Here is a 144,179-nt window from a genome sequence, read left to right as displayed (position 1 = left end):
CAGGTGGCAAAATTGGGGTGAGTCAACGGTGCTCAGCTTTGCAAAGCCACGCACCAGCTCACTGCAGAAAATGTGGAAAAGCAGCAAGGAAAAGAGGCAGGAATACTCTGTACATGGGTTTGTGGGGTTTTTTCATTGTTCTGTGCAGAAGAATATGTTCTCTTAGTGCTTTCTCAAGGGAAAAGAAAAATCTCTTTGGGCAGAATTGTCTCTAACAGAAATGATTGGCAGCCTCATGCAGAAGCACATTCCTGCAGATGATTGCTTCTTATATAAGAGAACAGCTTTTGCAGGAAGTCCTGAATGCACAACTTTTGAACATCTTGTATTCAGTGTTGAGAACACATGACACAGGAATTTGTATTCACCTCAGTGAGAGACCTGTGAAGTTTCTGGCAATGACTTTATAGATTATGTTTTTTGCTGTGTCATTCTGAGATTTAGAAGTGATTTTAAAGGGTGATGTGCAAAGGCAGAAATGGTTTTGTTCCACTGATGTTATAAAGGTGCCTACCTTTTTGTTGAGCCTATGGATCAGGGTCTGGGAATTTGCAGCCACAGAGGGATCTCTTCAACCCATTCCCTTCTTTGTTTAACTTTGTGTCTGTCATTTCCTTTTTGTCGTTAGCAAGAAACACAAACATAAAATTTTTAAAGCCTTGGTTTGTTTAGCAGAAATTACTAATTTTCTATTGCCAGAAAATTCCCTGAAGAGAGGAAGCCAAGAATATTGAGGGGAAACGCAGACAAACTACAGGTAACACATGAGGCTTGAGGAAACAGCTCCGATGACTTGTGGAATATTGAATATTAGAGAGTGATCCCATATCTGTACATATGGTTTGATATCTACCTGCTGAAGAGGTTACTGTCTGGTATGATTTCCCTAACTGAGTTTTTTGGATCTTTGGGGTGTTTTGATTAGACTTTAGAAACCTTTTGAGTGTCTTACTACATGGATGCATACGTGGGAGTTACCTAAGATCATTAATATATTACTGTATAGTCTACATATTACATCTATGGAAAGCTCATGGAATTTTCATGATGAAAATGTCCTCTGTGTGCAATGCAGGAAAGGCAGCAGGTCTGGCAGAAGCTGGGCAGCAGGAGCCTTGCAGTCTGGTGTGTGCAGATGGTGGGGTTATGAACCCCACAGAAGTTTTCTTCAAAGAGATGACTTCATTGTATATTTAACCTAGATAATGGCATTTGGGAGTAAGGATCCCCCAAATAGATAAAGATAAGTAAATTCCAGTGTAAGGAACTGAACTGGCAAACTAGAATGCAGGCTGGCATCACATTCACTCTTTTGGGGTTTAGGGCATTCTGCAGCCACAGTGTCTTCTTAACATTGAACAAATGACTCAAAGTCATCCTATGACTTCTTTTCCTGCCCCTACAACGTTGCAGGGAGAGTTGGCAGAATTGTTCAGCCACACAGGCGTAGCATGATCCTAATTCAATTATTTATTCAATAAACAGTTTCTGACTTTCAGTCTATAGCTTTGTTCCAGTGGAAAATAGCTATAAACATCCAAGAATAGTGACAATTTGAACTAGTATCTGGCATCAAGACAAATCTATTTTTGAGAAAAGGAGGATAATAATAATAATAATTGCTTAATAAACCCAGGACATACTTGGACAGTCTCTGTGGCCAGATGCCCATTACCTTGAGAAGTCTGAGAAGCTGCAGCCCTAGAAGGGCTTTGCCAGCTCTGCTCTACTCTAAGGGGGTCAGGTTTCCCAGACATCAGGTGTTAGCTGTGCCACAGCAGGACAGACATACACACAAAAGGCTCAGCAACACCTCAGTGTTTCTGATGCTGATGCTGCTCAGGAGTTGGTATATGTTACCAGTGTAAGGGAAAACAACTACAAGGAGAACAGTGTTTAATAATGAAAGTGCAGAAGTGACACCAGGAGAGGTATTTTTCTGACTTTCAAGGCTCCCACAATAAGCAGAATACCTCTGGTTTATGCTTTATTTTTGTCACTTCACTCTGCCTTCCACCTAAAAAGTGAACTTTTTATTCCCCCTTTGTTTTGCTGTGCTGTCAGTCAGAATAGTGACTTGTGACCTTTTAGGGCTGTGACCAGTGTTGCCTGACTGTGCATTAGCCCAAGCTATTTCATGCATTGTTTGACAGCACAGAGATGAAACAACTAGCAGTAAGTTAATTGCAAACATGACTCTTGCAAGTTCTGCCTTGCAAGCACTCTACCTTGGGGATTCATCTGCTTCTTTAACTTGATACAGAGAAAGTCTCATCTTCATTGCTTACAAGTGTGCAAAGAGATGGCTAATTGAGCTGTTGTCATCTTTGTTGCAAATGAGAGCAGCATGCTGGAGCTGTGGTCTCAAGAGCACTATTAATCATCCTAAAGTGTCCTTTTTACTGCAAGCCCAGAGTAATGTAGATTGATTAAGGAACTGGGGGAGAGATGTGTGAAAACAATGCATGTGACAGCTGGATTAAGGAGGAAGGAAAACTTGCTTTCTCTGGATTTATATTTAGAGCTATTAAATGTTTAAAGAAAATTAATGTAGCTACCTAAAATATTCAAATGCAAGTAGTTCCCCTCAGATAGATGGAACTGCCTCTAAAATACCCCTGTGAATTGAAGCAGGGACATCCAGGATGGTGGCCCTCCCTCCTGTAGCATGAAGTGCAGCCCTTTCTGATGCTCTCACTGTTCCTCCTTGCTTTGTCCCTCCAATTTATTCCAGAGAGGCTGAGGCTAACAGGGGTGTGATAATTACATGCTGACTGCTCTTGTTAACCTTCAGCGACCTGCTCCTGTTGCTTTGCTGGCAGGAGCCCCCTCCCCACATTACAGGGAAGTGACAGAGGTGCTGCTGGTGCCCCAGTGGGTGGCTGCAGTCTCACACGTGAGTGCAGCCATCTGTGCTCCCTGTCGATCTAACACGTGTAAAACACAACATTAACATGATGAAGGCATTTGGGGGTAGGTTAATGTGAAGCTGGAGAGAGACTTTTCCTTCCCCTGTTCTTTTATTCTACTACATTGTTTCACCATGATCCTTTAAAGGGTTTTTATCTGCTGGATATTGATGTTTCTGAATAGTGCTGCTTGCTGAGAAAGCTCTGCAAGATGTGCCTCTTCAGGGTAATTAATTTTGATCTCATGTATGCCAACCTACAAAGGTATTATTAACAGGAATTACTGCATCGTGGTTCACATCATCTGCACTTCTAGAGAGTCTGGGATGAATCCCACAGAGAATTTAGGAACTGCTTTCCAAATAGTTTTGGCTGGAAGAGAGAAGCAAGGAGCTGCCAGCATGGCTGGCACTTCCCATTTCAGCAGAGAGAGGACAAGAGACATCCCTGTGTCCACCAAAGGGCTGGTCCTGATCTGTGCCCGAAGGAGGAAAAGCACAGTTTGGATGCTCTGCTAGGCAGAAGAGGTAGGTGCTGCAGTGTGTTCCCAGCCCTTTGTGGCAGCTGAGGGGAAAGCAAGGACATTGTATCTTTCTCCTTCATTCACCTACAACAGTTGCTGTCATGACCAGCTAGATTATTTTTTCATGCCTTTTGTTTTCTGCACAGAAGCCTTTCCACATGAAACTGGGCAGGATTGCTCATTATAAGCTCTCAGTGGTTGCTTTGCTTTTCCCCCCCTGAGCTGATTGTCCATAAAAGATAGTTTTATTTCTTGAGCTTCCACTCAAGCTGTGAGGCGAGGGTGCATCTGGACAGCACAGTGCAGAGCAGAGACCTTCCAGTCTTGCACCAAACAGATCATGTCCGTGGCTGGAAGCAGGACATGATTACCAGAGCTAGCTTCTCCTCTCTCCCAAAAACATCCCTGAGATTGCTACCTGAGCACCAGGAAGCAGCACACTCCCAGCAGATGTGGAGCAATTTAAACCATGTTCTTGGCCGTGCTGTTCAGGACCCTCAGTACGTCGTGGGTCCTGCACAGGAATGCAGTAAATAAGTGACAGCTTATCCTCGAGAGTGCCTCTGTTGAACATTTGCATTCTACTCATGCATTGTCTTTGGATACATACGATGGTTTGCATTAAGAAATTTTCTTACGTGATTGGCTGTATTAACCCTAATTCACCAATCTTGTCCTCACCAACACATGTGTTTGCTCCACTTAATAGTAAACTTTGGGTGTCTCAGCAAAGGAAGCTGCTGAGTTACATTTACAAATTGGCACAGAAAAAGAGTAGTTTTATCTCCAAAAAGGATTTTACTTCCAGGAGGATTAGTGAGTGAATGTATTGGGAATTCATCTTGAGTCTTTGTTTCTTCTCTTTATTTTGATATTCACATTTTTATTTTCAGAAGAGCAGGGATGCACCTAGTCAACCTTGCTCTTTATGGAATACACTTCTTCTAAAATGGAAAAAAAAGGGATCCATAGAAATGCAGTCTGAAGCTGCTTTCGTAACACAGCTTATCTCACCACATCCCCAAACCCCAAATTACTAATTTTGCTCAGCCATGAGGCACAGAGAAAAGAAGAAAGATCAAGGTATCTTTGACAGGGAACTTGAAGGAAACAGAGACTAAAAATGAATTAATAACTGAGTTTACTTTTATTTAAGCAACATTGGCAGGAGTCCTTTGAGTGACCTCCACGAAGCTTTGCTGAGGCATTCTTTTATACTCTTCTAGAAGATTAAAGCCACCTTTCATAGCTTTAAATCTCCTATTTCATAGGTGCCATATGTTATCATCCTTGATATGCATAAAAGAGCTGATTAGAGAGCCACCTTGAAGACATGACTTTACCGAGTCATCCAATTTTGAAGACACATAAAATGGTTGCTGATTTTTGGGCATTTCTCCTGAAAGGGTGAATGAACTGATTAAGCTGGAACTGTCATTGGCTTTTTCTTGCCCAAAGAACCAGGCACTGCCTCTAGTGAGATGACAGAGAAGAAACGCTGCGGGCAGCTATTTCAACAGCTCCTTACCAAACAGATTATGAACGATTTGTCTGGCATTGAATCACTGGCTTGTGTAAACACCAGATGCAAGTGAAATACAACGTCTTAACTAAAATGCTGTGTTTTGGCCCGTGAAAGCGATAGATTATTGAAGTTAATGCTACGGTTACCTATATTTATTATGTGATATGTTGTGTGATTTTATTATCCTCCCTGTCTCCCTGGCTGTGCCAGGGGCTGCTCTCACACCCAGAAGCTGCCAGGAAAGGGTGCTGCTGACCACCCCCATGTGTGCTTTGCTCTTGGGGTGGGCTCAGAGGGAATGTTTCCTGATGTCTCCAGAAATCAAGTCTAGCTGTTTGATGCCCTGAAGAAGGACCTGAGCACCAGCAACCTTCCTGTTCTTGCTCCAGTGCCTGCATCTCTGTCCTTAGGGGTATGCTGACTCTAAGATCCCCAGAGAGGGGCAGGCACTGAGCCTTATCCTGGACAGAGGGAAGATGTGACCATAACCTGCTGGGGTGAGTGTGGAGGAAGAGAGACATCTGCAAACACTTAAACTGCACATGGGGTAGATGCCTGCCATTCTGTGCTCCAGTGGCTGCCAAGAAAACCTGCAAAGAGATGCAGGGAAAGCACTGTTATCACAGGGCTCTTGCCTTCCCAACCCACTCTCCTCTGCAGCAGTGCTGGCCACAGTTCCAGGGAGTGTGTCCAGGTAAGTGCAGGACATGGGTCTATGCAGGAGAGCTCTTGCTGAGTGGTCAAAGGAGCTGGAGGAAGGTGTCCCACCTGAAGGTGCCTCCTGGGGCACCTCCCCACAGCCCTTGACACACATGCATCTCATCAAGCAGCACTTGTGCAGGTGTAGTTGTTCAAGGTGCTCAGCCCTGAAACAGCAGAGCATTCAGGTGCTGGATGGCAAATGTGAAGCCAACAGGGCTTTGTAGCTGTTTATAATAAACACAGCTCTGGGGATGAAGAGGATGTCCATGAGGATGATGTATATTCATGTGTCTACATATATACACCCAGTCTACACCCCACCAAACTTTTCATAGTCTCACAGCAACCACGTGCCCGAACCTAGAGCCACATCTTGCTCTTGCAAGACCTTGCCTTGATTTATTGTTTTCTAGATGGGCAACAAAACATTTTATTTCCTTCCTTTCAGCTCTTAGAAGAACTGCATTGTCAAAACACTGCCTACAGATCTGGAGAAGAGAATGGGGAAAGCTGTATGCAAAAGGACAGCCAGTGATGATAGTTCACTGCATATCTGCTGTGGTGGGGGGATCCAAGGCTCTCAAGAATAGTTGTTGGTTTACCTGAATGGTGTGGCCAACTGAGCAACAGCAGAATTAATCAATACAGTTTGCTTTACAAACAAACAATAATATAACTACATGACATATATTCAGGTATGAAGGCTGGTGTTACAAGCATTAGGTGGTGCAGAGACTGAACTGGCAGGGCATTAGTGATACGTGACAGTCTGAGGAATTTAGTCACAGACACAAAGAGACTTCTGGAAACTGAGCTAGTTCTGCATCTTTCATACTGCCTGGCTAGAGTGGAGTATCTTGTCCTGTACAGCTCTGCAGTTACCACAGCCAGGGATGCAGTGGCTGTGGGACTTCTCGGTTTCTCCTTCCAGTGGCCAGATGTGGCTCCTCAGCTGGCAGGGAAGGATGAAGAGTAGCTCATGCTCAGCATGGTGCCTGCTTTGTGCACAAAGCACAACTGAGGACAAGGTCTGAGGTTTTCCAGTACTGTTCTGCCATGAGAAAAATAATTCAATTATCTGACAAAAAATATGACTTAGAGGTGCTGAAATGTGTTCCTTCTTGGTGAAAACACATAATTATGGAAAGTAATTAACCTTGCTGCAGAAGAGCTGTGTCTTGATGCTTTAGTAATCCAAAGACAAAATGTGAAGTACCTGTTTCAAGCTCTCAGCTTTACTTAAGCCATCTGGGATCTGCACAAGCCATCTGATAACAGGTTTGCACCAGTGGTCTGTTAAATGAACTTCATTAACCTCCCACTCGATAACAGTGCAGCTTTCTTTTTCTATCATGCAATTCATTGAATTACCAAATATCCAAGAAAACCAGCATTCTCTGAGGCAGGGAATGGACAGAAACTATAGTTTTGATCACAGTGATCTTGAGTCTGAACTTTTTAAATTAATCCCCTGTTCCTTCTGACCTCTTTACCAGCAAAAGGTTTGCAACCTTCTTTTTTATTGCTGTGGCACCACATAGTGAGGAGTGAGCTAGCTTTTCCATTACAAAGCACTTTTTCATTTCTCAGCATGCTGAAGCCTGGCACACAATGCTAACCCAAGATGCAGGAAGGTTTTTTAGCAGCTTAAAGCGAATTAAGTTTTCTTTGAGTTTTGGGAGCAAACAGGGTTGTTTGTTTCTGAGAGGAAAAACTGTGTGGTTTTAGCTGGAGCCTGGCAAAACTGTGCGTAAATAGAGCCAGGAAAACCAAGTTGTTTCTCAGGCTCTAAATATACTTTTCCCCCTTACTCTGACAGAGATTTTATTTTTAAAAACAGACAAGATTCCAGCAATCTTAGTTCTTGCTTTGAATAAGTTCCTGCTTTCGTTCATGTTATGCGTTTGCCTTTTTTTGTTTTCCTTATTTTGCCTTGCCAGTTCAACACTGAATAGAGCCATCCCCTGTCCTAGATTTATCTGCACCCGAAATCCATCCTGTTTCCACTGCAAGCAGCTTCTTTGGGTCACCCTTAGCACAACACCCTGTGGGCAAGGTGATCACAGACAGCATACCCCTCTCATCCCTGCATGAATTCCGGGGAATGCAGAGAAGGCTCACGCTGGCCTTGTAGTAATTTTACCAAAACACAGTCCTGGCCTGAGAAGCAATATCAGTGTAATGAACATGCAGGGCAAGTATTGACAAGTCCAGTTTCCTTCTTAGATCCCCCCAACTCAAGATGCAGCTCTCATTCCCAAAGAGGGAGTGGGCTTTTCTCTCCTCCATCACTTCTGTTGAGAAAATGTTAATAACACCACTGGTAATATCATGTGTTTGATGGTCAGTTGCCTCTGTTTTATTTGTAAAGTATTCTGAGATGCTTGAATAAGCCCAAAATACCTTCCAGCCATAAGCCATGCTGGAGGAAAATTGATTGAGTAAACTGAAGCCATTAGAGGAGGTAAAGAGTGTTAAGCAAGATACATGAATGTATAAACCTACTCTGCTGTTTTGTCCATTTGAAGATCACTATGTAGTATAGATCTCTGATCTCTGATTAATTTTGACTTGAATTGGTTTCCAATTGTATTGGATGTTATTTTCTTACTGAAATTATGTTTTATAAAGAAGTGGATTTAAAAAACTGGTGTCCATCTAGTTCCCCTTAAATCACATACAGCATCTGCAAAGGCACGGGTTGTTTTCACTTTTATAACACCAGTACAACAGAAGAAATGTCCACTGTGTGCTGCCATTTATGTGCTGCCTCCTCCTAAAGGCAAAATTCTCTGTGTAGCCAGTGAGCATGATGAACATTCTATTAATGTAGATCCACCCTCAAAAACTAGTATAAGACAAAATCTAAATGGAAAATTATTAAAAATAAATGTCCTCACTAAATGTTCTCACTAAAACCACAACAGAAAAAAATCATCCTTCTATAAGGTTCACCCTTTTCTACTCCTTGGAGCCTGTAGCTCTCAAAGTTATTTGCCCAGGGGGAGTTTTCATCAGTATGTGCTTCATCCTCATGTAACGAGGAGGAAGCTGATACAGCCCATCTGTTTCACTTTTGAGGTAGGAGCTGAGGAAGCTGATTTGCCCAGCACAATTTGAGGCACTGAATGACAGCGCCAGGAAGGGAGCTCAGGTCTCGTGTGTGCACCACTCTGCTCCCGCTGCCTGAGATCAAAGCAGCCCCTTTCCTTTGGTGCATGTGTCACAGACAAGGAGCTACATAAACAGCCTTGCAGCAACACTTGTGCTCTGACAAGCACATGATTCAATCCCTCAGAAGAAAGCAATGCTGAGCGTAGTTACAGTTGTAGTTAGTGGAAATGTCCCCTAGGAGAAATAGTGTCCAGTGCACAACTTGCAGTCCCATTTTTCAGTCCCAAAAACTTTAAGCTTCAGTATCATTCTTTTGGCTAATGGCACCTATATTTCCTACATCATATTTCCTACATGAAGAACCTCTTGTGAGTCTTGTCGATAGTTCTTGTGTCCCTAAAACCACACTGAACACACAAAAGCAACAGAAAAGTAAGTGGGTGGGGTTTTTTCCCCTAATTTTTATGACCAGACTTTTCTTTTTGGTGCAAACAGAAAGATTTCCTTTGGGGCCATAGCATAGAAGTCACATAAAAGTGACATTGTGCCATTGCCTCTCTTGGTGGCAGCCAGCTTTGCTGGGACACCATCTCTGTGGGCAATCTGCTGTGTGCATCTGTAAGAGAAATTTAGCTGAATACTGTGAAGGAGATGAAAGTAAGGACTTGAATAAAACCTTCAAAACCCCTATAAAGCTGGTTTCTCATTTTAATAAAAGCTGTAATTCTCTTTCCTTATTACACGAAGTAACTTTCTAGCTCTAACAGCCAAGGACAGAAACCAAATTAAATAAAAACCACTTTAAAGGTATGATACAGGGAATGGAATACTTTTAATGTCCTTAACAGTGTCAAATTCTCATTTAACAAATGAACAAGAAGCAATGGTATACTTTGGTATACTACCTATTGTAGCATTGAGGCTTGTAGACATAGCAAAAAAAAAAATAAAGCCCAATCTTTTGAGTCAAGGCACTTGCTAGAAAATAGTTCAATAGACCCAGGTACAAGGATTCAAATGAAAGCAGTCTCTGAATTCATAGTGAAAATTCTCCAAATTAATTTCGTCCAAATATTTGTCGCCCAATGGGATCCCTGAACACCACTTTAGCACTGACCTGAACTTTCATTTAACTTCCCTTTTTCAGTATTGGCAGCCCATGCTCAGAGATCTTTTATAGAGCATGGTGTACTCCACATCATATTGATGGAGTTTTTAATGATCAGTATTAAGTGGAGATGACAGATACCGGCCTCAAACTAGCTAAGGTTGATCTGTAACATGGTACGCAATTCACCAAAACCCAAAGCTACTGTGATATTTCAGACTTGCTTCTTGTTGTAGCCCAAGTTTTGTTGGTACCTATTACCTCATGTGAGTTTTTTTTCCCTGTGTACTTCTCCAGACTGGTGAATCCTTGTGCAGAGCTGGCACCTGTCCACTGAGGAGAAGGGGCTCTGCAGCAGACACTGCTCCAGTGCCTGACAGCCTGAGAACTGCCATGGTTAGAGGATCAGGCTGGGAAGTAAAACAGAGAAAGCAGCCATCCTTGCTACAAGCAAGAGAATGTTTCCTACAAAAGCAGAAGCTAACAAAGATAAACTTTCTACCAGTGAGGTCAGGCTGTGCAGAGAGGGAGACAGAGGCATCTCTGTGGCCACATCCTCAGGACACCCTGAGCCAGCAGAGGAAAGCAGCTGAGCCAATGAAAAGAGGTGAAACCCAGCCACACCAAGCTGTCACACACCCTTTTCTTAGAGAAGATAACCAGGCATCCTAACTAGACTAAGCACAAGAAAATCTCCTTCTGGCTGCTACAGATGCCTCCATTTACAGAGGACATCAGAAGGACACGTAGGTTTGGTCACTCCATGGGCACAGCTCTGTCCTGCCTGCATGAAGTTACCACTGAACTTGCCTAGGGCTTGCTTAGACCAGGAACATCAGCATTTCCTCACCACTGAGGACTGAGGGGCTCCTTCCTGTAGGGACACAGGAACGCTCTGTCCTCCAGGACTTCTGAGCTCACTGGGTATTCCACAGGCAAAACAATGCCATTTGGGAATTGTGTTTTAAAAAAACCAAAAAAACCTCAACCACATCCTGCTTATTAAAGCCTTAACGCTGGCAAAAGTCATCACGATGAGCTTTCCCCACCTCTTCCTCCAGTGACATTTATCTTCTTGTCAGGCCTTCTTGTGTCCAAACAAAAACAAATATGCCAGCAGTTTAAAGCTCATTTCCCCAGCCTGTCTAGGAACCACTCCAAGTCCTGACATTTACCTGATCCAGAAACTGTTTTATTTTGCCAAGGTTTCTCCAGACCCCACACACCACATTTAAAACCTTTTCTTCTCAACTTGCACCATACCTAGATAGTAGCTGCTATTCTTAAAGGCAAACTCGTCAAAGCACAGCAGGTATTAATAAACAGCTGCTGCTTCTCTTCTCAAGGAAAGCAATGAGAAGCTGCTGAAAATCTGTTTACATGATTCTTAAAAAGCAAAGTTCTTCTTTCTCCCCAGAAGCATTATTGATTTAATTGAAGAACTCCCCTGGGGGAGGGGGTTGCCTGCAGAAAGGTTACAGCCTGTTAAGAAAAAATTATCTCCATCAATTGTCAGCTCTTTAACCTAATGATGACAATCTTGAATAGCTTGCTCTACTCTGCAAAATTACATACAGCACTTAATTAGATTAATTAGCAAAATAGAGTTATCATAAAGAGTCTGGCTCTGTATTTCAGTGCCAGAAAGGAAGGAGGGGGGAAAAAGGCAAAAAAAAAGTGTGTACATTAGTCTGAATGAAACCTGTCACTCATTTAATACTAGATGGTAACTGCTGTGGTTTGGTCACTGAAAATTTTTTTTCATGTCTATTCTGAAATCAGAAAAATAAGCTTTAAAAATTTCTCCTTTTTTGATGGATACTTGCAATGAATGCACCTTAGGACTGCTTGTTGCTGTCCTTCCAAAGGATAGTGTTTCAGAGCAATGACTCCATCCTTAAACAAGCAGAGAGGTGCCATAAAAGGAGGTAGCATGAGGCAATGAGGTGGCTCTGACAGGTTTCTCAGCATCATAGCCCTGTGCCAGCAGAAGCTTTACCAATTTCTTCAGAAAAAGCATACTTCAAAAAATGAAAGAAGTGCATAAATTGATGGTCTTTGCCAAGCCTGAGACGTGTGAGACTCAAAGAATAATGTTTTGTGGGTTTGCAGTACACACCAAAGTGAGTCAATGTTATGTTTCATATTTCCTGCTGGGGAGCATCAATACTCACATGATGTTCTGCAGCAAAACCCAAGCCCTGGTCTGTGCTTTGTTTATTGAGCATAAACTCCTGTTTCACACTGAAGATGCCATCTGCTCTTACTGTGTCAATTGATGTTTCTGAGTCGTACAACATTACTTCAACCAAATGTTTATTACTGAAGGAGTGGTACTCTTTAAGTAAGAAGAATGGGTTTGGATCTCTTTCTTCATATAGAAATATTAAACCAATTGTTCAGAAACTTTCTGATCATTTGACTTTTTTTCTGGCTAAGTGTGGTAAGATGAGAAAGTTCCCAGGACAGAAAAGCCAGAAGACCTGTAGTACACCAAAGGAGGAAACATAGAAATTTTCATTATCTGGACCTTCATGGAAAAAACCATAATATGTTATTTACATTGGACAGCTGGGTAGGGGGAGAAAGGGACAATCAAAGATCGACAACTTACTCAATTTCAATTAAAGTTATTTTACCAAGCAAAATGTCAAGTAAGCTTTCCTTCTTCTTTGATACAATTTTAATTTGGTCATTTTGTATTATGCTCCATGCCATGCCTGATATCTTCAATTTTAAAATAATAACTATCTGAAATTAGTTTAATGATACTGATATGTAGTTAACTTCAAATGGCTAGACACCACCCAGGAGTGGTAGTGCCTGATGGTTTCAGTTTCTTTATACTGATCTGAAAAACAATATAATCAAGCATCCAATTTACAGAGCACACATATAACTGTGTAAATAAGTGTAAATGAAAGTGAGGTGAAATCATTTGTACAGATGAATTTGCATCACTTGACTACATGACATCACTAAACACGTCTACAAAAGGAAAAACCTTGTGACCAGTAATGGAAGCTCATGTGAGATATCACTATCAGGGATCATGTCTCTGTCATTCCCAAACACATTTTCAAAGTGTCAACACCAACATTTATGCTGAGAGATCAAAAAGGATAAATAATGAAAGCAAAAGAGCGACTTGAGGCATTGACAATGCACTGCAGTGAGATACTTCAATCTGATACACAATACGCGTTCCATCATGGTTAGACTACAGGAAAGATTTCGGATTATAGGGGGATGTGTGATATTGATGGATGAGTGAAAGCTCAAGGCAGAAAAACTCAATCTCAAAGTGCAAGTTCTACCATGAGAAAAACTGGTCTTTGAGAAACACAACCTGCAAAAATTCTTTAGTTCTTAATTTTCATCACTTCAGAGCTCTGAGCAAGGAAGGGATATAGATTTTAAAAACTGCTGCAGGTGAAGAATCTAGGCAGGAGAACTAGGTGAACAGGCCTTTATAAGTGGCATTAGGCAGACTAAATTACCTGAAGTGTTTCAACCTTAATTTCTGAATACCTCTTTTTCTCACGTATTGAAAGGATATTTGCCAGAAATTTTCAGTAAAGTGAATCTGAGACCAACTTCAGCCTGCACAGTGGCATCCCTCATGCTGAGGAGATGGAGCTGTGATGTTTTCTTTCCTTTTCTGCAGAGGTGCAGAGTAAACAGTGGCTGGTCAGATCATAAATTTAGCTGTGTGGCAACTTTCAGGAAAGGAGGCAAGAGTGTTATAAATAGGGGCAGGCAAACCAACTGAGATAAAGTTAGAAATAACCTCAGCCTGGACTACAGACTAATATTTACACAAAATGTGTGGTAAAATTGGAATATAAATAGCTGTCAGTGGCTAAAGTCAGGATGTTTTACATGAGTGAAGCACCCCAGGGAGGACATCTGATGGCTATTTGCATCATGACTTGACAATTTCAAAGATGTGGTCCCAGAAGTGTAGCCCCACAAACCCTGATTTTCAGTGATGCTTCTCCATTTTGATAATTTTTGGTCTGTGTATAGCCATTCCCAACAGCAGTGATGACATCCATCTGGCCCAGCTTTTGCTCACCTAGACCTGAGTTCCTTCTAAATGGCACATGAGATCTCTCAGTGAGTGAGGAAGTTGTTTAGTTTTGTTTAGTGTTCTCAGGGAGACAATCCACAGCTCTGCCACAGGGCAGCCATGAATAGATTGTGGTGTACCCCAAGAAACATGTTACACATAAATCATACAGAGCCTTCCTGCCACATCCCAGGATGCCAGCACACCTATATTCAGTCCACAGACACTCAGTCATGTGTTCAGCTGGGCTCAACAACACAGTATGGTTTGAGGTCTACAAAAATATATCTCTTTCTCAAAATATTCCTGGCCATACCTAGCCTCAGCTCACTCTCCAAACACCCCTGAGATCTCATTTCTCCTCTCAATTACAGGCACTAAACAACTCTTTCTCTACGTGCAACTGCCTTCCTCAGGGAAGCAATTTGGAGGCTGAGCTTGGCAAGCACAAAATTTACGCTACTTGGAAAAAGATGAAATTTTGTTTCTTAGAAGGGTGTTAGCCACTCTTTATGAGACAAAGCCATTTGATTTCAGAGTTTTCCTGGCTCAGTAACAGGACAAGCAATAAACCAGTGCAAGCATTTGAAGGTCTCTGGAGACAGACAGCTCTGCAATGAGCTGGCAGACATGGAAACTAAGAAAAGCCCACAGTGGATTTTACTTCAAAATGTCTCTGATGCACATGATATGTGCAAGACCCATGCACAAGGTCTGCTCACACCCTGTTGGGGTTCTGGATGCTGAGAATTTTAGATTTTCTGTGCTCACAGACTCTGACTCCCAGGAGAGCACTGCATTTGACCTGAGGCGGTGGAAAAGGCTTCCAAAATTGATTGATAGCACTGGGATTATGGATGTATCATTTGATTAGGAGTGTGTAATATCACAGGTTGGAAAACTTAGAGTTTAAGGTTTTAGAATATAGCAATATATATGGGGCAAGATGGAGGTTTTAGGGTGGTGGCTGGTTGTTCTTCTTCACCTTCTTCTTCATGAGTTTGGGTGGTATTTTGTAATTGGACAGAAAAGTCCACATTGTGGACTTCAAGGGATTAGTTATTGGGTGAAAAGGGAAAACAATTTAGGTGTCATTTCTAAATTAGATAGTTTAGCCTTAAAAGGCCTTGAAGAGAAAGACAGCCATTTTGTAGCTTGTTAGTAGAATGTTGTAGAACTCATAACTTGTAATATAGATAAGAAATAATAAACATCTAAGCCTGAATGCAAAATAACCATCTCAAGTGCCTTCAATCCTGACCTTGACAGAGGCAAGAAAAAGAAGCTGAAAACAGGCAATACCCATCTCATATTCTTATGTATTTGCACATATCTATGTATTAGAAGCTTCTTTAATTAGGGGCAGGCCTCTCTAATGCTCCATCAAGACTCAGCATCCCCTCTTTCATCAGTGCTGCATGCCAGCATCCAACTTGGCAGAGCAAACCCAAGGAAAGCACCCAAATAACAAAGGCAACAACTTCTGTGACTCTTCTGAATTCATTGCACTTTCTATTAACTGCTCCTCCTTTACTGAGTCCTCTCTGTATGGCTGCAAGGTCGAGGTGTAGCACAGGATAGATGAGGTGGTTGGGCACAGTCCTCCCTGCCTAAGAGCCTACGAGGCCGGGTGGAAGACAGGCCACATGTGTGAGCTGCTGACAGCACCGAGCCAAAAACTGTGGTGTTGGTGGGGAGTGTGTTCACACCTAATGTGTGGAGCCAGTGAGAAAACAGTGACTTGCAATGTGCCAAATCCTTTTCCCCTACCTAAGGGGAAAGACCTGACCACTCTCCTGCCCTGCTCTTCACTCACTCTGTGTGTGCTGGATGCAGAGGCAGCTGCTGTGCTGGGGCTGGGGTTTGGGCTCCTTACTCACCTGCCCACTGACGTGACATTAGAGTTTGAAGCACTGCAGGGAAAGCAGTTAATAAAACCAGTTCGTTCTGTTTCTCAGTCATTTAAACTATTTTCATATGTGTCAGGTTTCATTTCACAAACCCCTCATGTTGTGCCTGAAACCAGATGGCAGTTTGAAGCTTTTGAGAACAGTTTCACAATGGATCATATCATATGTGGTAATGTGGCTTTATGGTACCAAGACCAGTGCTTTGTATTTCTGCCCTTTAGGCCTCCCAGCTGAATGTAAATTTAACTTAGTTTTCAGCATAAGCACCCTTCCAACTCCAGATCACCTCAGCATGCTTCAAACCTCTGGAGAAGCCTGAGCATTCAGCTTATGTTTGCAGTTCAGCTGACTACAACAATTTACATGAGAAACAGTTGGCAATCCATCCTATTTTGTCATCTTCCCTGCTTTGTCTGCAATGTGTTTTGCTCTTTGAGTCCTAGAAGAGGTGTGAGCATGAGGAGAAGAGCAAAGTCCTACTGATGAGACATTTAAATGCCATAAAATGTCACTACATCAGATAAACTTCAAGATCTTAAAAAAGGATAAAAAGAGAGTTTATTGGATGCTGACATGCAGCTAATAGCACTTTTGCGTGCAATGACTTCACACTGTTTCTATGAAGTTTCAAATGTCATGTAAGTGTATAAATTCCATTCAAATATAACCTTTATTATGAGGCCATCAATAACAGAAAAATCTAATTAAAGAATAAAAGGCTTGCTGGAAACATAACCTTTTTCATATCGAATTGGTAATGAATTCATAGAACTCTATGAAGGATATTATTTCAGAGGAGACTGACAAGCCCAGAGAAAATGCTGTTTTCTACCACATGGTTTAGTGGAAGTTCCTCCTCTCACTTCAGCAGCTCATCCTCTCCCTTTGTAATCCTGAGCGAATTATCATTCAAAATGGCTGCATCAAAATACGTTAAAACAGCAGCTGCACCTTTGAAATCCCCCTGTTTTTTCAGCTTGCATTATCTGCACTGGGACACTTGTCACCTTGCCACAGTCTATTACACCCAAGCCTTTGGCTGATGAATTACAGCTCTCTGAATCATCCTGTTTAGCAAATTGCCAGCATATGAGAAGAAACCAAATATCACTACCAACATTACAGAACACCATGGGCAATGTAATGGCAGGCTACATTTCCCTTGGTCAGTGCTTACCCCAGAAAAGTAGGCCATGATGTCCTTCAAGCCATAATGAGAATTACTATATGGAGGACTGTCAATCCACATAACAGAAGAAATGAGGCTTGACAGTTCAGAAAATTGGGGATAAGTACAGTAGCAGAACCAATTACTGCAATAGGATTCATTATTTTCTCCATGCTCAGTCGAAAAGAACTAGAAATTACCCAGGCCAAAGTTGTTGCCTGATTTTGACAAAACACGCTTATCTGTTTCTAGCTATTGATTTTGCCTGGAAAACGAGAACATGATAAAGTTCTGTTTACGGTGTGTCTCTCCCCAAGCCATAGTTAAGTCCAAGCTATGAATGTGCCACATCACACTGCAAATGTATGATCAGCATCGCTCTCATCTCTTTCTTTTATTATATCCTTATAGGAACATCATAAATATAAATATGATTATATATAAAAGTATTTTTATCTTGTTTTTGCATTGCCAAACATCATTTGTTTTTCTTCTGTACTGATTACTCAAAAGTTATTACTTTTCCCTCCAGACTAAACAAAGATATTACAAGCCACTCAATACATACTGTAGACTGACACTGAGAAGAAAGGTTCAGAAGGGCATCTGAAGAGCACTGGATTTCACGTGCCTTTCTCTCTGACCCTCTGCTCCCTAACACTGCACTCCTGTCTCAGAAGTGCTTCCACTGTCAGTCCCCAGCTCCTTTCTTTCTCAGATCTAGCAGAACAGTCCATCCTGCAGCTGATCACAGAATCTTTGGGGTTGAACGGGACCTCTGGAGGTCATCTAGTCCAACACCCCTGCTAAAGCAGGTTCACCTAGAGCAGCTTGGACAGGATCATGTTGAGGTGGCTTTTGAATTCCTCCAGAGAAGGAGATTCCACAGCCTCTATGGGCAGTCTGTCCCAGTGCACTGTCACCTTCACAGGAAAGAAATCTTTCCTTATGTTCAGGTGGAACTTCTGTGTTCCAGTTTGTGCCCCTTGTGCCTTGTCCTATCACAGGAACCATTGCAAAGAGATGACATTCAGGACAGGCAGCTCCATCATCTTTCCAGGGATTAGGAGAAGTGACTGGCCTGTAGTTTCCTGGGTCCTTCTTACTCTTCTTGAATACCGGGCTGACATTGCTTTTCCTGCCACCCTCAGGCATTTCTCCAGTTCTCCACAACCCCTCAAAGGTGATGGACAGTGGTTTAACAACAACATCTAGCTTTCTTAGCACTCGTGTGTATCCCATCAGGGCCCCATGGATCTGTGAGACCAAGTTTGCCTAAATGATCTCTAACCCAATCCTCCTCAACCAAGGAAAAGTCTTCCTTTCCCCAGATTTTCTCTCTTGCCTTCAGGGCCTTGGGATAAAGCTGCAGTTCTGGACCCTGCAGTTCAGCAGCAGCTCATGAAAACTGTAGTTCATCTCTGCAACTCAAAAACTGCTCAAGCCTGCTTCAAAACTGCTCTGCAGGGTGTTTTGAGCCAGGTCAGTGGTAGTTGTTGGAGGAAAGAACAGTAACCACAATCGAAACAGCAGTTTTGGAAGCTGCTGGCACTGGGGAAAAAAAGAATGTGACCAAGTTGTGTTTCTGAGCTGCCTGAGAAGAGTCTGTAAAGCACACAGCAGCCATCAGCAGTCCTACTAAGCTAAAGATGTCTCTTGATGTCAGGTGCTTCATGGATGCTTTGCTACACCACTGGGAAACTCATTTAGATACACAACGTGTACAGCGTACAGGCAGGGCTGGTGGGACTGAGTGTGATCATGTGCTTCTGAAAACATCTGAAATCTGTGGGAAGACTCACCTACTGTCACTAATGCTGGGGGAAGGAGCCTTGTTTTCAACATGTTTATGGTACAATAACTCTAATTGCAAGTTATGTGCACTAAACGTGACACAGAAACATCCATACAGAAAACAGAAGATCTCCTGCAGCAGGGGATCTGGCTGGCATTGACTCTTGACTTGTACCAGTTGATTCAGTAGATAGCCTAAAGTTCTCTCAAATATGATGCAATAGAGACTATTTAAGGCCCTGGTGCATGACATCTAATCATTCTTTATTTAGTGCAACACTCTATAACTCTGTTATTCTGTATAAATTGCGTGGTATCCTTGTTGAGCTTGCTAAGCCTCAATGAAATCCTGTGATTGTGACTACTAGCTACTATGGAGAAATCCTTTATGGATTTCAGTATTTTGCAGCCTTTTATTTCATTAACATGTTTCACCATTTACTTTATCTGTATCTGAAACAGCTCAGTAGAACCTATGAAACAGCAATATTGAATATCAAATGCAGCAATTCTTACAGCGTTATAGATACTATTACTTGCAGCACAGATCATAAGATAATTTTAATCTGGCTCCCCTAATGACTAGTTTGTGAACAGAATCTTAAATGTGAGGGTCTAATTTTCAGAGATTCAGCACTTGGGGGAATTGTACCAATGTCATTTGCATGTTATACACTTAGGCAATTTACAAAAGCTGCAATTCCAGCTTTCTTATTACAGTGTCATTTATTAACTATTTTCTAGTTTTTGTCTATACAAGGAAGTACATGGCAAATATAGCACTGCTGGAAACTGTGGAGGTGATGAATTTTAGAGTATCTAGTGCTCCCACCCATCAGGTGCATCTCCACCATTACAAGTGCAAGTTGTCTTTTTAGGGTCCTACTCTTGGATCATTCTACTTTTGGTAATGTAGCTATGGTAGGCAAAGTACATCACTGATTAGCTTGAAACACTCTGTTCATATTTAATCATTGCTCTTGTAGTTTTCCTCTGGGCTTTGAGCTGTGGCAGATCTTTTATGTAGGTAGAAAATGCCATTTTTCTTTTGCTAGAATTCTTCTGGGGAGATGCTGTCAGAGTGCTCCATCACATGTGACAGATCATCACTTACAGAGAATTATCTCCAATACAAAATTGAGTTTTTATCTTGAACTGTCATGTCTGAGAAGTCTTGGCTGTGACATAGGGTAGTGGAAGGAGCTGAATTTAGTAGCTGATTCCTTTTCCAGGACTGAACACATCTCTCATACCCAGATCTCATACCCAGTTCTCTCCTAATCTCATAACAGCTGCCACCTCCCCTTCATGGGCTAGCAGGTCTCCTCAGTTAATACTATCTCCAGTGCAGCCTCCCTGAGCATTAGACTGTACTCACATTATAGTGCCACATTTTCAGTCCAGAATTATGTGTTGTCACAGCATTGACATCACCAGTGCTCTTCATGCACTCTGGCTCTTAATATTTGTAAGCTATTGGCTGTTAAAATCACGTTGGAAATAGTGGTATAAAAATACTCAGTTAGCAAATCAATCCAACATTCTCCAAGCAAATAAACTTTGAATACTGGTTACGAATCCAGGCTCAAAAAAAAAAAAACCAAAAAGTGAGGTATATGCTTCTATACAACTGTGTACCAATAAATGTAAGCACAAAATATTGTACTCTAGAGAATGATGTTTGTGAAATGCTGTTTCCAGTCCTGCTTGCTGACTGCTCCCCGACAGAGCCACAGGGCTCTGAACTGCAGCAGCAGCCTTCACTCTCCTGGGAAATTTGCTACTCACCTCCACAATTACAGATTCCTGGTCTAAGATGGGATCTTTATTTCTCCATCCAACAAAATTGCTTTTTTTCAGGAACCCTGGCACAGTGACAGCATCAGTAATATTTTAAAAATTTGAGTATTTTGTTAAATATTAATAGTTAAAATGTAATCATTATTTGGCTGAGAACATACCCAAATCACAGCAGTTATCAGCAGTTCTCAAATTCAGAACAGAGAAAGAGACAGCTGAATCCTAAGGCTTTTTCTAAGATTTTTGTAAGGTTTTGGTTTTTTTATCTGGAGAATAACACATCTGAGAATAAAAGAAGCGCTCATGCCGTGAGCCACAGCATAAAGTCTGTATTATAAGAGTATAACAAATTCTTTTTTACACTCTTATTAGACAGGAAAAATATTGGAACTCTCCAGGACCTGGGACCCCACACAGACATGCTTAGCTTGTAATCAGCTGATAGGATTTGTATTTCAAAACCCTCTTCACCAATCAGTAGCACGTTTAAGAATGCCTGCTAAGTACATGCCATGGAACAGCTGTGTAGGCATCAGTGCACTCTGTAAACCAGGATCCAGCAAAACCTGATGTACACGGCATTCAAACACAGAGTGCTGCCTTTCCTCAAAGCACTCATTTACATGTGAGTTTATTTCTCTCCCAGCCACCTCCTGAGGGGGTTGGGTTTTTTCTGCTGTTACACAGTATGTTTCTCCCGCTACTTTAAAAAGTGGTAGATGTCATTTCCTCCAATTTATCGATGGAGGAAGCTGAGGGCTGGAGAACAAAGTGCAGGGCTTCGAGTTCCAGCGCTGTTTCCTGGCCGTGCTCCTTCCCTCTCCCAAACCGTCCCCAACGCAGAGGCCAAGGCTGCAGCCAGCCAAGGAGGGCCTCTGCTCCCCCACATTCATCTCCATGGAAAAGAGGCAACTAATTAAACACCCAAGCTTACTCAGAAAGCTCTTCCACACACTGCAGATAGCTTAACGAGGCCGGATTGCTCTTGACAAGCAGGAGGGGTTCATGACAGCTCAATCACTGCTGGCTTGTGCTGCTCCCCCTCCAGCTCAAGCTGCCTCCTTTCGTACCACCCTCCCACGCCCCCTCTTGAACACTCTCCTCCTGATCACAGACACACACATCCTCCTTCCTCTCAACTCTGCTGGGCCACAGTGGCACTCAGTCAAAGTCCTATGAGCTCAAGTGGCAAAAGTATGAACCTCACAGCAGTGCACGCATCTAGGCCCAAAAAACCACTTTGGTGTTTGTACCTGACCACTCTCCCAGCAGCACTGCTCTCTTTACCACACTAGATGATTTTGTAGAAGGAAGAAACACTATTATTGTCCCAAAGTACCAGTAATCAATGGGAAACATTAGGGATCTGTCAGGATGGCACTGGGACCACATCATCCTCTGGCTACCCACACTTCTGGGCTATTTTTTTTTTTTTAACATCCAATTCTGCTTGTCTTTCTCTTCCTCAGCACTACTTTTCAATTCTTAACTGCTGTTCAGCTTGGGTGGCTACAATGGATGCTCCCCTAAGCCTGTGAGGACTTGTTGTTTTCTTGTATACTAAGTTCTATTTCTAATCTTTCTGCTGTGCTCCTTTTTGCTACCCTGTGTTTCCTCAGCCACCCACAGAAGAGGTGATGAGTCAGAAAGGGAAGTTTAATTGGGTCCTAAAACAGAAATAACAAGAAAACCTCAGGAGTTTTACTTGGGCAGTTTACTGCCTTTTTCTTATTGAGAACAAACAAGTTGTAATGACTAAAGAACATCACACAGATTAGTTTTGAAAACTATCAGACTGATCTGTCCCACATAAGCTGCTTTCATAATACTGAGAGCAACAGGAATCAGGGAGTGTTCAGAACGGTGGAGGGTTTGAAGTATTTACAGGAGCTCAAAAGACTGAAGGTCTTTATCGGATAAATGCAGCTTTAAACCAAGTTGTTAGATACTCCATTTAGAAAGTTTAATTGGTCAGAATGAGTAGGTGTAAATAGAGAAAAAAATGTGGTAAAGTCTACACCCATTACAGTCAAAAGAAGCCAGCTGGGGACATCACCAGTTAAGGAATTCTGCTCAAAAGCCCATGGGCTCGTCACCCTTCAGCAGCAGCACTACAACTCGTAGCTATATAAGCATAAAATGATTTCACAGTGAAGAATATGCCTTTGCAAGGGCACACTGTGCCATGATTATGGCTGTGTGATTAACCCTTCTTGCAGATATCACTCTTTGTATTAGTTTTTAACCTTCAATTAACACAAATGCAGACCTAGGTAGGCTAAAGCTTATTCAAAGATTATTACACCATGCACAGGACACTCAGGAGCTTCCTGGATCTGTGCAGCAAATGAACATAGCAAAAAGAAATCAGCATTACTTTTAAAATCCATGCCAGAGAAAATTATATCAGGAAATCATACAAATGGAAGGGATACTCAAGCACTGAAAGAGCAAAGGACTGGGTCCTTTCACATTAGTTTATTTGATTAGTAGACCAGCATTAAAATTTTTGAAACTCACTTCCATTTTTCATGCTGGCAACTCTGAATCATCTCTCTCTGTTGTTTCAACTTCAAAACAGGAAAAAGTGAATACAGTAACTGGCCATAGAGTCTTATTAAATTATTCTTGTGCTGTACAAAGTAGCTGAAAAAATGGTTGACTCATACAGCATCTTCACTATGCCTGCATGGGCCAGCTTGTGAAATTCTGCAGAGCACCATTCTAGCATTCTTTGCTGCAGCAACAGAACAACATGAAGGTACAAAAAGAAAGGACCAGAGAAAAAGGGGACATTTGCAACACTACACTTAAATCCCAGTCCTAGTGACTTGAGTAGAAGACTACCATTGACATCAGAAAGGCCACAGCTGCAACAGTACAGCCTGGCCCCCACCTGTGCTTTGAAGGCTTTTGCTGTTTTGGTGGCTTCAGGAAGCTCAGGAGTGTCCCTTGGTCACTGCTGCTGGGGGAATTCCTGGAGAACAGAGCTGTCTGCTAGAGCTGGCTGCTGCATCCAGAGGATGGAAGGCATGGTCCTGGCTCTTTGGTTAAATATCCAATGGGTGCTATGTACCACACCAAGCAAAACCAATGAGAAAGAGAGGAAAAATGCAGATGAGGTTTGGAGGTGCTAAAAACAGTTTTTCAAACAGGCACTGCTTAGCTTTTTCTTGTCTTCAAAAAAAGAATTAGCTGTTAGTGTCTATAAGGTTAATCCGTATGTGAACTTTTTCTTTCCCAATTACCCTTTAATTTTAAATTGAGAAATATATTGACATATACCTGTACCCACTCAATCATTATTGGAGCCAAACAAAAGCTAAAAAGGCAGTCAGATAAATAGTCACTCATATTTTGGATCAATCTTCCACAGTTAAAGACTACATAAACAGTTCAACTGCATTATAGCACATTTAAGAAAATAAAGGCCCCAAAAAAGTGCAAAGTCAACCTGTGATTAATTTCATTTTGAATACTTTGCTGGGTCTTGGTTGTGTCTTTCTATATAACCTAAAATAAACATTGTAAAAAAATGGACTGATAACACGGAGGCAAAGAACGCTTTAAGAAAATACAACTGAAAAAGTAGACTAATATATTTGGTGTTGAAATCATCATCACTGGGCTAACAATAGAGCCAGATACTTTGCTTGCAAGTGGTTTTCCTCAACTCTTTTAACATGCAACATGTAAACTTCCTGAAACACTTTTAGCTACACATCATCTTTCAGAGTGAAAGATGATGACTCAGCTCATTTTAAGACTTTATGGTACATACAGTTTTGGAGTGAGCATGAATAATGCACAAAAGTGACTTCCATTGTAAGGAATCAGCACTAAAATCAGATGCTAACATATTTAAAGTGTCAGTTAGCTAAATGCACGTATTTTAACTTTTTAAAAAGATATATTATGTATCTATATTAGCCAAAAAGTATTATCTTCCTTTTTAACAAAGTAGAACAGACCAATAATTCCATATATTGTAAGAGTGAAACATGCAAAATCTCTCAGGCCTTGTCTATGTGATAATCAATTTTCACTTACCATTTTTTGCCTAAAAACAAAGGAAAAACCATCAAACTGTGTGGAACCCTTTCAATGTTCTCTCCCCTCTGTTCAGGTTGTAATGTGCTAAACAGAAATACATAAATGCTAAGAATGCCCAAGACATCAGTTCTGATAACCTGGCTGGAGGAAAAGACTCTACAGAAATGCTTCATTTGTGATATAAATCATGTTGTTCTGTAAATGCCATACAAACAGTGCTGGGGCAGGACTGCAAAAGGAGCCTTAGTGGTTTTTAGGTCTCTCTGAAGCATAATATGAACAGTGATGACATTTTCCCACAACCGACATCTTTCAATCAGGACTAAAAGTCAGAAATAAAATTCCAGCAGTCTAGGTTTTGGGATTTCTGATAAAGTGAACCTGACCTTGCATATTTATGGTGCAGATGGATCTTGATCTAACGCAGTTGTTTTGCTGTAGATAAATTTAAATCTAACTCTAGATCAGTTTTAAATGTGATAGATGTGGCTCTGGAAGACTAATTTCACAGTGGCTTAGGATACAGTTAACAACATGAATTTCAAGTTGCTTCCCATCAACTTCAAGTTCCATCAGAAGACTTTCAGCTGCCAACACAGAAAAGGACTGCCTAAAAAGCAACACTCACAGATGTTTACCACACCTTAAATGCTTCATTTTGTACTACACAGAACAGAACTCACTCCTAGCAAGATCCTAACTTTAGGGCACACAGTCTGTAACTAGACACTGAAAGAGCTTAGCACCTTCTAAAACTGATCCTAACCCATATGGTTTGACATTTAAAAGTGCAAGCTCAAGATGTGACATTTACTATGCAAACTGTTTTCATCCCACCCAATCCCCACTTTAATTTTATAATGCCTAGAAAATAAATTAAGTCCCTAATAACCCAATGAAGTGCAAGTGTAACAGTGTTTTTGTTCAGAGCCCTATTGACTTTTACGGGATGTTATACATAGGTAGATTTCATTAACCTCAGTGCAGAAAGAGCATCTTGAACTGGTTAAAACAAAAATCTACGTAAAATGCATATCTTGAAGACTTCTACTTAAAACAATGCTTTTCAACTATCCTCATCTTCTCTTTTTCCCCACAATTGAACAAAAAAGCACATTTTGATCTCTGGAGGATTTCACTTGCTTTTCTTCAAATTTATTAGCTTCTGTAATTATATAGTCCATTTTATTGTTAAATCAGAAACAGTAAGAGAACACTCTAGGTTGGTATAGTCATTTTACAATGAGCATATCAGCTACAATACCTTTACCTAATGTTGTCAGAAAACCAAAAAAGATCAGAACAGCAATTGATTTATTTTTTTGACAAACCTGCTTATTGAGATATCACCTATTCTGTAAGGAAGAAAATACTCAAAAAATAAAAAAGTTAAAATTTAGTTAAAAGCTTTACTTGTTTGGGAGCAATCTCATAAAACTCTTTTTAATATGAGCACTTCACTTCACAAAATGAAAAACTATTTACACCGTTTTGCTTGCGGTTTGGTCACATTATCTACACACATTTGCAGAAGATCTTAGGCAAAATAGGTATGTATCTTCTTCTGACATAGGCTATCAGATTGATTGCACATTTTCCTTTTACATAATGGCTCTCCTATAGTGCACTGAAGTCAGTGATCACTGTCTAATTACATTCTCATTTTAATTTATGGCTCAACAATAAAATCAATACCACTTCAAACCCAAATATCCAAGCAGCTGAACTACTTATAGTGTGAAACATGTGGATTCCACTTTCTTCGACCTGATTTTCAAAAGAATGATATATCTCACTAGCACAATTAACAAACTGTGCAAAGAAAGAAACAACCTTTGCATCAAATTGGTTTGAAAATCAAGGCATCTTGCCAAATTCTGTCAACTGATTTCCTGCTAGTTACATCTAATTTTAAAAATGTTCATTTCCTGATGGCACTACAATGAACTTTTCAGCACGCGATTACTGAATTACAGTATCTTTTACATATATATGCTATATTTAGGCCAATAATGTAATTTCCATGTTACACAAAATCATTGCCTTCACAAGCAGAGTTGCTACATACATTCACAGTTTCAATAGATTGTAATTAGCTTCTCCAGTTGTGCTTTAAAAATTCCGAATATTTTCCAACAGTAAGTGCAAAGCAAATGTCCTATGCAGCTACAATTGGTCACAGAGTTATAAACTCCAAAATTACGAGAAGAGCCTTCTCTCATTCTCCGTTTTCATCACCTGCTTTTTCAGGTATGACCTCCAGACTTCGACGAGGCTTTGAGATTTCTGCATTTTCAGTGCCTGGCTTATTAAGTCCACATGAAAGAGTGGCATAATGGATTTGCTTCAGATTCTCCAGTGCTTCATTTTTAGCATATTTGAGAAGATCAGCTTGTCCCTGTAAGGAAAAAAATGCAGTTAGAATGCATGTTTGATAACAGCATTCTCTTATCTGTTACCCTTCTGCTTGTTTCAGATTAAAAGTATAGTTGTACGGCTTAAAAAAAAAAAAAAAAAAAAAAAAAAAAAAAGAAAACAAAAGAAAGACCAAAATCCAGACCAACCAATGAAGCAAACAAAAAACTCCTCAAAAACCAAAACAAAACTCAAATATGGATTATTTCGTGTTAAAAAGAATCACGCTCTTTGCTTTCTCTGAAGCCAATCAGTGGCATCAGCAATGGGGTAGGGGTAATTTCTGCCTAACACTTTTCATGTATTTTTAATCCATGGGGACTGTAAATGTTTCTGCATAACAAAAACTGTGACGATTACTTTTAATACCTCAGGGAGCCATTTAAAGCTTTCCTGGTTTTTTGGTTCCTAGGGATTTTTTTTCCTTAGCAATGTGATTCACTCAATAGCAGGATGGTAAAGGACCAGTGCTTGTTCATGCACGAAATATGAAAACACAGACCGGAGAGCAGCACATAAAAAGGACAGTGATGACAAAGACTTCACAGGGCTGTCTGCAGTTCAGCACAATCACTATCCTTCTGCAGAATTACAAAATCACTTATGTTGAAAAAGCCCTTTAAGACCACCAGGTCCAACAATTAACCTAACACTGCCAAGTCTACCACTAAACCATGTCCTTAAGAGCCACATCAATCTTCCTCTTCATGGCAATTAAGTTATAAGCAAAGCTGTAAGAGAAATTGTCCCAGGCTTAGGTCATTTGGCTCTTGTTCTACAGTCGTCCATCTCTCTGTATTGATCAAAGCCCTCTAACAGCCACAGCCCTCACTGGGAGGCTGTGGACAGCAGCTGGTATCTGCCTACCCTGCCCACTTGCAGCAAATGAGCAAGGCTGCAGCACATGGTGAGCACGTCTGTCTTACTGGTGGGCACAGAGAAGTTCAAAAACAAGAGCAGCAAGTCTGCAAGGGCCACAATGATTATGCTGTGTCCACATTCCTGACAAAGAACTGCTCCACAGCTCACAGGAAAATACCTGAAGGAGACAAATTCATACCTGAAGGGGGGAAACACACACACACACACAAAATCCATGTACTGTTGTTCCTTGAGACTGCCAGTACCAGTGTGCAATGAGGTATGAACACTGACTGCACCTTCTCCTGTCACGTCTGCCCATCCTGGGTAAATTCTGTCTCCTGACAGACATTTCTCTTAAGACATGCTAGTATCTCTTCCAAAGATAATACGTTGCCTCTCCTCTGCCAAATAGGGTTGAAATGCATCTTTACCTCTTGATTTTAAAAATGCAGGAGTTGAGATAGAATAGCAGTCAGACAAAAACATGTGCACTCGTGGTGTGATACTTCTGGTGCTTCTTTAGCAACTCAGAACATAAATACTACCCAATGAAGTGAGCAGACTTATGTCTTTGAGACTCACAAATTGAAAACAAATTCTACTTTCTTCAAAGAAAAAACATCCCCCCTCCCCTCACCCAAGACGATAATAGCCAAAGTCTTTTTTTCTGATCGCCAGAGAAGAAAAAATCTAGAATGTCATCAATCATAGCACAAGCTTCAGTAATATTTTAATCTAAAGGGCTACTTTTTATAAAAATCACATACTTTTTTCCAAACTAACAAACAACTAAAAGCTAATTTAAAACACTCCAGCACACTAAATGAGTCATATCTGGAGTGCATCTGTTTCTAGCCCAAGTTCTGTTTTACATGGATTAGTAGAATATAGTTCTGGAATTTTAATCAAGTTGTTTATTATAGGCAGAGCTGCTAGCAAGCAGTCTATTAATAAGGTTGCCCAAAACGTCTCAGTTAAAAAAACACCCCTGCTTTCAGTTACTTACATGCTTGCCAAACTTTAACTACTTTAGCTGATACTTTCTATGCAGGATTTTTGCCATTGGCAGATTTTATTATTATTTCTGTTTAATATAGTTCTTTAACCTCATCCATATGGTTCATTCAGTTCTGAGAATAAAGATGGAGAAATGCCATCAGAAGTTTATTAACAACCTTCTACACTTCCTTCCCTACTCTCACTTGGGGTAGGGACTTGTAATTGGAATGACTACAGGGCAGTAGATCCAAGTCATGAGCTTTTAATAAACAAAAATCAGATTTTGAATGTGGTTAGTACAATCACTGAGGATTCCACTCTTGATCATTCTTCATCTCTTGACAGCTCCAGCAATGTGGTAAGAGAATGCGTATTCCATTCCCACAGAATAATGAATGCGCATTAGGAAAAAAGTTGGGTTTTTTCCTGGATGGCTTCTCCAAGCCACCAACATTGGGTTGCCAAGGCAAGTAGGCCAAAAGCCAGACTAGAGGGGAGGAAGGAAGAGCCTGGGACAGACTGTGGAGAAGAGGTAGATGGGGAAAAGGAGGGTGCAAGAGCAATCTCTGGGACTGACCCGGCAAGAAGCCTAGGGCTGCTGAAAGGGAAGCCGGACTGCATTAAACAAGGCAGATGTTAGATCTTTCTGCAAGAGGAGACGGTGAAACACAAACACAGTGCAGCAACAATAACTTTGGATCTGACAGGTGAGCAGAGAAAGGGAAAGACTGAGGCAACATTTGGGAGTGGAATACAGAAAGAAAACAGATCAACAAAATCCACCACATTAAAAGTAGCCTGAAAATTATATACAAGGAGAAGAACTAATAACGCAAAAAGAGTGAGAGATTGGTAATGAGAATAAAAGCTGGTGAGAAAGAAAAACAAAAACACTGAGCAGGGAGAAGGTTGCTGAATGCAATAAATTGGGTATGGTGACAAGAAAATGAAAATTAACATTCATTGGGAAGGATCTCTAGAGGTGGCATGGAGGAAGAAGAAAATATTAGGCGTTAGCAGGAATGGCTCGTTTGCAGCAGGGAACTGTGAGTGTCTGGATAATTGCAATAAGGGAAGATGAACTTCAAAGACAAAAGAGGATCTAGGATAAAACCTGGATTATTGCAGACAAGGTGTCCAGACTAAATACATTTGACCAAGTGGTATCAGGTTCAGACCATGGTGAAATAGAAAAATGCATCAGTGCTCATTACTCTCCTCTCCAATGCTCAGAATTTATTTCTGAATGCCATTGAACTCAGAAAAATGTTTGTGAAACCAACTGTGTTGCCATTATCTGCTGGTATGTCCTGATCTCAAGATAAAAGAGCCAACCACTACTACCAAAAATGCCATGAGCTCAAGTGAGAGAGCTATGCACAATTTGTGTGAAGTGGCTATTTCTGTTGATATACCATCATGAAGATTTATGCTGGGGAAATGAAACAGCATGCACCTCAAAGATTCAAGCTGTAGTCACAGTGAACACCACTGAAAAGTAATACAATGCATTAGAAAGGCAGAAAATTTTAAAGTCACCCGGATCTGGAAAAAAACTGCCATCACACTCTCAATTAAATAATCACAAAGACTTTCTTTCTAGTTAGGTATCAAATGTCTCTTCTCCAAGGGCTCTCAAGGTTCAGTTTCAAATCTTTTTATTTTATGCATCCTGATTTTCACAGTAGGTGCTGTTGACTTAATAGCAGAGTCAGCTGACTGCAAGCTGGAACATGGGAATCTCTCAGACCTATGGACTACTCAGGAGTCTTTCACATTCTTAGCAGACCCAAATGACAATAGCAACTTGCTCTGATAAAATGCATATTGTAAAGTCAATACAAGAGACTTACAAATAGCTCAAACTTTAGGCAAGCAGATTTATCTTAAGGGAATCCCAAAAAACCCACATTCCAAGAAATAAGCTGGTTTGCACAGAGAACTCAATGCTGGGATCTGAAGCAGTTGTAGAAGCAAACCAGAGTGTTTCTTGCTGTGTGGAAGGGCTGTCTTCACCAGATTAAGACAAAATGTAAATTAATTTAGTCCTCAGTGTTGTCTGGCAAGCACACCAAAAAACTTGAATTGACTTCCAGCACTGTGGTTAACAGGCAGCTTGTGGTAATTCCCAACTGGGAGCAGGACGGATCTGGGCCTTGCAGAGCACTGGGAGAGCGCTCTCACAACAGCAGCACACAGCAACCACTGCTCCCTTTCCTTCACCATGGTTAAAATTCACTTACTGAACTGAGCACTGTGTAACTTGAGTATTTCATGTTTACAGGTTTCAGAAAAAGTTGTTTTCTAGGCAGACATGAAAAAAGACCTTAAAGAAGTCAAAGAACAAAACTGATATTCATTCAAAAGCTTTTAGTAAACAGCAGCAATAAAGAATATGGATTAATTTGGAAGCCAAATTCAGTACCCTTTAAACCTCTCTGGCCCAATATGTCCGTGTCATCTAGTCTGGTTTATTTCTTCTTAAATCAATGTTAAAAACATTTTGTTTGTTTTGAAACTTTTGACTAAGAGGCAGTGTCTGCATAACCGAACTCCATAACAGCAACTGAAAACAAACCCAAAATGGTTCCTTTCAGTTCTTGTACATCCAAAATGAGGTACCATTTCAGAGTCAGTCAGATATAGAATCAACTAGAATGCCTCAGCACAGCTACCTTCATAAGCTTTTATGTATTCACTCATGATATTCAATTAACTAGTTCTTGAACCTGAAAGTATGTACAGACTGTACTTACAAAAAATTGTACAGATGACATTTAAAATAACTGCATGAGCATCCTTTCCCCAAAAAATCCCAAGAAACTCTATCGTTAATGACTGGTCTTTAGCTCAGGATCTGGAACCCAAAGCTCCTATCAGGAAATGCAAGAAGCCACTATCCCTTTCTCAAAGTGCTACTCAGAGTACAACAGAAGATTGCTTTAAGCTCCTCAGAGTACAACAGAACGTTGTTTTGAGCTCCTCAGAGTACAAGAGAACATTGCTTTGAGCAACCTGGTGCAGTGGGAGGTGTCCCTGCCAATGGCAGCGGAGTTGAAAATGGTGATCTCTAAGGTTCTTTCCAACCCCAGCCACTCTATTATTCTGTGACACATTACAGTGTTCCACGCCCAGCTGACACGCTCTGAGGGAAGTTTTGGAATCAGAACAAAAGGCCTTAACTTCCCAACTTCTAAATAAGGGGTTAATTAGGAGACAAAATCCCATTAGTCCAGCAACATCACGAGTCTAGTAGCTTCAGATATTTAAATTGAACTGGGATGTCTTCTGAGGACCTACAAGACCAGGCAGCAACTATCAGAATGAATGCTCCATGGCTGCCAGAATTCACTTGGAGGTTTGGTTGAAAAAGTCCAGATTATTTAAAAAGAAGTAAGAAGCTGCAGTCCTGGAAGTGCCTTGAATGTTCCATTTATAAATACATTTTTTTAAATAGTGTAGGTGCAGAACTAATGCTATTAAAGAGATAACAGATGCCATGGACTGCAAGCATTGCAAGAGAAAGTAATTAATATCATATAATGTGACATGCCGAAAAGCTCACAGCTAACAAGAAACATCTAACAAATGCTGAAGAGTTAGGAGTCCCACCTTCATTCCAAATATTTCCACTGACCTCTTCCTTTGTCTTTAGAACAAAGCTCTTTAGCTCTTCATTGCCACGACTAATTTACAGTTGCTGCTATGTTCTTCCTATGGGCATCTCAAATTCTGAGCCTTATAGAGGGTTTTTCTCCAAGTTTTTCTATGCCAGACAAGTCCATACATTTTTACAATAGGTTGTAGGAGTCTGCTGCAACAGCACTTAAGAGTGTTTTTCCTTCTTCAACAGTGTACTTTTGGCAGAAAATGTGATTATCTATGTTTAGAAAATATGAATTCTATCAGCCTGAGTAGTAACAATAAATAAATTACTAGCAAATAACTGTCTATTTGTAAGAGATGAATATTCTAGCAGTTTACAATCCCTGAATCAGGCAACAGACCAAATTTACTCCAAATGATGTTGTGAAGTTAAATAACTCTGTGTACATATATGAGGTGAATAAGAATGGGCATGTGTGCATATACACATACACAAATTAGATGGAATTTCAGCTGAATTCAAACATAGTATACTACTAATAAATTTGGCCACATGGCTTCAAATTAAGAAAAATTAAATCATTTAAAGCAGTAACTGTAATGCATGTGCATGCAAAACACATAGATATACTTAATAACTGCATCAGATGTTCTAAACAAAGTTTCCCTAGAATTAAGCTGTCAATTTTGCTATTTTATCAAACTTTCCATTGCATCAACTGCAGTCAAAATGTCCCAACTGAAAGAGAACAATCAATATGTATCTCGAGGGTAAAATGCAGCTTGATCAGTTTGGAAAATACATTAACCACACCATGTGAGCATGCCATGAGTCCTCTGTGCAGGAGCTGAGGATGGCACTCACGCAGGATTATTTAGTAAGGCTGTTCAGAGCCCCACAATAACTCCTATATCATAGCTAAGAATCCACATCTTTATTGTGTATTTCCACGTTCGTTTTTGTACTATTTGAGAAGGAAGTTAATTTGAAGAAGGAAGAGAATTCAACACATAAAAGAAATCCTTGAAGTGGTTCAGATTATTGCTCTTCTGCTCAATTTCTACTCAAATGTGGATGTTCACTTTTCATCCCTGTTCTCTCAGAGTTTTTTGAGAACTGGGAACATGGCAATGGAAAGACAGTGAGATCGAAATTATGACTGCAGATCTTTTTCTCCAGACAGGAAATGTGTCTTAGAAACTGTTTAACTTCTGTTTAATTATATGATACGAAAGTATGGTTAAAGCCCACAGTTAAAGTGTTTGGAGTGGAAAACCTCAGTGTGTCGCTTCAAACAAATCTCACTTTTAACTTTCTGTATATCTAAATGTGAGCAACAGCACTTAGCAGATGCCTGAACTGCAGTACCTGTAAAATAACTTTAAAGATGTTCTGTAATGCCTCCTGGTTAAGTTTCAACAAGAGGCTGATTAAAATCTCACCTTTTTTTCTTTTTAACTGAAGTATTAATTATGCGACAAATTGCACCTTCCAAAAGAAAGGATCTTAATCTCTGACTAGAAAAATACCACCCAATCAATGTTGAAGATATTTTCTCAATAATCTCTTCAAAAGGAAGGCCTTCTATCTTCAAAACTATGTTATAATCCTAAGGACATGTACAGAAGCCCTTCAGTGCTCCTCGGAGCCAGACCTGCCATGTGGCTCCTCCAATTCCTGGCGAATGCAGGAATCACGACTTCACATTTCAGTCGCTCACCAACTGCAAACCTCCCCCCCACCAACCCTTATGTTCAGAATGTAAAGCAGAGATGAAGCAAAGGTACTGCTGTTTCAGGAAGCATTAAAATAGATTTGCCTATCCAAGCTGGTATCTGACACCTTTGACAGAAAAAAAGGGATAGGAATTTATTTCTTTGACATTCACCCAACACCACTGAACTAACTCTTCTCTATGCTCTCAGAAGCGCAGGACTGATACATTACACATCCCATACACTGTCTTCAGGAAACTCTGTTCTGATACAGGAAATGTGATATTCTGGTCCTTTACCTATAAGCAGAACCTGCATGAATATTTTTAGAATGCATTAACTGTACATGCTGTAGCAAATTTCACCAGTTTTTGATTCTCCTCCTCGCTGGATTTGTGCGGTGTAACACAAGAGGGATTGGAGCACCAAGTGACCTCATGAAAAGCTTAACAGTTCAAACCAGCATGGAGAAATACATATGCATTACTGCTTTTCTGTCATAGTTCACTGTAAGAAGAGGCGGTATGAAACCGTATTTTCAAGAACTAAAAATAAAAACTAGGTGGGAGAAAATTAATTTTCTTTATAATTAAAACAGACTTTATAGTTTAATGTAGTGAAGAAGTATTTGATTGAGTGGGAGAGAAGAACTCATTAGTGGATGTAAACACCAAACTTGAATAATATGAGCTAGAGTCAAGGGAATAAATTAAGGGAGGCAGTTTTGCTATCTCTACAAATTTTGATATACTCTGCTGAGATCAAAGATCACCGATAGGAAACCTGAACTGTTCCACATTCTAGTTTCCTGAGGGTCTCTGGCTGAAAGCTTGTCTTATACTTCACCATTTAGTCTTTTGTCAAAATGTAAGCAAATGCGCTCGACAAAATGTAAAGAGAGTCTCCAGCTCATACACTCAATTTATCCCAGCCTGGATTATGAACACAATTTGCTTCTACCATTAAACACCATTCATCATCGACTGCAGCAGTAACAGCTTCCCTTTTGTTTTTCAGTAACTGCATTAACCTTAACACTTATTCCCCTTCAAATCACAAAACAGGGTTTAAACAATGGCATAGCTGCCTTCCAGCCTGAGCCACTTTGCAGAAGCCAAGAGTCATTGTTTCAGCCAGGTATTAAAGGATCCTGCCAGTGTTAAAAGATTGCATGAAGAAAATGTCAGACAAACTAAATGAAATAAGCTTCCGTAACACTACATGAGAATAAAAAGTCACACTGAGACTCTGCTGTGTTTCAGGTTATATAAACCAAACTGACTATGATTATAGAAGTGAATAAAGCCAGTTGAACTGTGACACAGAGTAATGACCAGTAACAATATCAGAATGACGGTTTTGAACAGAAAAACACAGTAACTAACCAAAGGAAGACACATTACCTTTAAAATTGTAATGTTCCACGTAAAACTTTCAACTGATTTTTGCAGTTTTCTTTCTTTTAGGCCCTCTCTTGCGCCTATATTGTGCAGGTTTTCATGAAACTCCATTGCTGTAGAGAATAAAAGAGGGAGAAATATAGTATCTATTTTAGCAATATTATAGAGAGAAATATAGTATCTATTTTAGTATCTATTTTAGCATTTTTGTGATCATAGAGATAGTAACTTGAAACTAATAAGGCTAAAAGACAGTGAAAAAGCTTCAGAAATTTTATTCTTCAAGCACAAATCTATCTGATGTAGTAAGATTCAATGTTATACAACATGCCAACATATACAAATCTCTCTAAGTCAAAATCCACTAAAGCACCTGTTAGGTCACTGCTATACAGAGATGGAGCCCAGCAATTATTTCCCATAGAAATATAATCTCTAAGCACAACTGAATGTGTTGTACCACATGTAAAAACCTTTTTGTAGTTGCTATAGGATGGAAACAGTAATTTCATTAACTACTCTGGCCCCAGTTAATTTCATTAACTACTCTTTTGGGCCTTACTCTTTTATGCATTTACATCACAGTTGTCCAGCTTAGAATTTATATCATGGAGTCTGCCCAGAAAATAAACACTTTACCTTATCCCTGAGGATAAATGAGTAACTGTGAAGGAGGAATACCAAGTGAACTTGTCAAGGAATGCCAACAATATTTTACCATACCATGTAAACTACTGTGTCCACAAAATCTGTATCTGACAAACTCCAAATCAAAAAATTTTGGTAACATTTAGATTAGTTTGATCTAAGCACTGAGCAGACCAAATGAAGTTGTTTTAACACTGCACAGATAGCAGAGACATAATTTCCTTTCCATGCTGCTGTTACAAGCCATGTAAAAATAAACTTTAAACTGTTTCTTTCACACAGGAGAAGTCAAATGTCCTTCCACGGGTACACAGAGCAACTAACATGGATTACAGCTACTCTCCCATGAAGGTCATAGCTCAGTTGTGCTCTCAAGATCCCCTTCTAATAATGCACAGGGTATTTTGAGGTCAAAAGTTGGCAAGTGGCTCTGACATACACCTATGAACATAATAGTTAAAGCACAAATTATACTTTTAACTATGTTATTTGCTCAGTGAGTGTATGTACTTCAAAATTTACATGTACTTTATTACCATGAATAAGCACATAAACTTGGGTTGGCTGTCAATCTGAGAGAAGACTGACTTTTAAGGACATTATCTCTTCTTCGTAATCTCTTTAACCTACACTCATGTCTCATTAAAAGAAAGAGAGATGACTGAATGTTTCCATCGTACACTCCCTTACCTTACTCCCACATACACACACATATATTTTAAAAAGTATTCATAGATTCATTTGAAAGGCAAAATTGTTCTTTCTACCCTTTCTTGCTATTTTAAATTTTGCTACAAGAAAAATAAATGGCAAATATTTTCCCTGAATTAACATAGTGTATAATTTTTATTTCAATCACTTCTCTACAGCTCCCCCTCTGCCATCTCAAATACAATGTTCATCTTATATTTCCCCAAAACAAATTTCTAAGCAGGTGAGAAATTAAAGTTTATAAACCCATCATTGTTCTAAGCATCCATTTCTCATTCATATCAACCAAAGTAATAAACTCCCAATATGATTATGGAAAGGAAAGATTATACACAGATCCTTATTTATGATATTACACTTCTAGAGCCATCACAACAGTACAGATTTTCTGATCTGTACAATGAATTCTGAGACATACTGGCAAACTTTTGAAGTTCTGCACCTCATTTCCATTGTAACAATTATTGCTTTTTAAGTCAGTGGACAGCAGCAATCGATAATAACTTGAACAGAAGAAGAAAGATATTAAGAATAATGCTGACCACCTGCATGTTAAAAGTGGGATTGGTGCTTTGTAGATTTCAGATTATTTTGATGTATACAAAATTCCTGATATCACAGACATGAACACAATGGTGACTGTGTATTCTGCCAGCCAGAAAAACTCCTTTATGTTCACCAACAACCTTCTGTGGTGATGCTCTTCCCAGTCTACACTCATGCTATGACACATTTCTGTCCTGCCAAAGCCATTCCACCCCAGTTAAGTATACTTGGAAGTTGGCAGGAACATCTCATCACCCTTCTTGGGAAAATGAAGCAGTCAGATCATCCCAACAGGGCACACACGTGTAAACCCCCAGCTGACAGGTGCCTCCTGCTTAAAGACCACTAATACTGATACTGATACTGATATCGGGGCATCCTCAACGTCTCTCACAGACTGGCCAACTCCTCATCATCATGCTACACTAAACCTAAACACACAAGCAGGGACAAGCAGATTTGAATTTTATTTCCGCTTCCATTACTAGTTCTTGCCTGATTAATTGAAATGAATTCTTTCATCTCTTTGTCTCAGTTTTTCCATCTGCTGAAAGGAATGGCTTTTATTTGGTACACAATATGTGGACAATTAAATTTTAGAGCATGAATGCAGCACAACATTTAACTGTTGACTATGCCTCTCTTGGCATTCATCTCGTATGTTCTCACTTGGTTTTCTTGCACTTTGCCTTGGAATTATTTCATGCTTTAACTATGGCAAAGGAATAACACAAGTGTTAAATTCCAAAATTAAACATATTAGAAGATAACAGAAAAAGGAAAAAAAAAGGAAAGACATTCTCATTTACAGCTAAATTAATAAAATAATTTACATGTCCATATAAACACATGTAAACATGCCTTTAGGATATGCTTACAAAGAAAACTCAAGGTTAAATTACTTTTTTATATAAACAATTTTCTGTCTCTTTGCAAATAAAAACTCAGCTCTCACTCTCATTAACATATAATAAACAAGCCACTTTTTACGAGGCTTAATTACTTCTAGATTTATTAGTCAATTAGTAATTTTGAACTGCCTGAGAGCTCTTGAATGGTAACAGGCATACCATTAACCTGATGTATCACCCATTATATTTTTGCATATACCACCTCAATCAAAGAAAGCACAAGTTAGTTATATTTTTCATTTATTGTGGCAGATGTTAAGGAAGATATAATTCACAACTTTCTGAGTGTCCACAAAGAATATATAGGATGTACGCTCTTCTGTTTGGATGGTATTTTCTGCGTTTTAATTTTTGCCCACTGCACAAATGTATTTATCTACAATGAAATTATTACTGATTGTTGCCTTAAGCCAGAAACCTCAAATCTAAAAATCTCTTTTGGCTGGAAACTCTTTACTAAAATCCTTATTTGCACAGAATCACTGAGGTTGAAAGGCAGCTCTGGACCAACCCCATTGCTCAAAACCAGGATCAGAGAGAATGATCAGGACTGTGTGAGGTGACTGTTCAATATCACCAAGGATATCCCCTCTTTTGTGGGACTGAGGTGAGGCTGACTGGCTTAGTCCTACTTTCTAGCTTTCTTTAACTTGTTTGCCTTCCGCTTGTAACAGTGTGATGAGGTTTCAAACATCATTATTTGGTCCCCTTCTGAGTTTCTGCATGGGTGTACTAAGGGCTCTTAGTTTGCATAACCTGCATTAAGAAGGCTGGTCATCGCTGCATAAGTAAGGATGAGCTGACAGAAGCCATACAATTTCCTAAGCATTTGCAAATTGAAAATAGATTCAAGTATTTCACATTAAAAAGAGCAGCTTTTCTGTAAAACATTCACCCCAGCTATTGCAAGGCATGTAAGTACACTGTAATATATGTAGCAAAACAGCAATAGCATGAGTCAACAGCAGGTTTGTACAGTGAACAAAATACTGCTGATAAATTTTCCTAATCATAACCAGAGATTTCACAGCATATTCTTCTCCTCTGCAGTACACTTGCTTATTCTAAAGCATTCTCATAAGCAATCCTTCAGTATTTCCAAATAATATTTTCCCCATCAGTGCTGAATCTCTTTCTGGTTCCCCAGTGAATGCTGGTTAGTTTGAATTTCATGATTGTCTCAGCTTTTCCCTCTCTCTCAGACCCGTTCCCACAGCCCTGGAATGCATTAAATGGCTTTAACCCTTCTTCATTCACCAGGAATACCTTACATCCAAGATGCTACTCTGAAATTTCACGCACAATCCTCTTCAATTTTTAATAACTTAAATAGCATGAAGAAAAGAGAAACACTATAAGGGCACTTGATGCAGTAGGAACTATGTATCACTGAGGAGATTAACAAAAATTTGCTTGGCTAGTCTAGCAAAAGGAAAACCAAAAGAGGAGCAATTGCTCTCTAGATGCTCTACACCAGTCAGGTAAGACCTTGGACCTCAAAGGATCACTGCAGCTAAAGGACAATATTAGGATGGATGTCCACTAGCAAAATCAGAACTTAAGTAAAATTTATTACCATTGTAGATGTGTTTCTGTGATCAGTTTTAAAATGAGAAAATTACACAGATCAAAAACTCCTATTCATTGTAAAATACAGTTCAACACAATCCATTTTCAAGAGGTGCCCTGGGAAGCAGAGTGAAGCACCTACAGTCCTGTGTTTCCTCAGCCAGCTGCAGGATGACCTACAGTGTTACATGCATAGGATGTCAAACTTGCATTAACTCATGCTTGCCATATTCTGATGGAACATTCATGTTTATAATCTCAACAAGGACTAAATGACAGTAGAGAGAGCAATGTGTCTTACTGCTATGACATACTTCAATAACAAGAAGTTTTCCTAAATAAAGCATACAAGGCAATATAATTGTCTTGACAGGATGATAATTTTGAGTCATCCCCTGTCAGAATAGCTCCCAGATTGGACTTCAGCTTTGCTTTATGTCCTGGATTCTTAGTTTTTATTTTTCACAAATATGTTCAGTAGATACAAAACCATTCAGAACTTACAACATTCATATGAGCTTAAAATATGGTTGTTGTTCTACTGATGCTTGAAATGCTAGAACAAAGATGCCCTGCATATTGTTGTAATCCCAACACTTTATTTTCATAAAAAAATATTATTTGGTGATATACCTCAAAAGCAACATTTTTGATACTAATAAAAGCCACTCATCTTCAACTGTATTTAGCTTGAAAAAATAGTTTCTTCTTTTCTTTAAAATGAAGCTACTTCATATAAAATTTATTGTCTTTAATTACTAACTAGAAACGACACCTGTTGGAAGCTGGTTAGCAATTCCTCCCACTAGTGGGCTCTCACTATAGTTCCAAAGCATCATATTTAAGATATTAATTAAAATGTGCTATATAAAGCAGCATAAGTGATTCTGCTATTTTTAAACTAGTTAAAAAGCATACATTAAAAAGGAAAGAGGCCTTAGGTCACTGAGCTGCATGTAATTATGGTTTTACATACAATATATGTATATTTGTTTGAACTGTCTGACGATAATTACACATGTATTAAAATGAAGAAGTGAAAAGAAACTGAAAAATGGAAAACTGGAGAACATACCTGTGTGGTACAAGTACAGGAACATTTGGAACTCTGAGATTTGTTTGCTTTTGTGAGAGCGCCTATCACAAAGCCCTGGCACACAATCTCAGTTTATAGCAAAAAAATTCACACCTTTTCTTTAACTGAGAACAAAGATACTAATTTTTCAAGGAATTTTTAGCAAAACAGCCAGCACAACACTTGCTCAGCTGTATTTCTAAAGCCAAATCTTCCCCTGGCATGCTCATTTGTTTTCTTTGATGAAAGCTTTCTTGCCAAGAGATGATTTACAACCTAGCTGAGACATGACTACACAGCAGGTGGGCTCCTCCTGTTATGTTTTTTCTCTTAACAAAAAACTTTATCAGTGAAACAGCACAGTGATGAGATTCTGGCAATAAATGCATATACTGAGTATGCCTAACGTGAAATGAGTAACAAACAAAATTTGACTATGTCTATATGAAGTAAACACTGGTAATACTCCAGGTATGAAGCACTTAAATTCAGTCAAGCCAAATATAGTTTATTTAATTTCTGGTAGAGCTCTTTGATTGAAAATCAAATTAAATACTTTTCAAAAGAGTTACACATACAAAATAAAATTAAATAAACATTAATATTTTTTAAATGTAAAGAAAATACCTCACAGCTTTGGATTACCTCACAGGTTTTAGGTTATCACACCTTGCAGGTCTACCACTATGCAGATTCAACTCAAACAATTACAAAGATGCTGTGAATAATTTGCATACACAAATTTCTTCTTTACAAGAATAAAAATCCAAGAAATCAGTTTATATATTCAAATATTTCTTCCTCCACTGTGTAGGTCAAATGGTAATAAAGGAAATGAAAAATTCTAGGAAAGTATTTAGGCTGTAAGTATTCATTTCCACAAATAAATATTTAATTTGCTTATACAGCTGCTACTCTTGGCCACATCTTTGAAAGCGACAGCTTCAATTTTTTACAGCATTAAATATGTTTCTTAATATTTTTATTTTAGATTACATTCCTTAAACAGTCAGCTATTTCAGCCTCACAAACAATTTCCTCTCAAAATTAATTTTATCAGAAAAAGAGATTGGGAAAAGAGTCTGGCTACCAGACCATATCAACAATAAATCAAATGCATCATGCTGGAGAAGCAGTAGAAGTCACCATACTTGTAAATTCTCATATATTTTGCTTACAAAACACTCTTCACACAAAGATTTAAAATGAACCTTCATAAACTAATGCTTAGTGTATCTCTGTATTTTTAAAAAGTCATTACTAACTGCAAAAATGGAGTCTTAGCAGGAACAAAGATTAGATGCTGAAGTACTTCCAAACACTTTGTTTCCACTGAAGACACTGAAAAAATGTTACGCCATAACTAGAGAATCAGAATTTCTTGGCAGGTTCAAAGAATATTTTGCTGAGATTTAAGATGCTCAAGGAATTAATTATTTGAATTCAATATATTCAGATAATTATTTGACAAAAGAATACAATATCTTAATTAGTTGTTCAGCATTTTTAAATTACTTTGACCTTTTTGGCACTATCTCTGTAGTAAGTGAAAATGTTCCTCAGACACAGACAGACACGTAGGTGCTGCCTCTACTTAGGTGGCTAAAAACTGTTTTCATGCCCAGTGCCCTATCATTCTTGAAAAACAGCAAAGACAAATTGCATACTTAAGAGAACTTTCTTATTCCAACATCCCAAACAACAATGGCATCACAGCCTGCTGAGCACCATCCTTTCCTTTAAATTAGTATTCAGTCTTCCAGTCCAGACTCACACAGTCCCATGTGCAATCACAGTAATCCAGTTCTCCATGTAAAAGACTTTCTTTAATGCTGGGGAGCCACTGAGGACTTCAAATGCTCACTAAATTCCTTAAGAAACACCATCAGAAGAGATTTATAGTAGTTGCAGCACTAAGCTTACACTATTATGAAGCTGAAAAGAGGAAATGTGCAACATCTATGCCACGACTTTGCTACTTCCAAGGGTTAAGTAACCAGCTCCACCCATCCAAACACTTTCAGGAACAATCCTATGTAAAATTACCCTTCTAGATACTAAAGTCAGCAAAAAGAATATCAACTGACAATACTCATAAAACCCACAACAACACTTTTTCTGTTCCTCCAAAACAACGCTTCTACAAAATTCACAGAGAAACAGACCTTGACATAATAAAACAGTTGTTCTGGAAAATTGACTCATGCTATTCCACCCCCAATGGACAGAAAACTTTACTCCACAAATATACTCCTCTGTGAAGACAGACAAGATTTCTGAATGGGGGTCAAGTTCAGCCACTACACATATGAGAATGAATTAAGACTGTCAATAAAGGGCATAAACACAAGAGAGGTACAAACGAGAGGATTTTTTTTTTTCCACAGATTGCTGCTTCCATCTCTTGTTTATCAGTCTTGATACTCAAGAGAGACCAATGAGATTATATTGAAAAGTTTCTGATTTTATTGAATGTTAGAATGCAGACTTAATAAAGATACTGATTTATGGCACACTGTAATTTTTCCCAGAGTTCAGATCTAGCTGAGCCTACATTGTTTCACTGGCAATAGTCATCAATCTCTTACACTTCCACGGAAATCTAACTTCTTTCTTTTCTGGCATTACTTTAACAGGAGAGGAAAAAACGTCTTCATGTGAAGGGGCAAACTCAAGAGAGTAATGCAAAAGTCTGTGCTGGTCAAGTATTTGCCCTAGTACCAATGAGCAAGGTCATTAAGAAGTATATGAGATGTCTCCTACGAATCATCCACCCATTTGCACAATATATCAGATTCACAAAAAAAACCCAATACCATCCAAGGTATTACAGGATGAGAAGTAATATGTATGAGAAGTAATACAGGAAAAATGTGGTGTATGACTGGTGTGAATAACTATGGTGACAAACATGTGAGCATAAAGAAAAATGACTCATCACCTATTCAGTAATACTATTTAAGTTGATCTAAGTGCAATTCTTCACTTCCCCTCCTCCCCACTAGAATGTGGTTTCCAGAATATTCAAGGCACAGGAGAAGAACAGGTTTACAGGGAGTACAGGCAATGACAGTACAATCTGGGCTGCTGTGAGCTGTACCTGGAGACAGTGGCTTAGTGGAGTTATTTGAGGAGGAAGGACAAACAGGAAGAAAAAAAGGCAGAAAAAAAAGGAGTAGACAGGACGAAGAGCAAACAAGAAAAAAAAAACAGGCAAAAATGATAGACAGAATACAGAAAAATTAGAAACATAAATAAAGGGAATAACTTGAATAGACCCTTTTTTTTTCCCCTTAACTATCAGCAAAAGTCTATTGTGCTAATAAACAGTGAAAATTATGTTGTGACAAGTGTAGAGAAAGGAGTTAAAACAATTTGATAACTGGCTTATTAAAATGGGAACATAGAGAAAACAAGGAAGAGCAGGTATTTCAAAAGCATGCAGACTGGCTGAGAGGGGTCTCCAAGTACTGTTTTAGCCATAGCAGGTGACGTTGGAGCTTACGTGGTGGTGAGAACTATTATAGATGGCTTTCTTTTGACAGTGAATCTCATGAAAAATACAGCAATGGATCCAATTCTAAGATGTAACTTGAAGATCAGCATGTCCTACTGATGGCAATCAAAAAAATGAAATATTTTCAGGTGCAAAGTCCAATGATAATAGAGCAGCATTCCTTCACTCCCTAGTTACAAAACAGTAGTTTAAATGCAATGGCTTCTAACCAAGAGCCAAGACCTGGTGATGAGAGGCAGTATTTCAGAAGGCATGGAATAACATGTTCTGCTGAACTCCACAGTACCCAAACCATAAAAAACATAAATTCTCTTTCAAGTCAGGGATAACTGCAGAAATATTGGGAACCTAGTCATTGCCTCTCACACTGTAAATAAAAACTCAATTGCCCACCCATATACCAAGTCAAAAGTGCTCCTCAATATTTAAGTATATAAATTTCTTTTGCTCTGTTAGTGGATTATCTAATCTGCCAGAATATTACATTTCCTTACATGTTTTATTTTGGTGAACCTGAGTCAAAAATTATTAGAATATAAATAACCTGAACAAACAGTAAGGGAAAAAAGCTCAGTGGAAGTGTCATTTTGCTGGAAAGCTTAAGTAGTAACAGTGGGTAAGTAAGAGTTCCAACTATTTGAACAAAATTGATTTTATTCCTTTAGTTTTCAACTACCAGAAGCATTTGAAGTGTTTATGTGGCTATCATCCTAGTATTCTTCTGCATGCAGCTCAGATTAACCATTTTCCAATAGATACTGGGTACTGTGTTTATCTTTAATGGCATCCAGAATGGCTGGATACTACCTTTCCCGAAACCATATTTTGCTTTGAAGTACATGTTAGAAAATATACTCCTTCTCTGTCATTCATTACTTGCACTATTAAACAAAGTCAGTCACTGTACGGATGGGATAAATAAGACAGACTCTGCTCCAACAACTCAGAATCCAAGTGTGAGGAAGAAAGAGAACAGATGGATACAGGAAGAGTGGGGAGTACAATGAAAACTATTTTGGTTAAGGTGGTAGGAGGACATGTGTCAATCTAGCTATATTTGTAGGATAATTTTAAAAACAAATTCAAAGGAAGTAGCCTGGTAGATGTTTACAGAGAGCCTGTGGGACAACATGACGAGGACTGAAAATCCAGCAGGCACTGGAAACTCTTGCTACCAAATGAGCAAACACAAGAGAAGTGAAAGCAGCTCAGTCCTGACGCACAATGAGGAAAAAAAACCTAAAAATCCATCCAGGGACAGACATCATCAAAACGACAGCCAGGAAAATGACGTGTATAAGGCAAAACTAGGATGGTCAAATGGAGAGACAGAATAGTGTAGCTGAGAGCCGAGAAAACAAGAATCTGAAAAAGAATTCTGGCTGCACGGATGCCTAGGGAAGGCTGTGCCTATAAAAAAAACATATGGAAAGAGATATGTATATTTTTTATGAATCTGAATTCTTAAAAATGAATTCATCCTCAGTTTGAGCAAAGAGTGCTGAAATACACATTTATGCATCATATTAACACTAAACTGACACTGCTAAAACTCCATACAAAAACTTCAGTTTCTGAATTAGAACAGAAACCTCAGAGACCGTTCCTTGCAGGTATTGTCAAGGCAATATTTTCCCTTACACACATAAATTTACCCTTACTGATTTTATATTTCCCAAGATTATAGAATCATAGAATGGTTTGAGGTTTGAAGGGACCTTAAAGATCATCTACATCCAAACCCTCTGCCAAGTGAAGGAACACCTTCCATCACACCAGGTTACTCAAAAACATTCCAGTCATATCTACCTTTAATTAAGTTAGGTAGTTCTTTGTCACCAGCAAGCTGTGTTTAGAAATTATTGCTCCCCGTAATTTAATGAATATTTGGAATATTCTTCTGAGCTTCCAATGCTGAACACCAAAATGAATTCCTAAGTCATGGCTCTCTCTTTTAACCAGGGATGAGCTCAGACAGTATTCGAATTATAAACCAAAAAATGCAATGGAAGATTCAAAAGAGGAGTTCAGTAATTATGTGATTTGAGTACAAAGGAGGGTATAAATGGGGTAGGGTGACCTGGACATTCAAATTCTTTACTTTAGCAGAAATACAGGAGCATTTTAGCACTGTAAGAGATTCAGTGAATGGATCAGATTATCTTCAAATTCCCTTTAGCACATAGCTTCTATTTTCTTGTAGCATCTTTAACTGGCTTAATAGCGACAAAATAAATGGCACTGCAGTCATCTTGAAGTTATGTGGATTTTTTGTAACTCTGAAAAGAATAAAAGTACACTGGGAAGCAAAGCAATATCATGTTCCCATATCTTTTCATTATTCATGTACCTAAAATACTTTCAATAACTACTTAACTAATAACAATGTATTGAGCTAAATTAATATGCTGATATGGATAAAACAGAGAGGTTTTTAATATTATTTAATTTTAAAGAACCAAAGTGAGGAGAGATGTTTATAGTTGAATGTGCTCAGAGAATATTAATAGAAAAAAACCTGAATTCTGAAAATAGCCATCTCAATAATTGTATCTTTACTTATCCAAAAGGCTATCAACCAAGGAAATAATACTGCATTTATTTCCAAACTAGGTCTGAATTCTATAGGCGGCCAAAAGTCCTATTATTAAACTTAAGATAGAAAACAGTTCAACAGAGTGAATCTACTTTGCCTTTTTAACAAAATTCTCTTATAAGCCTGGTTATGACAACAAAAATTTACTGCTTATTGGCAGCTTGTCTACTTCTTATTTTAGCAGCTTTTCCACTATTTGAGCCCTAGAAGGAAAAAAGGCCAGACAAAGGCATGATTTTATTTTCTCCTTATCCAGAAACTACATGAGAAAATGTATAATCTTTTACTCGTAATTCAAATAGCATCTGCTGAGATCATGAGATCAATAAGATAATCTTCCAAACCCATTGATACTAAAAGTTAATTCATCTTAAAAAAATGCCTTGACCCTGCAGGGCTAAAGCTGCCCTAAATAGCAGGATCTATTACATAATCCATACTTAGGCTTATGTCATCACACTGGAGAGTTCTCATTTGAAGGAGATCAAAATCTCCACTATTTAGCACAGGCTTTAAGTCTTTAGCATCTTAAGCAAAGGATTCCTGGACCCAACTGTCCCTCATGTAAAATAAGGCAGTAAGACTCAAGAAAGTCAGATATATGGAAGTTTACAGGAATCCATATAAGCTAGTAGAAAGCAATCTTTTCTGAAGAGCAACAATTCTAAAAAATAAAAAAAAATTGGGCAACTGGCTTTTGCCTTACCTCTAACCAAGGATCTAAACTGCTTAAGACACTGGTGACACTAAAAAATTTAAGCACATTATCACCACATAATTGGGAGATGATTTAAGAAGCAAGCACACATGTCTACCAGACAAAAACATCCTTACAAAAGCACAATACATTCTGTTTTTGGTACTGCTGTGGTTTCACCCCAGACAGCAACCAAGTGCTGCACATTTGCTCACTCCTGCTGGGTGGATGGGGGAGAGAATCAGAAGAGTAAAAGTGAGAAAACTTGTGGGTTGAGATAAAGACACTTTAATGGGTAAAGCAAAGGCTGTGCACGTAAGCAAAGCAAAACATCATCCTGTGTAAGCACTGCTCAGCAGCAACAAAAAACATCTCTGCATCATCAGCCCCATTTTAAAGCCCTCTGTAACACAGTCCCATACCTGCTACTAGGAAGAAAAATAACTATCCCAGCCAAAACCACCACAGTATTTTTGATAAATCTTTGCATCTATCAATAAGATATGTGACGTAATATTTTGTCACTCATGGTATTTATGTTTGACAATTTCAAGTAAATAGGGCAACTTAAAACTTTCAGGTATTTTGACAGTCCTTTGGTTTGACTGAAGTTCACAGTGTCTGAGGAGTATATGCTGTGAATCAAGGGGAGATCTAAAAATTCCAAGTGGGTAAGCCTTTCTTGCTGCTGATCTGAAAGCCACTGTTAACAGGAGGGAGTTTGTAAAGGAAGGCTGAGGGTGTAAGAGCATTATTTCTTTCTTTTTGGAAAAAAGGAACAAAACAAAGGGACTGGAATTTGTAGGAGAGCAGAGAAGCAAATCAAAGAATGGAACAAAATTATGGAAGATAATGGGAGCTACAGGATGCTAAATATCAGGCAGATAAAAATGTATTTGTATATAAAAAGCTTTTGTTCCAATTGAGTCATGCAAAACATGTCTGTAAATGCTTTGGCAGAGTCTTTGGCAGCATTCCTGTTTCTGATGCAAAATGTGATGCATCACTTTGAGCAAATTTGTAACATTATTTATAAAACAGTTGAAAGTTCAAAAGAAAACAAGCATGTTGAAACAACAAGGTCAGGCATGCTATCAAAACAATTAGGAAACCTTCAAAACTCAGCTGTGCCCAGATGACAAAACTGTTACAAAATAACACATTAAAAAGGGGTCAGTTTGTGAAGGGGTCAAGAAGTACTTATACCATCTATTTCAAATATATATCAGACGCAGGAAACTTTTCAGAGAACTTGTGGGAGCAACACAGAACCAGAGGGCATCCACCCAACAGATCTAAAGAAATACAGGAACCAAACATCTGAATTACTGTTACACAACTATCAGAAGGCAATGTTCTCCTGACAATTCAAGTTTCACCAAGGCTCTTGAAGACACTGAGCTACCACATCAAAAGAAGAAAAGTTCTCACATAGAGAAAGAGGAACAAATGGTTAAAAAATTTCAGTGCGAAGAAAAATCATTCTCTTTGCTTCCTGTAACCTTGTGTTTTCATTTGTGGAAATGACTATAATGACAAACTACTGTCCATGTATAAAATACTTGTAATTTCTAAATTCAAGATGTAATTCTATGAATCTTTGCTTTCTATAATTTGAAATGTCTTTTCACTCTAACTGGATGTGCCTAAATCACAGTAATCTTTTTTTGTATATTTGGTTTTTTGTTGTTTGGTTGTTGGGTTTTGCTTGTTGGGGGGAGGTTTTTTGCTATAGTTGAATATTGATTTTAAGTTTTGGAAAATACAAAAATTGCAGCAAGTTCTGTATAATATTTTTAAAAGCAGCTTGTACTTACCTGCCTTCTGACACTGCACGATCTTCTCATATAAGCTATCTGTATTTTCAACCAGAGTCCTGATGGTGTGAATCATCTACAGAGAAAATAAATTGAAATATACAGAATATCAGTAAAATTAAAATTTTACTTAATTTTTTTTATCTGTAAATGATGCCTAAAATTGAACTCAAATTGATTAACTAATACTTATTGTTAACATAATGAATGTACTCCTTTTTCTGGTCATAATGAGGTAGCAAAGTGCCCTAGACATAGCATAAAGGCATAAAAAATACAATGATTTTGGGCTGGGATCTGCGAATACTGAAGCAAAACATCTACTCCATAGTTCACTGCCTATCAAAGCAACTGGGAGTGATATAACCAGGCAATTTGCTTTTGGTGGCTTGGTTGAGATAACCTGGATGCAATTTTCCTCTTCCTCATTCCCTCCAACACTCAGGATGATGATCACTCATTACCCAGTGCATCCTTTTTCCTAGGCATCATTCCACTGCTTTTCCAGATTTTTTCCTCTACATTTTCCCTTTTGTGGCTAGACCTGCACTCATGTATGAGACAATGCTTTATGGAAGAAAACAAATCACTTGAGGCTGGTAGTGCAGGATAGGAAAAATGAATTATTCTTTTAGCTGATATTTCTAAACAAAAAGCCTTTCAGGGAATCCCAGCTGAATGCTCTAAGATGGAACCATGCAGAATTTTCAGCCCAGGGTATGTACTGAGAAGTAACAACTTTGCTTCTCACCTTCCCCACTGACGTCTCTGCTTTCCACTCAAGCAGACAATTTTCTCTCCACTAAAACAATGACTACATTTTTGACATGTTACTTATGTGGGTGTTCATGTGGAACTTGCTTTTCCTTAGGAGACTACCATTTGCTTTTATGAGGAGGAACATGTTACAGAGAAAAAGGAATGTTACAGGGGAAAAAAGCCCAAACCTCTCTAACACTGCTCCTCAGAGAAAAATTACTGTAAGAGGCATGACTCCCTCACACATATTAGAAGGAGCCTTCTCCAGCTGAATGACATTGAGGCTGCTTTTCTGAACATTGCTCCAAGTAAGGCATAAATCAATTTTGAGAAGCAGGCAAGCAAGTCTCAGATTTTTGATTGTGACAAGTGTGCAAGCAAGTGAGGAGGAAAAACACCTGCACAGACAAACTACTCTACAGGCTTCTGTAACTGTCAGCTGCAAAAAAATCTGGTTTAAACAAATGACAAAGCATTTAAAAATAATTCTAGTTCTATTTCTATTATTTCGGTTTGAGCCAATAAAGAAAATGATGCAAACCATGAATTTGTACTTGCTACACACCAACAGCATGTGAAAAAGCAACTTTAGAGTACATGGAGGTCATCATACTGGATAATTTAATTTAATCCTCACATCCCAATTAATCTCTTTTTAAAGTATCTACTTAGCCTGATCTATATTATGTCTGTTGTCGGGGTTGCTTTAAATAGATGTAAATTAGAATATATGAAGTAAAAATAACGTGATCAGGTTGCTAAGCTGCAAATGAAAAACTTTAGCTTACCACAGTTTAAACTGGATTGTTCTTTGAATATAAATATCAATTTTCACTCAAGCAAAAACTACCTATAAATAGAATTATGCTGATTACTATTTAAGTGTAACAAATTGAAGACAATTTAAGTAAGAGAATACTATAGTTCACCCACATAGGGAGCACTGCAAACTGACTATTCCTAATCAGTCAAGGAGAAAGCCCCATTTCACTTTGTTTCATTACTATTCAGTCTCTAAAACAGAACTCACAAATTGAAATAAGATCACAGTAAATTTGCTTGACAGGCAAGGATTTACCTGTTTCAATATGTATGTCACATAACACATTTGTTTCTGCAATGAACTTAAATGGGGAGGACCAAAACACAGCTGATGTCAGCTGTATACTTCCACTAGCTGATATTATTTTGCTAACTGGCTGAAAGAAAACCGTAAAGCAGGTTTTTCTGAATTGACAATCACCTTGAAAAATGAAACGCTGAGCACATATGACTCTTGGGCTTTTCTGGGGTGCTAATACACAATACTAAGGACTAGAGAGGGATTCCCTATCAATATGAGTCCTTTCACCTGAGCACTCTTTTGACTGGAGTTCATAAAAAAAGAGAACAACTATGCTGCCTGTTCAAGGTATTTGTTTTGAAGTAATTGTAAGAAATATTACAACTGTCCTACTCTGTTTTCCTGACCCCATGTGTTTAATAACATAATTTCTAAGTTATCTCAGTTAGGTTCTATTCCAGACACAGAGCATATCTATCTGCTCTGCTTCCTTTGTATGGCCTACATGAATATCAGATAATTTAGAAGCAGTGGAGAACAAGTCTCAGCTGATTAGAAAACTTACTTTGACACACTGCACTGATTTTCAGAAATAAGAGAATTCTAAGATGAATAAAAATGCTTACATTACTGCTTTTTTGTTTACTTTCTGTATTGACAAAAGAAGAAAGTTTTACTGATTCTGCAGATGAAAGGAAAAAAAACGAATCACTGTATTAGTGCTCTTTCATCATGGTCAGACTAACACTGGAGAATTTATAATAACATGCCAATTTCATATTTCACATTTCCAATACCCTATGATCAAAAGGAATACCCTCTTTGAAACTTCTGAAGAAAAATGGCAATGCATTTCATGTGGCAGAAATTATTCTAATATCCACTTTTATATTATCAAGACCAGTAACAGTTACTTTCATTATCTTTGGTCTCTAAAATACATACAAAGCTGTATTTAAGATTAACAGCACTGCAGAGCAAAACTGGCTGAGCCAGCAATAATTCATGGGTTGACTGCCACTACCATTCAATCACTGTTATGGAACACCCCAATTTTCAAATGTCCTTCCCTAAGAAAATAATGGAGTAGTATGCTGTGTGCATGACTAGGTGTCACCTTCTAGTTGTGCTTGATTAATAAACTAATACTATTAGCTCATTATAATTTTATTCTTACATTGCTCTTCACCACACAGTCATATTTTAGTACGGATTCAGCTATTTGTTCAATTACTCCTATGGAGTGTTTGAACATATGAATTCTTTCTAGTGTTCAAGCCAAAGTTTTAACCTCATGAAAACACTTATATAGACATTCACAGAGACTGAAAGACTTCTGGCAGACACAGCATATGAAACAACTATGTATAAATGCCTATATTTAAACAGAAAATTAATCCAAATATATTGGTATGTATATGTGTGATCAATATAAAAATGAAATTGAAAATGATGAGTAAGGAGGAGCTTCAGTGTGAAAACCACTATGTCTGCAGCAGAGTAAGACATGGAAATCTCAAGGCAAATTAGTCATGGAAATTGAGCAGAAAGACCAGGTAGAATCTGCTCTACACTGAACTAGTCTATATTGAACAAGGCAATCAATAAGCAGGCATTTTCTAACCACATCTAACTTCTAGAATATTACCAGTGACAAATCTGGAAAGAGAAATGGAAACAAATGCAATAGGGAACAACCAGTTGCCACCTGATCATTAAAAATGTATTGCAAATTGCCCATGCATATTCAAGAAAAGAACACATGCTACATGAAGTTTAGTAAGCTGTATTTTCTAACAAGCCTCTTACAATACTGATTCACATTTCTAACCTATGTTGCTTTTTTTCTGGATGCAAAGATTCAAAATATCAAAAAATTATTTTAAATATAGAACTTATAAGATACAATGCTGAAATTGCTTCAACTCGCCTTTCAATTCCCACCCCACCACCACACTCCAACCTCAGCATGACCAGAGAACTTCTCAGGCGCTCATTTCACACTGGACTATCCTACTTTTTTTTGTTGGTCAATGGAAAACAGGAAATGCAGAATTCTATGCTTTATAGCCTTGAAGTCATCACATTTTTGCAGAGGCCAGGTTAATAGTTTGATCTATTTGTTATATTCTTCAAACTCTATTGGTTAAATCATGCAAGCATTTTACCTAGTTATTCTAACAAATGGATGAATGTCAAGAAAGATGTTTTAAAAATTAAGTAGTTGTTATTATTGTTGTTGTTCAGAAGTAAGCACTATATGATTAGTCCAGAATTCTCAATGAGGATTGGAGACCTGTATTATTATATACATTGTTCCTACCTTAAAAAGCCAATGATGATGGTTAGAAATCACAATTGTTGCTTCAAACAGATGGAACTGCATTGTTAACAGTTCATCCCTTATGTGATGCTGTCCTCACAAACCAAATGAAAAACTCATTTACTGAAAAAAATCTATCCTCCTTCTCAGCAAAACAGAACTCTCCCATTAAGATGGTTACTTAAAATTATATATATAAATGTCTAGACTACTCTTTAGGATAGTTTTTTTTTTTTTTAATGTTTCAAAGTTTGCTGTCTGATCTGTTGTTTTATGAAAGAGTTAAGTGCTATGAACTAATACCATGTAAATCAATGCAAGTGCTCACATGTATGTACACATGCATATATTTGAAACCATTTCTTTAATTTCAGCCAAATTTGAACAAGATCTATTTCTACTAGGCTCACATAGCCAGGTCTTCTGGTAGAAGATAAAACATTCTGTTTATGCCCTCAACTTGTGAAAAATATGTAACTGAACTCAACCGTAAATATCACATTTAACATAGGCCTTGGGAAAGAAATCTTTCAAAACCCCAAGGATTTATCCAATCTTCCAGTGTGGAACTGGTTGGTAGCACACAAGAAGACATCAGCTGTATTTTAAAATGGAAAAATCAACCAATTATAAACTGTGTCTGGCTGATGAAACTCAGTGAGAGAAAACACCTTCATTGACGTAACTGCAACACCAAGGATGAATGTTATTTTTAGCAAGAAAAGCACACCACACATTTAAATTTCAACATCTGTAAATGTGTTGCCAATACTGCTAGACCTATATTCCAAAAGCAAACCTGAAACCATACTTACAGTAGGTATAAATCAAATCTTCATTAAAATGGCATTCACATTCTACTTTCATCCAAACCTCTACATAACAGATATATTTCTGAAATCACAAACTACACCATTTCTAATAAATGTATGTATCTTTAGTATTCAGAAGCCAAACTGGAGCTTTTAACAGCAGTAATAAACATGTAATTTCCATTTTCCAGACATTTTATTAAGCCCAAGATTGTACAAATAGCACCATTATCAAACAGCACTTCACAAAAATAGGAAACCAAACACAAGGCATTCCAAACTGCTAATAGCATCTGCACCACTTCAAAAGAAGTGTTACACAGTGAGGATCAGAAGCTGCTACCATTGCCCCAAGCAGTAACATCAAGGAAAGGAACTCTGGTATGGACTCATTATAAACTCTTTGCCCTCAAGAACCATTATAGGTACCAGGACCTCAAACAAAACATGGTCAGCTCTAATTGAATGTCTGTAAAACTTGTACCCAAGCAGTCCAGCATTCAATGTCAATGCACCAAAAGTCATTTTTGTTGTTGCACTAGAACAAGCAGATGAACTGTTCTTAGTCCTTTCAGTGACAACTGCCATGGTCAGCTTGCTCTGCAGCTGCATTAGGAGTTGTTTTAAGCGGTATGTGCTGCCTTTTATTTTCTGCTGGAGAGGAATGGTATTATAGCAAACAAGAAAGGAAATTGCTATAAAATCACATTGCAAACCTCACAACTCAAATTAATTGTGTTCTAGCTGTTCCTACAGTGTGGACACCACACTGAAAGAATTCTGAAACATCCAACTTCTAACAGGACCACCATAAACAAGAGAAGTCAACTTTTATGAAGAAAAAACAATCACAGCTTTCCTCTGCTCTTCCAAGCCTGTCACCACGTTGTAGAAGGCTACACACATTGGCTAAGCCTGATTTTCCTTTTGTAAACCCATACTGAGTTTAGACCATCTCTTTCATGCTGGAGCATTCATCCCAGTTTGGGGTTTTTCAGTACAAGAAATATATGGAGTACTGCCCAGCACAAACTCACAGAGATTTAAGGAACTGGAGTATCTTTTATATGAGGAGAGGCTGAGAGGGCTGGGACTGGTGAGCCTGGAGCAGAGAAGGCTCAGGGGGAATCTTAGGTGGTCAAACACTGGAAGAGGTTTTCCAGATTGACTGTGGAGTCTCCACCCTTGGTGATATTCAACAGCCAACCTGACACAGTCCTGGGCAACCTGCTCTGTCTGATCCTGCTTGGAGCAGGGGGGTGGGGTTAGATGATCTCCAGAGGTGCCTTCCAACCTAAACGACCCTATGTAAAAAAGAATTATAGTGAAGTTGACATCTCCAGTCAAAAGAACTGAACTTTCTGGCTCAAGATAACAATCAATAGTAACCTCTTTATAGATAAAAATCAGGTGTGGTTTTGCACAGAAAGTTCAAAGCTCTACAAACCAAAGGTAATCTTTCTCCTATCCAAATACAGTCCAAAGTACCAAGGTAAGAAAATCAAGCTGCTAACTGATACTTCTCTACACACAGAGGATTCATCATATCAAACCAAATTTCCTTCAAAGCAGTAAGGTTTTTAGCAAATGTGTTGTCTAAGTCAGAAAATATTTCTTCAACTGTACAAGAATATAAATTTAGCAGAAAAGCAGAGAGATTTAAAGTTAGAAGGGACCTCAGGAGGTCATGTGATCCTAACCCCCTTGTTCATGCAGGGCCACTTACCACGGCTGGCTGCCCAGGGCCATGTCCAGATGGCTTTTGAGTATCTCCAAAGCTGGAGACTCCACCATCTCTCTGGGCAACCTGTTCCAGTGTTCAGTCACCCTTATAGTCAAAAAGTGTAACCTGATGTTCTGACAGAGCCTCCTGGTTTTCATTTCTTTCTCCTATCACTGGGCACCAATGGAAGTGGCCTCTCTCCGGCCTCTGCACCCTCTTCTCAGGCATTCATATACATTGATAAGATCCCCCTCAGCTTTCTTTTCCCCAGACTAAACAGTCCCAGCTCTCCCAGCCTTTCTGTGTAGGAGATGCTCCATCAGCTTAGTGGCCCTTTGTTTGACTCTTCAGCACATCCATGCCTCCCTCGTGCTGGGGAACCCAGGACAGGACACAGCACTGCAGCAGGTATGCCCTCAGCAGCACTGAATAGAGGGGAAGGGTCATCTCCCCTCAAGAATAACTTATGTTATGATATAATCAGGTATTATGTTTCTCTTTAGATTTTAAAACCACTGCCTTCTTCCAAGAAAAAAAAAAAAAAACCAAACAAAAAAGCAGATGAAATTTCCCTTATGCTTACTGAATTCATTGGCATATTATGATAAAAATGTAATGTTGTACCTGACAGTGGCAGTTTATCCATTTAAGTGGAAAAAACATAGGAACAGACTCATGGCCTCATGGTCTAACCTTTTCAGCTTACCTTTCCTCTCTCATCTCTTTTTGAAATGTTTTATATTCTAGAAAACACATACATGGAAAATGGGGTTTCTTTCTTCAGAAAGAAGCAAGACAAGACTATGCCATAATGCTTTGCAGATCAAAAGATATAAGATATGAAATCCACTTACCAAAACTAATTCTTGTAGGCCTGAGAAAAAATAGGACATAATCTGCTCTTAACTCTGCAGCATCCCAAAATTAATTCATTTCCCCCAGTTTAAGAAAATCTACCAAAGGAACAAACAGTCCACAAGTCCTCCATTAAAGAGAACTATTTGCTCTTAATTCCTCATGAGTCAAGTCTATGAGAAAGACTAGGTTGAAGACAAAGTAAATATAATAATCAGCAGCTCTCTTCTAAACTATGTACCCAAGGACAATAAGCCCTTTTTAAATCCAATAGTCACTGCTTTTCACTTTCCTGATAATCTGGGTTTTGTAGCAAAATTATTTTCATAATGTTAAAACTAAAGCTAATAGAATGAAAAACCATGTGAAAAGTGGACAATAAGTAAGGACATGTGTATGAAATTAAAATATCCTCTATCTGTATAAGAAGCAAAAATCTATCATCTGTGTGAGAAAATTCATAGGTAGTTAATAGGTTATTTCTGAAATGAGAACTGTCAATAGCAGCTCTAATAGCCATAATTCCTTTTTCACACAGATGGACTCAAAAAGACAAACAGCAAATTTAAAATTTATTGAGAAAGAGAACTCCTAATAGAAATATGTAATACATATGAGAAGTTGCTCTGCATCTGACCTATTTTTATGCTCTTCCATAAACATTTCATTGGACTACATTAAAGCAGGCCAGAAAGCAACACATTCTCCTCTTCCTGAGTAGCCGTATTATTTTATGCTCTTATGAATTCTGTGAGTCAGCCATTAGACATAATGGGATTAGTGAGAGGATACAAAAAGCTTCACCATCCATGCTCTCAACAAGAAATGCAGAAATCTTGACTTCACAGAAGCATTAAATTGTCATTATCAGAGCTTTTCAATCAATGCAAAGCAGCTCATACTTTACAACATTTGGCACTGGAGCCTTGAGTACCCAAAATTAGACATTTGCTTTGTGGACTGAAAAAGCCCAGCATAAGCTAAGGTTATCATCTGCAGCTCTGTTTTAGGAAGCATAATTACAATCTTCATGTTGTTATAGAACAGGAAAATAAAAATTGATAATAAGCAGCACAACTCTTTCTGAAGAAACTGTCCAAGCTATTCACTATATTTTCCATGAATGCTTTGTTTTCAGTTTTTATGACAGGCTAACAGCTACACAATCAGTAACTACTTCAATTAATCTCAAAAACCAGGATCTACAATTACTATAATTTATTAAACATGGCAAAAACCATTACCTGGGCTATTTGCAATATTAAATTGCAAAGAATGATGGATGTTTTTTCTTAGATCTCTTCACCACCAAACTATATTCATTTATTACTTAAATAAAGACAGTTCTATTCTGCAGAGACTGATAATGAAAGTAAGCAATACTGTAGAAAGTCAGAGGCTATAATGGAAACAGTGAGACACTGTGTGTTATCACAATTTAAATACTGCATTTTTGTTGCCAACTCTGAAACTCACTGTTTTGACACACATTATAACAATCTACCACTAAGATTGAGAAAGTTGTTGGAAGTCTAAGCAGCTACATACCTCACACCTCGATGATCTTTGCAAATCTGGGGGCAGCATTAATTCATACAGCTTCCAGAGTGCTTAGCTACTTGAGCTGGATCAAAGTTGCAGGAGCTATACCTACTATCTCTAATCCACTTACTGGAAAAACACACCCTTAATGCAAAAATCAAAAACACAAGCAACTGTCTTTAACAGCTCTTTTCCTGATGGAGCACCAGGTTGAGTCCAACATTCACTTTAGCTATCAGAAAAGATCTAATAACTTTAAAAGTTTAAAAATTTAATGGTAACTTTATTTTAATACGAGCATTTGAAAGGAAACTTTGTCAAATGCTTTTGAAAACCTAAGCAGACTGATCTGCTGTGTCTACATGCTTTTTGACATCAAAGAACTCCAAGGGATTAATGAGCCCTTCATTTTATAAAAGCTGTATTGACTCTTCCTCAACATGACACATTTCTCCATGTTTCCTCTAATTTTCCTCTTCAAAACAGTTTCTACCCATTTTCACAGTACAGATGTCAGCCTGTCTGATCTGCAATTTTATCATCTTCCCTGGAAATATCTTAAAACACTGGTATCACACTAACAACTTTGATAGTCAGTTTCAAGTGAGAGAATACACACAATTAGCAGTTTTGATACATCAACTCTTGAGGCCTTTCAGAACTTGTAAATTAGTATCTCCTCTTTCTGGTGTATTATTTTCCCAGTCTTTTGCCTTTCCTATGTAATATCTTCTGTCAGCATTTCACTTACAGATGAATTCTGCAATTAGTCTTTCATAAAGAAGCGCTTCATGTGAAACCTTGATCTCCACAGGTATATGAATGTAAAAACTAATTAAGTGTTGTGGCTTTGCCTCTTTAGCTGGGGCTTTCTTTTAAACATTGATCAGCTAGTGAACTTACATAATCTTTGACTGACTTCTGTTTCTGCTTTTTCAGAAAAGAGGTTACTGTTATTTTTAAATCTGTGCAGATCATTTTTTTAATTCTTCACTGTCAGTTCTCTTTTATTTCTTATTTAACCATGGCAGGGTTAAATATGGATCCTGTCTTCCCCATTTGCACATGACTTCAGCTATTGGGAAGATGCCTTATTTTCATGAGAACCTCCTCCATGTTATTCTCCCCAAGTATTTTTTGATAAATGGTACATATTTACTTCAAACTCCCCAGGCGGTATCTTTAGTGTCTGTGATGTCTGTTCTTTTGACTACTTCTTTTATCTTTTTGTTTTGATTTATGTAGTTATGCTCTCAAGTATAAAAGCAAGGAATTTTCAACCTTCTGTGCAAAGCATTAAATTCTCTTCTTCATAATCCAGAAAATGCTAAGAGGTAAATTGTAACATGGAAAACTCATGGAGCTTGACTTCAAAGTCATGGGCTCAAGGACAACGTTCTGAAGCAGCTGGGCTCAGAACACAGCTATCATGGTCTATGCCAGTCACACACTCCTCAGGAAAGGTACTATATGGATAAATCTGAATTTTCTTCAAGGGCACAATGCAAGTGGTAAGCAGGTGGTTAAGCACGTGATTTAAAATCATGTGATATCCAAAGATTGGGTTCTGCTACAGGAGATTGGTGCTACTGAACTCAGCCTCCTCTGACACAACCAGAAACTGAATATTGAGGCCTTTGCACAAGTTGAAGCAACATATTCACTCGTTTTAGGAGAGAATTACCAGCACTGCATCCAGCATTTTTTGGTTGCCCAGAAGTTTGCAACCTCAAAGGGTAATTCGGGGAACAAAGGCTTCTCAGCTGAATAGCCCTGACACATTAGCAGGCTGAGTTTAAATAGAAGTCTTGCTCTATTTGTTTCTCAAGATACAAATATATAATCACAGCATAACTGTAATCCTCCTTACTATATTTGCACAGTAACCATAACAAAGGACCTACATCAACAACAGGAAACTAATACAGATTTTATGAACTAAATGTATATCAAAACAGATCTGCTAATCACTCTTTCTTAGGCCCTGTGAAAGAGGCAATGGATATACCCTTTGCTTCCTTCAGAATTATGGAGTTCAATCCAACATGCCCAATAAAATTCTGCTCAATAAATCTATATTAATATCAAGATGAGTTTTAAAAGTGAAGAATATTTAAAATTTTGAGCAGTAGCTGAAGTTTGAGAGGATTACTAATATTTCACCAAACCTTGATAATCAGTGCTTTTCAGATAGGCTTTTAATAGTCCTATTAGTATCAGTCCAGTCTGTAACTCTACCAGGTATAGGGTCAAATTATCTGCTTTCCAGTTCAAGTTCAAAATATAGCCTATCTTATTTAGTTTATGTCATTGCTGAAATTTCCAGCACTGTAAGATGAAGTTAACTTCTGCATGACTGCACCTGCAATCTGCTCTATTGAGTCAGTAGCTGGAAAGAGTCAAAAATAAGGTAACCGGCTTTAAGCTTACTACAGCACTGCTTATCCCCAATGATAGGGTGTTTTCCAATTCAATAGTGTCACTCTCTTTTAATACCTTTCATTTTCATTATCTCACAACCCCCACCACCAATAAACACAACCTGCCTTCATGTCCTTCCCTAGGGTGTATATACAAAATCTATTCATCTTGTTTGATTTCATTTAAATCAAATACGGACTTATACCACATTCTGTAGACATTCTGAATTACAAAATCACCTCAAAATCTAAAAAGAAAATTTGAAAATCACTCCATAAACTGAAAACTATGGAACTAGCAGCATTATCTAATTAGGATTTAATAACATCGAATCCTAATTACTGTAGCAGCACTACTGATTTTTCACACAGGTACAGTTATCTGCCTGGTCTGTGTTAGTTTTTCCCTTAGAAGTAAATGCCTGTTTGCAAAATCCAGAAAACCCTGTCCTCAGCAAATGGGACACTTCATCCTCCACTAAGGGCAAACAGAGAGCCAAGTTCTCAACAGTATCTGGCTTTATTTGTATGCTACTCTAGGATATCTCCGAAGTGCTCTTATATCATCACTGAATAATGCTGCAGACGGAGGGTGAGACAGTTTTTTTTTCTCTTGCCATAGTATAACTTTTAAGGTTTACTTACTTTTTATCTTAAAGGTTATAAGACATTTTTTAAAACATGCAATGGTGTGGAAGAGGCACTTGCCTTAACTCCAAGCTTCAGTCTGCAGCATTGATCAGTGATGGGTGTGATGACACCAACAGAGTGCATGCTGAAGTATCACATAAAGGAAGCTGAAGTTCATGAACAAGAGGGAAAAATAAAACATTGTTAAACAGTGAAAAGATGGTAGGGCGAAAAATACTCAGGAGCATGGAGAAGTTAAAGAAAAATACACCTGCAATTTTTCCCTTTCTCAAAAATTTCTAGATATATTTGGTTTTTATTATCCAGAAATGATACTTCAGTTCCTATAAAATGGGATTTTCAACCCATGACTAGTACTAGCCTTGATCACTTAACAGCTCCTCCATTAAGTGAATGCAGATAATTTAAGACAGCACTATGTGCTATTTGTTTAAAGATAAAACCCCCAAATATCTACTGACACAGTATTTTATTATCATTTACCTCACTGTTTCTTTAAAAAAAACCTATGTTACACTGAAGATACTTTTTCCTTTCCATTGCCCCGGCAGTATTGCACTTATTTGCAATTATTTCAAGGTGGACTGACTGTCCTGCTGTTAAGGTCTTGCATTCTTTCCCACTTGACAGAGCAACAATGAGTTCTTCATGCACTCCCAGTGTAAACAAATTTTGAATAATTCAAATCTTAAATATTATCTTCAATGGTTATTATCATTTTATAGAAAAGAGAGTATTTCTGACACATAAGAATCCCTTCATTAGCTAAAAAAATCATAAACCTGAAACAATCACTCTTTGAGAATGCCATTACACATGCCACATTGAGAGGGCACACAAGGTAGTGACAGCCTATGCATGCATTTATGCTATACCAATCCAGGCTTGTTTCATAAACATTGAAATCTATTTTGTTTATCCACATGATTTCATAGAGTACCTGACACCCTGGAAGTACAGAATTACATCATTCTGACCTGTACTGAGGCCTAAGCCAGCAGAAAGTAAGACAAGTAGGTAATCATTACTTTGTCAGTGCATCTGCCCTTTCTCAATTCGGCATGAAGAAATCTCATTATTAAGTGGAATTTTACACCCATGTATTAATGAATCGTGACAAAAATATCCCAAGTCTAAACTAATGAGGTAAGATTTGTCCTTTTGAGGGCTCATTATATAAACACACACCAAAATCATACAACCCCCCCCCTCCAAACCATATAACTGTCAGACTCTGATCATCTGCCACTACAGCAAATACCCATATATGAACTAAACACCATCACATTTCTTCTTCTCTCTTTGAGGAAAGGATGGTACAGATGTCTCCCACTATTTCACATGTGCTTTCAGAAATAAGAGCACAGGAATATGTCTCCCATGGCTGACTTCCTTTTCCAGCATACCCTACAGATTTTAATTGCCTAAAATCTTTTGTCAAACTGAATAGAGGATTGGCAAAAGCCAAATGCCACAAATTTAAATGCATCTCATTATTTTAACTTATAACTTATATTTGATTAAAATAACCTTAAATTTACTTATCTTCAATACCATTTAGAGCTAGAAGCACTATCATACTCTTTCTTTGAAATTGAGTATTTATATTTTAGGGACAAGAAGATGGAAAAATGCTTTTTTTGCCAGTAAATAAATGTTCTATTACTTTTACATGTATAAGTGAAGTATAGATTTCTCAAGTACAGAAATATTCAAATCATGTATAGAGTATAATATGTGTGTGGGAAAAAACATATGTGAGAGCCAAAGAGCAAAGCAAACTTAGATTGTAAAGATTTCTGGAGTCACAAGTCACCTTTGTCTAAGTGATATTCAAAGAAAAAATGTATTCCAGATTTAGAACTAAGACTTTAAGTACCTAAAACAGCTGAGTCACTAACAATCAGCACCACCACATCAGAACAAACTGCAGGTAGACATCATCAGCAAGGAAACAGAACTTCTTTACTTGTTGCAGCTGTAATCCCAACAGCCAAGCTTGTTTACATCCTAATTACAGCGATATCCTGTAAGCCACCACTAAGAGGATATGCACTATCTTCTTGTAGCTCTGCTATCACTGCAACCAGATTTTGTCATATCTACGGCACCACTGAACTACACAAACTCTGCCTACATTGCTAATTATCAATGAGTGGTTTTTTCACTTTGGTATAGCATAATTCTAAAGCTACCTTTTCTTTAGAAAGCAGTTTACAAGCTGTATATGGAACGGGATACTGGTTAATTTTTCTCCATTTTTTTTCAGGCAAGTGACCCAATGCTGCCAGGTAAGGTTTCTCATTTTAGCACACAAAATTATTGCAAAATCATCATCACATGAAAGAAAACATTAAATAAATGAATAAATAATCAATTATACTCTGCCACATTACTTCAGTGGCAGTAAGGAGGACATTTCAAATCAAACTCTTCTTGATCTTTTTTCCACATTTCAAATTAATGCAAAGCAGATGTAAATCAGTATTTATTGGTGTGTTAGTTATTCCTTCTTTTTTTACTGCAACATGTTTAATTTCCAGTCTCTAAAGACACAATTTATGTATTTACTGAAACATAATGTCTGAAGTTAATGTTACAGCTGCTTACATGTATAAAAATGGCTAATCAAATGACATATGTAAGAAAGATAGAGAAAAGAAAAAGAAAAGAGCATGTATAGAATTTTACATGCCAAGGTGCTTATAAAACTACAATGCCTAAAAGCAGTGCCTGACATTTTTGTATTTGATGTTGAGCCAAAGCCAAAATAAACCAAGGTCCCCCAAGTGGAAGATGTAAAGTAGTAAGAGGTTTATAGATACAAAGTAAGTTTCAAACTACTGAAAAACAGGTAAATCAATACATCCTCTTCTTCATGTTAAATCCTCTTGACAATAACCACTTTACCTTCTGAGGTGTACAAGCACGTGTTTGCATGCAGTATATCAATAATCTCTATGTTTTACTCTGTATAAAAACACTTCCAATTGCTGTACATTCATGGGAATAACTCAAGCACAAGTAATGAAGCACAAAATAGGAAGTCACAGGTTAAAATAGGAAGTCACAGGTTTTAAATCAAGCATGGTACAGTATATTAAATATACATTTTAAAAGTCTTTCAGACAATATAAGACAACCACAAAGAACTACTCACCATTTCATATGCTGTTACAATCTTTTTCAAGACCTCTGGAACAATCCCTTGGAGCTCCATAGCTGGATACTGATCATTGAGATTCACTACTACCAAGGGTGTATTATCAGGCCCAACCAAGTGCATAGACACTGCCAAAATGCACTGCATAAGATTTGCTACAGGAGAGAGGCCACATAATTCTTTGAATGAAACTACTGCATTCTGCAAAAAGGAAAGAAAGAGTTTCCTTTACAGTTAAATATGAAATTTAAAGCCTTGTTATTTCAGGATAAAATATTTCACTGTTATACTTGAGCTAAAATGGTTGTGCTACAATTACCACAGCTTTTCCCTGAAGAACTGGCATTTTTGAAACCAACCAATATTACACAAACATTTTACAAAAATGTTAAAATTTCAGGGAATGCAGTACATGCTACAGAAAAAACCATCTATTTAGAACAAGCATATCTCCTGTCTATCATGGCTAACATTAACTATGGAAATAAACAGATCCTAAAACACAGTGGCTATATATTTTGAAAATTTTCAAGACATTTTTTAAATGCTACCAAGTGAAAAAAATATTAGATGCTGAATGTCCCAATTAAGCAAAGTGAAGCAGAAGGAGGAATTCAGCACATTTGTAACTTTAAACATACCTGAACTACAGCCCAGACATGCTGTGGATCTGCAGGCTCCCATTTGGTGCGATTCACAAACCCAGCACTCCACTATTGAAGTATTCCTATCACATAGCCACACTTAAGTGAATTTTTTAAAGGTACCTTAACTTAAATACTGATTCTGTACCTTTCCCTAAGACTTTTTAAGTCATATTTTATATCCAGTATGGTTGAATATAATGCCATAAGTTTAAACTTGAAGAAAGTTTACAGCATTCGAAATACAGTGTGACTCCAAGTAGCCACTGATATTCCATGATGGGAATATTGTCAGCACTGTAGAGAATTTAGGATTTTTGTACCAATTGGGAACTGGTGATTTATGGCAAGTCTGGAGTTTGTGTTCCTGTAGGAAATAAAAATAAAAATATAGTATATTTAAGTTACAAATGTGCTCAGTGCTCCTTTCTCTCATGTTGCACCCAGGCAGAGTATCTGGTACAAATTTTCACTTTAATCCAAACCACTTTCCATCTTGCTGGTACGGTAAGACTCTCTCGTGGACACGTCTCTTAGAAAGACATAATGCCAACTTTAACTCAAACAGGACTCAAATGTGAAATATTTTGCTGTTCCTTTATCAGATGACATTCCAAAGCAGACTTCCAAATATGTATGTGCAGCTTATTCATGCAAAATTCTGTGAACACGAAATTGCACCTACCCAGTCACTTAGAGTGTACTTTTAGTACAGGTCCAGGAAACAGAAACTTCTTTTATCAACTGATGTACACTTCAATGACACAATAATTACATAGCTCAAGAGACAGACACTGGGAAATCCTTTCAAACAGATTTTGCTCAAGATAAGTACATGGCTTTTTGGCTTGAGATAAGCCATTACGAACAATCATTTTACAGAGAGGTTAACGAGGACCCAGGGATTGTATATATTCATTAATGACAGGAGGACAGGACTAATATGTACTACTACAGTAACTCCTTCCTTTGGACTTCCAATTCTATATCCAGAGACTATTCCTCATACTGTTAAGTAACTTAAATATGTAACATCACATCCAGTTCAATCATCCATGTTATACTTTTATCAGTGATTAATATGTAAGAAGTTATGACATCAGTTTTTGTCATGGTAATATAGGAACAAAAAGAAACTCTATTCTTATACAGATTTAGAGAAACTATTAAACTCGCTGCTGCACATTTACTTTTCCTCCTCTTCTTCCATCTGATATTTAAAAAATCAAACCAACTTTGCTCTTTATAATCTGGCTCCTGAGGATATGTTGGTCATAAAAACCATTACAATTTGTAACACAAAATTTCAGTAATACAAAATCTAAATAAATCTCACATTCCCTGGCATAAATTGATACTTATTTTAATTGAGTGGTTTATTTGCTTTTATTAGCTGTAAAAACTTAGTTACACAGAGTTTAAATGGAGCACATTATATAATCTGTTAGCAAAGTTAAGGAAAATTAATCTTCCCTCATGCTTAAAATATCTTCTTGATAGCACTTTGAGATAATGATAAATTTAGTTGATAGCACATCTTTCTAACTGACAGAATAAAATACATAAAATACCTTTTAATATTTCATGTTCAAAGAAATCCCACTGTAGAGTCTGTTTTCAATTATATCTTTATACTGTGCATACTGCAGCATGCACATGCAAGAGTTTAATGTAGCTACACAAAATTCTATGTTTTCACTGCTTCCTCAACTCAGTTTTTCCTTGAAAAGTATCTTAAAATACAGTACTCTTTGTTCTACAGAATTCTAATCTTCAGTAGGCTAACTACAGGTAAAGTTCATTTTACATGCAGCCTGTAATTTGAAACATTTATGAGTCAAAGTATCATCCCTGTATTTTTTAAATTATCTTTTAAAAGATCAAATTTATATACCAAATGGAATGGGAGAGCTGCATAATGATGTACTAATTTCTTCTTTCATATAAAATTAGCTTTAAAATTATATTACTATTAGAATATTTTTAATATAAGATTATTCATTAAAGAAATTTATATACACTGATGTGCCTTTAAAATCCAGAATCAAGTCTCAGGCATTTCCTTTAATCTCTTTTCCTTCAACACTGTATAAGACCAAGAGGATTTGATAGGTCAGTCCATTTGAAATGATGATTCTTAATTTTGTTGATCAATACTAGTATTCCATCAGAAGTTAAAAAACAAAGTTTTATTAAATTAAATGCAACTTTAAAACTCAATTTTAATACATTTCTAAAATGGGTTATGTACCTGGAATCTCCAAGTGACACATGTTTTTAAGTGACACCTCTTGGCTTCCACAAAACAAAGCACTTCAGTCTGCACTTTTTCTCTAAATTCAATTTGTTTACTAATATGACATCTAAAGTGGGACAACTTCTTCTAGAAGATGCCTTCTAACACCTCAGTGCTAATGCCACGTATTTCTAACATAACTAGGAAGAATCATGGAAAGCAAACAGATCTTTCTTGAAAATACTGCCTTCTATTTGGGACTAAAGGAAAAACATAACTTAGGTGAAACTATGCTAAACATTCTTAGACATACAAATAACATCTCTGATAAGTATTAAAGTTTCCCTTTTCTACCTGTTGTATATTCTTCCCACATTTCTACTTAATTTTTTTAAAACTAAACTATTGTCATACTTTCTTTTAATATATTTCTAATATTCCTCCAACCATATAGGATGAGGGTTGAGTTCTGGAGTCATATTTCCACTTCACATTCACAAAAATACACATGTGCATTCAAAGTTGCATCAGCAGAGAGTTCACCTTAAATGCTCCTCTGACATGATCCATTCTTAGAACTGTTCAGAATTAGACTGAAATAGTTCAACACACAAGACTCTTAAAAAAGCAGGTATTCCATATGCATCATAATACAAAGGTACACACATGAACCAATAAATTATTATAAAACTGTACCTGCATATTTTCTCTCAAATCCGTAGCATCCCGAATAGGTTGGAGGGCATTCTTGAATACTTCATCTATTGTTTTAATCCATAATGTTCTCATAGAAGCATATTCCCTTGATTTCTTGCCCTTCCTCACAGAGAGGCCCCTCTTATGAGGTTTCCCACCACCCCTTCGATTAGTAATGGCCACATGCACAAACAAGGAAGCATGAGCTAAACTTTCACCAGTCAATGACTGCAGAGGAACGTGCCGATAACCAGTCTGGAGACACTCAAAGGGAATAGTGTACTGCCCAATAAACTCGTCCCCAATGTAATCATCATCCAGCACTACAAAACGCACCATAGCTAGCTCTGGTAAATTTATTTGAAATTCAAAGCTTTCATCAAAAATTGGATTATCCCCGTTCTGATGCATAGTTTTCGTCCTTTGCTCAGCACAGTCAGCAGGGATTCCATGTATTTCAACATAGACATAAGGATCCACAACATCTCCTTTGGCACCTGATCCTTTGGGTTTAGGGAAGTTTTGCCCACTAATGATTTTAATATGAAGCAGCTGAGGTGAAACTCCAGGCACGGTGTCTTTTGTATTCGCGCTAAAGAAGGAAACTTCTTCTCTCATGATAGCAGGACGAAGGACGTAGCCACAGTTTCCATTCTGTCGAAACCAACCAATGTTCAGGTCCATCATTAGGCCAGGGGTTTGAAAGTTCATTGCTACTATCTGACAACCACATTTCCAAAAGTCCTGGGGATTCATATTACTAGAGTCAATCCTCATAGGACTGGGGAAAACCCTTGCGAGAAAACGTTTGTTATAATTTACAAAGTCTCCTGGGTTTTCGTTGGCATACTTGCTAGCAAGCACTTCGTTAAAAGAGCACACTTCCCAGTACTTCTGGAGCTGAAATGAAACTTGAAACTCTTTGAACTGAACTGATTTACATATGCTTACCAGCTCAGAGAGATCTTTGCAGAGCTGGAATCGTTTCCCTGTCATTGAGTTTTGCTGTTCTACCCCCTCTTTCGCCACTCTCTGTGACATTTCTGCTCCTTCATCTTCATCTGTAACATCTCCCTCTAGTCCAGAACAATTAGCAGAAAGCTTCTTTGCTTTAATTAGTATTTTCCCTTTAAGTGATTCTGGTGATGGTAGATAAGACTCTTCAATGTTTGGAGACTGCGTATGCAGCTTGTCCCCCAAAATTTTCTTCATGTGCTGTACCATCACTTTCTGCTGCTTAATAGAACAATGATTTTCTAAACACAAAATAAGAGGGTACTCTGAAGCAAAAAAGGCATACTTGTTAATAATGTCAATGACACTACGGAAGACAATTTGTGATGTCATTGTATGGCCTGTGTAAATCACAGGCTCGTTATCTGGACCATCCCATACGTCCAGCTCAACACTTCGACAACCCATTTTTAGAGCACGAATGTAACCCGTGATGTCAGAAGGCCCTCGAAACTGATCCTCTATCAAGTATGTATTATGAGATGAATTTATAAAGTAATGAGATAAAGGTTGTTTCATATCTTGACACACTTTTTTATGCTCTGGATCAAATATGTGGCAGTCTGGTGAAGTAAGGTAATTCGTAAACCCATCTATAGAAAGACAACCCTTTTCCTGGCCCTCTTTGGCTGGCTCGTATTTCTGAATAATTTCAAGGCTTATTTCTTCTGTGACCTGTGCCATACCCTGCTCTGCTTCCAAAAACATCATGAGGTCCTTGGTATCTAGAAATTCTTTATTGCTTGAAAACTGAACTAACAGGAAATAGATTTCAGGTCTGGTACAAAGCTCATGAAAAACTTCAATAAATTCTTCTTTTGTTACTTCAGTACCAGCTTTTTCCCTGGATCTATGTAACTCCTTGAATTTTAATTCAATTTTATTAGTTTTTAAACCAGGGTTTAAGTCTTTTATAAATTGTACAGCATTACATAGGGGTATATGTCCCAAATTATCTACATCTGCTTCACTGAACATTTGTGAAAGCCACGAAGTCCGCATATTATCTTGACTAGTTCCTAACATATCTAGAGTATGTTTTCCATAAGAAATCAAGTATCTTAAGCCAGTAACCCAAATATTTGCAACATCCGCTGAGTTAGCAACCAGATCTAGTGACTCATAATTCTCTCCATATATAATTGAAAACGCACAATCTTCCGATATCTGGTCATATATTCCATTGCTGCGAAAGATATCCGTATTTTTTCCTGTTCTCACTTCTTTGATTGACTTGATATCAATCTTTGCTTTCTCAGAATCCTTTTTGGAAGGCTCCCAGCGCAGAGACTGCATGTCAGCATCCAGGAGGAAGTAGCGGTGGTACACCCTGGAGTTGGACCGGACCTTCTTGAGCTCGGAGCCTTCCACCATGGCGTTGATGCAGTCGCTGGCGCTGCTGATCTTCTTCTCTGTGGGCATGCTGCTGAACGACACAGTCTTCTTCCTTTCTCGCTTCTGCTTCGTACCATCCTGGTAAACAAGGGGGTGGGGGGGAGAAAAAAATCATGTGTCAGTGTGATTTTGCTCAACATTGAAATAGCTTTCAACTTAAAGCTGAAAGTTCACCAAGCAGTTCAATAAAGTCTGCGCAATGACCAATAAGATGGCAATTCTTACTGGCACCATCACAGAATACTAATAATGCCTTAATAGTTGCTCTTGCTTCTATAAGTAATCTTCCAGGGTTAATTTTTAGTACTTTTGATGGACACAAAATTTAAAAAAAATTAGTTTTAAATGCTAACAAAATAATAATGCTGTATTATTGCATACATGTATGTGTATTTTATTTTATGAGTTGTACCCTACTTAGTGAGAGAATAGGTTCTAAAGTCAAGGCAATAGGAAGCAAGCTTTTCTCTGAGTCTTTATGCAGTCCTATAGATACTTGCCAGTACAGAATCTAATGCTTTAATACCATGCTGACAGGGTCCTTGGACTACAGAAACATTAATACACAATCAACGACATAAAATCCATAGGACACAGTCCTATTTGCATAAAATCTATAGGACATGGCCCTAATCTAAGCATACAAGACTTAGGAAGCACTTCTTCATGCAAAGCTCCCTTCACCAGAGCACCCACCCATGTTCTTCCCCCGGACTGCCCACAGCATTTACACATCCCTCCCCTTAGCAGGAAAATACCCACAACAGTCTAAAGAAGCTGCACTGAAACACAAGGAACCGGACTGGAGCAGATGCAGATGCAGCTCTGCAGTTTCTGAGCTTCAGAAAATACAGCAGTGACTCAGAAGGCAACTTCTGAGACGGTTTAATTTAACTGTTTCCAAAGAACCTTCATGTCATTAGAAAGAACTTGAATAGATGACCTGGTCAGGAAGGGAAGCAAAAGTGATTCACCATTGCTCTTAAAGCAATTAGATAACCCAGAGATCTTACTTTACTAGAGAAAGCTTGGGCATATAAGGATATATAAGCATAAAAAGGGGGGGAAAGGTAATTTAGCTACCTTTATTGTACCTATTTGTATAAATTAAAGCAAGTGCAAATAAGTCAGCAATACATGACTTAAGTACAATCAATTCATAAGAACTGAATTTTAGAAACTTGTGTGCTTTCATTATCTGCATTTTCTGAGACTGAAAAATGCTAGGATTTTTCTTTTGAAGCAACGTGTCTTGAGGAGCTAACTTTTAGTCTGAAACAACAATATTTTTATGTTAGATACCCTAATTAGAAGTGTTCTTCTTATAAACTAGCACAGTGCAAAAAATTACTCTTCCAGCTTTACAAAAAAAAAAAATTATATTCCCTGAAACAGTTTTCCATTTGAAGTAGGTTCCAGCGCAAATCAGCATTGCTTAAATGGCAGAAAGGAAAGTGAAAGAAAACTTTTAACGATTGCTATGCTGAACAGATGTTCAAATAAAAACCATCCATTACAAAATGCATTTCCAGCTCAGTACACATGTGCTGTGTGTTGAATTTCATTCAATTAAAAATAGAGTCCTGGTTTTGTAATTTAATTTATAAGCATCTGAAAAGTCTTTCACTGAAAACAATGATTAGTAAAGTGAGCAGCCTTAATATTTGATGTTCTGTGTTTGAGAAAATTAATCAACCATACTATTCTTGCACCTTTAATGACAGCAGAATTTGCTTTGTTCAAGCTCTCAAGAGACCAGTAAAAGTGAATAACCCTGCAGAGGACTGCTTTATTTCCAACTGCAGATCAGACACCTGCAATGGATACTACACAGGGTTGACTCTCAGAATCTCATTACATGTAGTTTAGGCATAAGGACAGTTTCCAAACAAATGCAAATTTCCTTTACTTAAAAAATAAAAGAAATAAAAGAAATCAAATGTGACTTTTGTTTACAGAGATTTTTGTTGTATTAAGCCTAGCTTGTTTGTCCACCTATTTATTTCTCCTAAACTGAAAAAGTGGCAAAGGACAGTCCCACATAAGTGAGCAATGACATTCCTGCCTGATACTTCAGGGCTTGGAATTAAGCATTTTGAAACTCCTTAATGCTCCAGATTCCTCAATCACAGACCTGGGAGAGGAATACTGTTGATTGAGAGACAGCTGACACCAGAACCATCAAGGCCTGGCAAGTATTACCTTACCTGACCATGATCAGAAGAAAGGTCTACACCTTTCTCTATGATCAGGACTGTATCTGATCCAAGTCACTGAACCACAAAGGAAAAAAAAATATTTCCTATTTCTTGATGCCATCTGATGTAAAGGAGCCCATCTCCAGGCAGTTCAATTGCCAGCTCTGGTTACTGAAAGCTTGAATTGGAGTTCATGCATGTGGATCAGAGGAGCAATTCAATATATCACCTGCAACGTTATTTTGCCTCCCTGCCAGATGAATTCGCAGCCAGTTCAGTAGTACTCTTCATTTTTGTAAGGTAAAGGAGTCTAGCCACTCAGATTATTTATATAAAGCCAGCACCACAGTGTGAATTGCTGTGAAAACATTCTGAGCTCCAGAACACCTTTCATAAGTTTTTGCTTCTCCAGAAATCAATAATTCTGAACTACCAGACTGCCTGTGCAAGTTCCCATCCTGACAGGCATGGAAGTCATGATCAATCTCTGTGTGATCAGAGTAACTTCAAGGACATTTTATCAAAGACACTGTTGAAAAGAATTCACCTGTCTGAATTATTCACCTGTCTGAATTACCCACCTGTCTGAAAAGACACAGAAAAGAAACTCTCACTCCACAAGCTGAGCATGCAATTGCATAGAGCATGCACAAACTGTGTGAAACTCATTTGTGAGCCTTGGCAATATAGTCTGGCATGCAGGAGACAGATTTATTCTGCTCTAAGACGTGGAGGATTTCATCCCAAAAGTGAGGTGGCATTCATGAACTGGGTCAGGTCTCTCACGGCCTTAGGTCTGCCTTGAATCAAAAAGAATGGCACATCAGAAAACTGCATCTGAACAAACACAGGAGTGATTTCTTGGCATTCATAAGACTTACAGGGTTCTTGCTGTTCAACATGCTGGAAGTGACACTGACTCTACAGTGCAGATGCATAATTCAGTCCAAGGCAGCAGCTACATTTTTTGTGCTGAAATAATCTTCAGTCTTTCTAGGATCTCTCACACAATGAAGAACCATGTCTACCTACAGTTTATAGCATGTACTGTCATCATTACAGGATATCCCCTAAAGACTGCCTGTGCTTCATATGACTTAATCACTGAAACCAGAACAACCACCTCACCAACACATCCCCTAATACTATTCATGCCCCAGCCAAGGTCACCTGCAAGATGTTTTGAGGAATAGAGGAGACCACAGATAAAACTGTTTTGAAACATTGCTCATAACCACTACAAGGAGCTACACAAAGAATTTAGTTTATCCAGAAGTTCCTAGCAACAGAAAGCAAAGCATCTAGCAGTTTAAAAAACAGAAATAATCCCAGCTGTCACCTGTGGCACTTAAGAGACAGCTGGAGAAAATGGATTAAAAGCACAAGGAGGGAAGAACATATCCATGATAACTTTTTTTATTCCTCTCAAGGTACCAACAAAGAATTAGCTGTGTGACTCAGACAGCACTTGCTACAAAATAGAATTCTGGAGACAAAAGAGAATCTTGAATCAGACATTGAGAGAGATGCACATCATTCCTGAACTGTAGTGCTTTTAATTTATGCAACTTTATGATAAAATTACTTAAAAGGCTGCTCCAATAACCACTGGTACTGATAGGGGCAGAGTTCAAACAGAGATTTGATAATGTAACAGATCGGGATGATAGAGGAAATGATGAGTAGTGTATGGTTTGTAAATATCTCCCAGAGGAAAGGAAGCAGAGAGAGAACTTTATGACCTGTAAATGCACAAATGAATCATGCCCCAGAAGCAGTACTTCAAAAATATATAAACACCAAGTTGCCAAGATGTTTAGGTACCACTTGGTCCAGTGGAATTAAGAACACCACCCAAGGCAGGGGCTTGCCAACCCCCTCAAAGTGGCAAGTGTGGGGCTGAAGCACAATGCAGAACACTCCTTCCACCTGCCAATGCAGAACAATCCTCACACTGGCCCATGCAACCTCTGGAGATGGGTGCCTGTGATCCTGTCTCTCTCCATGACTAAAGACACTGCTCTTTTCAGAACAGAGCACTTCAAACAGGCAAGACAACAATAACAAGAGGAAGTGACACAATGACAGATTTTCAGAGCACTCCTCTGGGAAGTGAAAGTCCCTGATGTCACAAAGCAAACATTTCACTTGGTAACCCTGAGTGCAAAATTTAGTCTACCTAGCAAGGACCTGAACACTGGATTTTCTCCTCTCAGTACACACCGCCCCAGGTGACAGGTCCTGCTGCTACTTGTTTATGCTCTAACCGTAAAGAATTTCCATTCCTTTTTGTATACCAGAGGTTCACCAAAGCATGGAAGGCAGCTCCATGCTCATTTTTAGAGCACATGGCTGAGCACTCCAAGATGCACAGGCTGAGGAAACAGAGCCCAGCCCCTCCACGAGCACCTGAGTGCTCTGCCAGCCAAGCAGTTAGGTACGAAACAAGAACACAAAACAAGAGCACAAAACACATCCCCTGAAGTGCAGCACCACACTGCAGGACTTGGGATTGCCAAGGGCTGAGCTTTGACAACCTCTGAGAAAACACACACACCTTGAAGCAATGATGGTACACAGTCTGTAGAAGACACAGCCCCAAGAATGCCTACTTAGTTCACCCCAAGCAGGCTCAGAAACAAGATCAATGTGAACCATTCAGCCTAGAAAGGTCTGCACAGAGGTGTAGTAATAAGTAGCAATAAGGCTGCAATCATGTACAGCATCTCAAGAGCTTGCTTTTTTTTTTTTTTTTTTGCATACAAGTTCTGAATTGAGTGGCATGCTGGTGAACCTGAAGACCAATGGTGTGCCAATACTCTGAGCAATTACAGGTGAGTAGGTGAAAAGAAAGGCCAGACCTAGTTGGGTAATTTTAATTTTTATCAAATTACACCATTATTTCATATAATACAGCATGAAAGCTAATTTAGGTGCAATTGAATGTACATCTGTAGCCAACAGTTTCAGTAAAATTCAATTCTTTATGATGAGAACAGGCAGCCTGATGATCTACATAATGAACACAGAGTGCACCTACTCTTCTGACACTATGCAATACTCATTGATGACTTTTTTTTGTAGTAGATGTGATAGTTCTGTAGCCAATTTGAGTACAAAACCTGCCTGTTTTCATCAAGTGCAATTCAGCAGTAATTGCGAAATCACCTTGCTTGAAGACATAATGTATAACAAGCCCATTTCAGGAAGTGGCAAGTTTAAAAAACCACAATTGATGCTTTGTTTATTTAATTAAGATTCTTAAACATTTTTCTTCAAAACAAAAACCTTGAAATTTATAGATTTTCTTCATACTTAAGTAAGCATGTCTATACATAACTAAGTCTACTCAAAGAAAAAAACACATCTTTAAGTTCGTACTTTAAAATAATTTTATAATAATTTATAATTAAAATAATTTAATTTAAAATAATTAAAATCATATACATAATAATTTTAATGCATTTTGTTCAAAGTATTATAATATCAGTAACTTGTTCTTTAACTAGTTCTTTTCCAGGTTTTCCACCTGTGGTTTTAGAGATATAAATGCTAGTGTACATGAGCAAATAAGGTACAAAAGCAATGTCAATATCGTATCATCTTTATAAATATTTTTAGCACAAAAATTTTTAGGGTTTTCTTTGGAAAAAAACACCTGTAACTGAAACAGCAATGATGAACAGGACCACTTGTTTTTGGCAACACATAAAAAAATATAAATCATATTATGTACAGTTTAACTATGCACAGCTGCCAACTCATTCTACAACATAGAATGCAGCATTATAAAAGAAGCCAAGCAAGTTTTTGTGTAAAAGAGGCAGTAGGAAAAAAAGGAAGGAAAATATCAGGTAACCAAATTTAGCACTGATTTCAAAAGTTACATGCAGTTAAAGGCAGAGTGGGAATCTTCTGTGGAAGAGTGTGGGGGAAAAGGGAGAAAAGAGCTGGGAGGAGGAAGGAGAGAGGTGGTGGTGCAGAAAAGGCACTTCACCATCCCTGTCCTCGATGCCCCCTCTCTCAGCCTAATTCTCCTGGAATCAACAATTCAGCAGAAGAATCTGCTGACAGCCACCACTCAGCCCATCTCTTCCAGCCAAGCATCCTCTCTTCCTTTCCATTGACCATTACCAGGAGATTCTCACTAACCCAGTGACCCGGATTCAGCAAAAGGCACGTCCCTTTTAATGCTGTTCCACAGCTGCCCAAAGCTTCCAGAGCATGTGGAAAGCAGAGCAAGAAAAAAACTCTCCAAGCAATCAGCAGCTCAGCTGACAGGCTCCCAAACACTTCAGAAATGGCACCTGTTAAATCAGCCTGTGTCCAACAGACTCAGCAGCCACTGCCTGACTGCACACAGCTCCCAGCACTTGTATGTAAAACAAAGCACAGTCCTCAAATGAAACAACAGCTAGCTGAGGAGAGACAAAACATCAGCTATTGGGAAAACACAAGTCCTCCCACTTGTTGTGAATCACTGTGTTTGTGCTCAGCATTTAAATATTTCCCCAAAAGCCAGTACTCATGGCATATCTGTTCTTTGCAGAAATCTTTGACGTGGAATATATTTATCTTATGTGTGCTGGATTGACCCCAGCCAGACCCAGTTACACCATGTTATAAATAACAATGAGGAACAAAATTATGATTAGTTGAATAAGTAACAATTCTGGGCTGATTTTGTTGTTGTTTTTTTGTTTGGTTGGGAGGTTTTTTTATTTGGTTGGTTTTTTGGGGTTCTTTTGGGATTTTTTTTTTGTTTGGTTTGGTTTTGGGTTTGTGGATTTTTTAGTAAGCGAATTCCGTGATTAAAGGAATATGGACACAAGTGCTCAATATTCAAACAAAAATGACCTATATTATTTCAGATGAGCAAACTGCATGGTTCATGATAGAGTTAAACCAATTCTCTCTTCAGCCCCTACTTCAAACATTAATTTTCTGTCCTGTCTCTTCCTCCTCCTGCCCCAGTTGCATTCTCCCTTCTCCCCAGTTCAGCTCCTCAGGCACTCATTAGCAGCTGTCTAATACACAGTAAGTTAATTTACCTCACTACCTCAGGAAACAAAAAATCTATTTTCTTCCAAATTAGTTTTCTGCAATTTTAGTGAGCTGAAACGATTGTCCATGTGATCAACTAAGTATCAGAGCTGGTTAAAATTAACCACTAGAAGGAAGGAACCAATTAAAAATGGGAGGAAAGAACAGAATCACTCACTTTTATCAAGAAATTAATTCAATTAAAATCAATGTAGTTGAAACTCTTCCATTGAAATCTGATCCTACATGAACTGACAGTAGAGTTTTATGTCATTAGGTTCTGTGGTGAACTCAATAACCCTAAAGACCTTTTTCAACATAATTCTATCAGGGAAAACAAAATCTCTCATCTTGGTCCACCTCACAGAGCCACAATTTCACAAATACATAAAATATAAAGGCAAGCTATAAGAAAGAACTCCCAACATCATAAAATAACAGAATTGAGGTTCTCAGGCACTTGGGCTCATTTTATTCTGCCTCATTTCAAGAAAACAGGACTCCAGAAAATTTATGATTCAATGACATGAGAGAGATCACTTTCACACTATCTGTTAGAAAGAGCAGAGAAAAACAGTAGCCTGTGCTGGCCTTGTTGCTGTTATAGCAGCAATTTAACTCAAAAGACTGTGACAAGCCAGGAAATAACAGGACATGGTTTTGCAAATAGAGTCTAGACCAAAGGCTTTCTCTGCAAAACTTCCTACAGAAGAGCTTATTTAGTCATTTGATCAGCTTACCAAGACTAAAGAAACCATCTTTTAATACGTTTTTTATGTTGCTGTCTCAAGTATCCTCAGGTTTTTCATTATTCAAGTGCTCTCACAGGAAGTCACAGGGGAGCTTTCCCTGTGCTCCCTGGCACAGATACAGATTCACAGAATATTCTGTGTTGGAAGGGACACACAAGGATCATCAAGTCCAAGGCAGACACTTCTTCCACAAATATTCCAAAGAGATCCACAGACATGATGCTGTTGCTCCCTTTTCACTCAGATCTAACATAAATCCACTCCATATTCTTTTGAAGAGAAACAAAACAATCTGATATTGCCTACTCTGCTGAAAATAAAGGAGTTGGAGCTACTTTTACTATGTTTGACTTTGACCTATACTTTAAAAAGTCTGTGGCAGTTAAGACTTCCCCATTCTGCAGCTCCATGATGCCATTTATGTTTGCATTCTAGCAGCAATTACTAGGATACACCATTCTAGGATTCTGTCATTTTATAACATAATTTTATAATTTAATTATATTGTACTATGTATGATATTATAATTCTATAATACATTGTTATATAATGCAAATAATATTATATCTGAACATTAAAACACAGTAGCAAAACCAAACTTAAAACACCATTGAGGCATTCTTTCTTGTATGAGTTCATCTGCATATTTATGAAATTAAAATGAAGGGTCATTTGGTTTCAGCGGTTAATATCCAATACAGATTAGTAGGGGAAAGGGGAAAAAAAGTCTGATCTGAAAAGAAAATAAATAAGAAGCATTTAAGGAAACTCTCCAGACTGCTGTGAGCTCTGAGAGAGCCAAAGGCTGAGTTATGCTTGGCATGAGTGTCTCAGCTCTCAGTGTTACTGAGTCGGTAACTGGTTACAGTTCAGCCTTCTGGGGAGCATTTCCAACAGAGCAAAAGAGGTATCCCATTTTCACAAACTTGATAAAAGCAAAACATGCATACTTCAGATCCAAACAAACAACATCTTAACCAAATCCACATAAACTGCAATAATTATTTATGAAAAACAGCAGTTACTAAGTCCTGAGTCTTACACTGAGGAAACTGCACTGATAAAAAGCTGTTAAAAATGTGTGATGGCATGAAGAGTTTTAACCCTAGGTAAGTAAGTGAAGAGTTTTTTAGATTTCTAATTTCTCACATACTAAGAAATCATACCTAATCTATTAAAAACAGGTCATTTTAACTACTGCAGAGAAACTTAGGTTTATTATAACCACTTATTTTTTCTGCCATCAATTATCAGAAAAATGATAGAAGGTACAGATGCTTTTAGCTTGAATAATAACTGAAGATGTCAAAGCTGATGCTGCATGTAAAGGTACTGAAGGATTTGAAATTGGCTCAACAAAAAGGTTCAACAGGTTTTAGCACAGCTCAGGAGGGAAGAAGGCTCTGAGTTTTCACAGTTATCCCTAAAACCAGCAAGATGCTCTTTCTGCACACATGCACACCTATTCAAACACTGAGCATTTCCATTTTCAGGTCTTCAATAACATTTTAAGTACCCAAGCATTATAGCTAAGATACACTTTCAGGGGCATTCTAATCAAGACATATCTACAAGATTTAATATGCAGGAGTCTGAAGTTGAGTATCAGATTGCCTTCAAGAATTGGTAGCTGCATGTTAGTTCCCCTGGTGGAAAGCATGGCTTTTTTCCCTTTTTTGTTTCAGTCATAAACAGCAATTTGATAGAACTGGCAAAATACATAGCACAGCTGTCAGCCTTTAAAGCAAAAGTACAGCATGTGGGTGACTCTGAAATACAACAGAGTAACTATGTTTAAGATTTCTGTAATTTCAGATGCAGGCTCTGCAGAAAGCAGCTTCACCTCTCCCTCTGCGGCTGCCCTTCAGTGTTATAGAGGAAGAGAAGCCGACAGCATCACCAACAAGAGGTGAGACTGAGCACTGGCTCAAAACTCCCAACCCTTTTCCACTCTTGGGTAAGCCTTCTCAGCAGCTTTTCCAGATCTTCCCACAGACAAAAATGTTGGCTTTGGTTTACTTGTTTTCTAACCAACTTTCCTGCATAGCAGGCCGAGACTCTCTCCTACCCGACTCAAAACAAACCAGGACAAACCACCTGAGAAAAACAAGCTTGTAGAGTGTGCATCTTAGGATGCCACTACAGGAATGTACTCCATGAAATTACATACATTTAACTACTAATATGGAAAACAATGCCTTACTCCATGCAGACAAGATTCTTATTTTCAATGCTGCATATGCAGCCAACAAATGAAAATAATTGTGTTTGTTATGATTGACAAATTTAGTCAGAAAGCAGAAAAGTACCTCATCTCTCTCCTTTACTGCAAGAGGAAGTCTACGTGATATTCCCTTAACTGTCAGCATCTGCTACTCACAAAAATATACAGCAGATTGACCACAAATCTGTTATCTGATTTACAGGAATGGCTTTTTCACACATCCTTACAGGTCAATGTTATGACTAAATCATGCACTTTTACTTTCCCTGATGCGGCAAAATGTTCACTTCCACCTGTGCTGTCAATTTGTGTATTTTGTCCAAATTTCAATCCAAATGTCATCTGTTCTCTTGGAAAGCTCTGGTGGTTTTGTGTCCTTCCTGTTAGCTGAGTGTTTTCCAGGGAACACAGAATTAAAACTATCACATATATGCTATTTATTCCAAGTCAGACACTCAGGCTGCAGAGTAATAAAGTGTAATATTTTTTTCATTCTAAAAACTATCATTACCACTGCCCTGCAGCTTTCAATTCATCAACTCATTTCCTTCACTCTAGTGATTGATGAATGGTGTCTAAAGATTTGCTTCTGGACTAATTTTAATTGGTCTAGCAAATTTCACAAGATAACTTTAAAGAAAGAAACAGAACTTCACAGAATGAGTTGTTCTCCTTGTGTGGTTTGAGATAAGTTCCTTTTTGTCAGTTAAGAGAGTAACTATTACCAATATTAACTCTTCACTGCTACAAAGAGTTCATGCAAACAACTCAGTATTAAATTAAATACAAAATTGGAACTTTAAGAAACTTACAGCTTGCTAAACAAATATTATCTTGCAAATTCTTGAGTTGCTACTTCTGCCTTATTACTTTGGCGACAGTGGTAATTAAACAGTGATAACTAGCTGTTAATTTTTAAGGACAATTCTTATGATATAGATCCAAAATACTTACTAGGTTATCACATGGGCAGACAAGATATGAATACCCAAGTACCTTTGCTAACCACATAAGGCTGTTTCTAACTTATTTTCCTTGTTGATTTTCAGATGTATGTAATTTAGAGTTGTCCAAAAATTACAGGAAATTCTCATGCTGAATGCTACATCAATGCCCTTCTCCCCCCTTAACTCACTTCTTTAATTATTCATAGCAGTTACAGGCACTTAGGAAAGAACAGTGAACTATAAATATTTAATACGAGATGCCTGTAACAGAAAGACATGAGAGAGACTACAAAAATCAAATAAAGTATTTGTTTATCCTAAGCAAAATAAAAAGGCAGGTGATCTTTATATAAATGTTCATAGCTTTGACAAACCAAACCTAATAAGACACCGGCATGCTTTACCAAATAATTACAGCTAAACAAATAAAAACTGGCAGGTATACCAGTTTCTTCAGACCTTTAGTGTTTTATAGAGATTTATTTTGATTGCATGCTACAAGTTCCTTGTGAGGAATGCTGAAGAAGTATCACTACAGGACATTACAGTTCCGAGATATTAAAGGATGCAAGAGTCAAGCAAATACACTGAAGACAATTTTTAAATACTCATCTACAACAACGGCATCTTAGCAAGAAGCTGCTGAGAAATTCTCAATATAAATTAGAATTATAAAAGTTGGGGTGGTAAAGAAGTCTGAAAGAACTTTAAAATATTGTCAAATACAGTTTATAACCCTTCTAGTTGTGGAGGAAGGCTAAGGAAACTGTGCACTCAAACTTCAGTATAATACGGCAGGCAAAAAATTCCAACTTTTAATTTTCAGAACTCACTGTACTCAATACTTGGTACGGGCAATAATGAAAACATGTTAATACTATAACTGTCTTCTGTGGAGGAAAAGAAATTACTAGGAAAACAAGAATCCTTTTTTAAACCACTAAGTCATACAAGGGAAATACCATTAATCTTTCATAACTATGTTCACATACCATATCTCAGTACCCTGTTTGCAGCTTTCTAAATTTCTTACGCATGACAAATACTCAAAAAGTCACGGTGTAGAGCACAAAAAATTAACTCCCATGATATCCAGAACTAAAACCAATCACAGAAGCAAAACAATGTTCTCATCTGTTTTCTTCAAATTTAATTACTTTCTGCTCACTCTGAAACCAAAGGCCTCCACTGATTCTGCTGACAGCTATCCCTGTCCTCTGAAATCAGCCCAGGGTCCCACCATGAAGGCTCCTCTGCCTAAACCGACAGGAAAAGTGTGCATGCCTGGGGTGGGCAAGAAAAGGCTGAAGAAGGAAAGTTTAGACAATCCTTAGAAACTAATTTTCCTTATCTCAACATTATAGCCACCCACCATGAAAACTCACAGTTATTAAATGATTTCATGGGGAGAAGTTTTATTCTTGTTAAATGAAAGAGAGAGAGAGTGAGAGAGAAACTAGAACTGTTCCCTTACAGTCAACACCTTCACTCTCCCAGCTTCCTACTTCCAACTTCTCTTTTGTTATAACTATTGATTAAACAATCCTTCCAAACATACTATTTTAATAATTCATATTTTCTTGTTTTAAAATTATTTGAACACTCATCTTCAACACGGAAACCTTTGTGAAAAAACGGTTTTCTTTTCCTAAAACTATTACTCAGAACTGAAAATGTATCACAGGAGTCACTTGTGTACCTAAAACATGCTGATAGTTTAATCAAGATGTGGTGGAGAGTATATTTAGATTGTCCTTGAAAGTTTGCCTGTACAGTGGACACCAGTGTAGCAGGGAAAGTACTAGAATGGACACAGTTATATCTGCAAATGTGTCTTTTGGTTACCTGCCTTACTCCTCCCAGTAGTTGAATTATGGCAGGAAAAAAGCCTGCTGTCAGAATTTGTGTGGTCCCTAAAAATGGAGCTGGCCCTTGTGTCCCCTGCACCAATAAATCTACTCAGAAGCAGACAAGCTTTCAGTATTAGTACTTACACTTGAACCCTGAAAATAAAGGTAAGCATTCAAATGCCATAATGAAATCTGAAGGAACAACATTTTATACATCTAAGAACTCTCAGAATAGTTTAATGGATACAAAATCTAAAATAATAAATCCTTAACTTCTTACAAAACCAGAGAGATTATTAGATTAAAAAAAAAAAAAAAGAAAAAACCAAACAAAAACAAAAAAGCAATGAAAAGCACTGACACTAGCATTCAAAACTTATGGAGTTTAATTTTTTTCTTTAGAAATAGACTGTATATAAAACATTTTAAAAGTGTGTCTTCAACAAATTTCTGTAAATTCATGTAAAAACATGTTTCTGTAAATTCATACTGCAACATGACATGCCCCATTGGACTCAATAGAACTGAAGTTTTAAATGACAGAGGGGCTAAAGGGAAGCATGAGAAGCGAGAGGAAGCAGATGTGCCATTAAAGGAATGCTGCTTTGGAAGATTTAGATTTTTGTACTAAGAACAGAACAAATACATCCAAAGGAAAATCATTTGCTGAAGTAACTTGATGCAATGGTTAATTGAAAAGTTAACCAAAATATTAATTATTTCAATACTACATTTTGTATACATAGACACACACACATATATATATATAATTCAGTGTCTATTTCCCACTTTGAATCCTGAACTAAAAATAGTCACATTACCATTGAAAATCCTATAAATCAACCAATTCTCTGAGACACAAAGTTAACTGAACCCAGCAAAAATATTCTGGCAATATTAACAGTACTGTCTATTCATGTTTGCAGCAACTTGTTGCTGGCCAATTTCTCTTTACCACTGGATTTTAACTGTCAACCTAATGCAGTAGAAAAGAACAAACAATAAGTGGTATAACTATTTCACACTGACATTTGATAACTTCTCATTCGATATATGGTGAATGCTTATTTCAGCACCTTCTCTTATGCTGCAACTCTACCTCAATCTTCCAACCAAGTGTAAATTAGCTATTTAAACCTGTAGGAATGGGACACAAATTTTACAAATTTAGGAAATCAACAACAATTTGGTCCCAGCTTGTTACACTGGATTATTTATTTTAACATTTTTTAAGAACAGTTCTAGTTGCACACATTACATATTAAAGAATAATTTTTGGCCTCAGTAATTTATTATAAATACCCATCATCTTCTGCCAGTGCTCATCCAGCATTCCAGAAGGTTAAGGAACTGAACCTTCAGATTCCTCTGTTAAATGATCTGTTCTCAAATACAGCAGAAATGTCCCAGTTTATACAGAATCTTTTCCCTACCACAGTATTTGCATACTTCCCACAATGGCATTTAGTTATAATAAAACTATTTCTTAGAAGATTTATAAGAAGGAAGGACATCATGGCAGAGTAAGCTTCGTGATGATAAAAGCCATTGAGACAGAAGCAGACTGTTTCCAGGGCTACCAATGAACCATATATTATGCTTTAGATGGTTTCCTAGGAAAATAATCCTAGGGATCACATCATCTAAGAATGCATAAGAGACACACATTCTCCTAACTTTAAAAATTTATTTCTTTATTTTAAATAAATCTGATAAAAGAGGAGATCTAAAGATGATGTAAAGTCCATAGACTTGCCAAAACCAGGCAGTTAGGAATAAGAAAAGCATCAGCAAAATTCAGATTATTTAAAAAGCACAGATCAAAAGTTCACACCTCCTTTGATCCCCAAGTCAACCCACAAGACACAATCCCACTGGAGCTGGTGTGTCACCTGATGCTTTCCATGATATAAAATTTTAGCCCAAAGAAAATCTTTTCCCTTCATTTTTTTTTCATTCTGGCTTCACTTAAATGGAACAGATCTACAATGCTGAGATCTAAACATCTGAATTCCTTACTGCCTCTCCCTGAGATTTCCTCAGCAGACATTATACTGAGAACTCCAGAGGGCGGGATAAGAAAAACAAAAGCTTGCTGTTTAATGTTATCAATCAAACCCTGCTCCAAGAAGGGCAAGGTGTACAGTACCTGCCTCTTTAGAGACAACACTCTCTGCTACTACACAGACTAAGATTCCTTATCTCTTCTAGGCAAGACACCAGAGAGGCTTATCTCATCAGAGCATGACCTGCTGTCTTCCCACAGAAGTTCCCAGCAATTCTGAAAGAAAACAGGAAAGGTTTCAGAAGAGCTCTTAACCTGTCTCAAAATCCCCACTGTAGTAAACAGTGGTTTCTCCAATGTAGGAAATTCCTGTATTGCCTGAAGTGCTTAAAACCAGCACTGTACTCTTTGCTTTCTTTTTCTACCAAGCAAGTTGCAAACTGCATCTGACCAAAACCAGCCATCCCAGTGCCCTTAGCAGATACTGACAGGTGACAGATACACACAAGAAAGTCATGAAACTTCCTTGTATGAACACATTTTCATCTGTGTTGGAACACATGAATTAAACTGTAAAATTTCAGAAATTACTTCTCCTCAGATTACCCTAATCTCAAATGATTCATTTTCTTCAGGGAGATCAGAGCTTTGTACCAGGGTGACAGGAGCAGCCTTCTGCAGACATTGCTCCTCAGGGGCAGGGGGCTTTGAGCCTCCCACACACAGGTCAGTGACCTCAGGATACTCACACTCACATTTACTGATAACTGATTGTTAAGACAATTCAGTACACATCTGTTCACAGGATAACAGTAACTGGAGAGCTCTTTGCACATGGATAGAAAATCCTGTGCAATTTTTGCCTCAAATATACCAAGAACACTTAGTAATTGATAAATTAAGCTGACATCTGCCCTGCTGACAGCACTCTACCCAACACATACAGGATACTGCTGGCCCTCTTTGCTGCAAGGATGAATTATTGACCAAGTGTCAGATTCTCATCTAGCAGGGCCTTAGCTAAGGTCCTCCTCAGTAAAATATGAACAATTTTCATAGATAGGTCTTAAAAATGGCTAAAGGACTGTCAATAAGAAAAAGAAAACTTAATATGCTAGTGATACATGTACCATTGGTAATTTTTACCACAACTTAGAACCATTTCTGTGTAATTTATTTGTTTTAAACACAGTCCATTTTAGGAGGTTTGCTCCTAAAGATAGTGTGCTCATAAACTGAATGAAAATCCATTGTGCAGAGGGTTCATATTGGCTGCAACCTATTATAATTTCAGTATAATTTAGCAGTTGCTTGTGTTCTCAACAAAGTGCCAATGCTGGCCACAGTTTCTTTATCTATTGTTAGGAACCCCTTTGCTTATTATTTAATAATTTGTTTCCCTAATCATTATTTGCCTTACCACTGCAGGGGGGCAATCACTGCCCTGGCCACAAAACTGCTAATACAGACCAGGATGCCTTTGGCCTGTTTGGTTACTTGGGATTGCTCCTGGCTCATGTTCAGCTGCTGTAAACCAGCATCCCCAGGTCCTTTTCTGCTGAACAGCTTCTCAGCCACTCTGCCCCAGCCTGCAGCACTGCCTGGGGATGATGTGACCCATAGTGCAGGACCTGCCACTTGGCCTTGTTGAACCTCTCAGGACTGGCCTCAGCCCATTGATCCAGCCTGTCCAGATCCCCCTGCAGAGCCTTCCCACCTTCCAGAAGATCAACACTCCTGCCTAACCAGGCATTACCTGCAAACTTATTGAGGGTGCACTCCATCCCCCATCCAGATCATTGATAAAGATATTAAACAGCGCTGGCCCAAAACTCAGCCCTGGGCAATGGCGCTTGAGACCAACGACCAGATGGATACAGTTCCACTCATCACCACCCTTCAGACCTGTCCAATGATGAATATTTGTCTATATTCTGTATATTAGAGAGAAAGATACGATTTGAGCACACAGCCTACCTGCTGGTTAATTAGAAACACCAAAAGCCACAGCGTTGAAAAATCTTTAAAAGCCATATCATACATAACACAGTTTACTGATTAGCTTGTTAATGATGATTATAAACATTCTGAAAATTTCAAGAGAATATCTTCTACATTCTTCAAGACTTATGACTTAGAGTCTATGCTTTCCCCAGAGTTTCTCATTAATTTCTAAGCAATACAGAAAATACAAAGCAAGTATGACATTAGAAACTTTCCCTAGTATAACATTACTAGCTAACTCTGGATGTCTATAAACTAGACAAGACTAAAACACACTTAAAAACCCATGAGAATGTTCAGAAATGTTATTGTTATTACATAGACCCAAACTTTCTGGAACAACTATTTATTTTTGGAGTTCAACTTTCAGCTCTTCCAGCAAATCTTTTTAAGTCATCCATTTTCCTGATCCCTAGCAATAATCAGCCGCTCTTTTAAGGAACCCCAAAGTGAACAGTCCAACATTATCATCAGTTTATGCATGTTCAGCTTCAAGCAAATCTTACAGGGCTGTAATCCTTTTTCAGTTCCTGACTAATAGTTGGTGAAGTAACATTACCCCAACAGTATTATGTTTCAAGATGCATGAAAACATATCCAAAAATTTTCTCCTCCATTTAGCTGTTCACTGCACTTCGTGTGAATGTATCACAGCTACAGAATTATAATTCTAGTTTTGTTCCCATATGCCAGATTGAACAAATGTTATGCAGAGAAAATAGATACATTTTATGGATGCATGCAAGTATATTATTCACTGATTTATAAGACACTGGTGGCTAACAAGAAATGTTTACACAGCCAACCTTCCTAAAATTCTATGTTGTATGGTAATAGAACTGCAATTCTGCCTGAGATTAGAAGTAAATTACTGTATCCAAAACCACACTCCAGGTATAAACATTACTTTTTGAATAGCAAGTCTGCCATATGTATCATTTTGCCGTGGACATAACTAAGCAACACACACATTAGCAATGCAAGACTCCTCAAGAAAAACTGGCAGACTTGTCACAGCCCTGGATCCAGCAGTGTGTGGAAAACTCATAAAAATGTGCGACTGGAAGGCAGCAAGTGCTGCTGGTGAGACTGCACACACATCCGCTGGCTGGTTCCAGAAACAAACCCAACAGCTGAACACGAAGGCTAAACAACAGCAAACCTTTTGGATGCTTCTCATCCTAAGATTTTAACCAGTTTCAGGAAAATGTTCCAAATTCAGACTGCAACTCTGCCTCACTGTGTAAGATTCACTTGTTTTGATTAACTTTAGATGTAACAAATGTAGCCAAAGCCTGAGGAAAAAGGACAGGGTCACTTGTTGTATCAGATGAAGAATGACAAAGAAGATGAAAAATATAGAGATAAGACAAAGATCCAGGAACATGAAAGACAAGGGGTTTGATCAAATATTCTTTACCTCACAGTCATTTCCCTAATATATAGCAACAGAGATGAATAGTACTTTTGTATATGTTTTTCTTTGGTTTATTTCCATGTTGTCCCAGCAGGCCAGTATTTATAGAATCAGTAACATTGTGAAGCTTGTTTGATATAGTCATAACATTCACCTGGTAAGCTTTTTTATTTATTTAAAGACAGTATTTAGTATACATTGCTTCTGTAACCACAAACTGGTTTAAAGAATATCACATTGATTCCCTTTGAAAAATAAATCAGCACTTCCTTCAGGAGTGGATCACAGTCACTTTACTACAAAATGCAAACACATATCAGTTGCATACACTTTCACACCCTTTGATATTTTAACACTGTTTTTCAATTATTTTATTCGCCATCCAATAATTGTCAGCAATGCATACTTTTCCAGTTTTCTTATTTTATTGAGATTACAGTAGAACTAGTCTAAATTCTTGTTTTACTTAGGAAATTCCAGTGAGGTATGTTTTGAAACCAAGCTGTACAGTGACTAAATTTAAATCTTCACCACATGTCAAGATGTAAGTAAGGATCCAGAAGTCCCACTTTTTCTTACATGGAACAAACTAGACTTCTTTCTACCATTTTTATTTATAGCTCATCATAAAAAAACCACCAAAAAAAAAAAAAAGCGTTTTAGAGCCAAGGTGACTCTGAGAGAGCAGGCTTTCCATGACTTAGGCAATACTGTGCACCTTGCAACTAAAAGCTGGTACTAACACAGCTCAATCTTCCTCTGAACAGCATAAACAAATGCAAGGTGCCAACACTGCTAAGTCAGTTTATGCTCCAGGTCCTCAACTAAGAGAGTGGGAGGTAAAGAAAGGGAAGAAATGCTTAAAATTATGAGATTTATTCCTTAAGAGGAAGAGAGTTTGAACATTCCACCATTGCGTAACTGTTTTCTACTGAAGCTTTTATAAAAGCAGCGCTTAAGGCAGCATTATTTTTGTCTCCCAGTTAAAAATTTGTATCCTCTTGGCTTCCTCCGTTTAGAGACCAACAGTATTAAAGTACTTTAATCCACACATCTCCCTTTTATGTCAGATGAAGGCAGAATTCATTCTTCTAATAAATACTACATGAATTCAATTTTTTAGTTATGTTACTAAAGTAGAAGGCATCATCAAATAATGGTTCATCATTTGGGAGAGTGCTCATGATGCCTTTTTTGGAATTTTAAAGCCACATAATTTTGAAGTGCATGCAATCTTTCTTATTTTATTTTTGGGGAAGTCTGCTACCAAAGACACCTTGATAACCAGTTTTAAATATAAACATAATTACTCCATATTTTTAGACATTACATTGGCACGTAGACTTTGAGACATTTTTCAAGTGTATTTCCAGAGGCTCCTGGGACACCAGTTACCAGGGCAACCTCTGAGGTCACACGAGCCACTGTAAATTACAGAAGCTTCAAGAGACTCCAATTTATGTTAAAATTGATATGTACCACGCATGACTGCAACCCACTGCACCGCATCAAACCCATGCAGCTGCTGCAGCCCTACAGGACAGCCAAAAGCATGCTTCAGGGAGAATTCCTGTCAGCAAAGTGACAGAGGGGAACATGGGGAGGAAAACAGTAATTCTCAGCCTCAACACACCTGAGCACTGCCTGAGCCACACCCTCTCACATCACCAGATTCCAAAATGCTCTCATGTCACACTAAGCCTTGTGTTTGATTGCATTCCTGATTTTCCCAAGCATGCTCACTCCTCTCAACTAACCACTTCCCATCTTGTATGGTCCCCTCCCAGCTCCAGCAATGCTCCTCATGCAAATCCTGATGCTGTCCTTTGCCAGCATGGCTTGCAGGACAGCCTAGAGACAGCACATGGTGCAGCTCAACTGGAACAACACCTGGGCTGGAGGGCCTGGCAATGCAGAGCTGGCACCTGCTCAGAAAGTCAATGCCAACAGAACAGTCACTGCACTTTCCCCAAGTTACTGCCATGAAAAAGAAATACTGCCTCTTTTGGCTTTGCTTTTCTTGTTTTCCAGCTAAGTAAGGAGATCTGTCTGAATCTCCGGATCATTAAAGGGAAAACACATTATATGGCAAACATATTGTCTGAGCACTTCAGACACAAAGCACATGCAAAAGATCTGTCTCCTGCTGGCTTTACAAAAACCAGATATCTTTTATAGAAGAGAAAAGACTGAAGACTTGGAGAAAACACAGTAAAACCTGGGTGTTTTCTCATTTATCAAAAATGTTTCCTTTCACATACAGTAAGTCATGCTGTCACACAGAACTTTCTAATCTGTTTACTTTACTACAGCCACTCTTACATTTCAAACTACTTTGCACTATTCTCTGAAAAATCACAGCTTTCTATTTAATTTAATTTATAAAACTTTTGCTACAATTTTTAATCAGCAATATAGAAGGGTATCTGCTCTTTATTATGTTCTGGTTTTGGAAGGAGACTAGACAAGCCAGCCTGTAGCATAAAAAAAAAACTCATTTGTAGAAGAGGCCATCAGTCAGTAAAAAAGCCCATGGACTTTCATTATCTATAGATTCTTTCAACAAAACACATTCACATGATCAGTAAGAGTTTTGGCATCATTCTCCAAGCTCAGGACTCCAGACAAAATGAAGCACAGCTCTGAACCACTCTCAAAACAGCTGTCCCTATTCCTCTTCAGCACACTGGTAACAGAGGAAAAACTGATCAGCACACACTCCAAACCTAAATACTAAAATGAAATAACATACTAATTATGTTATGATACTAAATTAGTACTAAATTAGTTATGACACTAAAATAAAAAAACAAAGAAACAAAAAAACCCCATAACAACCAAACTCCACAATATATTAAGAATTAAAAACCAATACAAAAATTTTGAAGATTCTCAGAATTTTTTCATTCGTTCCAAAAAGAAAAAGCAATATGCTTTTCAGAAGTCAAAAAAATAAGAGGACAAATTATTTCGGCTTTCTTATATGTTTTATTTTCAATATTAAAATAATGTCTTATATACATCTTATTTTCTAGAGTTAAAAACACTTCACAGTAAAGTTCAAATTTCTGAGAAAAGACCAAAGTTTTTCCAGTGGATCCAAGCCATGATTCCCAAGCATTGCACATCACATGCTCTAATAAATGAATGTACAAGTTTAATGAAACAGCAATTATTCTACCTGAAAGGGGAGAGAAATTTAGGGGATACTGGGTCTGTACATATAAATACATGTAAACACAAAAAGTCAAACAGAATGGGGAAACAGCCATCTTCCAGTCTCATGTAGTTACTACTTTGAAAAGAAGCACAAGGCCCCACATTCCATGGAATTTTGCTACCTACACATATTCTGTCCTATGTGCTTTGATTGAATCAGAATGTTTTTATACCATTTGTCACAGGCAGAAGTGCCCCAATTTCAGAGCAACAAGCTTTCAAAACTTAATCAAACAGCACTCTTCAACCTGATTTTTCAATGCTTTACAATTAGTAAGAATTATCCAGATCCATAAATTATGGGGGAGTGCATTCAATAAATTATATAGATAAGCACTGGAAAAAACTGTTTACAAGAGTTTCTAGAAACAATATGCTTTCCTTCCAATGAAAAATCCTATTTGAATTAGAAGGGTCACCCACAACATCTGAGGCCCAAATGATGCATAAAATATTGCACACACAATATAAGTGGGAAAGAGAAAACAATAGCTGGTATTCATTCTGAAAGCTCAGTGAAATGTACCAAAAAGGAATGAAAATGAAAACAGAATTATAAATGTTTATTTAGATCGGTCTCCAACTATTGCCCAAACATACTCTCTACGTCTTTACATCTCTAAAGTACATTCTCCACATTTTACAGCTATGAAAATATGCACTATTGTTCTCAGGAATAACTTTTCCAGGCATTTCCTTACTTCTAAATACACAATCAAGTGATCATACCTATAGCAGAAGGAAGCAGAAGCTCCGTTGCTGTTGCAAAAAGTGACATTCTCAACATTTTCTAAGTCTTGAAATTCCCCCCAGAGAGTGCTAGCCCTTCACTCAATTTCAATGCAAATATTTCAATGCAAATATTTTAAGACATTTTCAATTACTATCAAGCGAGTAGTGAATTACTCCCAAAGGAATGTCCTGTGCTTTCAGAACAAACGTTTTGAAGGGTATTAGCTACATACTCTAAATGGAAAGAGGGAAGAATCTTTTGATCCATGTACTTTTGAATCACAATTGTTTTCTAATCTCCTCTAGAAACATCTGCATTTAGAAAGCCAGATCATATACACAAACACATACATAAGGGACTGATCTGGAACTTCCATGATACAGATAATTTTTGAATTCTTTATGCCTGCTTGGGTAACACATGACTCCATAGATTTAACCTGAATGAACTCTGTGTGTAAAAACAGGCAAAACTGAAAACCTAGAGATGACTAAAAATAAGTTTATCCAGTTCAGACAAAGCAGACAGTGCCAGTGAATGAAGATCATGTCTGCTCTGCAACCCATCCTTGCAACTGATGCTAAACCTGTAAAGTCAACATCCACAAAGTAGCAGAAAATACAGGGGAGTAAGAAACATTCATTCTTATAAGACAAAAATTACCTCTTATAAGGCAAAAAATAAAGGTTTCACTTGAAATATACTATCACATTTTTATATGAATCAAGCAATGGTCTCTTCCCTTCTTACTACATGCATATTTGCCTTCAACTGAATTTCTTCAGTCAATCCTAGCAATTTGCAAAATGAAAACATGACTGAGACCTTCCAGGAGTTGCTGAGAAGCACAGGAAACAATGTTATTAAAAAATTTCAGGCAAAAACTGAAAAAATTCAAGAGAAATTAGAAAACAAGAGAAAAAAAATGTAATGCTATTTTAAATAAGAATTTTCTGTTCCAAATTTGATGACCCTGTCTCTAATTTCCCCAAGAGAAACTTTCTCAGCTCAGGCACTCTCTAACTACTACTTGCAGAATAGCAAACAGATTTCCCCTTATTGACCTGCTTTCAAACCAAATGTTAAAATCAAGTATTCTGGTTTTGCAGTGCAGTGCAACTAAGCAGAATTTGACTCAACAGCCTTAAAATTACATTAGAACTAGCTTGTTCTGGACATTTTTAGAACATAACTGGTGATCCTATTGTTCACAGACTCCAATGACTTCCTTATATAACTTTGTAGGAAATTTATTTTAGTATACACAAGTTTTAGTTCATGTGTGGGTTTTTTCCCTTGCAGACGCTACAAAAATGTTCATAGCATGCATTCCAACAACAATAATCATGATAGAGAAAGTCAAAATAACTCATTTCCTAAACATGGTACTGTGTGTTTTGTGAAATGCCACAATTCTGTACTTTTCAGTCTTGTAAACCAATGGTTCCTAGGCAGCTAAAAAGACAAGTAAGGGTGAAACCAATTTTGTATTAATCCAGTGATAACATAAAGTTAGAAAGCAAATTCTTTAGTTAACAGCAAAAAATGTGTTTTTTCATCTGATAATGCTACTTTAGATTGCCAGAAAGATTACCACCCATTTTGCAAAAACTAGCAAGTGTTTTTCATTTAGAATTATTTGCCAAGTCCCCAACCACAAGATCCTCTTAACTACCGCTCATAAGGCCACTGACTGTACCACAAACATTAATTAATCAACCACTGCAATAAAAAAATAAAAGACAAATCAACCCACACACAAAAAAGAAAAAAAAAGCTCTTGAAACACATATTTTAATTTTAGAGGTTCTACAAAACATGTTTACTAAAATTAGCTTGGTAAATTTGGCCCATTAACTTGGCCAAAAAGAGTTTAGGTACAGTTTATTCTCTTTCCTGCTGCAGCTGTTATAGGAATAATTAAAACCCTCCCCTGCCCCCCTTTCATGCTGTAGGGTTCAAATGACAGAGTAACCTGGCATCGGGAGTTAGAGAGGATGCAGCAGATTGAAGGAATGCAAAATGTATTCAACTAGGAAGCTTCTTCGGCCAGGCTACAGTACATGAAAAAATTATACAGCATGAGAAGTAACAGACTCATATTACAATCACATATCAACAGCAGAAAGCTCTCCTAAAAAGAAAGCCAATTCCTACAGAAGAATGTCAGGCAGGACGTTTATGACAGACTGACAACTGAAGCACAAGAGAAGTCACATAAGGTCTTGGCATTCTTCCAAACAAAGGGGTTTTTATCCTTATTGATGCAATTAACTGTCTTGCTTCAGACACATTAAGTCTATATTTTAAACTAACTTTCTCTAAGAACACACAGATCATCAGTAAATACTTTAAATGTTCACCTAGCTGTCTCCTCCTTTTGTAGTCCCCTACTAGAGCTTTTAAATGCAATAGCCTATGTTAAAGAAATCTGAAAATGGAAACAGATATCCCAACATTATTTTATTGCAGTGGTTTTCCTAAAAGTTGGTGTGAGAAAGAGGGAGAAAAAGTGGGCAAAATTAAGATGCCCATGAAAAGCCACCACCCAACTGGCCAATCTATATCTACCTATGCAGCTGCCTCTTCAAAAATGGGGCTTAACACGAGAACTTCATCATTATGTTCATAAAGTTCTCAGCTTCCTGAAGATATCCACCAAACTTTACAATTATTTTTGTAATGTGTCTTTTCTTCAACTAACTGTGTTCCCAAACAGCAAGACGCACAAGTGTTCAAGAATCTCAAGCACTGCACTGAATCAGATGTCCTAGAATTTCAAACAAAGTCATATCCTGCACTTATTTTCAGCTTCTTTAGATAGCAAAACTGTAGCTGCTGATTTGGCAAACTCCTACAATGTCATTTTGGCCAGTGTCTCACCTTTAGACCCAAGTGATTACATTTCCAGTTTCCTCTTCCCCAAAATGGAAAAGTGGCATTCAAGAAATAAAAACCTGAGTTTTGACTGAAGAACTGCTTCACTAACACTGACTTCCAAAATTCAAGCTTCTTGTGCTGTAGACAAGGGCACAGACACTCTACTCTAGGAGATTTTACATAGTCTACCACTACTGATAAACATTCTACAGCTAGATTTAAGATCTTAAGGTCTTGGTACACACAGTTAATCCACTCTGAAACTTGAGTAGTTGCAGCAGATGGCAATCAGAAATCTCTCATCAGCCCCAGAATATCCTCATGGTATATCATCCTATAAATAAGGCAAACCCCTTTCCCCTGGGCTGTACAACTGCTTATGGAACATCAGAAGTTTCTTTGGATTACAGAATGCTCAGAAAGATATGATGCTGCCAAAGCTTATATCTCGTATTTTTGGAGTGAAGTATTCTTATTACAAAGTTAATGTAGTTTAGAAAAATGTCTGATTCATTTGTAGCTTATGCAGTTGCAATTTTAAACTAGAAATTTTCAATTTACTAATGCAGTTTTTAAAGCATCTTTTGTCTTACTACAGCTATTATGGGCATATTTTGAGTTTTACAGAACTGCAGTCAGCTAAGAATAAAAATAATGAAAACTGATGACCTAATTTGGTTTTCAGAATAAATTAGCTCTATACTTTTAAAAGCTAGTGCTACTTATTCAAAGCAGAAAATGGTACATCTGAGGTTTGATCACTGTTGGTAGGTAATGAGATATATTAAAAACAAGGCATCTTCAAGAACAATTCAGCATGAGTCCCTTAAAGAACCCTGACTTTAATCTCAGTCAGGGGAATAAGGAGTAGGGGGTGGGTATAAGCTGAGTCCAAACATAAAAACAGTCATTACACTGACTATAGCTTTTACATGTTTTCTACTAATTTCTATGTCTTCCCATCCACATATAAATGTATAGAAATCTTATACATATCCAGTGCTTCTAAAAAATAGAACCTAAACCACACATCACACCACTTTGAAATGCTTTTTCAACTTTACTTGACAAAAATCAAAAGTAACATTTATTTCTTTCCTTTAACTATTATTTGCCAATGACAACATAATGTTCTAAAAATGTAGCAAAAGAGTTATTTTCAATTACTTCCTGAATGCGGCAAAGTCAACAGGTGTTGTTACCTCTTCTTGCAACAAGTTGCAAGGTTTGGGTTTTCCTTGGCTGTATGATCAAATGAAACTTTATTTTCATCTACTTTTACCTGAGGCTATAAAAGTTCACCAATTAAGAACCACATCAACATCAAGATTTCTGGTTAGCAGGAACCCTATTACTTGAATGTAAAGAAAATGCAGACTCATCTTCTGGCGTATGTTTACATTTGCAAAAAAAATTCCTCAGGCAACCCAGTCCACCAAGATTTGAATGTTGCAGCAGAATGTAATCCCTACCAGTACAATCATGTGAAATACTTCAGAAAATCCCTGAAAGACTTTAGAACCCAGTGAACCCTAATACGACACCCTTAACTTCCACAGATTTTACAGCAATTTTAATAACATCTGCATTAGCAATTAATTTAAATAACATTTCTCAAAGATCTCTCCTCCCAACACATATTTGTCTATACAGAATGTCAACAGATTTAGCTATTATGAAAGCTCTGATTGCATCAGCAGCACAGTCAAGTACCCAAATAAATACAAGTAATTGAAGTAATAATGTTTATTAAGCAATCAGCACTTCACACACTTCACTTTCAGTATTACATCTCCTATTCACAGTGACACGAGGGTTGCAGACACAATCAATGTATGAAAACAATTATGCTTTTTCTAATGAGATCGATCATAATGATCTGATAAACAAAAAATTATTCTGTAACAAGTCTTTCAGATATTGGGGCAATTCAGGCAACTTTCAACACCAAATGTGGAATTGCTTTGGCTGGGAGGGTTACTTTCTGTGACCACTGACAATCAAACACACCAAAAAGAAAATCCTCCTGCTTCTCAATAAAGCAGTGAGGAATGTGCCTGAACTCTGCATTTACTAAGTATGTGTCACAACATGATATAAATGGTTAGGTGTACCCCAGTATACCTTAAAATGTCAACACTAGTCACAAAACAATTTTTAAGTTCTATTTCTAATTAAGCTATTTAAATACCTGTATTGATTTGGAAGTTTGCTATCACAGACCTTAATAACAACGGGCAACATTGATTTACCTTTGTTCATAATACCTGGAAACTTGAAAGTCAATATCTTATCCCTTTTTCTGTCATCACACTGTATATAACCTTGCCAAATTCAAGCCCTTATTACTATTACCTTGTGCTTTATAATGCTAGCATTCTCTACCCACAAAGTCCTCAGTGAAAGGGGACACTCCATATGAACAGCAGGAGAAGCTTTCAAAACACTGTCTTACCCATTACCTCACCTGAACTTCTGTTTAAACCACACTGAAATAAATACCAGGAAACTGGGATGTCAGTAGGGCAAACATAAATATTTTTAAGCTTTACTAAATTTTAAAAATCTGGACAGTATAGTTATGTATACATGTCACAAAAACAGGCTGCTAATGTCAGCACTCCACTCTACACCATTATTTACAACTGGTAGAAGCTGCTGCTTTGTAATTAACTAATTTCTGTTAGTTGCATACTCACATTTCCAGCTGCCATGCCATAAAATTTAAGCAAACACTCACAGCTACTGCAAGCATACTAACTACAGACTTATCCCAGGAAATTTATTCTGCTCTTGGGTGAGAGATTACAAATGTTTGCACACATTTCACTAATTCCTGAAGGCCAGCAGTAGGAAGAGACATAACCTCTACACTGACCTCCGAAGTTTGAACAGAAGTAGATGCAAAACTGTGTCAGTTAAACAATTACTACCGCATGTTGCAATAATGCCCAGAGGCACAGTTAGGAAAGGCACCTGAATATAGTTATTAGACACTGCCAGCTTTATTTTTTACAGAAATAAATCAAGAGTCCAGAGGTTTTGCTCTGCAGTCTATAAACTGCTAAACAACAAGGCTGAATGTGTCATTAAAAGATCAGGAACTTTTTCATACACTGAGCTACCAGCTCCTTCAGTATTAAATCATGTACAGGTACACTGCCTTTCACTGCTGACAGGGCATGCAGAATGAACAGCACAGAGGGAGTAAGTCAGCATTTGCAACTAGCAAGGTAGGAGTCCTTGAGGGTGTCCCACTGGGATAAAACTGGGGAACTAGGATAACACCAGGCAGAACCTAAGGAAAGTACAAATAAAAGGAAAATGATGCACAGAGAAGCGAGGGAAACAACAAGGTATTGTATCACTATAGAAAGTATCAGAACGAGGGCAACCAGAGGAAAACAATCAGCACTGGTGAAGAAGAAGGCAAAATCCACATTACTTCTGTATGGTCTTTGTTTGATTGATTTTAAGAAATTAAGACTGGATTTTGTGCCAGTTGATAAAGACTGGAAAGTTCTGCTTGACCCACACGATCATGAAACTCAAGGAAAAGGCAAAGGCAGCCTGAAGAAGCCTCACAAGGAAAAGAGGGTAAGGAGAAAAGGAAGTGGTGACTTGTGAGCAATGTTTCACATGGTGACTAACCTATCACCTTTGGGCCACTTTCCACTGAAAAACACTGCAGCACTGGAAAGAAAACTCAATCCCAAGAAACTATGTCCTCAGGACAGAGATAATACTCCTTCCCCAGCACACAAGTCCCTTGCAAGGTAAATGCACTAGCCTCAGAATGGTGTGCAGGCACATTTAGACATGACAATACAGAACTGTTTTCATTCTTACTCCTTGGAATAAGGATATGAACTATTATTGATAGCATTAAAAAACATTATCATTAATTATCAGTAGTTTTAAACATCTGCATCTTAACTGATTACATCTCCAACTAAAGTCTCCTTCCTTACTCCTCTCAAAAGGTATAGTTATACTGTGACCAAGACCAGAAAATAATAGGCAGACCAAATTAGGCTGCTGTGGCCTGCTATTATCTCTGCAGGAGTACAAATCTTTATACAAAAAGATTCTGAAAATGGTCATTCTATTTGTGTATTTCTCCAATCTTGTCTTTATTAATTATATCCAAGCAACCTAAGAATCAACTATCTATTTTCAAGCTTTTATGATTTTGCTATCATTTTACTGTGTTTTAGCACACTGCTCCTTGTCTAAATTCTACAAGCAGTCTGATAAAAGTTGAAAAGAAATGGAAAAGTTATATTTTTAATTTCAGATGTCTTCAAACTACATACTCCTACATCTCAGAAATGGTTTTGGTCATGCAATTTTTTTAAACAAAGTACTGAAGCTTATCTGCAATTATTTATTGTTTCTGACTACAAGTCAAAAAAGCAGTGCTGTTGAGCTGACCTCAGAATCTAGAGAAAAGGTTCCTTCCACGGGTAAGCTTAATGAAGTAGGGGGGAGCCAGCTACTCACAGTCACACCTTTGGGGGCAATGCAGAAAAATGTGATGATTATTTCACTGTTTAAAATTAGCAAACACTACCTTTCAGGTCAGATCTTATTTTCAGAACAGCACGAACAAAAATTCTCATACATCAAACCAGAAGTTAATTTTTTGCTCTTACTGGTATGACCCTTGCACTAATATGTTTAACACTGAGCCATATAACAGCTGCTTACTTTTGCTTCAGTGAGTGCAAAGTGCAATATAAGTAAGGCTTGTCTTCATTACAGCACTCCACCAAAAAAACCCACACAGCTGGCTGTGTAACATGCAACAACATCTCACAAATCATTTCTACCTTCATCTATTAAATGTAATCTTTTTCTATTTTTAAGCTTCCAAGCATTTAAAAAAAAACTGAACACGATTTTATACTTCAACGACTAAGAACATAGTAACACATAGTATAAGAATCCAGAAGAAATATTAGATTCTGCAAAGTGAACTTCCTCCCCTGCCCCACTGTTCCCTAACTTCTAAATGGATGCTAATTAAGAACCATGCTCTTCCCACAGCCTTTAACTTTGGCAAGTTTTATATGTTAAATTACAACAACTAAGGAGTGAGTGTAAAAATGCCAAGGAAATACATGATAAAAATAGCAACTTCAAAGTATTGTTTTTAACAGTGTAATGTTCTTGGTTCCAGCATTAACAATACTGCTCTGTTCCCAAATCTTAAAACAAGAGCAGTATGTCTTTTCCAGTTTGAAGATACCAAATTTAATAGAACCAACATGCCTTAGTAGGAGTAAAGAACTTTTCCTAACAATGCACAAACAAAAAACCCAACTATCTGTCATTTTAGAGACAGCTGATCAAAATTTGTTTGATAGCTCAGCACTCCTCTCTCTGCAGCTTCTGTGCGGTGTGAATGAAACCCAGTGTGCTTCTCACACCCTGTCCTCCTACCACGACTGCAGCGAGAAAAAACTGGACAGGAGATAAATCCAGCACTGTCTCAGCACTGCTTTCTCCTCCTTCCAGTATTTTTACTGGGCTTCTTTTTAACCTTTCCTCCCTAATGTTTCAGACAGAGCATTCAGAGATATCTTTGGCTGTGCCAGGCTCGGGAATGCACTTTTCCATCGGTAACAGCTCAGTGTCCAGCTGCCTTCTCGAGCCTCCCAGTGAGCTGTTTCAGCTCCTCACCCATCCAGCACAGCCAGGGCACTGCAAAGCAAACCAAAGTGCAAGATCAGGCAAAAGGGCATTCCCATTCCTCCATTTGTGTTGCACAAAACCACAAGAAGAGCCCGAGATGCTAACGGCACTCACACACTGAGCTCTGTAACAAAACAGAGGTGAAATTAACCTGCCTTGTTTTGCAAAATATTCAAAAAAACATTAAGCAGAGAGTGTACAATATGTATTCACATGTCAACCAAAGAGCACTTTAGCTGGCAATATTCTGATGGCTACAAAAAGTAGTAATAGATGTATGCCAATTCAATTAATGCTAATTTAGCACTTGGTGTATCTCTCATTTAATTCAAAACAATTCACATATAAAATTGCACCTATTTGTGCCAATGTAGTTAAGTTACAGGAAAAGACTTCAAGTCAAGCTTTGCATTTTCTCTAAGTATATCATACTTTTATAAAAACCTATATAGGCTGAAGAATAACTAAGAGAATCAGAAATCATTAGCTGTTTTTACACAACGATAACAACTGTCAGTTTTAACTACAGGTTATATCAAGTCAACCATCTAAACCAAACTTTTATGCAAACTAAAATACACAAAGGCATTCAGTACCAGTCAGCTTAAGGTTCTGTTGTAAATATCTACACACAGAAAAAGAAGAATAGGAGATACAAAATCCAGGACCTATTTCTCTAACTCCTGCTAAGCTGTATAACAATAATAGAGGATATAAATCAGCCTGAACAATGGAACAATAACTATGATAATTTCTCTACAGTTTCTGTGTAACAGTCTTTAGGTAAAAGATGAACTTATTTTTCCCAAATATAAGTACTTTTGATTACAAGGCATAGCACTTCCTCTTAGAATTCAAGCCAATTTTTTATAGTTCAGAAGCAATTGTTTTACAATGTTATTAAAATACTATCTTATCAGACTTTTTGACCTACATTCCTAAAAACTGATGTATGATTTCTGAAGTTATAAGGAAGTTTGATGAACTGGATAGATTGTGAAATGAAATGTAGAACTGATCAAAGTCTTCTCTTGTTACTATTATTAAAATAAGTGCTTTGAAAATCCATGAAGATTTTAGCTCTCTGGCACTGAGAGGAGTGAAATTACCCCTTTCCCAATGACCAACATCTGGATTTTATTTCTTGTTAAGGCTGAAAATACATAACAGACTCAATATTTTTTTATGAATATACCACTATGCTGAACTGGCAAAATGACAGGGAGATGCATCTAGGACTGTAGAAGAGACATAAAATGGCATTAGCAGCAGCCAGAGAAGTTTGAGGACAGAGCAGTTATAAAGCCAGGCTTGATGGCCTGAACACTGTGCCAGCTTTGCAATGATTCAATCTCTATGACAGATTGAGTCAAAATTTTTAATTAATGTATGTAATACTTTAAAAATTAAGTACTCTGAGGAGCTGTTGAGCATTTACATGCAATCACTTTTCCAAGCCATAGTAGCCACACAAAGGTTTCTGATCACAAATCTATCATACTCCTTGCACTCATCAACATCAAACCACCAGAAGAGATTTATTTAAAAGACATCAGTGCACCAAATTGAAATATGCAGAGAAAAACTGCAGACCATTCAATCATGTATTTATTTTAGAGACTTGTTTTACTCTGATGATTCCACCCTGGCACATGGGAAACCCACGGTCTGGCTGACAGTGTTGATTTTCTCCAGAGCCTGTATGGAGCTGTGTTTTGGCCCTGTGTTTCAAAGGGTGTGGATAAGGGCAATGCCTTGGCTGCTGCTGGACAGTGCCTACACAGAGTTAGGGCTCCTTTTTCACCCCCTCACTCTGGCCCCATTCCAGCAAATGGGCTGGGGTGGACGAGAAACTGGGAGGGAAAAGAGTCAGAAGAAATGACCTGATCTGGTCAAAGGAGTATTACACACACTTCCCATGCTCAGGCACCAAATTCAAGCAGCAGAAAGGAAAGGTCTGACTGCTGAGAGCCACCAAGATGCTTGTGGAAGGCAAAAAGTAATTTCCTTTGCATCACTTGTTTTTCCTTCCTCTTTTTTTCACTTGTTACACTGTCTTTATCTTAAACCAGCAGGTTTTTTGCTTTTGTAGCCATAGGACAGGCAGGCAAGTGAGCAAGTGTGGGTGCTTGGCTGCCCTCCAAGGTCAACCAACCCACTACACATGGCAAGTTTAAGATCCTTTCCAACCTTGTCTTCTGCTAAAAGGATCATCACTGGCATCTCCTTGGGATTAATAACACTCTCCTCTTGTATTTAAAACACCAATATATAGAGGGGGAAAAAAAACCACAGAGAAAAAACAGCCAAGAAAAATGCTGCAGAGAAATAACAAAATGGGTAAGTACCTGACTAAGAAAACTTACCAACTCAGTTTTTTTGAATTTCATCTCATTACTTTGATACTAAACCTTTATATATTTCTATAAGTCAGGGAAATAATTTTAAATCCCTAAGTTAGAAAGAGTCATTTTACCACGTCACTCAACAGCTGTGTTGCCAAAGCATTTCCATTTTTTTTTCTCAGTACCACAGAAACTACCATTTGCTTAATCTAACCAGTCACAGTACAGATTGCTTTTTCTAGATCCTACTTCCAATTTATCTCTGGTTTCTAGTACTCTAGGCAGAAAACATGCCCAACAATCTTCTGATGAACTATTCATTCTCTGTAATTCCCTTGGGAGAAAAGGAGGGCTCTCCCAAAGTTCTTGACATAGACTGGGATTCAAAGCATCCAACTAGTATCAAAAAGTAACAAAACAATTCTCACTTGAAAACAAAACTGTAACTCCTAAGAATCCTCCAGGCAGAAACTGTCATTATAAGCAACCAGATTGACAAGGTCATCTTACTTACAATTCTGGGGTTTGTGTTTAATTCTGTGTTTTAACCTAAATACACAATTAAAAATAAAAAGTACTGGTTTTAAAAAAGCACAAAAATACCATAAATAGATCTTATCTCTTTTGTTCAATCAATAACAAATAAATGGCAGCAATACAGCCTGAATCCTAATCAGGAGTTGTAGAAGAAAACTTCTCTTGCAGCCTCAGTTTTTAGGGATAAACACTGAGGACTGTCACCTCTGCAGAATATTCTTCAGTTCCAAATAATTCAGATTGACCTACTAAGGACTCTCCAGATCAACTGGATTTTATCAATTCCCATCAGTTATTACTAAACACTATGGACAACAAGCAAAGATTTTCTGCTCATTTTCCTCTCTTGTACCCACCACAATTCCCACTTCTGCTGAGTGTGAAGGAATAATTTCAGTACCACCATGAGATTGCCACAGGTATCTCAAGTTCAATGCAAGAATTTTGCTAATGGATTCAAGCAGCAAGCAATTTCTGTTAACAAAAGGCTAGCCTGAACTCCTCAGAAAGAGAAAAAAAGCATCAAGAATGAAGAAAATAACTTTCCTCTCTCCCACACACACAAGTCATCAAATTGTTCCAATCGTTTTCAGAGCTAAGGGCTTTTTTCCTATATGGGTGAAAGAGGCGAATGGAAGGGGAGGAGAATAAGTAATATACTATCTCCTGAGAGAGACCAATTCTGGGAAGAATAATTCCAAGTAGATTTGCGGAAATTGGAAAAAAGAGAGTGAGAACATGCTAGAAGAAGGCTTCCTCTAAACCAAAAAAGAACAGTGTCAGTGATTTCATTCAATACTTTCTTGTGACCTTTAAAATTTTAATACCTGAGAAAAGCTGTGAAGGATTCAACAGCTCACAGTTTATGAATCCTTTGTGGAATAACCACACTAACACTATATACTCAAATAAGAGAGAGGATAGAAAGTGACTAGACTTCAATAGAGACAGAGGATAAAACAGAACAGAGACATTTAAATAATGCAGGAAAACAAGATGGAGAAATGGGAATGCCAAACCTTAAACGAGGACGCTGATGTGACAGACGTTTCAGAAACTCCAGCTAATGAAGACTATCACTGGGAAATTATTGCCAGCACAAAAGTTCATCAAGTCAAAATAAATTGTTAGCATAGAGGGTTCTGCTATCCATGAGAGGTGCCTTACAGTTAAATCAGATAAACTAACTCTATCAAAACATATCACAAGATCCATATGCATTGAGACTTCAAGTGCGACAAATCTACTTTCACATACTGAGGAAAAAGAGGCTGAGGGACACAGCACATTATTAATAAAATATTTCAATTCTTTCCAAGTAGATGGGACAGCTGTTATATTTCAAAAAAGATGCCAAAGTCCTAAGAAATCTTTTAATCTATATATCACACCTGAGTACTTTATAGGAGAGCAAACATAACATCAGAATACAAAGCAAAACAAATAAGAGTAAGGGATGCTTTCTCACCATCTCACCCTATAAAGAGAATAAAGACACATCAAATGAAATTAGCAGGTGGCAGATTCAAAATAAAGAAGGGTGGGTACCTATTCCTCACCAGGACATCCAAGATACAAAACTGAGCCACAGGTTGTGCTACAGATGCCAAAGTGTACAGGGCTGAAAAAGAAACTGGTGAAAAAAATGGGAGCAAAATCTATCCTTTAAATTAGATACTAAATATGAGAATACCATTGCTCACTACAAGAACCCTTGAGCAATAGGTCACTGAAAACTACTAGGTCAATATTGAGGGACAATAATACAGGTTAGTTCATCCTTTCACTTCTGCAAAAAGCAGGGCAGGGGGAAGCAATGAACTTCAAGAATGAAAAGTCAAAGCACTTCACTGCTCCTGCTTTGTGCACTCTGAGGCTTCTGAGACAACAGGGGCTGCTGTCCTTGTTCCACACATGGCTGAGCTTGATGGGCTGTTCCAGCCCTGGGCACCTCCCTGAGGCCTCTCACCCCACACAGGTGCTGGGGCTGCACAGGGGGATGCTTGGCTGCCTGGAGCAGCTCTCAGCCAGCATCCCTGTGCTGCCAACACATCCCTGCAGCCAACAGCTCCAGGAGGCAAAGGCAGCACTGAGGGATGGCCGCACCGGCCCCAGTGTCACCACATCCTCCAGGGGACCCCACTGGAAAGCACCTGGGTTGCCAGAGGGGCCCCAATGTGACACTTTGTTACCTTGTCCTTCCCAGTGCTAGCATCCAGACAGTGCCTGTGGATCAGGGACACTGAAGCCTGGACATTCAGCACTGAATTATCTTTCTCAGTTATTGAGAGTTTGGCCTTTACCAAACCATGCATCTGCATTCTCTGTACTCTTCTGAGCAGAGTTTCCCCATCTAGTATCTATTTAGTGGGCACACACATCTGTTGATTCTGTCTTCTTGCTTATCCTTTGCATAGAGAACCCTCAGCTTTGCCCTCCTTGCATGCTTCAGAGCCCACATTCAGGAACTCCTCTGCAGGCCCACTGGAGAGAGGATGATGGGCTAGATGTGAAAAGGCCATTCTTAAGAGAAGACTTCACACAGCTTATGAAAATATGTGTATTTAGGAATTTGTTTGTGTGTTTGACTTTAATTTATATTCCAGTTTTTAATTTATTCTCTGATCCATTTCAGGCTGTGGAGATTGTTGCACCCCCATGCCTGCTTCACAGCACACCAATGAACAGAGCAGCTCATGACTACCAGTTTAGGAACTTCCAACACCCACCTTTTGTTTTCCAAGAGTAACACAAGCTGGATGGAAGTGTTTTACTGAGGAATTTGCATAGACAGCCTTTGCAGCAAATCATGGCAACAATCCTAGTACCCCCTTTGTGGATGGCCCCAGGAGGAATATAATCACAGAATGGCTGACAAGGAAGGGACCCTAAAGACCACCTAGTTCCAATCCTCCCTTTCCCCATTATGGGCAGGGATGCCACCCACTAGACCAGGTTGCTCAAAGACCCATCCAGACTGGCCTTGAACACTTCTGGGAATGGGGCATCCACAACTTCTCTGGGAAACCCGTTCCGATGCCTCACCACCTTCAGAATAAAGAATTTCTTTCTAGCATCTTATCTACATCTCTTTTCTTTTTAGCTTAAAACCACTCCCCCTTGTAGCTCAATGGTAGTTTTGAGATACTTTTCATTTCCTTTATCCTTGGCTGTTTGAAAGTGTAAAGGAAAATGAAATCTTAAGGAACTTGAGCACAGAGGATGCGAAATTTCAGTATTCTGTAACTTCCTTCTTTCCTCTAAATAAGCACTCTCCCTTAAGGCTGTGACCTGCTTTGTTGCATGGGTTTTTAACAATCTAAACTTATTGGAACAGCAAACTGGTACCACAATGGACCAGATGCTGCTTGGCCCATTAGGAACACCACAGCAATACAATATGCTTTTCCTGTGTACTTAATAAGCCCCAAGCCATGAAATAAACCCCAAAAGTAATTGGTTTTAATAAGTCTCAAATAAAATAAGGAATAGTTTAAATATCTCTGCTTTTAAGCTTATACTAACAATTTCAAATGCAAGGGAATTCTGTTCTATTCCCACATCTGGCTCTTCCAATGAACCCTATGAAGCAAGAACATTCCTATGAATCAGGAAAAAATATAATGAAAACTACAATTCTGATTCATTCATACTAAACTGAGTATTTTGTTTTCCTGGTAAATTCATCTTCCCCTTTACATATATATAAATATATATCCACCAAACTAAAACTAATCTATTCAATTAGTCCTGCACATCACACTAAATAGAATAAGCTTGAAAGTTTGACCCAAGAAAATAACACCACCTTATGCAACTACCTGTAAAGAAAATAGAAAATGTTTCAAAAGCATTGATACACGTGAATATACATGCTACAAAATCAAGAACCACATATAATAAAATAATGCTGTAGTAGAGATAAATAAAATTACTCTATTCTTTTTGTTGTTCTTCACTACCAACTCAGGTCAACTACTAGAACTCACATAACACTCAGGCCAGACAAGAGACCTTCCAGTGTCACACACCCAAAAAACCCCAAAAACATAAAACCCCAAAATCACAAAAAAAACCCCAAAAGGGAAACATGGACAGAAATAGAAGTGAAGGATTTACATTATGCCACTTTAAAAGTCAGCTTTCTGCATCATTTGTTTATTTCCTCTATTTGGAAAACTGCCACATTTTTTCCTGAAGCATTTGTTAGGAAAGATTTTCTCAATGACAATTTTGCCCCTTACATAGATGTCTGAGATCTTGTTTCTCTATGATATACAAGTGGAAAACAAATGTCTCAGACCTGAGAAGCTTTTCAATAACTGAAGTAAAACAGGTTATGGCAGCTAAGTATAACAAGTGTCTTCAGTAAAGAATTCAAAAAAATTTGGGCAATGAAATGGAGAAAAGGTGCCCATAAACTCTGAAATTTTCCAAGTTACAGCTTAAAATGTGGGGGTTCTGTTTTGGGGAGGAGGGAGGGGGTGGTTCTAAATTTTTGCACGAAAGCAAAACAGTGTTATAAAATTCTAGCAGGTGTCACCTTCTCCCAGTCATCTATTGTGAATACTGAAAGAAAAGGCATAATGTGAAATAAGTACAATTTTCAGTAACAGTTTGGTTCAAAGTCTCCTAGAGTTTTAGTACATTTCTTATTGTGTTTTACAGTAACAAATTACATTAAAACAAAGATTTCCTGGAGGCAAGAAGAAATGGTTTTTCATTGCTTATTTAAAATAAGTAATGAGTTTGGCAAGCTACAAAGACAACAGACATGGAAATGAAGTTTTAAGCAGCACAATTTGTGCCTCACAGAACTGCAGCTAATGTAAGGCACAGAATGACCACAAACACAGTGAAGAGAGTTCTCCTGTATGATCTCAACACAGCTGGGTGAGAACATTTCTTAGCAGTAGTATAATGCAAGACAAGTTCAAACATTTTTTATTTTCTCTAAAGTGTTGCCTCGCTCCCTTCCCTCAAAACAGCAGGTGCAAGAATGGCAGTCTTGTTTTGTTTTCCCACTGGAAGAAGCCTGCTCCCTGAGATGACCATAACATTTATTAAAAACAGGGTAGTAACAAAACAACAATATTAGACACAAATTTTATTCTGTCTATATTAAAAAAGAAATCTTATAAACTAAGAACTGTCATGAAAAGAATCATATTTCCAGAAAGAGGGTTAAGAAATGTCACATTCATTTCATACACTGTAGTGCTGCAAGATGATTTGACAAGCCACAGAGGGATTTTGCTGCTGCTCAACAGTACCTTTCACAATAAGATCTCCCAAGACACTTTCCAGCAAGAAATTAACTGATATTCCACAAAGAAAAAGAAAAAAAACCCACCACTGCAAAATACTTTCTAGTAAATGTAAGCTGTACAATGCTGAAATCTGTGCAAACTATGAGCTACCAAAGTTGTAGGAAAAGGACTCGAAAATATTTTTCCTTCTTCAGTCATGTTATTCTTTGCATAAAACCCATCCTGATCTACAACCAAAAATCCATTCTTTTTTTCACCAGCTTTCAAAAACTGCCCTACTTAGCAACAAGGAACATATTCCACACCTAATGTACCTCTTTCTGTTTGTTATCATATGGAATATTACATTTTCCAAGTAACTCCTTTAAACATTGTGACTATGATTGATACCTCAGCTGTCTGTGAAATCATTGTATTTCCTTCCCCTGCAACCTGCTTGCATTCTCATGCCTCTGGTTTCAGGAGCCTAGGACTCAGATTTAAATTCCTGCCAAGTTGTTGGCCTGAAATAATACAGAGCTTTTTTCATCCTTTCTAGTATAACAAATGGAGAGCTTTGAATTGAGGCCTTGCTCTTTTTTTCTGAAGTTTTGTCTGTCAACAACAGCATTTTAAGAATCTTTAACTGTAGAAGCACCTGATCAGTGCAAGACCAATGCAGTTTACACTGTCCTGCAAGGACTCCCAGAAGTTTGCTACCAATGTCTCCTAAGCAAGTAAAAAGAGGAAGGTTTGTGTAACTACATTGTTAACAATTACGTAAGATTTCTTGGACCTAGAGTTCAGTCTCTATTATATTTTTGAAAAATCCTGGAATAGAGAAGCAAACACAAAAGCCCACCTGGCTTATGATAAAAGTAGCCACCAGAAGTTTTCAGCAGGAGCCCATTACTTATTCCCACTAACTATTGTAAGTAGAGCAGATGAGACATTTACAATAAGAAAGGGTTGTAAGGTGCACATTTCTAGAATACAGAACTGTATTCTAAATATTTTAAATAGTAAGAGGAAAAAAAAGGCAGGGAGTAGCTTTTACCACGAATAATTTTGATTCTTCCAAAATGCAGCAACATGGCAGCTAGGAGTAAGGCTCTGAACCAAACAGGGAAAACCACACTAGTGCTCTTCATTTGTCTTTTATACTAAAAAAAGTTTCATTTGTATCTATTTCACATAAAAACTTCTTAAACATTTATCAGCTATGCTGTATTTTAAAAGAATGCATCAGAAAAATCTTTCTCCATCACCTCAGCCAAAGGCACCATTTGATGAAGTACACTGAGCAGATTTACATAAAGCCTCTGTGATGGTGGATAATCAGGCACTAGGTTAAATCACCAGGTGGCAGGTTTTTCCCAGCAAAAGATGCATTTAGTTGATGGCATCACTTAATGTAATTTTATTAAATTCACCAGAAAAACTGAGAAAGACCTGAAATGAATTCAGTAATTCAATAAATTCACTTCAGAATACTTCCAATACATGAAGAAACCGTTTGCAGACCATATTATAAATCTAAACATTAGAATCCTTTTTTTAAAATAAAATTAATTCACGATTCTTAGGTATATGTCAAGTGGTTAATCTTGTAAATCATTTTTATTGGCCAAAGTTTTAATCACAAGGCACTCAAATTATTATAGTGAACTTTATATATCCACTAAGGACTGAGTTGAATTTTGGCATTAGATGTAGAAGAAAAAAATACTTTCTGCAGCTGAACCCACTGGAAGTATATACTTGAGCTATGATTTCCAACTAATATAAAAATTCATCGGCGATTCTCAGGACAAAAAATGGTGAAATTTCTCCCAACAGGGCAAGAACTCCTAAATTACTATTTTTTGGAGGTGAAGTTCAATATTTATGGAAAGAAATATTAATTTCCACATGTAAAAAAAATGAAAATCCATGTCACATTCTATTCTTGCTACTCCAACTGAGTGCATGTCACTTACAGAAGAAAAATCGCACACAATTAGATATTTTAGAACAAGCAGGAGAATTACCTGAAGCTTTGAGACTTAATTGCATCAAGGTAATGCTGCTGACAGGGATGCTCAGAAATTATGAGTCAAACATTGGACTCCCGTCACAAAACGGTCACACAAAAGCATGAGGATTCAAAAATCTGCAGGAATTCAGGAGTAACCAAGGCATGTGTCAACAGAGCAGCCCAGCTGAGAAGGAGCAGGCTAATAGGGATTACTTTCCTTCTCAGTAGTGAGAAAGTGAAGGAGAAAGGAAAGAAAAAACAGTTTCCCTCCTCAAAGGAAAAAGACAAGCAACAGTGTTGGGATTTCCTTCCAAGATAATGTTGCTGTATCAATCTTGTGGACACAAACTTCTAGTTATCTTTGTCCTTTGTCCTTCGTTGCTTACTGTATTTAATAAACTTTTTAATCCTCAGTTGAATAATTCTCTGAAGTGAAACTTTAGATGCTCTATTTTCAGGAAGCTATCAGATCTCATTGTTGTACTTTGTGTGAGTTTTCTAAAGAATAAAAATGCCTTCTTGACTCTTCTGGACTCTGACACAGGCATTCTGAAGAGCCTCAGACATTATAAAGCAAAAGAAAGAAAAGCTTGAATAAAAAAAATCCATTAACGTGAGGGCTGGACATGAACCTTGAAAGTCAACCACAGCTAGAAGCTCAATGTGCTAATCAGCAATGCTGTCACCAGCACCATGAAAAGACTTTGTAACACTTTAAAAGACTTCTAACAGAACAGCTGTCTCCTGCAAAGATGTGAATGGCAGCCACTTCCAACAGAAGTATCAGCAGCAGCACTGCCCTTCTTACACAGTTCTTTAAAAAGAAGGTTTTAAATATTTAGCAAAAGGTTTTAACAGCACTCTCCCACTGCCAATTAGCAGCAGTGATACCATTTAAATATTTGATGATGACAACACTAAAAATAAATAAATTAAAGTCCAATTTAGTATCACAATATTGCTAAACTTTCATTATGTTACAGTGGATCTACATATTTGACTGGCACACATTTGGAGTACCATTTTAGTCCTGCACTGCAAAAAATGAATAAAATAGAAGGAAAATACATGTATAAAAGAGCACCAGAATAAAAAAAGCATAGAAAAGCTTCAATAGGTGAAACATCACGATTTTTTAGTCCAGAAAAAGAAATTACATGAGGCAAATGTGATGAACACCTCTCAGCTCCTTTGTGGAAAAGAGAAAGTGTTGTTCTAACATAAGAACCAGGGGATACCAGGTAAACAAGTAAAAAGCTGCCTAGTAAAACCATGCAAAGAAAAAACAAAGAGAGGGGAGAAGAGGACTTCTTCACAAAACATTTAGTTAAGAAAGTGCCATAGGATGTTAAAAACTTCCAAAATTGCCTTTGGCAATTATTGGGGGGGAAAAAGCCACCTGTAAGGATTAAATGTGCCTTAGCTCCAGATCACTCAAGGCTGTAAGCAGATGTCAGGAAAGGAGGCTTTTTCCATTCTTCCTGTTGAAGGCAACATCATGAGCCAAATGGACTTTTCAGCCTGACCCAGGCAGCCATCCTTAAAACTCACAAGGGCTGGGAGAGCTTTTGAAGGCTGGGGGAAAGAGATGCATTTAGCCCAAGCTGTGCAGCCAGCTTTCATCACACACAGGTTCAAGCCCCAAAGCCTGTGGGGCTCCAACCCAGTGTGAAGGTTGAGCAGCCTGCCCTGGGCTCTGCCCTCCCCTTTCATCACTCCTTTGCTGGGACTCACAGGCAGACACCAAGCACTGCACAGAGCACACCGAGTTCTGCTCTGCTCCAGCCCTTTGCTGGCAATAAAAGGTTCTCCAGCAGCTGTTCCAGACAAAAAACAGAGTGTGGCCAGGCTGTTACTGCTGAAGCAGGAAGGCCAAGCTGTATGAAGGATGCAGAGAGCCAAGAAGAGGAGGGACGAGCAGGCAGGGTGACACAACAGATGAGGTGACAGACACAAACCGGATCCAGGCCAAGCAGGCTACTGAAAGACCAATGCTATCAATTCCACAGCATCTTTCTAAATCTACAAAATACCACAAGATAATTCTTATAACAACTGAAAGCATTTGGTGCCAAAGACCAATGCTATCAATTCCACAGTATCCTTCTAAACCTACAAAATACCCCAAGGTAATTCTCATAACAACTGAAAGCATTCAGTGCCATCCCTCTACACCACCACTCCCAGAGCAGATTCCACGCCAGGCTGGCTGCTCCCTGCAGAAGGACCAAGCATGAGGCACATGGAACACATTATTTAAGCTGAAAAGTGCTAACCTCAAACAATGCTTGTGAAACACATCTCTGCAACTACTGCAACTGGGAAGAACAACAAGAAGTTAAAGGACACTTGAGTTTAACAAATGTAGTACATCCAATAAGCCATGTAAAGTTCTTGGGGGGTGGTCTTCAAAACCAAGGAATCCTATTACTACAGGGACTCAAACTACTCATGTCTGATCTAGCTTTCTCCACTATGTGGTAGTAATGTGCCATGCCTAAATACATTCTCATTTCACATAAATATTAGCCTTGAACTCTAGAATAACCCTGGCTTTTTGCAATAAACTGCCATCAACATATCTCAAAAAAATCATTATTTAGGGGCCATTCTCTGTAAACAACAAAATACATTTCAGTTCATTCAAATCATTTCCTGAAGTGATTTATTTCCAACTATTATTGAGTTTTTCCTTCCCTATGTAGCAAAAATCTATGTATTTGCATTGTAAACATGAATATTACAATGATGTAAGTATTATTTCAGCAATTCACAAACTAACATTTGCTACAATACATACATTCTGCTTTAAATTTACTAAACAAAGAAGCATGGTAGAGTATACAAAGTCACTGTCTTGCCTTCTTTTTTGTGTTCCTGTACTGTTCACAGGAGTTACTTAAAATCAATAAATAGCTGCCTATCCTAAAACCCCCAACAATAGAAAAGAAACCATTCTTAACAAAAGCTTCAACACAAGCTGAATTCCTGTCTTTTTAGTCTAAACTACACTTTGGTAATACAAAGCAATGAAATTATATTTTTCTAAATAAGCAGCCATTTACATTTAATTTTATGGAATGCAGCTAGAGCAAACATTTGGACACATGAAACTCTTTTATCACAAGGAACTAGGTAATTAAATATATAAATCATCCTGGGTTTTCCATCATGAGAGGTACTTCACAAAACAAAACTCATGCAGACCATTCTGCTGCTGCAGAATTTCACAATCATTCCTCCTCTCCTATCCTACAGTTAAAAGGGCAGTAAAGGATGGGGATATGTTCACAGATGCTAAAACATCAAAGCACACACAGAGCTGTAAAATGCTCTGGGTTTTTCTAGTGTAAGCAAAATAATAATGCTGGTAAAAAGAAAAAAACAAGTGTAAGAAAATAAAGGGGAAAAGTTAAAATCACAGAAACTCAGCCATAAAAGGATCTTGAAAATTCTGTGGATGTGTTTTTTACCAAAAATAGCAGCACTATTCTGCAATACTGATTATCTCATAATTTAAAGGAAATATCAAACCATTTTAATCAATTCTAGCAAAGGCATTAGGACAGTCATTACACTAATAGGCATAATATCAATTATCTGCTATATACTTGTAAGGTCCCCATTTCTTATACCAAAATGAAACACCTATATAAGTTTCTTTTGTTAAAGATTTTTAGAGTTAATTTTGAAATCCCGCTTAATATCTTGCTATTTTTTATTGTTCATTTGATAAAACTGTCAGCTGCTATTCTGAAAAGGAGTTGGTTTGTTTGTTTAAAGATACTTCCTGTCTGCCTGCTCTTATTTCCAGAATGTGAATATTTGGTATCTGAAAAGATCCCTGAGCATGGTATGCAATCTGAACTACTCAGGGATATTTTACTACATACTCCAAAAGGCCACATGACATTAGAAGGAATCCCAAGAGAGGCAGAAATGAATCACAGCCATTTTACTTTCCCAAGGCTGCACCAGGTAACACTGTGAGCCTCAGTACTGCCAATTTCCAGTCACTCTCTATAACGCACCCTTCAGTGCTTTGACCATTCATGTTTTGTGGTCTAGGAGGGAAGAACAGGTGAGTGAATCAGGGATGTTCCTCTTCAGAAACAAGGGACAGGTGAGTCTGTACACACAGCTCTGGAAAAGAAGCAATTTAAGTAGCTATTAAGAGAGGTACTGCAGTCAAGAGGACGGGAAACAATCCTTTCAAAGGACAGCTTCATGCACAGTCCTCTACAACAGGGAAAAGCAAGTGCAGCATGGCACTGCCCCTGTTTCAAAGGCATGCCAGATGTGAAGATCCAGTGTAAAACAGTAATACTCTTCATAAACACAGCTGCAAAACAGGGAAAAAGGCCACTTGCCACTTACTCTCCTTAAAGACAAACAAACCAGCCCCTTCCAAAGGGCCCTTCTTGTACCAGTGCTGCAATCCAGTAATAATAATAATATCATCAATTTGTACTTACCAACAATTATTTTAATATATTTAGAAGGGAAAAATATTTTCTCATAAATTGTATTTTTGAACTAGATTCTGCAACATCATATTGCTCTATATAAAGGTGGTAAAGAATACACATAACCAATTTTTATGTTAACCATGGAATATATAATTTGATCTTGTACCAAAGTTTATAATCAGTTAACAACAGCAGCAAAAAAAAAAAATCACATACCACGTATGATAAAATGAGAGCATCATTAAAACAGGATGTTTACCTGAAGGTGGAAGAGCTGCAGGTATGTTAGAAGGTAAGTTAAAACTAGAAAGAACCTGGCAAATTGAAGGTATAATCTGAAATAATTAGAATGCAGTTAGTAGGACAAGTACAAGCTTTCTGCAGATGATTGCTTTTGCCCATTACAAAGAGGAACAATCAGGCAGCAGCCTGCATAGAAGGATCATAATGAAAAGGTGATTAAAAGACAAAAGCATCATACTGAAATTTATTAACAGTTGATCCTGTAGCAGAGCAGTGGAGCAGAGTAGACTGACCTCTTGAAGTCTCTTCCAGCCCGATTTTTAAACCTTCTTCAATACATATACATGTTTTTGTATTACATGTATTGCTGATTTTTATCACATTTTTATAATTTCCTCTTCTCCATGTATATTACACATAAATTATTATATACCTTTCCTCCCCCAAAATTGACCTGCTCATGTTTATATTTACACATATAAGTTCTGAACATAATCCCACATTTGAGTGAAAACATAAATAATTTAGAATCTATGTACTACTATTATGTCTTCCAAATTAATTTGGCCCTTAGAGATTGATAATTGGTGAATTTTATATAAGGGTTTTTTCCTAACAGAGTCAGTGCAAATAATACCAAGATTGATGGTAATATCATCCATGGACCAGCAAAGGCTGGAAAACTACACTATTAATTTGTCCTGTCAGTCTCTGTTTAAATTCTTTTAATCTTCCATGAATGTAGTCAAATCATGGGAGCACAGTGTATTATTTGTGAGCCATGGGCAGGACACCACTGCTCTAATTCCTAGTTTGAAAATAGGCTAAACTAGTTGTGTCCCTGATCAAGCCTGATAATAGGCATAAGTAAAAATCTCATCAGGTATTCATAATGATTTTTAATTCCATTAATTAATTTTTCACCACTGAACAGACTGAACATGTTTTGTGGATAGTCTAAGGTTCTGTGGGCAGAGGAGTTGTTATTATTCACAAGCTCTTTACTCAGTCAAGAGAAATAGATAAGCTCTTCCAGAAGAAAAGTCAGAGAAGCTAAATTCATCCAAATTAAGAGCCTGCTTCAAGTCAGCTTTTGGAAAAAGTACTTCTCTTCATAGACTATAGTATATAAGCTAACTAAATCACATAAAGGCAGTATCCTCATGTATACATTTCTACAAACAACTTTTTTTTTATGTGTTGCATATCTCCAAATAAAATTTTGATTACTGTGGTCTACAGAAACTACTAATGCAAGTAAAATACATTGCACAACATACCCACTCAGTGGCTGTGACACAGTGTCACAGTTAACAAGTAGGAAACTGCCTGATACATAGGTCTAATGTATGTATGATACTCTATACAAATACTTCAGGTATACAGCTTTTGTATCACAGAAGATATGCTCCATATTGTGTTAAATATTCTTTCAAAAATATTCAATTTTTTAACAAAATAGGAAGCCAGTACAAAATCAGTAGTAGAGGATGGAGAAGGAATACAAATATGGATAGGTGCTGGTAACCTTCTATAATCTAGCTGCAAGTGCAACAAATCACAGAGACAGCACCTTCTAAAGGACAGCTGCAGGACTCATGGAGCTGCAAGCAGCTTTTCAGGTCTCTCACACTGACAAACCAGAGAGATAAGACAGATCTGCATTAAAACAAAAAGAAAAAGCTGAGAAGCAAACAAAAACAAATCCAGAAATTGCCTCTCAGAGAAGCTGACACTTTGTCTGCGCAGTTGAATGGCTGTCCAGGGTGATATGTAGGGGGAGCTCAACTATCACAGCCTTCTTTCCTAAATATATGCCTTTTTTTTTTTTTTTGTGCTGTCAGTTTTGGTGTCAATTAGCACATGTGCTCTAGGCAAAATATCTTTTACTGCTGGGACATCCATGTCCTTCTTTCAAAGATCTTCTGTAACCAGAAGGAATTCAGCTGATACTGTCACATTTTGTTTCCAAGGGGAAGGGCACTAGTAAATCAAATATGTTGTTTCCTTCTTTCCTCTCCATGGCTGTTTTCTTTGAAATTAAGGAACCATCTTTGGGCCAAATCAAATTTACTTGCATCATTACACAGGTTTCTTTGCAATATGAAAAATGATTGAAAATCAGGTAATTTCATATACTTTAAACTGTGTCCAGCAACCTAATTCCTTGATATTCTTTCAGATGGAAGCCAAATATATATGACCTATTCCTCGGCCTCCATGAGGACTTGCACACATTGTGGCTAAGATAATTTAGGACTGCAAAGAACCTGAGTCCACTGAAAATGCTACATTAGAGCTTACCATGAATGCAAGAATTTGTGTTTAAGCCTTTAAAACAATCATAGTTGTAGAAAACACTGTACAACATTTTCCATATTTCATATTTTTTACACCTGATACAAATGGGTTTACAGTATGAACTAGAGATCACAGAAGACTGAACAAGTTAGCAACATATTCTGGCACTCTAACAAGAAAGAAGATCTTGATGTACATGCTGTCTAAATCCCCTGTCATAGAAAGACATGGATATGTTTAGTTTCAAAGGAAAGCTCTGCTGAAAATTATACCCCAGAGTATCTACCTGCTAAATTTGGTTCCTCTCTTCTTACAGGCTTTGAAAGATAGAAGTTTACAATGCTCAGCAAGTACATGACTTTACAGAATGAAAGCTTGAGTTTAGACTCATAAGCAAAAAGGAAAGATGCAAATTTGTTTAAGTTATCAGCCAAGAAATTTATTGCATACACCAATACTGAGATCAGTAATGGTATATGCAAAAAACCACCCTGAACTTTGCTTCCACACACATGTTGATAAAAACACTCCTGCTCACAGAATGCTAAAGCCATATTTTTTTCACTGCTGCCTTCCTAAATAACTGCAGTCTCTCCTAAGTGTATCTCTTCTCATTTTATTACTGCAACCTGTCTCCTAATAAAGACATATCTATCCCCATGGATCTCTTCCTGTCTAGGTCTATGGCTTTGGGAAACAATGAGGTTCTGTAAGCATTTATTGGACACCCCTGGAAGCAGGCAGCTCTGAGGAAACATATCCATCCACCACAAGTCACTTGCTGCCTGAAAGATTCTCAAACGCCTACAACCTCAAAGTCTCTTAAAGAGAGGCGTGGAGGAACCTCACACTAAAATAAAGCAAGCTCACTGCCAACTGTCAGAGAAGCTAAGAAAAGTTCACAGGATGCTTAAACCCACTTTGAACTGCAAGATGTAAATTAATTTCACAGAATATTATAGGAAATGTTGTACGAAATTACATAATAGGAAACCACAGCTAGCTGTGCCAAGGAAAATATTATGGAAAAACAAAACAGTCACCCCAAAACCCGCTACATACAAACAAGTGGTATATAAATTAGTTCACAAGTCAGGTATCCAAGAGCCTTAATCCCATGGATGCACAATGTATCATCACTATAGCCTCTTGAAAAATCAGAATCTCATAAATACAGAGAATAAGAAAGTGCAAAAGTCTCTATAAACACATGTATATAGTCCCTGGCTCTCAAATTTGGTTCAACAAAGGCAATCAATAAAATAGGTGATATAATAAAAATTGCTACAAATTCAATTTAATCCTTTCAGCCTAAACAGAGCTGATACATGAGAATGAAAGGCCAAGTAAACTACTATGTATAAAGACTGCGTTACTTTTTCCAGTAATAGCAGCTGCAGCGCCTGTCATCATCCTAGGTGACACCTCAGCCTCGAAGGGTAAATCATCTTATACCAAACGAGAAAGGAAAAGTCAAAATCAGCAGGTGCACAAAAGAAATAAAACGGAAAAAAATATGGAGCTACTGGAAAAAGGGAACAGATACTGCAAGTAAGAAAGGAAAGGGAAAAAGGCAGCAACTGCTCTTCTCAGAGTTATGAAAATAGACAGCCAATGGAAGCACAGACTGAAACCAAAATAAAACACGGATCTGCGCTCCTGATTTTCATGCACAAACATGTGGTTCTAAAGAATTTAATCTGAACTAGAACTATTATTCAAATGTCAATTCTCAGTTTGTGACCCAAGCACCTACACAGCAATTGACAGACACAACATTTAAGTATCAGATTTTCCAAAAGGGTGTATTTTACAGATCAACTACAAAGTCATGTTTTGCATGAATGTAGTCCCTGGACCTCGGATTTGGTTCAACAAAGGCAATCAATTTTTTCATGTTTTGCATGAATGTATGAAATCTACATCTGCATGGAACAGACCCCTTCCTTAAGGTTACTTTGTATCTTCTTTAAGAGCAGATATAAGCTATTAAAACTCCAGGAACACTTTCCAAAAGCATATTACATCTTACTTTTCCCATTCTTTACAGACTTCTGCTCTACAAGAGCAGGCAAGAAGCATCTTCATGTTTGCTACCCATGTCAGATATTCCATAAGGTTTCATAGTGAAAACCAGGCACCAATACACCTGGACTCAAACCACCTGAACTGCTGAACTCAGCAGGCAAAATCATAATCAGAATATATTTAGACAAGTGATTTTTCCCAGAAGTATTAAAACAGTCATATCTAAAATAAATATGGACCACATAACTTTAAATGCAGTGTTTCCACATTTCTCCACCTGAAATAATTATTCAAATAATAACAGAAAGTTTTAGTAATCAGTTCTTGGCTGCTACACAGATTACTGCTCACATCTGCAAAATAGTATTCAGCAGCAATAATAGCAGAAAGTTGAATAATTTTGTATTCCAAAGTGCTATTATTGCTGTAGAAACTAAGAACCTTGACTTGGGTATCCATGAAATGTAATTCAAAACCTATTTCCTTATCTCATGCTTCTTGATCTTAATATATCACAAATCCCTAGGTACTGTGACCTTGCTTGGTCCCCAGAGAGGCAGAAGGTTGCAGCACAATTAAATCATACACTACAAAGTAGTAGAACAGCATGGTACACACTGCAAACAACACTACTGTCTTTCTTAGGCTACCACAGAAGAAACAAGAAACTGTTAAGAAGTAAAAGACCTGTAAAAAAATCACTGATAAATCCAGCAAATATGAAATTATTCCAATATTGAGCTCAGCTGCCCCCTATCCATTGTTATGATTTCTTTAGCACACACACACACGCCCAGCATCACTGCTCAAACAGGAAGGGTGGGTACAGCCTGTCAAATGTGTTCCACTGCTCACTGCCCTTGCTCTCCCCTTGGTTTGTACAGCAAGGCCCAGGAGACAGTAACACAACTTCCAATACACTATTGTGCATTGGTATTCTTGATATTCTGCACATTTTTCTATCCAAGCAACAGAACAACAGAGATAATGGCTAAAACACGGACTGATTGTGTGAAATTCATGCTCAAGCTGTGGTGAATTGTGTTTTGTTTGGTGTTGTGATGGTGTTGGTTTTGACTTTGGCGTGGGGAATTCTTTTCTGTTGATGCGGCTGACATTTGTGAAGATCCCATGATGGATGTGGATTTTAGTGATAAGGGCTGGCATGTCTCTTGGGTTTGCATGACAAGATTTTGGTAGCAGGGGGGCTACAAGGGTGGCTTCTGTGAGAGGCTGCCAGTGGCTTCACCTATGACCAACACAACCAACACCAGCCAGCTCCAGATGGCCAAGCCAGCCCCACCAGTGGCTGTGGCAGTGCCTCTGGGATTACAGGGTTAACAGGGGAGGGAAAAAACACTGCTCAGAAGTGACTGCAGCCAGAGAAAGGGGGGGACAACAGACAAGTGAAACAACACTGCAGACACCAAGGTCAGTGAAGGGGTGGGAGGAGATGCTCCAGGTGCCAGAGCTGAGATTTCCCTGCAGCCCCCAGAGAAGAGCAGGGTGAGACAGGCTGTCCCCTAGCAGCCCATGGAGAACTCCATGGCACTGGAGCTGGATGCCTGAAGGGGGCTGCAGCCCTGTGGGAAACCCAACCTGGAGAGGGCTCCTGGAAGGATTTGTGACCCCGTGTGGGACCCACACTGGAGCAGTTCATGAACAACTACACTCTGTGGGTAAGACTCAGGCTATAGAAGTTCATGGTCCCTCCCATGGGAGGAGACACAATGCTGGAGCAGGGTAAAAGTGTGAGGAGTCCTCCCCTGAGGAGGAAGGAACTGCAGAAATATGTGATGAGCTGACCACAACCCTCATTCCACATCCCCCTGCACCACAGGAGAGGGGCAGAATGAAGGGAAGGTTCTTTTAAGCACCTTAATTTGGTTTTATTTCTTATTATCCTATACTGATTTGATTAGTAATAAATTAGTTTCCCCATATTAACTGTAATTAACAAATTACTGTCATTGTTTTGTCCTTGACAGTAATTTCTGAGATATCTCTCCCTGTCCTTACCTCAACCCGTGAGCCTTTCATTCTACCTCCTCTTCCCTGTCCAGCTGAGGAGGGGAGTGATAGAGTGGCTTTGGTGGGTGTCTGGAATCCAGCCAAGGTCAGCCTACCACAGCTGATTTTGGAAGCATATAAATATCTAAGAAGACAACACATCTGGCTTAATTTAGATCTAGCTGATCTTGATTAAACTCAGATCTTAAGTACTTGAAGTTGTGCCTCATTTCACAGCTGTTATACCATTGGAGCAATTTCTGTGTTCTCTCACCATTTTCATTGGAGTTGAAAACTCCAACATATATCTCAGGAACCATGGATTAAAGAAACCAAAACAAGCATCTTTGTAGAAATAATAGTATTTTTTTTTAAATCCCATTCCTTTTTGCCCAAGCTACATTCTACCACTGATGCTCTCCCTGTTTTTCAAGCTGAAACATAAGCGTTCAGAATATGCAGAGCTACATATAAAGATGTTTCCATAGGTGAAGTACAACTCAGCCTACTGCTAAACAAGCTGTCATTTTTAACAAGAAGAATGCTCCCTATTATGTACCTTCTCCCACCCCCAGCCCAATGAGAGCCTGAATCTCTCATCACCTGCTGTGTGCCTGTCACACACACAAGCCAATGGAGCCACTAAATTGCTCTGCACAGGTGCATCCCAAATAACAAACATACTGTGCAATTCACGTCTTCCCCTGCCAGGCTGGTGCCCATGTTGTCTTGTCACAAGCCAGCTAGTTTCTCTCACCTTCCCTAACAGGAGCTAGACCCTTCTACTTTAATAAACCTCAAAACACGACGCCCTGCTACCCCCAAGCGTGGATGTATACAAAGCCATCCTCTCACTGTTGTCCACTTCTGACAAAGGAAAAATCAAGTCCCCTCGCCACAGGGGGAGGAAAAAAAGAGAAAGAAAAAAGCTGCCAGTCTTTTCATCCAGAGCCAAGGCTCTGTGAGCCCAGTGTATCGCCCGCATCTCCCTGCCTCTGTCACAGAGAAAAAGACCCCGATGGGGAGGAGCAGGAGCTCTTACCTTAATTATGCTGCTCCTCCGGGGGATGCCGGGTTTGCCTTCTCGTTGTTGACTGGCGGAAAATCCTCTTTCTTTGCTGCTGCTCTCCGGGCTTGCAGGAGGAGCTGATCCCGGCTCCTCACCGGCTCCCGGCTGGGCACAGTCCCCGTTGGACACCCGGCTGCCCGCACTGTCAAAGCGGGATCTCCCGCCGCCGCCGCCTCCTCCTCCTCCTTCCCCATCTCCTGCCTTGAACGCCACCTTGCCTTGGACCGGCCCCGGGGAGGAGGGCAGCCCCCCGCCACCGGTGCCGCCACCGCTGCCAAACTCCGCCATCAGCCTCCCTGGCTACGGCAGAAGCACCGCCGCTGCCCCCCTCCCCTCCTCCCGCGGTGCCTCTCCTTCCGCTTTCTCTCTATTTACGATCGGGGGATTTTGAGCCTAAGTCTCTCCCCCCCGCGCATTTGGCAGCCGAGGCCGCGTAGCTCCAAGAGGGGAGGGGGGACGGACGAAACGTGTCGGTGGCGGCTCGGCGAGCACCAGTCCCGCAGCACCTGGGGAGGGAAAAGGAGACGAAACGTGACAACCGCTCCTCGCACGAGGCGGGGGAGCGTCGCACCGCGGCGCGCTGCCCTGCGCGCACACACGGACACGCGTGGGAGGAGAGGGGCTGCCCGGGGTGCCCGCCCGCACACCCGCGACCCGCCGGGGGCGCCGAGCGGGGCAATGAGCGCAGCCCCGCCGCGGGGACGGGGACCGGCGCGCCCCGGGGCGCGGGAGGCTGGAGGGGACCGAAGGAACGGAGCTTTTGGGGCTGCTCAGCCGGGAAAAACGAGAGGCGTTGATGGCGGTATTTTCTCACCCTGATACAGCGACACCCACAATCGCTGAAGCAACGAAGCGGGAGCGAAAAGAGAACTTGCAGAACAACACGCCCCAAAGCCTCCGGCCCCGGCCCGGGGGAAATCCCGTCCCAAGCACGGCGGGGACCATCCGCCGCAGCCCCTCTCCGGCCACGACCGGCGGCCAGAAGCGGAACACGAGCAGGCTCGCCGCCGCCGCCCCGCGGGGCAGCTCCGGGCGCCCTCGGCAACTTTTCTCCCTTCCCGCTGCCTGCCGACATCTAGCCGCTCCAGAGCGGAGACAGCCCGGCCGGGGCAGCGGCGGCACCCCCAGCCCCGCGGCAGCTTCGCCCGCAGCCGCCCCCCGCCCTCACGCTGCGGCCCCGCTACCCACCTCGGCGGCGAGCGGAGCCCCGGCTGCCGCTGCTGCAGGAGCCGCTTTTCCCCTCTCCCCTCCTCCCCGCTATGGTCGCCGCCTCTGCCCGAAGCCGGATACAGAGAGAAACTGATTCATGTGGCTGCTTCCCTCGCTGCTGCTGCTGCTGCCGCCGCCTTCCCCGGCCCAATGCTCGGCAGCAGCCCCGTGGGGGGAAACGCCGGCAGCGCCGAAGAGAAAGGCAGCCCCGGCCGCCCCCGCGAGGAAACTCTCGGGGGAAGGCTGAGCGAGCGATCGGGCTCGCCCCCCTGGCGCCGCCGCCGCCAGTCACAGGGCCGGCCCCGCGCGGATTGGCGGCCCCGCCGCCAGCACCCCCTCCGGCAGCGCGGGGGCGCTCCGCCCGAGGGCAGACCCGCCCGCCCCTTCCCGCGCCCCTTGCTCACCGGAGCATTCCTCCGCACCTCCCGCCCCGCGCCTCTCGGCCGGGCTCCGGGCCCACACAAAAGAGCCCGTGCCCGGCCCCTCGCTCCCGGCCGCATCATCTGCTCCCCTCCGCCCGGACGGCGGCTCCTCCCGCCCCTACCGTCGGCGCCCCGGGCCCTTCACCCGCCCGGCCCACCCGAGGGGCTGCGGCCGCCCGGGCGCGCAGGAAGGGCGGGGGGCCGCGGTGGAATGGCTGGAACGGCCCTACTGGGCGCTGACAGCCCAATTAGTCCAATTAGAGCCGTTAATTATTAAAGGAACGAATGTGATGGAGTGCTGGAATATTAAAAGCTTAACGGAAACTGCAACTTGATGGTTGCCTTCAAGCGTGTCCACAATACAGCATGCTCGCCGGCGTGCCCTCGCATACCCCATACACGCTGGTTTAGGTTTGCTATGAGACAAACAGGAGGCACTTGGTGGAAGAGCAGTAATTCAGAGAGCCGCATATTTATTTTTACCTCTTAACACAGCTGCATGTTGCAAGAGCTTGATATTTCACGATTAAGTTGAATAAAGGGAAATGAAATGCCATAGTTGAAGCACTTGGCCCTTTGCTTGAAATTCAGAAATTGAGTCAGTTTGGGAGACAATACATTGAGAACATGAACAAAATTGGAAATCGCAGAAATAAGAGTGCAAAGAGCCGCACAGAGCAAACAGACACCTAAGACGGCCCACACCATCTGACCTTCGGCATTTGGCTGAAGTGCTTAATGCAGGAGCTTGACTCAGATTATAGTCGAAGGAAAGCACTACACTTTTAATTTAGGTTCCCTCAGTTGCCCTCGGGAGATCACTGGCTGTGCCTGGAACCGCTGGCACAGAGATCAGATACCTATCCTAAATAGCTTGAGTAAGGCAGCACAAATATCCCCCTTCAGCATACTGGTGCTGAAAACACTGGATTGAAGGGTGCATTTTCAGTCCTGTTCCCCAGCTGCAGGACTTTGCCATATGTGCAGTGGCTCTGCAGTGCCATTGTACCTTTGTGGTGGCCCAATGCTCTGAGCAGTCTCCAAAAGGAAGGCACCTCCACCTTTTTCTTCAGAACACCAAGGGACATCTCACTCCTCCAAAACATAGAACCACAGGGATGATATCTTCTGTGTGTTTTTACTGTTTAGATCACTTGGAGCGTGAGAGCCCTCATTTCAATCTCCTCTTCCTGAAGAGATTGACGTCTGTGTCCCCACGGTCATTAAGCAGCCACCAACTTACAGGCTGGTGGTAGTGAGAGTGTTTTCTTCAATATTCTGTCTGCAATCTGGACAATGCTGCTTGTCACTGCAGCAGAAAAGGAACCATAAGGTGTGATGCAGATTGGAGGAAAGTATGAAGCTCTCTGGAGAATATTACTTACTCAGTATCATTTCTAGTGGGTCAAGGAAGTTCAGAACCTGACACTGCTACGTGACTCATATATGGTCCCAATTTAATCAAACTATTAACAAAGCTTAAGGTTAAATGAAAACGTGCACATTTGCAGGATTTAGACTGTAAACACTAGGGACATTAATATTAAACTTAAGATCTGAAATAGCCAAAGTTTGTGGTTTTCATTAGCGGTAATACAGTCATTTTACCATTTGCCCTTATGCGAACATCTCCTGCCTGAACATCTTGCCTCACCATTTAACTAGGAAAAGTCAGCCTTGAATATTAAATATTATCCAGTATTGTATCTACAGATATGGACATCACAAACCATCCCTACAGGAGACACTTTGTCATTAGGAGCATCACTGTTTCTTCTGAAGGATGAAATTTATACAAAACAGGTACAAAATGTTATTAGAACAATTTGTCACAGAGCCTTGCCAGTAAACTGGTGAGGAAGATGTGTGCTTTCTGTCGTCTTGCTGCTTAAGATGCACATAGCAGAATACCAGTTTTAAGGCCTTTAGCAGAATTTGATCAGTCCTATATCAGAGAAAAAAAGATTAAAAAAACCCTTTTCAACTCTGCTTATCTGTCCAACCTGTATAGAAACAAGATAACAACACTGAAAAAGAAATCATTTAACTTTAGCCTTGGCAGTTCTGTAATGAATGATATCAAGACCTGCAGACATTGCCAGACTTTTGACTGTGAAGGTGATGATTCAATACAAAGGAAAGAGTAAAACTTCTGAATCTAGTCTTAAGGATGCATGCACACAAATCAATACAATAGTATCTGTATTATGTTTATTCTAAATATTGAAATTGAATTACTGATAAAAACATTGTATCAGACACTAAACTAGAGAGGTTGTTCTAGCAAGATGGAGGTAGAAAATCCTCCAAATCTGAGATTTCTTCTGACGACCATTAGCTGATTTTTCTTGTTGTGCCATTCTGTTTTACAGGACTTCTTTAAATTAGTCCAGTGTTTATTCAGATGCATTTTGAACGCTTAAAGTTGAAAAATACTTCCATATACAAAAGGAGGCATTTCTGATAAACCAAATCCCAGAAATGGTCACCAAGACTGAGCTACTCATAGAGACCTTGTTTATCCCTGTGAGCTCAGGTTTCCAAAGTAGTTCATGTGATACCAATGTGAACTATATACTTTCTTTGCCAGAACTTTTTGAAGATCAAGGGGTGAAGAAACGTTATTCAACAGTGGCCTCAGCAGGCTCTATTTGTTTAATTGTCAAATGAAATAAGGATTATAATGGAATCAAAAGACCCTTTATGACAATATTTAACTCTGAGAAGTTGCTGCCATGTGCACATATTAGTATTTTCATAAAATCCTATTAAATATCAGAGTTCTACAGCTAAGCTAACATTACCCATTGAACTTTTCTAACTCAAATAGTGTGGCATCAGAAACATGCCAAGAAACAGGATATGTTTAAACCCCTAACCAGTGACTAAATCACTAGTGTTTAAAGAAACCAAATACCAGATTATTGCTAATGCACTAAATACTTTTTATTCCAAACATGAAAAATTTTAATTAGCAATTATCTTGTTTAAATGTTGCTTTTCTGACACCTCTGCTTAAAATATGTTTTTTCATTATTGTAAGTATCTCTGCAATTCCAGTGATAATTTAAATTGCTTGACTTGATTGTTCAGGTCACAGTCTAGCACATACTTGTTTGTTGTACTTGTATAATTAAGTATACATGTTTAAGCAGTCCCATTACAGTCAGAATCTGATTCATAATTAATCCAAAGCAAAGTTTATCCATAAATAATGCATTATTGTATAAAACATCTGTAAAGTGCAGGTGTGTTACATGCACATAAAATGTGCCAACAGTACAATGTGTACTAAAGGTGGCAAAAAGAGGTAGAAAAACATAAATTGACAGATTTGTCTACTGCAGAGCATTTATTAACATTGTGTACATGAAAATATTTTTTTTGCAATTTTAGAAAGTTCATTATACTAACAGTGACTATAAGAGTCAGCTGGGAGTTGGGCTTTGCTGATCTTTGTTGGCCCTTTCCAACTTAGGATAGGCTGTGATTCTATAACTCTAAGTATTTGGATTTTTTTTTAATCAAGCAGCTCAACCACTTTAGCCTATTAAATACAGCTTAAGGAATGTTTGCTCTCTATCCTATCTATAATGCCTTTTAGTTTGGCTACCAGCCTACTCAATGTGATGGTTCAGAATTAACAAGAGCTTAACAGTAAATCTACTATTCCCCTATAGACTCTTGAATCCAGGAGGAGTGCTTTTCGAAATCAACATAATTCAACAGTTCTTCTCTAAACTGTCTGTTTTTAAGACTATCACGCTGCAGTGGTTAGTTGGTGGCAGCATAGCTTTAAATCACATTGCCATGAAAATGAGACTCTTTGTATATATGTTTTAAAAAAGGTCAAGGTTTTTAAAAACTGAAAGAGAGTATTCCCTTCCTGACCATCAAAAGAGATGTCTTAGAGGGAAAGTTAAAGAGCAGACAGGAAGGACTTTCTGGATATCAGAGGCCTCCCTTAAGGCCTCAGTTTGCAAACGAGAAATTAAGTATTTTTTAAAAGTCTTGACCTAGGCACTAAATTTGAGTAATTCTTTTGGGAATCCTGGAGTTACCGTAACAGGAAATTACAGCTTATCTTATTCTAATATCATGTTGTTAGTTTGCCATTCCTGAAAAGGCTGAAAATCAAATCTTTGTTTGTCTTTAATATCACCATTTGGAAAACTTATTTTGCAGCAATACTATTTGAGGTATTTTTGGATAAAGTTTCAGTGGAGCAAAATTTGCATTTTCTTCTACTAGGAAAGGCAGGCACCCTGGAAAAGACTTGTGTAGTGCCTATTTCAGCAGAGGCACATGCATTTTATCAGAGAGACCAGGACAACAAACCTGTTCTTGAAGTGTTTCTGGTGCATCATTCAAAAGAACATACACACACTGTTTCCCAACTCCTGTCATTGTACTCTGCTCTCTAAGGAGAAGTTACAGTTACAAAAACCAGACAAAAGCCAGGATTCTGCAGAGGATTGGATTTCATTTTTTGCCTCCTCATGTTTGTAAGTACTGGGTATATACAGAAGTGAGATGTAAGACATTTGACTTGTGAGATGTAAGACATTTCATAAGTCATCTGTTTTTGTCATTTGAAGCATCTGACTCTATTTTTACAGGACCATGCCAATAAAATAGCCCACAAAAATGTTAATAGTGATAAAAAGCTTTCATTAAATTTGCACAAAGAGAAAGACATAAAACTTTTAATTTGTAATTTCAGCATTATATGCTTTGTGAATTCTCATCATAGCAGAATATTAAACGCTTTCACTCCTTTGAGAAAAACTGCATCTTTTCCATCATGGGTGAGTAGGTAAATAAAATCAGTAGGATTTTTTTGACAGCCTGAGTTCCTTCTATAATTGTCTTCATTTTATCATGTCCATGAGGGTAAACACTGGATCTACATGTGCTAAGTAGGAGTTGCAGTGTGTTTTGTCTTCACCTTTGAGGGTTTAATGGGAGAGTTAACACATACACACTTCTGCTGATAAACAATTAACTGTGTGCTGGTGTCAGCTTGTCTTGTTAGAAATATTGCAACACAATACCACAGAAAGAGGAATATATATGTATAAAAGGGGAATTAAGTGCTTTTATTGAATGGCAGTCAAAATTCACATAATTTCCTTTAGTCTAGCAAGTTTTCTGAATTATAAGAAATCACATTTTATTCTTAGTATAGTTGAAAGAGGAGTTGATTAAACTTGTTATACTCCAAGACATAAATGCATTTCTTTTCAGTCATGTGAGAAAAATCACACAACACAAATTATTTGAAGCAGGTTTTAAAAAGGTCTGGTAACACATGGGGAACATAGTTTTCATGCTGTTTGACATGGATACTGGTAGACTGCAAGACAACAGCCAGTGAGATTGTATCCTGTCCTAAAGCTTGTAATGGAGTTCCTTAATCCCATTAATTTTTCTGTTTCTCACATTAGCAATTAACATCAGTTCCTGTCCCTTACAGATGGTAGATTTGGGGATGTTGCACTAACCAGCACAGTTCTTAACAGAAGTCAATTCCACCATTTAATTTTTTATCCAGTATTCCAACTTCTGAATACTGAAGCATAAGTCAACAGTCATATTTGTTTTCTTTATTTTTAGTTCTAAAAATGCTAAAAAAATTCCAGTATTTATAGATGGTTTCACATGCATATTCAAACCTTTTTTACTAGAAATAGGTTTATGGTTGAAACTTCAGGTCAGAAGACCTTAACAAAATATCTATTGTACAACTCTCACAAACTGACAAGAGTCAGTAGACAGGTAATAGACTTCCTAATTTCTTTGAAACATCTATATTTTGCATAAACCAGACATGAAATTCAGGGTCCTGATCACTAATGTAACTTTTCCTATACTCTCTGAATTTTCAGAAAAATATATTTATGTGCAAGACCTCTCTGTTAATATATAGCCTTAATACAGTTAAATATACTCACTTTCTGAGTAAACAGCAGCTGAAGTAAAGGGAAAGTACCGCTTTTCTTCTGCCAAAAGCCAGAAGGAAATTCCCAGCTTCTGTTCTGTTCTTTGCTATGGCAACCTACTCCTGAAAGAAGAGTCACCAGGAGTGAGAATCTCTGTTGGGATAACATAAAACTAAGCAGTATTTGAAGATTTGCTGGTTCTCTCACATTTTGACTTCATGTATCAGGAGTCTGTGAAAACAAAGTTGCTGCAGCTGGCACTCCTCTAACTCCTTTTTGTACGGAAAAAGCCCTTCCATCCTTCCTTTTCTCATCCGAGTTCCCCTTTCTGTAGGGATCTATACATTTTTCCTGAATTCATTGTACAAATTGCTTTTTCCTCCTCCATCTAAGATAAGAAGTTGCAATGAACTTCACTCCTCTGAGCATTCCTAAGTCACTGCTCAAGGACAGGAGAAACTCCAGAAAAGTTAGGAAAATAGTAGGCGAAGAGCATGAATGAAGATAATTTATGAAAAGGGACAGCAGAGAAGGACAATAGGACATAATGGTAAAAATATTAACCTTTACTTATAGTAAGTTTCAGGATTACTATTATCATATTCCATAGCACTAATATAGACACAGGAAAAAAAGAAAAGAGTGAACACTGAGTGAAAGAGAAAGTCAAAATTAGAGGGAGACAAAGCCAAGGAACCATGGTAGCAGAAAGAGAGTAAGATCTGTTAGTCATTAGAATTGAAAAACAAATTTAAAGACAGAAGAAGACAGAAGGAAATTAAATAAGATTGATAAGATGGACAAAAAATATATTATTGCAAAGAAAGTCTTAAAATATAATATTAAAATAAAATTCAAATAACTTAGCTGCCAAGGGTTATGACTGTAGAGGGGAAGAAGGAAACTTGACTGATCACATGGAATGATTATGAATGCAAGAGCTCCTCACGTTCAGATGCAATGAGGAAGCAACAGACACAAGCTGAAGAAGGGATTTTCTCTTGCAGATTACATTGCCAACACTGATATGTTCCATATGTCTTTTGTCCAGCAGAAGCAACTGAGGCCTAAATGCATGCTTGACTATTTGACATTGCTCATTTCAGTACTTAATAAACTCACTTTCTGTGGAAAGAGATGCTGCTTTTTTTGCTCTATTTAAAATTCTTTCTTTTTTCCCCTGAAGTTCCTAAGTTCTTCCTAACCAAGAAACAAGACATTAATTCAACTGACGATGAAGAATAAGACCAAATTACTGATTTTAATATTTTTTTAATTAATTACATTTGTACTGTGTTACAGAAAAGCCTAAAAGCCCCAGCCAACATGGGCTTGCTGCTTGCTGGTGTTGACACCATATAAATGTATGGATCCAGTTCAGAGCTGGCACGTAGCCATCCAGTTTGGAACACAAACTGTGTGATCTTGCATCTCCTCCCAAAAGACCACACAGGCATTCTCTGGGAAATTTAGAAATCGGGACTTCCAAAATTTCTGGCCATCTTCCTGAGCACTTGGTCATCTTTCACTAGAAAAGTGTTTTCTGCATCCTATGTGTGTAGCTAGAAGGAATTTAGGATAAAGAGCAGTGAAGAGGGCACTGTGTATGCCAAAAGGATTCACCAGTGTATACCCACTGATTTCTACATCTTTATTTTTTCATTTGTTTAAATTATTTTAAGGCACATCATGCACTTAAATCTTATTTGAAGTCTCAACCAAAAGGCACTATAATAAGGGTGCAAAGGGTGATGGTGTCAAAGAAAGGGAAATTATCTCGATTAATCTTTGTTAAGTACAGCATTTTTACATAAGATAGGCAGTGAAATTTAGACATTGAATTAATAGACACTGTCTATTACTTAAGTAATAAGTTACTTCCTATCTTTTAAAGCCTCACAAAGGTTCCCTGGGCATTTAGAAGTGCAGGTGTGTTTAACCCAACTCCTCAAAACTATGTCCAGCTCTTTTTCTCACCAGTTATCTCAGAACTCTCAATTCTGCTGATTTCAGTAATTTCTTCTGACTGAAGAGGCACCACCTAAATTCCTTAAATTTTGTTTGTCTGGGAGAAAAAAACAATTTCTTTGACTTTTTTTTCCTGCTGCCTAGCCTCTTGAATTATTAATAATTCTTTGTTTCATGTTGTTTATCAGCAGGATTTCTGGATTATGACTATGTGCGCACAGACACACACACACATGTACACAACTATTTTCTTTCTTTTCACATTCTGAGTATTCTTGCTTTTCCCAATAAAATACAAAGCTGGGCTCTTGGGAAAAAGAATATAGGTGAAGTTATGTGAAGCAGATTAAATGGATGTTTCCAGTGAGACAAGCTATGTGAAAGGAGCAGATGAAGCTAAAGAACAATGTACTGCACTGTTCCCCAGTACCAAGTATGGAAACCACCTCACAAATACTGGTTGTAAATGTAAACATGAGTTGTCCAAGGAAAATAGAAAAATTGGCCAGAAAAACAGTAGGTACTTTAAATAGGTGCTTTATTTGAATTTCTGAGTTTTGAAATCAACTTAAGATTTTTGATATGTGAATGACTTATAAATCCAGTGGGAGTCTGAAATTTATTCAGTGGAAGAAAAATCTTTACCCTAAGGCATTACAATTGTTTCACTATATGTGAACTAGTTTTCCTGAAATTGTCTAGTATATTTTTAAATTTAGATAGCGCTAGTATAAGATATACAGATATACTCCATAGTAATTCTTCCTTTTCCTTGTAGCTGAAGACTGACCTTTCAGTTCCCTAGCACAAATTTTCTTGAAATACCTGACAGGCAAAGCAAAGCATCAATCTTGGATTGTACATTTTGAAACAACAGTTTGACCATTACAAATCCACCAAGTATTAAAACATTCCACTCTACATACAGAGCTGCTTTCCTTTCAAATGCAGACTATAATTAGCTAAAGGCTCCCCTCTGCTCTCCTGAGTATAAAGAGTCATGCTAGTTGTGTGTAGAAGTACATATAGTCAGGCATAGATGGTATACTCATTTCTTGGTTCTCACACTGGCAAAAAGCTATTATTACACAAACAAGACAGTTATCCCCAGAGAGGCAAAAAGTGCTGGGCAGCAGCTTGACGTTACATATTTTACATCTTGTAAGCAGCAATTTAATTAAAACTGCCAAGATAATCTGAATATCTGTATAAGATATTCAGAAGAATATCTTATAATAATAAGAAGAATTACATACAGCACATTTTATTTTTTCTTGTACAAAGGCAGTAGTTGAGAAATTTGCCACACTCTCAATTATTTATGTGAGCATGAAGTTAGGTTGGCCACACCAACTGAGAGTATGACCTGCAAAACCACAGCTACATTAGCTACCCTGAGGGAATTCTATTTCATTCACAGTGACATGCTTGGGCTTACCTTATATTCACTTTCATCAAGGAAGAGGCAATCACTGATATTTAGATTTTTTAATTTTTTAATGGGGTTGAGAGAAATCCTCTACAATGAACCTTCATGGACAGCAGTCCATGAATTTCGGACTCTCCAGGGAGATGAGAATCCAGACGGAGAGTACTCCTTCCTCAGGCAAGCTGGTTTTGAAGCTCCACTGCTGGAACTGCAGAATCAGTAATGCACAAGTTAGTCCACTACTATTGATGGAAATAATGATGCAAAATTATTTCCAGAGAACCCCATAACTCTGAGTCACTGATAAGGTAGTCACTATCTCTGTCACACTCCCTTTGCTTTTCAGGCCTATTCCATGTTTCAAATACCTGATCATATTTCTTACTATTACTGCCTTTAAATAGCAATAATGCTGTCTGCAATAATGCCAATCATTAATGATAAAGTACATCCCTTAAATAAATGAACAGCTAAGTTATCATGTGATACTGCCCTTTTTTATTTTGCTTCTCCTTTCCAGGCCTCTGCAGGCTACAGCCATTTGCAACAGGTCTTCTCAGGACCTTGTCTTACAAAAGACAAAACGTTCTGGCCCTAATCCAGGAAAGCACTTAGATACATATTGACATTTAAGTAGATGAGTGGCCTTAGTGAGGTCAATTGGACTGCTTACTTGTGTAAAGCTAAACCTGTCCTGAAATATTTTGTTCAATGGACACGCACTATTCAACACTTTAAATGATTGAACCCTTTGCAAGATCATATGCAATTACTATTATTATACAAATATTTTATGTGATAATAATTGCCTTCCAGATTATTTGAAATATGCAATTTTATATTCAGTGAATAATTAATGTCTCAAATTTTAATCCAACCCCATGTAAAAGGTACACAATTACTTCCAGTAAATATAAGGTGTTTCTAATTTGATTTGTTTTCTAGTTGATGTCTTTCCATGCAGTTTTCATCTGTTGAGATTGCAAGGATAGGTCACACTGGGGTCTGAGTGTGACCCCAAACCTGGCCCACAGAGCATGGCTAAGTCTCTGTCACCCCTCATTTGCTCTCTGGCAAACACCTGCAGCAGTGTACTTTGTAAAGCAGGGCAAATGAGCAGACCACAAACTTGCTAGAACTTTTGAAGGAAAAATGACACCAAGATACTTTGGCACTATGTTGCCTCTCTAGTCATAAACTAGTAGTGCAGCATGGAAGCTGAATGTTGCTTTTTGCCCTATAATCCAGCAGGTCCATTTTTTAATGACGTAAGACATAACTCAGACTTTGTTTTTATTCTTCCTCTGTAGAGACTGAATGGCTGTGTGCCCTCATGACATTTCTTAAGTAGTGTCATTAACAGCAATTCACAAAATAGGAGGTTTTGTCATCACTTACAGGTTCTTTCTTGGAGGTACAAAGCATGGAGAAGTAAGAGAATACACCTTTTATGATGTTTCACAGGAAAGGTCAGCTCTGTGTGGCACTTTCAGACCTCTCCCAAATGGGGAGGGGTCTGTAAATGGTTTCTACTGGGACATACTGACACCAAGGCTTTGAGGTCTCAGTGAAACACTCTGCTAGGAGAAAATAATTTTTTTTTTAAAAGGAGTATGATCACAGAGTCACAACAACAGGGTTTATCTTGTAGTTTCCTCCAGATATCTGTCAAACAACTTAGATTAATTTTAGAAAAAAATTCCAAGCCTTTCTATTAGAGCTAAATTTCTTCTTGGTTCTGATATGTATGCAATACCCATATAAGTAAACAGGAAATAATAATTGGTGAGATACTAATTAGAATTTTCTACTGCTTGTCTACTTGTATTTTTATGATCTTCAAATTGTTCTAGAAGAGGAAATGTGAAAAACTAACACAACAATATGAAGGGTATCTTCTTCATGCTTTCATCATACTGTCCATGAGCTCTCTGCCTCCAGCAGAATGCCACAGAAGGTTATAATGGAGGAGTTAACCTCTGACCTTAATTTTTCCAGTCGCTGGTAATCAGTGAAGTGATCAATATCCAGAGTGTGCACCTCCTCTTTCTCAGAATTCTGATGTTCACATGAAGTAAAGCACAAGTAAAGCACTACTCCACAGGTAAAGCCAACGAGGTTTACAACGCTTCTGAGTTTAACTGGCTGCCAGAAAAAAAATAAAAATTACATTCAGTTCTATTCAAATGAACACCTTGAAATTTGAAGGCTATCTCCAATCACACTTGGGCTACCCAGCCCTTTTCGCTTCTCAAACCTCTGTTGTAAATCTTGCAGCAGTGAAGGGCCCTGCAGCACTTCCTGCTCTCCCTGCGGCGAGGAAGGGCCATGCAGAGACCGTCTGCCCTGACACTGGTCAGAGGCAGGAAGCCAGGGAGGCATCAAAGAACAGCACAATAACCCACACTCTTGAAACCCACACCAGCACTTTGTCTGAGCTTGGCCAAAGGTTAAACTGGCTCCTGTGAGCTCATCTCTTCTGCCTCGATTTTATGCTGACTTTCTATTGCTTGTTAAACAGGAAGCAATGGCCAGACTGAACTCCAGTGAAGATATTTTCTGGGTGTGTTTTGTGATTATTTGTTGGACTCAGCAAATCTACTGTCTGTTAGTCGTTTGTATTATGATGCCTAGGAGCTCCCTAATTCAGAAACTGTCAGAGCACCCTGGCTTTGAAAATATGTCCATGATCATTCACAGTTCATAACATATCAGTTCAAAACAGTTCTGTTTGTTTTGTTAGAACACTATCAATGTGCTATTCTAAGCAGAACACACCTTCAAAAAGTATTCAAGAATGCATGTGAAGGAAAAAGGAACACTTCTCTTTCTGAAGTACACAAATTGTAAACATGGCTTGAAAAAATAAGCCTGGCCATTAAATTCCAGTGCAAGAAAATGTCCTGCTGGGCTTTTTGATGTCAAAAAAATTTACGAAACCCTATGAGAACCTTGACCCAAACTCCTCTTCAAATCTACCTGGAACAAATACCAGTTTTATAAGTCTTCTACTCAAGTGTGTACAGTTGAGCTTTCTCTTTCTCTTTTTCTATCAGTGTTTCCAAAGTGCCTCCCTCTCACTGGTTACCAGGCAACAGAACAATATTGCTCTGCATGCACAACCAGCAATAAATGACATTATACTGTATTTTTGCAGAGTTTCTCAAAGAAAATAAAGATGTCGTGAAATACTGTCTTGTGAGATAAATAGCTGCTGCCCAGAAGTCATTTAAATGCTTAAAATGCTGGGGTTTTTCTTCATAGGCACAGACTGAAAAAAACCAAACCACTTCTCTAATAGAGGAGCTCCCATCCAAAATGAATTTATAATGCTAAAATAGACCACACTCTGAAAGAAAGCTGCTTCAGTTGACATTTCAAACAATTAACAGCCTTTTAGGTCCTACAGACACTTGCATAAACCTTTATCTTACAATCAAGGCAAGATTAATGAAGCAGCAAGAGACATCAAGTTAAAGTACTTTCAGTGTCCTAAATACTAAAATGCTGCCTGTATGACAAAGCTCTTTTTTCCTGTTTTGTTTGATGTCAATAAAACTCAAGAAAGTTTGGCAATTTTTCCAAAAAATCTTTGGTTTTGATAGCAGTTATTAAACATGGGCCCAGATCAAATCAAACCCCACACTTTCTGTTAACCTAAATAATCACTGAGAGGGAGGGGTGGTTTGCAGCCCTTCATCTGCAGTCAAAATGCATTTAAGAAAGGTCTGACTCTAGATCCTGACCAAAAACAATCCTAACTTTAGATTGTTTTATGTAGTTTTGATTCAGTTTCAGATTTCACATTGTAGGTCAAATTCACCTTTATGTAACACTAAGATAAGAAACTGAAGGCTTCTGCAGTTTTTTCACTCCAAAACAAGGTGGAAATCTTTAATTATAAACAAATATCCCATGTAGTCCTACCAGAACATGAAATATTAATCCCTAATTCTTAAATACAAAGGTATGCTCTAGAACCAGAGAATAGCCCCAAAATATATTTGTGTAATGCACAAAATATATTTGTGTACTACACAAATATATTTTACAACAATGTCAAGACTGAAATCTCAGAATATTCATCGGCCTATTTCTTTGATTCTGCAGTGGTCAAATTACGTTATTTTCTAGGACAGTTTTTATTTAAATTTATATGGAAAACTTTCAATTTGTTACACTTCTGTTAGACTGAGTTTTGTTTGCTTGGCTTAGAAGTTGAATTGTAAGTGATTAATGTTTTTAGACTAGATAAAAATCTGTTCCCAGAATTATTTGACACATGACCTTCAGGACAGACAGAGCACTGGGATATATATGACACCTGAAAAATAGTTCCATTCCCTGCTGTTGTTGATTTAGTAGCAGTATAGAGTTACTTGCTAGATAACAGCAGAAAGATTTGTGGTTTGCTTTCTTGGATCTGAGAAAACGCAGTACAGCAAAATGATGCATTCTCAGCTTGTCTAGATAACATAAATAGCATTGCTCTATGCATACATTTGACTCTTTATTTACTCTGAAAGTCAGCAGAGATGAGCATCAAGTCTGTACTATAAACGCCTCAGTTCTGTTTCTAGCTCCTGCTGGAGGAACCAAATGCAAACATAGGATTAACTTATTTACAGGGTGGCTGGAGCATTAGCTGGCAATTGCCTGTAGTGGGAATATTATGCCTTGGTCAAAAGAAAGACTCCAGTCTGCACTGAAATATAAATAGCCATCACAAGAACTAACACCTCAAGGCATGACCTGGCTCATAGTTTACTGACATTTCTTGTATGCCAGTCCTTCCCCACACAGAGCTTGTTTTAACTGAGCAAAAAATATTATCAGCTTATTTTTACAGTTCATAAAATCCTGTACACTCAAGAGTACTTGGTGAGACTTCTGTAAAGTCCCCAAGCAGTAGGCAACAGCATATTTTCTCTGCAGAAGAAAGCAAACAATTGTATCAGATGGGATGAGAAGTGAGCGATAACATGACATGTCTAGAGAAATCAGTTAGATCCCTTATGTGTTCGTTCTAACAGTTGACTTTATTAATAGAATTTTTTTTATCAAAATGTTCTAGTCACACAGCAAAAGGGAGATGGTGGCCTCTGCACTCTTCTGAAGCCAAATTAATTTTTCATCTTATTAAAATTATATTTGAGTAGTCCTACTACACAACAGGGAAGAAGAACTCTTAAAAGTGAGTATTTTTTATATGTTGTCAATGATGAGAGAATATTTGCATATTGAATCCCTTTCCACATATAAAGGCACACAACTTGCAATGCAATTATTTTAAGCTAAGCTAAATGAAAAACTAGACTGCTATCTCCTAAAAACCAGTCAATAGCCACTGTAGGGATCAATAATCTAAAAAACTATTGATTGCTCATGTAACAACCTGTACTTTCCATTACACACTAAATACTATTGTAGATCAATGTTTGCCAGATGTCCATTTATAAATGAAACATTCTGGCTATGGTGTCTGTCCTTAACCTTGCAAAAAGGGCTGGTCCTTACATTTAATTTTAACATCTCCTGGTGTGCTGCAGTGTTCCACCAACAGCATCTCCCAGAAGCCTCATTATCTTCCTTTTCCAAACTTAGTGAGAGAGTTACTTTCCATGGCTTTTATCACTCTGGTGGTAACATTGTACAAATCAGTCTTCATAATTTTGACTGTAGAGTTATGTATATTTGGAAAAGGGTGAGAGGAAAATGCCTGATCTAGTAATGAGGGGGAATTCCTTATCTTTGGAGATAGCTGACTATCCAGACTAACACATTGGACAAGCAAGAAAAATTCTCATTTGCACCTGTTTTATTAATAGATCTCCTAAAAACAATCACCCTTTTTTTTTTTTTCCAAACAAAAGGCTGAACAATAGAAAAAAAACAGCTGTTATAATCCCACTGCTACTCCCCCAAACAGCTTTGAGGCACTGAATTTGCTGAAATGTTCCCACCTCTTGGTTGTGGGTGGCATGGGCACAGGGCACTGAGAGCTGCAGCACTGACCAAGGCTCCAGTGGTGGGGCAGAGGGGCAGTGGTGGATTTCTGTCCTGAGAAATCACCGGATTTCTCTCCTGAGTCCTGCAATGAGAACTCAGAAAGCACTGGGGCACTTTGCATCTGAAAGAGGAGCTGGATTTTGTGTTGTCAGGGAGGGAGAGAAGGTTTAAATAGGTAATTTTCAGAGACTGTCAAAACTGAAAAGTGTAAACATTGTTAACATCTCTTTAAAATTCTGGCAGGGACTGAAAGCCACCTGGATGTGTGCCATCCCCCAGTTGCAAAACCGTTTAGCAAACCATATGCTGCCCTAGAAGACAGGTCCTAGACAGATCTCTGCTGATGGCTTTGGGAGCAGCAGCCAGTGGCCATTGCCCAATCCATGCAGCACCACTGCATTTCCTCTTTCTGCAACAGTCTTTGCAAGATGGGTACTAGAGACAGCAGGCACTGCTGGGGAAAGTGTGCATGCATCTCTTTTCAGCCTTGTACAGTGCCCCTTTCCATTTGCATTCATGTAGAAGGGATTCAAACATCCTTCTGATTTACCTCTACTAAACAGAGCCTAAATCTCCTTTGGATTTGATTTTGCACTCTATGGTTCTCAATAAAATAGTTCTCCTTTATCAATATCATTCAGCAGTAATTTTATGGGTGTCTGTAGTTCTTCATCAGTGAGAATGGATATAAGTGATTTCAGGCAGACATTTGATTTTTCGCGAGTTTTCTCTCACTTAGAAAAAAAGTCTGATTTAATAACTGCAATGTAGATGTTTTCAACATGCTTTCAATTGCTGATTGCTATGCAATAAGACTCTGAAAATTAAAAAGTCAATTGCTTTCATTTCACTGTCTTGTCTGAGCAGTCCTGGTGAGTTGTCAGCACACCAATGTATCTGAAGTAGAATTTGGCCCAGTGATGCAAGATGTCATTAGCATTTCAAAATAGGCAATGTTTTGCAATGTGACAAATAGCCTGTAACTCACATAAATTACATACACTCGCACAGACCTGTTTGGTCACACAAAAGACTCATTTTTTTCCCTCAGTTCCAAGTGGCTAAATCTGGATGCCTTATCCTCAATCCTGCATGCCTACCATCTCAACATTAATTAATAGTATGCTTCTCAACCCTGTATCTTCTCAGTCTTATAAATTATTCTGACCCTTTCAGCCTGACATTAATTACAGTGCCTCACAATTCACACTGACACACTTTATCTTGGACTCAAACTGTCTCTTAGGGTGATAGCTCCAACCATACATACCAGACCAGTTCATACTGGTCTCTCCCAGCTTTAGTTCCTGTAGCCTATCAGCTTCATCATCCTCTTGTCCACTGCCCATCACTGCTCCTTCTGCACTTAACTGGGTTCTCCACTGCTTTTTCAGGCTCTGGGAGAAAACTTCAGACGTCATTCACCCCATCCACAGCCCTGAACACAAGGCAAAAGGACAAACAGGCTGTTTTAGCATTTTAGGGGCATAGAGAAAGCTTAAAAACATTGAGAGCTCTTGTTATAGATTAATGTCTTTTCCTAGTGGATTAATACAGAAGTTGGTTTGAGCACTGTACTCATACAAAGATTGGTAATTTTTTTTGTCTGCTGGCTATAATCTAGATTTCTCTATATTGGGGAAAATGCAAAGTTTCCAAAGGGGACTAATTTAGACATCCTGGGCAGGCTTGCCTAGTCGGGTAAAAGAGCAGCAGTGTGGTCAGCTCCTGTGGGAAATTTCCAGCCCGGTGGCTGTGCAGCATCTGTATTTTGGCACTTTCACCAAAGCTCCCGGGAGCGCACAGCTGCCAGCTGGAGGCTGGCACAGCCCGCGGGGGGATCGCTGCCAGCAAACGCCCTGGAGGCCCCGCTGCTTTCCCAAAGGCTTCTCCCCAGCCCTTGATGCTGGTGCCGAGCAGGGAAGCCGCAGCACCGGAGGCAAAACAGCGGGGAGACGGAGAGAGGTGTCGGGAAGGCTGCAGCAGCAGGAGGGCTGCCGAGCATCGCGCTGCGAGGAAGGAAATGATGAGGTGAAGGCAAGGAAAATACCCAACCTCCTTCTAGCTAAGTACAGTGTCCTTCCTCTGTTCGCCCCATCCCCTTTTTAGGATTTTCAGGAAGAAGCAGACCCCTGCCACCCTCTCAAAACCTCCCTCTTCATGGTGAGCACACTCCCAGCACGCCTGGAACTCTGGCTGTGCATTTCAGGCACAGCCATGGCAAGGCTGTCCCAGCCACAGCCAGACCACTCCAAGGGTAGCAAAGCCTATCCTGCTGTCTCAGGAGATGTTTCTGTTCCCTGCAGCTGCAGCAAGAGGTTTGAAGTGGATGTGCTACATCTGTAAGGGAGCCTGGCACCACGCACTGCCACACTGTAGCGAGCAGCAGGACCGGAGGTAGAGAAATGGAGCAATATACTCTATACAAGAGCTGTTTTCCCCTAAATGTCACAACTGCTGGGCTCTTGTGACAAGAAAAGAAGCAGAGAGTGGAACAGCACAGCAGACACAGAAAGAATCCAGGCTTGAGTATAAAAACAAGGGAAGGATTATTTCCAGTCAGGGAGCAAAATCACAGCTTAGCAGAAGGCTCTTGCAAGGGACAGAGTCCCTTTGGGAAGGAAGCCTGCTCAGAATTTTCATTTTAGTCGGGAAATCTAATATGATTTTTACAAACATATATGCCAGATCTTTTCTTACTTTAGCAGGTTATTATTCTCCCTCTCAACTTTAAAATCAGAAACCTAAACTCCAGCAGCGAGTCCCAAACCTTATTAAAAATAACCTATTTAAACTCTTCTTTATTTGATTATAAGACCATGAAAATTTCCAGGTGCATTTTCTGAAATTATGCTGCCAAGAACCTGAGAATCTTTGCTGTCACAGTCAGCTAATGCAGTCA

General features: G+C 38.6%; 1 protein-coding gene across 2 annotated transcripts; it reads right to left on the bottom strand.

Annotated features, from left to right (window-relative positions):
- Positions 1-25,811: 25,811 nt before the first annotated feature.
- Positions 25,812-124,690, bottom strand: PLCL2 (phospholipase C like 2). Of its 2 annotated transcripts, XM_059475866.1 has the most exons (6): positions 124,272-124,690; positions 68,653-71,139; positions 65,074-65,277; positions 49,766-49,841; positions 35,682-35,791; positions 25,812-27,076 (listed from the first exon to the last, which is right to left on the bottom strand). In XM_059475866.1, the coding sequence occupies exons 1-6, from the start codon at positions 124,584-124,586 to the stop codon at positions 26,897-26,899; spliced, it is 3,372 nt and encodes a 1,123-aa protein (XP_059331849.1). In that variant the 5' UTR covers positions 124,587-124,690; the 3' UTR covers positions 25,812-26,896. The 2 variants fall into 2 exon arrangements, with proteins under 2 accessions (XP_059331849.1, XP_059331857.1); XM_059475874.1 differs by lacking the exons at positions 25,812-27,076; positions 35,682-35,791 and adding an exon at positions 42,897-43,009.
- Between the last annotated feature and the right edge of the window lie 19,489 nt (positions 124,691-144,179).

The sequence above is a fragment of the Ammospiza nelsoni genome, chromosome 1, assembly GCF_027579445.1.
Source record: "Ammospiza nelsoni isolate bAmmNel1 chromosome 1, bAmmNel1.pri, whole genome shotgun sequence".
NCBI classification, from domain to species: Eukaryota; Metazoa; Chordata; class Aves; order Passeriformes; family Passerellidae; genus Ammospiza; species Ammospiza nelsoni.
Note: the sequence above shows the minus strand (reverse complement) of the source record. Positions and strands in the feature narration are given on the sequence as shown.

Coding starts and splice junctions, on each gene's coding strand:
- PLCL2 (XM_059475866.1), bottom strand. CDS start 124,586: ATGGCGGAGTTTGGCAGCGGTGGCGGCACCGGTGGCGGGGGGCTGCCC. Junction 65,278..68,652: donor ATTTGAGAGAAAATATGCAG/GTACAGTTTTAT, acceptor TCCTTTTTGCAG/AATGCAGTAGTTTCATTCAA. Junction 35,792..49,765: donor CGTGCAGTGTCAGAAGGCAG/GTAAGTACAAGC, acceptor TATTCTCTACAG/CAATGGAGTTTCATGAAAAC.